The sequence below is a fragment of the Schistosoma haematobium genome, chromosome 3 (assembly GCF_000699445.3).
Source record: "Schistosoma haematobium chromosome 3, whole genome shotgun sequence".
In the NCBI taxonomy this organism is placed as follows: domain Eukaryota; kingdom Metazoa; phylum Platyhelminthes; class Trematoda; order Strigeidida; family Schistosomatidae; genus Schistosoma; species Schistosoma haematobium.
The window spans coordinates 8,084,488-8,206,383 of record NC_067198.1 but is presented as its reverse complement, the minus strand read 5'-3'; the positions used below and the strand labels follow the sequence as shown (position 1 = coordinate 8,206,383).

Below are 121,896 nucleotides of genomic sequence, written 5' to 3'. Positions count from 1 at the left end.
GATCTTTAGCGTCTTCATTGTAGTCGTAGTTAGGCGCATAGCATTGAATGACGTTCATTGTAATGCCCTCTTTCTTTGTTTTGAATGAGGCTTTGATGATCCTTGGTCCATGAGATTCCCATCCTATAAGTGCATTTTGTGCTTGTTTGGACAGCATCAATGCAACTCCTTGTGTATGTGGGGCATTTTCTTCATGATGGCCGGAGTATAGCAGAAGCTCCTCTGAAGCTATTTGTTGTTGTCCAACCTGCGTCCAATGTGTTTCACTTACCCCAGGCACCTCCAGGTTGTATCTCCTCATTTCTGCAGCAATTTGGAAGACATTGTACGAGTATTCCATGTACCTAAATAAATGGTTGCTCTAGTTGTCAGTAGGGGCATCGGCCTCGTAACTTCCGAAGGAACTCGGCTTTCATCATGAGGCGTCGTAGTTCTTCTAAATGAAGACCTTTTGATTCCCAGGACAGAGTATAAAAGGTTCGAATAGTTTTTTCTGGTTAGCGTTTTTTTAGCGAGTTAGTTTTCTACGGGGTGGGGACGCTAACCCCATGCCCAATTCTCCTCCTTTATCCGGGCTTAGGACCGGCAGTAGCCTCCGGAGGGACTCCAGGCGGAGTTAAACTCATCCATTAGATTACTAATAAAGGTTTAATTTATAGCTCATTTCGTATTTAAGGATGAAATCTGATCGGTTTCTGTTGGTACATGTGCATCTTGTTACAAGTTATTTAGAATATTTGGATTATGACTAACAATCGAATCCTTGACTGAAGCTTCGTTCTATTGCAGACTTTCCAGATGGATATGCTTTCATCTCAAATTGTTTCATAAACCCTTTACAAATGAACAGTAGGTAACGTTGTGTCAGAGGTAGATCAAATTATGGATAGCTTCTGTAAATCATTTATGGACTATAATATATATACTTATAAATTAACTATTAAGTAACTAGATTATATATATCATTATAAACTTTCATTTTACTTATGGGCTACTATTGTACAATTTACTACTCTTAAGTTGTCCCCAATCTTTTATTTACAGCATCTCACACTCACGGCCACGTTTTTGGTCTTATCTTGTATAATAATTATTTTCTATTTTGTGATATGATGCGGTCTGATTTGCTTGTATATAAACTGGTATGTCTGAATTCATATTGTTGAAGCTGAGATTGTGTTCTGGACTCAAACGGATAGGGTGAGATTAGAGGAACTAATAAGGACTCTGAGTTGACTCTATGTTACTCGTACTGGTTAATGAATCATTGGTTTGGTGGTGTCAAAATCGTACAAGTCGGTGTTCTGATTGGCGATTTAGTCACCTTTTATCTGACAGGACTTACGAGATAACAGGTAAAAGACCGTCATACTTAACAGTTTTAGTGGAATGTTTTTTAAATATGATTCTTAATATCTCATATGGTTTCCCATTAAACTGAAACTTCTGCATTACATAAGTTTCATTCACCTATTTTATTCATAATATTAACAACAAACGATTAATCGCAACTGTAGCTAGAAAAATAATCTATGTATCATTTTCTCCTAATTAGATTAAAAACACAAAATAATATACTTCTAGGAAAGAATAACTTATGAAACAACTCCCCCATTATATGCATAATTACCAATCATAGTCTCTCACTCACTTATTCGCTCTCATTCCATCTCCACCTCTGTCTCAGATGGAGTGGAGAGAAAGTGGAAATTTGATAAATATTTTCTTTCTCCTTATAGTTGTTGATGCCACTTCTCTACGGGAGTTACAGTTAATCAAAATAAAACTATTCTTGTACACCATATCCCTTTTTATCCTAATGTTTAGCAAATGCATTTGTAACTTATAATTAGTAAAGTGCTAAATACTAATTAGCTTTATAATTTACTGCAGATTCTTTTTTGTGACAATCATATGGTACTGACACTACCTGTTAAGATAAACGGAAAAACGTTACTGAGTTTAGCACGTGAAATGCAAACAATTTAAAAGTGAACACGTTAAATTCATAGCTACGTTAGATTTATATCATTATCTCTCTAAGTATTTCATATTTCCGATTGCCACAATATTTGATTTCATGCTGAAATTATGTCAATGTATGTTTCGACGACGCTATAGCTTGAGATGAGTGGGGTAAATAACAAGTCTGTTTCAAGAATTTACAAATCTTCCCAGTAAGATTTTAAAAGAAAAGATACTGAAAACAGTTAACAATTAAAACTATTAACTAACTTGAATATTTGTGAGCTCTAGTTTACATAAAAGTTAATGATTTATGCTTTACGGACAATGAACCCGCTGTTGATACGGTTTCCTTGGAATCTTCATAAGAGTATTATTTCATTTCATGTCGCTCTTGAGTTGACTTATCAGAAGTTCGAATTGAGGTTAATCATCACAGACTGAAATCATTAAAAGAACTACAGAATACCTGGGAGTATTGGACACTAAATTCCTTAGTAGTGTACATACACATGGAACCCTAGAAATTTACATCTTGTTATATCTACTAAACCTCTTGGCTAAAAAGCTATATTCCATAGTATTAATTGTTTACTATCTCATTACTGACTTGATTTTGACTCTGCAGATTAGAGCTCCTTACAAGTTGCCAACCATCTATTTAGACATAACTATGTGACATTATTTATTTTCCATAAAATGAATAAATTAATTAAATTTTACACTACATTAAAATGTGTTTTTGTTTTAAATAAACATACCCGTTTATTTTTGTTTATCACGATTTTCGCACAATATGATGTAAAAATTTGCATTTTTGTCGTTGTTGTTGTTGCTGGGAAAACAAAGTATTCCATTATCAATAATGCATATCATTTGAGTACTTAGATCATCTGATACACTGTTTGTTTGTATACACCTGCTGTTTATTGTAAATCATTAAAACAAAAACAAAAAAACAATTAACACCATTCATTGTAAATACTTAAACAATTACACTTTTAAATTCACTTAGCGTTGTTTGCTTATATCTTCCCTTTGTTGTTTACATATTTGTCTTTGCACCTGTCCAATTAACAAGTATAAATTTTATTTCTTTCTATAACTTGAATTATGTTTACTGACAACAGTTTCAATTTTGCACAAAATACTCTGTTATCTAATATCATTAGTAGTAATAATTAAGGAATGTATGATTTATGAATTTTACTATTGTTATAATTTATTTTAATAATTATTTACAATAGTTTCTTTCATCTGATTTTTTATATTCAGGATAAAGTTCTGATCAATCTTTGTTGGGATACTTACATACTCAAAGGATTGTATCTGTATTAGTTTAATTTGTAAGATCATCAGTATAATTTAACTCGGAATATAATCATGAATATCTAGTCCTATTCGGAACATATTAAATGAGTGTACATAAAAAACAAAAACCTGTCCTGAACATCAGCCATCAGATTATGCAAAATCGTATATGGACACACTTGCTGATGAAGTAAATGGCCTTCGTGACTAATTAACTTATTGGAAATGTTTTTAACATCTGAGGTGATAGGTAGTAAGTTTGAGTCTCATTGTGAACATTGTCGCTGAAATGCGGGTACATTCAGCCAATGAGTCACAAGTAGTTTCAGATCGAAGTCCTGAATTGGAATGTTAGCTGCAATCCAAGAAAATTTACATCTTCTTTATCTATGACTTAGATAAGATTAATAAAACTACAGTTTTTGACTAATTCTAGACAATTTAACTAGTCCAGGATAGATTTTCCGAAAGTCGCCGAATTTAGAACCATCGATGTACATTTCATTCTATTTCAGAGTCGTTAACTGATTATATTTGCTTTCTGTTATTATGCAAATTTCAAAATAACGTCACCTAAAAAAACCTGGTAATCCCTAAAATATAAAAGTCAAGTTTATTTAAGTTGATGTTAAATATCTACTAAACATACTGAATGACTATAGAGTTATTTGTTGAATTTAAAAACTTGCTCAATTCTATTTATTTTCAGTCTTTGGGAAATTGATAATCTCTGCAAGATTTGAATCTGCTCCGCCAATCTTCATATTCACAGAAGTTACTTAGACATACAAAAACGTACTCGAATTTAATAAATGTAACTTTCTGATTCACTACTATTTTATGAGTAATGTTCCAAAATACCAGTATATGGTTGTGGAGATTGTTGAGTTTCAATAGATAACATGAATGGATGAATGTTAGACCGCCAATGGAAACCTGGGAGCACTGGACAGCGGTTTCGTCCTAGTATGGGACTCCTCAGCAGCGCACACCCAAAATCCGACATGAAGGACTCGAACCCAGAACCTCGAGGGTTAGCGCTTAACTTTTAGACCACTAAGCCGGTATCCGATGGTGTTAATGTCTAACTTCAAACCAATCCACGATATTGCGCTACCGTCTACCATTGTATTAAATGAGTAACTACTTCACAACAGACACAATTGAACTCCAATACCCTATACTGATAATTATTACGTGCTCACTAGTGACTGGCTTCAAGTTAAGTTTCCTGGAGTTCTAGTTAAAAGCCGTGACCAGTAGTATTTAATTTTTGTTAACATTTGCAGCACAATTTATACTCGTAATAAGGTAACTGAATTGAATCCCTAATCTAACTTGTCGTACGTTGTTTCTTCCAGATTAATTAGGACTAAGATGATTCAACCGCTACAAAATGTATGAAAAGCTTATTACCTGATTACTGGGGTAATTTCTGAGGTCTCTACTTTCCATCAGCTTAAATTATATTCAAGTGATTAGTGTAGATGTGAATTAGCAATGTTTAGGATATTTTGCTCACAGGTTTTAAAATCCTGTTTAAGAAAACTTTGAGCTTCGCATTGTATCATTAGTAGATGCAGTGAAGTGGACAATTATTTTGTTAGCGGTGATATCAGTCTGCATTTCGTTATTGGTTGTGTCTGTTGCCTTAGTCTCATGGGCAACTTCACTGAATTTTTCCGTAACGATATTTCAATTATTCTATCAAGTGTTCTCCAGTACTTTCTAGCTGAATTTCTTCAGTTAGAACTTTTGACAACGGTTTCTATCCACATAACGAAGTGGTTAACCCTTTTAAGAATTTGATGCAATTTATCACGACTGAAAATCAAACTTCTATATAGTAATGACTTTAGCAAACATAGAGTCACGGTATTGATTAGTGTATATTTTTTCCGAAGTTTAGTTAAATTAGACTTTAACCTTCATTAACTGTTTTATCTGTAAAACGCACTGAAAATTGTTTAGCTAGTTTATTTTTGTGTATTGGTCCTTAGAAGCGAGGATTCGCCGTGACAGATGCGATCGTCCCAAGATGTGGAGAATAAAGATTACATCATAATTGTCAAAATAATTCCAGATAAATGTAAAACCAAATATTAAAGTAAAGTGTAAATAAATGTGCAACTAATTTTTAATACTGAATGATACATGGAATAAATTCATCAGTTTGTACATTACATTTTCTATGAAAAATAAATATATAAGTTATTTGGATCAACTCTTACTCCCTTGAGTAATCTTTATATAAAATCAATTCCAAAGCTGTGCTTATCGAATTATCGAAATTCGATGTACAATATGTTTCTTACAAATGACGTCTGTTTAATGAAAGTAATTTAAACATCAACACTGTTGGATGTCAACTAAGTGGCTTAGAGGTTAAACGTTTGGGCGCGAGACCTATAGGTCTGGGGTTCGAATCACGTGAGGTAGGATCGTGGGTGCACACTGTAGAGGAGTTCCACAATTGGACAAAACGGCCGAGATGACTTATAACATACATAACATGCATAAAAATGTTTATGCACACATTTATTATATACAATGAAATGTAGATTATTTTGCTTGTTTTGTATTTAACAACATGTGTTTGTATACTGATTTTATTTCAACAATAAATTAACAATATAAAAATGAATTAATGATAAGCGAAACTCATTGTAAATAACGCCTGTTCAAATCGGCGGGCGGTAACACCAGTTACGGAGGGAACTATAAAAAGAGGGTAAATTCTTTGTTTATTTTAAAAAAATACAATAAAGTTGCTTTTTCACTACTGCGATAATTGTGTATATGTGTATTAATTAATTTTTAAAATGTTTATATATTTTGTAAGCATTTAACCATGAATAAAATGAGAGTAAAGAACAAAGTATAGATTTAAATATCTTTGTCCCACAATAGGACAAAACGGATGTCCAGTACTTCTGGGTTTTCCATGGTGGTCTAGCTTCAATTGGTTCAAAATTTCAACTATTGAAATATCTTTGTATTAATAAATATGTTTGATGTAGAAAATATGTTTAAATTTGAAAAAAAATTCTATGAATACAAGCAAGAATATTTTTATAAAATGTAGATTACACTAACTAGGCTTATTACTTCTACATTTTAACTGTTAAGAACATAAACTATGTCTTCTATCACTGACAAAATATGTAAGATAGAATAAAAGTTTTTCTATATTGTTTAAGTGGTAAATGATTAGAGATAAGTGGGATACTAATAATTTATTTGGTTATTTGAAGGAAAGGGAATAAATTTTGTTGGTGTTTACAGTTGATTAGTTTGATATTTAAAACATGATTCATATTGTAGACAAGTGGCTTCACTTAAAAAGTGTTTTTTTCTAATTCATATTTATGTTAAATGTTTGTAGTAGGTAAATAGAAAGTTTTTAATATAGGAAATATTCTAAGACGTTTTTCTATTGAAATTCGCTTCAAAACGCGAAAATTGACAGATTCTTTTTCAGGATATTAGAATTCAAGCCTTTTGGAAGTTTTCTCAAAGTGTTGCCGTCAAGCTATATCAGAGATAAATGCCTTTAGGTGAAAATCTAAAATGTATATTACTCGATCTGTGATTTTCAACAGAGTTCTAAGTGATGATCAAATCCTACCGGTACATGTTGCGTTGCAGTAACTAATATTATGAATTTCGCATCAACTGGAACCTAAATCCATTCAGTGAAATCAGTTTTTGACAACTAACCAAATAAAATCAATGATGGTGATGGAAAACTTTCAAAACACCGTCCGTTCTCCAGTTTCCTGGTGAAAAAAACCAAATGTTTTCATTCAACAGCAAAGTATGAATACCGAGCCAAGTACAGAAGACAAATATTAGCTTTTTATTCATTCTAATCTTTTCATACTTTATATGGCTAAGGGTTCAGTCTAGACATATCAGAAACAACTGATAAAACAGATCATGATTATTTGAGAATAAAGTAACAGTTTGAGTTATTCTATGACTGTAATTAACTCCAAGCAGAAACTCTAGGAATTCTTTGAAGAAGCTCCGATTAGTGGAGTACAACTTTGTCATCTATGAGACAATTATCACTCAATATTATAAACCAGCTAAACATATTACCATACATCACTGAACGTCAAATTAGTGTTCTGAATTGCAAGTGAAGGTACTATGTTCAGTGTTTAGTGTTGTTGTGTATGAGCACTAATTAAGTCTCTAATATTGGGATGAAACAACTGTTCATCGCTTCACAGCACTTAGTATTTATTTATCTCAAGTTGAGACGCGGTATAAACTACAAATAGAACAATTTCCTGAGACGTTCCATATTAACACTATTTGTACTAATTAACTAGTATATTTAAAAATGTTTGCAGCAACATCTAGTTATTGTAAATTATTATTATATGTTATTATATATTTTATTATATATTTTCGAGGTCGATTGTTTTACTCTTTAATGTTCGTTTACCTAACAGCTTGCATTATCATTTTGCCTTTAGCAAACAGTCATCATTCACCGTATAATTCATTTCTTTTGTAGTAAGAACAATGGCTTAGGGGTCAAAGCATTCGACTTCAAACCACAAAGTCTCAGGTTCGATTCCCCCTCTTCATACTTCTATTTGACCAGATGAGTAATATTATGAACCCCTTACACTTAAAGTGTTTCTCACACCCAATTAATTTCAACTTTGAAATTTTTCATTCACGTTGACGTTTGATGGAAATACTTACAACACTCTGATGACTATTAACCAAGGAATTTCGAATAATTAAATCAACTATTTTTTAAAATTAAAAAATACGTTAAACATCCAATGTTATCAATGCTGGTGCAGATAAACAGTTATTCTCATCTGTCAACTGAATTTTTAATATCACAGGATATTTGACCGATTCTGACAGATTAATTATTGACTTGGTAACATTCACACTTGATATACGCTTCATTTCAATTCCATTAATTGACAACTATGGTCAAAAGAAAGAACAATTAGAAATCCTACAATGAAATGCTATGTTAATTATCAAACGTAACATTTAGATTTAAGAACAACTCTGTAAATTAATATTATCCTAGCAAACTTGTAGAGCAACTAGAAGTGAAATCCGTCATTAGTGTATGGTAACACTTTGGGCTCTTTAAGAGTATGTATTTGCATCCAGTTGTTGATTTTCTACTGGAACTAAAACCTAGTACTCATCGCATTAAACCATAACGTGTTGTCGATTTGCATGAACTAAAATAATTAGAGAATGATATCCAAGACATATTAGCTAGTAACCGAATAATATATATAAATAGGCGTGTTGATTTTCATCAGCAACCTCTAAATGAAAACAAAATTTTGTTCTTTAGTTCTTCAAATAAGAAAAACAAACGTATTATTAATGCAGAGTATTTGTAGAGAATTTCCATAGTTTAAATTACGGACTGATTTTAGCTATACTACCGTTGAAAGCCTGGAAGCACCAGACTGTCGAATTTTCCTAGTATGAAACTCAGCAGTGCACATCCACGACTCCATGTCCAAGAATGAAATCTAGAACCTCCGGCCTCACGACAAACCTCCAGAGTATTGAGATGGCTTCCAACAGTTCGTGATTTCAACAATAAAAACTTCGCAATCTCAACAAATACCTTTAAATTAATGATAATCATGTGATTTCAAGTGACCACTGAACTACGTCGCCTCCAACTGAACTTATGTAAACATTATGCACGTGCAGTCATTTGTTACTGACTGTTTATTAATATCAGTAGGTATTTTATTATTTCATGTCTTTTATTAACACTTACAACATATCCAGTAATAGCAGAAAATGTTGTCTCCTCAGAATCTATTGACTCTGGTTTATCCCATGATATTAACCATGTATTATCCAACGTAACCAAAGTTGCTTTAAGATTTCTTGGGCCATATTTAACTTGTGAATTAAGCACTGATGCTATTGTATTGATTGAGAGTTGTTCATTAGTTTCTGTATACTTAAAATAAAAAACAGTTCTCATCATTTTCCAAATTTAAGTAACGTGCAAAGTCAACTACTTTTCAAACCAATTTAATCATGTTATCATTTATTATATTATCTCTAAATGATATAATTATTTTAATTGTACAATTAAAGCTTCAGTTGTAGTTTACAAAACAGTCAACTCATGTTGTAGAGCATATTTGAAATTTAACTATAAGAGTTATTCAGAAGAGGGGTGATAATCAGTATTTATCTAGCGGAGCGATTCGAAGTAGTCGACATGAAACCCTGCCTAGCCTAAGTTTCGTGTTGTTTAACGCTCGTTAGCAATGCCTACCTGTTATCTAAAGGAAACATGCTCCCTGGAGAATTCGACCACATGTCGCAAAACTTAACAGTTCAAGATGTTACTAGTGAGATATCAGGGCCACGGCTGACTTTCTATACGATTTTGATTGAGTAGTGACCAATATCATATATATACCAAGTTCTTCCAGATACTGATTGAGTTCTATCAATAAAACCAGCCAAGGAGCATCATTCATCTCACGATTGCACGTACCCTTTGCCGACGAGTACCAACTAACATGACACCAATATTCAGGGTTTCTTGTCAACTGCCTCTTGTGACTGAATACATATATCTTCTTTTTTGAAATTCAAATATTATCTTTGCAGCGGCAATTTATTAATGACTTTAACCAGAGTCATACTCTTGACGAATCAGCAACACTCTAGAATACCTCAAGGTGCTATTTTGCAGATTCATCATCAAACTATTCACTCATACTTACCAACATTCTGAACTATGAAGTTCGTTGTCCTTATCTCTTTCTAATGATTCACTGAACTATGTGAAACGTCTTTAATCTAATGACCGTCCTCAGCTAATGAGAATATCTGTAGAGTGATAAATCTAATGTTTTTGGCAAACTATGTTTTCTCTTTTTGCACTGCCCAAAAATTATTAGACAATAAATTTCCACAACTTTTTTCCAATATTTAAAAGATACGTTATCTAATGATAAAATTAATTTATCATAAAATAACTGGTGATGTGTCCTTCAATAAGTAAATACGTTAACCGTTTCATATTATTAACAAGTAACAGTATAGAAGTGTAGAGATAGCTGCGTTTTAAATAAGATCATGAAACAATCATTGGTGGACCGTCATTAGAAACCTAGAAGAACCTGATGGCAGTTTCACCGTGGTAAGAGACCCCTCAGCAATGCACATCCACAATCCTGCATGCGGATTTCGATTCCAGGACCCCTGGTTTCGAGCGCGAACACTTAGCCTCTAGACCATTGAGCCGGCATCCAGTGGTGTGAATGTTTGATTTCAACCAATCCACGATACTGCGCAACCATCTTTCACCGTTGGATTTATCACCACTCGATAAGTCTAGAAACCAAATAAAAATTGAGGTGGTACCGACTTTTATTAGTAGTAAGCTAACTCAATAGAGCATATGTTAGTAGTCCGACCAGACACACAGTGAGAGGATATGTAGTGTGCTTAGAATATCCACGCAATGTTTACTGGAGTAATGTATTATTGATTTGCTGTGTTGACAACTGATAAGAGAAAGGATAAAGATTGGTAACGGATATGCAATTAATCACCCATTTATGGGCGAATGTATAATTAATTCACTGACTGAATTACAGTAAGGGGTAGAGGGAATTACACTCACCATCTTTTGACCCTATTCTATTTGTGTCTGACATAACAGGTTATGTGTATACAATAGTTGTGAAGTTAGGGTGCTTATGAGGCAAATAGGAGATCAATAACTCAAGTGTTCAGAGTGTAAGGAAAATCAGGTTTTTATTAAGTTTTTGACTATCACATCATCAAAAATAAAATCTGCATAGACTTACACAGTCTTTCAAACTGAATGATTAGTGACTTTATCATACAGTTGGTTAGTGTAACAGATAGAATTATTTCTGAATTAAAGGTTTCTGATTTTGTTCATCAATATCAAAAATGACATCGAAGTGGAAGTGTCCGGTTATCTAGAATATTTCATTTGTTATTGAGTTTCTTTAAACGGAGCACGTGAATTTGAACTGACACTATACTTGAACTAAAATTGTGTTCCAGTATATTTTAATAAATATCTAATGCGTATTACATGAAGACTGAGGAATTAACAAATTATTTAGTAATTAATCACCAATTAATTTATGTAAACTATGTCGACGAAGTATCAGGTGTTGATTTAAAATATCATCAGTGTTCGTTTACAAAAATACCATTTCCCAAACTGACAAATTCATACGGTTTTAACAGGTTATCATCAACGAATACACAGTAGAATAAAAAGCAAATTGGAGAAATGAACTAATATTAAGTTTTATTAGTTTTATCCCTTACGGAATTTGAATACTTTTTTAAGTACTAATGAATAATACATAATGGGGTTAGGTACGTGTTCGTGATTTTTTTCAATGTTCGATCTGTATATAGTATTGAGGATTTTCGTGCATTTTCAGTTAATTAAATAGATGTATGCTGCATGTAAGGGCATAATTTTCACTAATGATTTCACTTCAACCACTAACATTCACCTTATTTGCTTTTCCATCCGATTAGTTGGAATGCGCTACAGCGACTTATTCATGATAGACATCTGAATGACTTTAGATGATTGAAAAGAAATCCTTAATAAAAATGGTGCTTTTATTTAGAGTACAAACGCAATAAATGAAAGAGAAAAATACTTAGAGATGGCGGATGTTTCACTTTTGTTGAACTTTGAGAAAAGAATTTTTATCTTCACACCACTTAAACTATTTGCCTAAATTTCATAATAATTACGTTTAAAATCCATATAGACTGGTTGTTTGGATATTCCAATTGGTCTTTAGGACTGCAAATGATCAGTCTCCTCTGACATACGTGCATCCTGTGTGCATTATCGATCAATATATATGAAATAAAACCCATCTAGTTGCACAAGCTAGTAGCTATATGGACTAATATAACAGTTAAATGGGTACGTGATGGTAGTTGGAGCGAACGTAGTGCAAGTCAACTCAAAAATGCAGATACACTCATCTGACGAGCATCAACCTGGACAAAAAGTATGTCCTGGATTCCACTGCTAGCTACCACCCATCTCTGCTTACATTTAAAACGTTTTTACATTTGAATATTTGTGATCGTTGAAATATAATAGAAACATCGAATGTATTTTACAGTTTAAACCAATAAATTATCTAAGAAAGACAAACCAGTAAACAATAACATAGGTGTTCCACCATGGTGTGAGACTCTCCGACAGTACGCACTTACAATCATATCAGAGATCAGACCCATGACATTCATGCACCTCTTTGACACCTTAATCTTTGGTCCACTGAGTTGATAAGCAATGGTTTATATTTCTTCAGTTACTTCATCAAATACCTTTGTTGACAAACTATATTAAATAATGAATCTCATCACTGGAATTATGCTATGATTCATAAAAATGAATAATTTTCAACTTTTTGTTCATAAACAATTTCTAATTACTTTATCACTAAATAATTTAAGATAACTATTATTCTGTGACCGAGTATCCTCCTGATTTTCAGTATCATCTGACATAGTTCGTTGTTGAACTGGAAATTGTCCTTGTCTTTTTCGTTGAGGATGATTACAATGATGATGAAATGGGTCGTCTAGTAAAGATTCACCTTCCGTTGAAGTAATGTTTTCAGTAAATTTATTGAGCATCAACTGTTCACTTAGATAAAATACAAGTGTTTGTACTTGAGCAATCTACATAATTTTAAATGAGTAAAATGGATGGAGAAAATATTTCGAATGACATTTAATAAATGAATTAATGAAAGAACACAAATAGAATATATATATAAACAAATATTAATTTCAAGGGGTATTTCATACACCGACTGATTATTATTTTGAAAATATCTTTCAAATGAGTTGCTTTACAAGTATTGTATACCAGGTTTACGAAAGTGCTATAGGTGGATAACTCCCGTCACACGACACGGCTGAACACCACGGGTCACTTCACTCGAAATTCGGAAGGTACCTCTTGGACGGGTGTTTTTTCTGTGCATAAGATTCCTGTATATTACTGGTCATAAATGTATTGTAGGTTTGCCTGTAATCAAGGAACTATTGTTATATTCACAAGAGGAATTATTTAATGGTGTGTTCTTTACAGCTGTTCTACTCCTTTTAATTATTTTTACATTAGTAAATCAAAAATGAACTGGATTCGTTCATTCATTTATTTGATACTTTTTCTAAAATTCTTTCAAAGAGTACCTGACGAAAGCGAAATGGTTGTATTCATTACTTCAAAGTTGTCAATGAGAGACTAGCTTTGATTGGTCAATTATCAATGGTATCTGAACATTAATAAAGACACATATTCAACCAGTTGACATTTTCTAAGATTTGTCTGCGTGCATTGCTATAAGCTTTTATCATACTTTCAAATGTCAAATAACGAGTTGATCTTAGCTGAACCAACTGCCTGGAAGCAGTAGGCGGGTGATTCATTCACGTATGAGTTTCCTCAGCTGTGTTCATTTACTGCCACCTATTCGAGAATAAAACTCAGGACCTTTGATCTCTCGTTCAAACATTTAATCTACAGACCATTGAACAAAAATTCCGACTATGTACATCACTAACTTCAGTCAATTCACGATTTAATAGACTGAATATTGTAAATATATACCTTATGTAAAAGAACATTCTGCAACATTGATTGTGACAACAGTTCAAACGGCCAAAAACAAGTGATGATATAATGAGTAAACGCTGATAGGAATAAAATTGGTAAAGCTCAGCGAATAAAATTAGATTACCAATGTGGAAGACAATCGAAATTAAAGCACAATGATGTAATAAATGCAAGATAGAGTTAAATAAAGGTTTTAAGATGCAATGAAGGAATATTTTTCGTCAAGGCAAAGAATGATTAATAAACATCTCCTTTTGAACACATAAATCAGTTTCTGATGTCGGAGAACAACGGCTTCAGCAAACTTCAGAAGACTGGAGTTTGGCTGCTTACTGATTACCTTGAATGATTGCAGGGTATCGACCCGATTTCCTGTATCAAGGAGATGTTTGGTGATTGCACTGTTTAGAGACTTGGAGTCTTGTTCTGAGGCTTGTTGGAACATGTTCGAAAAATCTAAGATATGGCCTCCTTTCTGTTCGGCCAATGTAGCTGCTTTGGCAGATACACGTAATTCTATAAACTTAGGTGGCGGTAATATGTAATAATTGCTTGTCGTTCTTTGATCAGGTTATTGAACATGTTGTTTCAAACAGAAATAATAGTTTGGCTGATAGGTAACTTTTATATAATGCAGTGTTAAGACTCCTGTTGATTGTGCTTGCGTGTTGTGAAAAGCTGACGAGAACTAAACCAAATTAAATGAATTCATGCTATTCTGCTAGAATCTTTGTTCTTATTCCCTTCAAAATGATAAAGGGAACTATGTGTATGAAATTTCTCAAATAATGGTGATTTGTTAATTGAATAACTGAGTTGTGAGCCTTTACTTATAAAGAATTATAAAACAAAATCCAAGACAAAACAACTATTAATGGTTATCGTGATTTTATCATTTGCCCGAATGAATTTAGTCTAGAATGCAAGTTACCATCAAATGGGAACATTTTCCACAAAAACTCTATTCTTATATTTTATTACAATCCTTAGGTTGTATTTTTCATTCACAAGGATCGTCAATCAAGTATATTCACTAATAAAGAAACTTAATTCCAAATAAACTTACGTCTTTCTGTTGTTCTAAAATAATATTCTCCCTCTTTAAATTGTTCATTTTTAAATTATCTTCCATATTCATATCTAATGTATCCGTACTCACTGATTTAACTTGTCGGAGTGAAATAGGATTTTGTATTCTGTGTATGTGGAAATAGTTATAAAACCGATAGCTGACCAATTATGGATTAGTTATTTGTATAGATTGATTACAGTGAATAAACATTTTTTTAAATCTCATAAACATTATTTGTTTATTGAAAACTAAATGTTCCTGAAGTTATTATGGTTACAAAAGTACGTATTTAGCACAAAATTAATCCAGTTATTCCATTTAACGTTTATTCATTTAGAAAGGTAAGATCTCACAGTTACTGTTGGGGAAATCCAGTAAACACCTCGAAAAATGCCAAAAAATGTTCTGAAAACGCTGAGAAGCATCTTACTCAATCAGCATTCAATAGACGTTTTGCCAGAAACATCTAGAAAGTGAAAAGTTACATGTCGCGTTTCTGATTGGATGATTACCTATAATGCTGCTATATTTCAGAAATTTTCGGAAACCCATAGCCATCCTAAATACTATGATTACCCTAGATTTTCTGTACATAAACGAACCTTTGAAGTTTCTTTCATATTTCGCGCCTTTTCTCTTGTGTTCATGTCGCTGTGCAGATTTAGCTAGGGGGTTACCATAAGAGCTTATGAATCCGAAACTATGCTTCAATTAGAAGAATTATTAGTTATAGTTGTGTATTATAGTGTGAAAAAAAGACAGTTAGATGTTGAAGAAAACCATTTATTATTTATTGATGCAGTCTCTTCAAATATCAAAGTATATAAGTCCCAATCGATCAAAAACTTACAGTCAGTTAGCTGTTCATTAGTTACTTCATTTTATGGAAAAATCGTCTCAGTTAATTACATAATTAAGGTGATAAATGTGGATACGATGTGGTCTGAATTTTTATTCCTATAATCACGTCTCATGGGAAAAAAACTGAGAAAATATTGGTATTTGTGAACACTTATCTGACCTCCTGTTGTTCAAATTAGAAATTTTGCAGGCGGGGTTATTTCCAGTGCCCACTAATTGTGTGAAATATTTTTACGTACATAATTGATTTTTGCGTTATTGGTAAAATAAACAATATAAAAGAAAGTGAATGTTTTTTTACAAATGAATTCCATGAGATTTTCTTGAGATTTCATTAACTAGCAATATATGTGGCATATATGATATGCCTGACACTCTAGAAAAGAGAAATTAAACTATTAAGCGTTTAGCTATGTAATGTTAATGGTTATAAAAATAGCCTCCTGACATAAGGGGCATATATAGGTCATATGTTTTTTAATACAATATGCTTCGGAAATTTTGTTGATTTGTTGATAACCGTTGTTTAAACTAGGCATTTAATTTTGCGAATATTTGCCTAGTCGTAACAGGTAGAAATTCAACAAACTTCCACAAGAGATAAACTGGTAAGACTGATATCTATTTGAACTAACAATTATTGCAACACTAATAATACTCTGACATTCAACTTGATGCTATTCACCAAGTTTATATATAGTCAGTTAACGGTGTATAATCTAACTTCTACTCTGATTTGTATATTTAAGTATTTTACCCAAATCGGTATGTCAGATTCCTGATAAAACAGTATCTTAATGCAATGCACATCATGTCATTTAATGACTGATTTTCTCTATTAAAGAAGAAAATAAGCGAATAGCACTACTGAAGAGTCTAGGCTTCGTACAATAAGCAAAAGTTCACTTAATATTAGTGAGAAGTGAAGCAATAAACTCACTAGCGGACTTAACATAGTTGATGTTATTGCATCTATAATTCATGCTACTATAAAAAGTATAATGACAGATTATAGTTACTTGATAGAGGTAAAATCTAGATTAAATATCATTTAACCTAGGATATTTCATAATTAATCCATGTATAATAATACGTTTTTAGTATCATAAAATAAAACATACTTCTAAACTTAACATACGAAACAAATAATCTACATACTATTATTGTCTCATAATAGAAATTGCGATGTAACGACAAATCTAAATTAGCCGGTATCATTGTTAAATGTTAACAATAAATAATAATTAACATTGAATATTTAATAGAATATTCAAATATAACTTGATCGAAATGGGATGAGAAAACTTGAAAATTACAACTAGTTTACAATGTATATGTAGCTAGTATTATGTGAATAAATTACGTTATAGGTACTTATAAAGACATCACCACTGAGACATTATACTATATTAAATTGATGCCAATATAAAACAGTAATGGAAATGAATTAATAAACTCTTTATGAATACTTCAGGTAGGTAAGTAATTTCGAAAATTCATATATTATGCTCAGATTGTTTTTGTGTCGTTTCCTCATGAATCAAAATGAGGAAACGCTATTATTGTACTAGCAAATTTCCTATTTAGTCCGTTATATAAAACAACAAAAGAAACCACATATAACAATAAAATCAAAGTCAAAATAATTGTTTGTTTGTTTATTTGTCTACTTATTACAATGAAATAACGATATGTATTTTTGGACGTACGCAATTTAATAAAAATATTGTTGTCGTTGTTTTCTCATCGAAGCAAAATTTAGTTTGTAAATCATGCACTAATTGAATTCATGTACATGCGATAGATTTTTCAATTATCATCCTTTCTGGATTGTTTTTTTTAGCAATAATTTGATAACTTTGCCATGTAGGGTTATTAACTAAAAGTTAAACGTTCATGCGTGGAACCAAAGGTCATAAGTTCGTTTCCTAAGTTTAGGGCTATGAATATGGATAAATGAGGAGTCCCTAACAAGAACTATTATTAGACTATTATTAGATCTCTAGCTAAGATCAGTTTAAACTATAAAGCTTCTACAGTTTCTACAAGTCCTTTTCCAGTAATATTTACTACGGTTAGAAACGAAGCTAAGGAATTAAAATTATCCAAACTCACAGTGTTTTACAGGTTTCTAATCATAAACTGACCTTGGTAATATCACTGTTTAAAACCATCCTGCACTGAGCACCTACTTCTTTTAGTCTAGGATTCCTAAACAGAGCACACACCCAACCCCACTACAAGGGGCGAACCCAGAAACTTCAATCTCTTGCATAAACGCCTAACTTTCAAACCACTGAAGTGGCATCCACTGGTGTACATATCTGATTTCAATCAGTTCGTGATACAGTGCTATCATTTTCCTTTGCAAAGGATGGTTAACTGCTTAAAATCTGATATGGTTGATGACTGTTCACACCTTCTCTCTAGAACTCCAGGAATAAAATCTTGATGCTAGATGCTAACAAGAACCAATCCACGATAGAAAGAAACAAAGTTATATATCTAGATGGAAGAGTCATCATTAAATATTGAAGTAAGAATACTAGACCTTGACAAATAGTATATATACCACCGAAATGAAGGGACCCTATTACAACTAATATCTAACATATAGTGATACTTTTATGTTTATCAGTACCCAAAAAGACGAAATTGCAATAAAAAATTGCTCAGACTTCATCTTAAATGTTCAGGTTATCGTAAATATCCAGACAGCCACCGGCTTAAAGGGAAAGTTGCCATTTATGAGTAGTGTTGATGTCATGTTTCTCTTTTAGTATCGTCAAGTATTGATTGAATTTTATCGATCAAGCTACAAAGCAGTTACCAATCCAAGTGCTTAACACTTAATTAAAGTACTATCTTCTTTATGTTCAGATAAGTGAAAAAAGAATTTGTAGAATTAATATTTTGTTATATCTCTGAGTGTAATTTCAGTTTATACACATCTCTTATAATGGTTTGATCTAAGTATCATTGCAACTGGTGTTTTTATAAGTGGATTCAGTGATTATTAAACTTATACTACATATTGGTAACACAGTTCACAAGAACTGTATTCCTTTATAGAAAATTCGTTAAGGCAAGAAAAACACATCAAATACTTCGTTTTGTGTCACCCTCATATTGAGACATTTAAAAAGTATTTAAATTTCTAATTGATGATAGATTTATGTAAAGCATATTTACTGGGAAAATGGTGTTTTTCATGTTTTCTGAAGTGGAATCATTGTCATCAACGCAACAATAAACCAATATGTCAAATTTTGAATGGATTTAAACTGTATTTTCAGATTACTTGTGTTAATTCTCACTAACACTGATTACCTCGGACAAAAAAGTAACCTAGAAGGGTCTCAAATATGGAACTCATCAGTTGAGAGCTCATCACGAGATATCTAGTTTTAGTGTTAGCGTTAAGTAGATATTAGTAACAAAAAACATAACAGAAACCTTTATCTACAATTAAACCCAAAAAATATATAGTGTTACTTTATGGAAACATATCGCTAAATGAATCAGTATTTTCTTAAGTTTTGAAATTAAAATTAATCCAATGCAAGAATGATTCTTGCATTGGATTAATTTTAATTTGGTTATTTATTCTCTGAAGAAGTGATTTACACTAAGTCACGAAACGTCAGAAAATCTAATTTTCTACTCATTGGGATATTACAAATATATTATTTTTATTTATAACAATCAACCCAATGCTCAATTTATTCGAAATTATCAAATCAAACCTTGGTGATGATCCCATATACTACTTAAAATTAGTTAGTAGTTTGAGTTCTGTTTCGTCATTATTGTGGTCAGTATATGCCACTGATAGCTGCGACGAACTGCTTAACCTCTTATATTCAAGTTTCATCTTACCATTCTTCGTGAAGCACTAGTAATTTTATTCTGATTACCTGATCTGTTTCCCAGGTGTACCGTTCTTTGGAACTCCTGGTCAAAACTTACTTTACCTACATTAGTCGTTGATATTTCAACTTTTCATGGAAATGTTCTACTTTTAATATGTGAGTGAATGTTGAGGTTTCATGCCTAGTTACCTTTGTAAAGATACAAAATTTTTCGGAGTCGTTTTGATGGTCCACTTCCTGCTTGAATGCAATCCAACCGTTGTAGATTCACGATGTCTACGTTGTTTTCAAGAATAGTGACATATTTCCAGCCATGGTTTCTAGATTCTATGCTGTACAGGGTCAGCAGCGTAGATATTACTGCTTAAAATTACCAACACTGTAATAATACGCAGAAAATCTGATAATCATTTGTAATCATCTAACGTTAACTGGCGCAAAGTTTAATATAGCTTATTTGGAACGCATCTTTTACACGAACAAGATTTGGAATTAAAAATTCACATTATGTTTTCACAAAAAGGTCATTATCACTTACGACTCCTTGGATGATTTCACAATTTCCAAGTGTCCACATGATTTAGGCAACATAAGATATGTTTCATCCCCTTCCTCATGCATTGTTTGTCTCACCGGTTTCGTTCTGTGAACAATCAATTGTGGATGTGCTTCATTTCTTTTAATTGACGGCGGTCGAACATATCTTCTCATTTCCCTCGGAGTACTGATTATCTTGAATAAAATTTGGTAAAATTAGTAACCCTAATGTAACTAATGGATTTCAGCTGAGATCGTCTTGGACATAAATGGTTTTCTAATAATTGATATCACTTGTGGAATTGTTGAATATTGGGAAACGCTGGTTGGATATTTTGTATTAGTATAAGACAATTCATTTTTTCTGGTTAACGTTTTTTAGCGAGTTAGTTTTCTACGGGATGGGCTCGCTAACCCCATGCCCAACCCTCCTCCTTTATCCGAGCTTGAGACCGGCAGGAGCCCCTGGAGGGACTCCAGGCGGAGTCTGGGCAACATCATTGATGAACAGGGTGGATCTGATGCAGATGTGAAGGCGCGGATCGGCAAAGCAATAGCAGCATATTTACAACTGAGGAACATCTGGAACTCAAAGCAACTGTCAACCAACACCAAGGTCAGGATTTTCAATGCAAATGTCAAGACAGTTAAACTGTTTGGGGCAGAAACCTAGAGAACTATGAAAGCCATCATCCAGAAAATACAGGTGTTTATTAACAGTTGTCTACGCGAAATACTTCAGATCCATTGGCTGGACGCTATTAGCAACAACGTACTGTGGGAGAGAACAAACCAGATTCCAGCGGAGGAGGAAATCAGAAAGAAGCGCTGGAAGTGGATAGGACACACATTGAAGAAAGCACCCAACTGCGTCACAAGACAAGCCCTCACATGGAATCCTCAAGGCCAAAGGAAAAGAGGAAGACCAAAGAACACATTACGCCGGGAAACGGAAATAGACATGAAAAAAATGAACGAGAATTGGATGGAACTGGAAAAGCAGGCGCAGGACAGAGTGGGATGGAGAATGCCGGTCGGCAGCCTATGATCCATTAGGAGTAACAGGCGTAAGTAAGTAAGTAAGTAAGTAAGTAAGTAAGTAAGTAAGTAAGTAAGTAAGTAAAGTAAGTAGTAAGTAAGTAAGTGAGTGAGTGAGTGAGTGAGTGAGTGGTGAGTGAGTGAGTGAGTGAGTGAGTGAGAGTGAGTGAGTGAGAGTGAGTGAGTGGGTGAGTGAGTGAGTGAGTGAGTGAGGTGAGTGAGTGAGTGAGTGAGTGAGTGAGTGAGTGAGGTGAGTAAGAGTGAGTGAGTGAGTGAGTGAGTGAGTGAGTAGTGAGTGAGTGAGTGAGTGAGTGAGTGAGTGAGTGAGTGAGTGAGTGAGTGAGTGTGAGTGAGTGAGTGAGTGAGTGAGGTGAGTGAGTGAGTGAGTGAGTGAGGTGAGTGAGTGGAGTGAGTGAGTGAGTGAGTGAGTGAGTGAAGTGGTGAGTGAGTGAGTGAGTGAGTGAGTGAGTGAGTGAGTGAGTGAGTGAGTGAGTGAGTGAGTGAGTGAGTGAGTGAGTGAGTGAGTGAGTGAGTGAGTGGTAAGTGTAAGTAGTAAGTAAGTAAGTAAGTAAGTAAGTAAGTAAGTAAGTAAGTAAGTAAGTAAGTAAGTAAGTAAGTAAGTAAGTAAGTAAGTAAGTAAGTAAGTAAATAAGACAACTCATGAAAGTGTACACAAAATTGTTTCGGAAATCAAACGAGGAAGCCTCAACTACTTTGCCTTGCACATTAATTTTGGAACAGTAACTCGGTTTCCGATGGCTAACGATTTTAGTACCAGTCAATTCATAAAAATGTCTAGACATTGTGATTTCCCATTGACGATACTTATTTTATATAAACAGTAAAATGACATTTTACAAAAACATTTTCTCATAAACTCATAACTTGATAGTATATGTATCTAAGCATACATGCGTTTCAGTGACAGTATGCAAATTTATGTAGCCTGTACCATACGAGTTTGCTTAAAGGCTAATGGGGATGCCCGACTGTCTGAAACTGAGATTTGAAAGTGTAGCTCAATGGCTATCGATTAAGTGCTGTGCTAGTCGAGTTAGTCTGGCAGTAATCATTTGGAGCATAGAAAATCCTAAATGGTCAAGTAGTTTAACCAGAAGTCAACTATTTAAGTATATTTATTTAAGCATATAAATCATTTAGTGAGTGGATGATAATGATTAGTAGGTCACTGTACTTCTTTTTACCTATTTCAAAAATATTGTAGAACCTTAAGGAAAATAATATCACTCTATTTAATGCCTCATATCATTAGTCATCTACTCTTTGGCAATAAAGGACAATTTCTGTAAAGAAATTTGTTTTTAAGTCAAGTAACTAAGGAAAACAAATGTATCCACCTCTGTAAACTGTATAGTGTTAAAAAGTGAGCTTTTATATTCGTGGTAGTGTGAGTAGCTGTTGTGGTTGTTGTTGAACAAAAGAAGAAGACTCTACACAACTTAAAATATTGTCATACAATTTACCTTAGTAGTTTACTCTAAATTAACTACAGCTGAGTAATACTGTCTTATATTCAAAAGAAGTACTAAATACTTCAATGTGAGACCAATTCATATGACATGGCAAATATTTGATGAAAATTATACTGATGGCTCAACAATTCGATGTAAAATACTATCCGAATGTTTTAAGATAGAGAGCTGTGAAGGCTTCTTGGTCAATCTTGTATAGTGTCTTGGGCGTAAACTGAAAAGTAATCCTAAACAAAGGTGGAAAGACTATCCAGTGAGACATTTTTTAGTGTTTCTTCATCTAATATAAGTTGGTGGCGAAATCTTTATATTTTTGAAAACACATAGAAATAAATTGCTACCATTAATCAACTCACTTGTTTTAAGCTCTCAGAATATCCTTTCGTAACGATTCCATCACGTTGCTTTGGATATCTTTCACTGAAATTAGTTCGTTCATCAAGGTGATATGGTATAGATAGATAATTTTCAATATCGTCATATAAACTAAGCCTTACGAAATTAGACATTGAACTATTCATAACTGTTAATTCACCTACTGAGTACTTTACATAGTTTATACTGGGGTACGAAGAATTCTTACGCCATTTTACTGTCATTTAAAATGATTTATTTAAATAAATCAATAAACGATTTTACTTATAGTATGGGAAAACTGTTCAGAAACGGAATTGATTGGAGCATTTTTATTGGACATTGTACATGCCCTTAAAAGACCTTCATATAAATCGATTCAATGTCAAGGGAATGGTGCCAAAATTAAAACGAACTCTAAAATAAACTAAATGAAATTATAGAATACTTTTGCGGGTATTTACGAGTTAAATGAATATTAATAGTAGATAAGCGTCACCTGGATCTTGTAAATAGAATTCAGTTTCTTCAGCTCTGTTGTTATTTATTTTTTGGCGTTAATTAATTAAACTATTGTCTCCTAACTAAACTATTTGAAAGTTAATTATAATCGAACCCATGTATTACTTTATTGTAGTATTACAATTCAAATACCTGTGCAACAGGCCAAACCATTCACAAAATGAATATGAATAAGTTTTATACTCTGAACACTTTCAACATTGAATTCTCAACTTCTTCAAGGACTCTAACCTAGGACGTCGGAAGATCATATTAAATACAGGTAATAGGAGGATTTGTAGGATTATAGGCGATATTATAGCTGAAGACGTTTTTAGAGATGCTAAACGTAGTTGTAAATTTGATAATTTTCCATTCAAAAAAGAATTAGTATTTTGAGCTACTTTCTACTTTTTTCTTAGAAGTAAAGAGGTGTGGTGACTGGAAAACATAATGTCAGCATCTATTCTGGCTTCTAGTACAGTTACGTAAAAATTTTCGGAGACTTATTTAACTTTTTATTGGTTGATTTACTTAATTACTTACACCTGCATCAGATCCTCGTCGTTCATCGATGATGCTGTTCAGGTACACGTAAATTTCCACCTCTTACAGAGTTTCTCCATCAACTGTGGTTCGGTCGGTGTTCTCCGTGTTGTATTTGAGGATCTTGCTTTATCTCTTGTGTATGTTAAGGCCCACTGATGCAGATGCTGCTGTTACACTGACTATCTTGGCCTGCATTTGTTTATGTGTATGGGATAGAAGGGTCAGGTAATCTGCGAAGTCTAAATCGTCTAGTCGCATCCAAGCAGTTCATTTTATTCCGCACTTCCTGTCAGATGTGTATGTCTTCATGATTCAGTAAGCCAACAGAAGAGAAGGAGAAATGGGGGAGTAAGAAGACGGGTATGAAATTAATCATGGGTCATTATTTTACCAAGTTATCATGGTGTATTAAGAAGTGGTACCCAAGTTAGTAATAACAAATCATAAAAACTGTGTTTTTTTAAGTTGATTCCCCCATTATGTCTAGTTGTTTATTCAATGTCAGTTAATTTATTCACATATGGTTCAACAACGAGCATCAACAAATCTTTAATCTTATGATATGTTATCTCAAAATAGTAGTTTATTTCATAAATTCATCTCTTTAGATGTTAGAAACTTTTGATTGTACTAGGTTTATGCACGAACGTACCTAAAATGTAATGAAATTTAACCGGCAGTAGTAAAATCAATGCTACATATAAATTTATGGCATCTGTCATTACATTCGAAATATTATGAACTAACCTGGATAGATGTGACAAGCTAACTATATTTAAATGTTTGATTATATATACAACGAATTTGTAAAACTGATTGCTTTCTAAGGATTATTTAATTGATATAAACCTCGAGTATCGAATTCATGCATACCATTAGATTTTACTAGAGGTGATCCAACACAAAGCTTGTTTAAGACTAATTAAACATTATATAGTGATTACCAACACTTTTAAGTGGTTTTTTCGATATTTATCTAATCTCACCGATGAAATTTCAATCTGGCCACTTGTTCGCGTAACTTGACGTCACTATGGTGAAAAGTTAGGTGATTGGCGGTAGTCATCAAGAAACCCCGAACCTAGGTTTCGTGATAGTTGGTGTTTCATGGCAAGAAATGTTTGTAGATCCCACTGTCAGCATTAGTTTTCTCAAAATTGTAGTCATACTTTTTATTCAGTTGTCTATTAATACGAAATTTATATCACGAGCTTCTTGTCAAGTATGTTAAACAACCTAATATGAGCATTATTGCCGTTTGACAATAATTTCGTTTAGGTATTCAAATATCAGATATATCTAGTCGAGTCACTCCTACTTAGTTTAAATTCGCAGTTTAATTATAACTGTTATCATTTTAGAAAAATTGTGGAATCGCCAAATGTCATCATAATGAAAATGATAGTCTAAATTTTAATTAAAAATGACTCTAGAATGTATGTTGTCAAAAAAGTACGTACGAAGATATTTACTTATTTTTTAAAGATCAGTTGATTTAACTATAGTTTGACAAAGTTGACTAACTTTTTTTCTAGCCAACCACATGGTTCTAAGAAAAGAGTCTCTATGACGATCATTAAAAGAACGTATTTATTCTAAAGCTCTTTGGTAGATAAACGGACAGATCGATAATGGATAGATAGACAGATATTTGTAAGCTCTGAATTATTTCACATATTTATGAACATCATAAGCTATTTTAGAATTTTGTTACTTTTTTGTGGTATTTAGTGCGGATCTTCGAACTCAAGAAAAACGGCGTCTTCTTGCGTGTCATTAAATACCAATTATTGTTTATTGACAAATTGGCTCATGTACTGAGTTAGCTAAACTGGGAAAATCATTATCGATAGAATTCGATTATCTAAAAACAACAGATAACATGAAACCTATAACCTATAACTATGATCTTCTCTATGAACTAATAATAATGCTGTACTTTATTAAATTATTTGGCAACGTCTTCCGGTTAAAGTTGAATATCGTTTTACATTTTTTAAATGTCCTAGCAAAAATCAACTTTCAATACTAGTTGAACAGTCGTCAAAAGTAATGGAATACCTGACAGTGCTCAACCATATTAAGTGGTTGAAAGTAATGTGCAGAAAACACTGCGCTTAAGTTTGCAGATTGTTGGAACTCGTCAAAATGATGTATCTGGAACATGTACGGAACTGATGAGTTTCAATGTTGCTTCACGAAGCGTCACAACCATTGGGGTTACCAAACTAGCCGGTTAGCATAATTATGTTTTAGTGGTTAACAAGTTCTTTCGATGAATCTGTCCATAGAGAAACCCCGAGAGGGCTTGAATCTAGGACCTTGAAATCCGATAATGAGTGCTTAATCACTAGACCATTGATCCAACATCAGCTGGTTTACTTGTCCAACGTCAGTCGATCCACGATATTACGCAACTACCATCTAATGTGTGGGTGGATAACTGCCAAGCACCCGATATGATCTTTGTACAGATCACTCATGATTTGTGGTCCGGTAATCAGGTTATTAGGTTTCCCAACTTTTGGTGTTCAAAGAGAGCCTTTCGTCAATTTCCTACTAAAAAAACATCACATAGAGAACAACCAAATCAGGATACATGACAAATAGAAAATTTCATTGATCATACGTAGTCCAAGTATATTTTCTTATAATTAAATTACCAAGATTTAGTAACTGTTACTTCTTGTCATCGAATACATCGGATATGCAGTACGGAATGCATTGAGGAAGAACTCGCATTCCTCACGAAAACCTCAACGAAAAATGACTACCCAGACCATTCCATAGAGAAGAATATGATTAAAAGTAGTTGCGACAGGAGATCTAGTTGTTCCGTCCCAAAAAACCCCTATATAAGTCTAGAATTTAAAGGGGATCGAACATCTGACGTAATTAAAAATCGCCTAACAACAGCGACTAAAAGAACATTTAATGAGGCAAAACTGCGAATAACCTTCACTAGTAAAAACCTATTTTCTGTATCCATAAAAGATAAGCTTCCGCATCTGGTCGCCTCTATGTGCATCTACCAATTCACCTGTTCTTAAGGGGCAAGGTATATTGGCCGTAGCCAGCGCTAGCTTTCAACTCGGATACGGGAAAATGTCTCATTTTGGTTGTACAAGGATGAAAGGAAATCAGTTAGGAGTTCTATACTTGAACACTCAGTCGACTGTAATCATTCTACGGATCCACAGTTTGATTTTAAGTTTGTTTATATGATTCGTTCAAATCTACCTAGATTTCTTCATATCCAACTCCTAAAAACAGCCGAAGCTCTTAACAACCATGAGCTCAAACCAGAACTATGCGTACAAAAGAAGTACGTCTTATCGATATCGTTAACTTGACCTTAATTAATATTATTATTTTTTTATTATCATTAGTATTATTAGCAGTACCGCATGCCACTTTACTTATGTCTTATATTCCCATTATTTTATTCACAAATACTCACCATGTCACCTTATTTACTTTTACACCTCTATGACCTTTAATGACCATTAACTATTGTAACAAAAAAAACATTACATTCACTAAATCCAATGTTATTATTCGTATTACTCAATCTAGTAATATGACCTTTCTATTACATTATCTTGGTTATTTGTGTTCACATTTCCACACGGAATTAGTACTTTAACAAAAAAATTATCATATATGTATATATACGATTGTACAACTTGATAATAAATTCGTTGAAAAGAGATCCCTTCGCTGAACTTTTTGTTTTTAATGTTTAAATGGTAATTATCTGTCACTTCTTAAAAACCCATATTTAAATTCTTTTTCACAAACAGTTCTTAGGATAACAGTTATCCCAAATGACAATTGAAATTTACTTTCATTTCTTATTGATCAAAAGAGTAATAAAAACTAAATAGAATTTCATGGGAATAAAATTTTTTTCAGTCAACAGATGGTTTCACAGATGCTTTACACTCTTTTTCCTCAAAAAATTCTCACTTAAATCAAGTTTTTATGAGTGTAATTGGGGAAAAATAGACGAAGGAGTTCGGTTATCAGATAACAACACATAAACATTAAATGATCATTGATCGTTGTTTTTTTCACATAAAATTTACTTATGCATACCTAGTCATCAATCGATCAACAATATTTTATTACAATTGACTGATATAATGAATAGAGTTTGTTCTTCTAGATATTAAAATAAGAATATTTAAAAGAAATAACTAGTCTGTAGACAGTTTAAATCTATATAATTATTTGTCACTCAGCAGTATTCAGTATCTTCACTATTGACGGAATTTAATCGATCTAGTTGGAACTGGCCGCTAAGTTAAATGACTTAATATTACAATGAACGTCTTTGTGCGGTGGGTAGTGGGAAGTATTCAAGACAGGAAGTCGTTGACGTTGGTTTTTTGCTGATTACTTCGTATTAAAAAGACATCTCACTCTTTAGGCAAATAAAATGATACTCGGAAATACTCCAGTTGTTATATCCTAGTGAAGATTCAATTACGGGTAACTTTCGAGAACTATTAATGGACTAATATATATATATACCGGCTCATACCGGTCGAACGTCATTGGTTTGGCACAGTGCGAAGATTGCATAAGCCGTATTCCGACTGGCGAATAAGTCATGCGAGAACAAACTGGGCTTTTAGATACAACACCAGTGAATTTTGGTTAGAAAAATGACCACTGATAATTTGTACTACTAGAGGATAAAAGTGGTTTGGATCCCGTGTTGACTTATAGTTCTCTTAAATTTACCCCTTTCCGATGAGGGTCAAACTGGGTACTGAAATTCTAACAGGCAATATTAAATAGCGTAATACAGCTTAGTTCAAAAGTAGATATCACTGGAAGGAAAATGGAAGTTCAAGAAGACCTGAAAAGTTATTTTATCATGGTTTGGAATGATTTCAACGGAGATTATGTGTGAACTATTTTAAAGAATGCATACAAAAAGTGAAATTACCCATTAGGCCAAAATCTTAACAACGATCCGTAATTCCAGAACCTTGAGCTCGCGTTCATGTGGATTCTTCTTTATCACCCCATGAATGACTGATTTCATCTTGTTAGCAGAAAATTTTCAAAATAATGACAGGTTCCTATAATGTACGGTATTTCCACAAACTCTACCCCACAAAAACATCCTAATCCTTTTATTTATTTTGTATCAACATATACTGTGGTTCTTGACACTGGAAATCAGCTTATTTACAGTTACCGAACTATGTTCTATGAAGAAAATAATAACGGACATATCAAATCTCTACAGACCAATCTTAGTTGAATGGTCGGGATTTTTGATATAGAGTAGAAGACGTTCAGAACGTACAGAATATTCGAAGAAATAATCCAAAGGTTTATCTTAAGTAGAATTGTTCACGATTTGAATGAAATCCAACAATCTCCATAACCCCATACTCACAATTATCATGTGATCACTAAGGTCCGGCTTCGAGAGGAAATGTCCGGTGTTCATGTGAGAAGCCATGACCAGTATAGCCAATCCATGCATAGTACAAGACAGTTACCCACTGAAGACAATAGAAGACGGAAACCAAATGTCGTGGACTGATTAGACTTTGACATTAAAACCTTTGAATACCTTATCAGTTGGTTTAGAGGTTAAGCTTCCACGAGCAAGACGGAAGTTCCTGAGTTCGTATCCTGCCTACAGGGCCGTGAATGAATGTCTTATGGAGATTAAAAAACTGAACGGAATATAATCTTAAAGTCATGAAGTAAGAACGTTTGATTATAGAACTAGCATATATGTTAAATTAAGAACTGATATTTATCAGACTATACTAAGAGTCCTTCGCTAAGACGAAATGGCCGTCCTGTGCTTCCAAGTGTTCAATAGTGAGCTAACTTAGATCGGTTCTTGATTTCAATGAAATTCAACAATCTCCACAACCCCAGACTGACAATTAAGTAAACAAATCATCACCTGTGTAAAGTATACTTAAGTAAAACTGTCATATCACCAAAGGTATTAAATGCACATATATGTGAAATGCAATAGTCTATTAAATACTAAGCAATGGTTGTTTATAAAACTATGGAATTTATCATCAGTTCATCATCAGAATGGTAGTTATACTGAACAGTATCCTGTTGAAAACGCTCATTAATATGGGTAGGCGTTTTTGTGGATATTATAGTAATTTTGATAGTTGAGATCATGAGTCAATTGAAGGTAGACCACCATGGGAAACACGGAAGTATTGGACGACTGTTTTGTCCCATTGTGGGACTTGTCAGCAGTGCGCATCCCCGATCCCGCCTTCCGAGATTCGAACCCAGGAACTATCGTTCGTGCGCGAACGCTTAACCTCTATACCACTGAGCCGGCATCCAACGGTGTTAAATTCGTGGATTAGTTTATGTTAGACATTAACACCGTTGGATGGCGGCCAGCTCAGTGATGTAGAGGTCAAGCGTTCGTGCACGAACGATAGTTCCTGGGTTCGAATCTCGGGAGGCGGGATCGAGGATGTGCACTGCTGAGAAGTCCCATAATGGGACAAAACGGTCGTCCAATACTTCCGTGTTTTCCATGGTGGTCTACCTTCAATTGACTCATGATCTCAACTATTAAAAAACGGCTATTTTAACTCGTTTTATAATAAGTTAACTTAAGACGAATAAAAACTGGGAAGATAAGATTAAATACTGTATGTCGCTTGTTTTTTCATTAATAAATATTATTTATAACGTACCCTGTATTTCGTTTGGCAGCATATTGACCAATTGAAGCAACCAGGTAATAACATAACAATTTCCCTCTTTTTTTGATTGGTTATCAACAGCGTTACTTATTACCAATAAATAAAGATGATATAGACATTTTGATTATCGAACAGTGATGTGGTTAACTTGTGGGAAAATAAAGATAATGAAATGGATTATTTTTATTCTACTTATGATAATAAATTTAGATATTCTTTTAAAAATAACTTACAGTCGACAACTGGTACGTGAAATCCTAGTCGAGTTATTTTTTTTATCACAAATTATTGTAGAATAAAAATTCAAATATACAACTCCGGGATTTCACGGAAACAACAGCAACACAGACTTTGGTAAGTTCACCCAGTGAATTTTGTATTAAATCCAATCTGATTAAAAAATATTAAATAGTTTCATGAAGATTTTTGAATTTCTTTTATTTACATCTAAAACTACTCGTAACTAAAAAAGCAATGAAAACCAAGAACAATTTTCATTATATGATTGTAAAGATTATTGAGTTTTAATTGAAATCGTGAACCGATCAATTTTAGACCATCACTGAATACCTGGAGGCACTGGAAGGCCATTTCGTTCTAGTATGGGACTCCTCAGTAGTGCGCATCCACGATTCCATACGCGGGAATCGAACCCAGGGCCTTATGTCCTATGCATAACCGCTTGACCTCTGGACCATTGAGCCGGCATCCAACGTTGCTAGTGTCTAAAATCAACCAATCCACAGGATTGCGCTACCAACTTCCATTATCTTCAGTGGATAACTGTCTCATGCCCGATACGGTCGAAATCCACCAGTCACTCCGATAATTTCTTGTCGAAGCTAGTCACTGGTGAGCAAATGATAACTATCAGTTGCATATTAGGACGAAACCGCCGTCCATTGCTTCTAGTTTTTCAATGGCAGTCTAACATTGATCAGTTCGCGATCTCGAAAAGAATATATTGGATGTTTTTTATTCAAGCACGAGAATTCTTAACACAATGTATCCGCAACTCTATCGAACCCAGATGCTTTAAGTCTCACAGCATTTGTTTTCCGTACAAAATACTAAACATCTGTTGTATGATCAGTCATTCTAATTAGTTTATCGACTAAAAAAGGATAAAGTTTTTCATTTCGAATATAATCGCAATAAACTTTACGATAGTGGATCATTGTATGTGTCTGTTACGAAATCCTTATTTTAGTTAGTTAGCTCATAATAATCGTCAAAATTTTACAAACTGTTATTGTATGGTTTTGAACCAGAGTCACAGTATTGAACATCATTCATTTTATTCAGTCATGTAAGAATAACGAGAATTAATAAGCTTTTAGAAGTTGAAAGTGTTACGTTGATGACTACAAACAGTCAACTCGATTTCTTTTGACGTTAGTTTGAAAAAACTCGTATTTAGAGTTACTTATATTCCCAAGTCAAGATAACGTAAAATGGTTAGATCCACTTGTGAAATCTTTCAGTTTGGAAGACAACCTAACGTTCTGCAAAAAATACATGAATAAATCAGATGTTTTAATCAGACCAATACGCTTAGGTAAATATAACATTTTTTATTTAATTTAAAATCCGGTTCATTGGAGTTTTACAATGGATAAAATCGACTAAAATGGTCAACTTTATTACATTTACTAGAATTACTAGTCTTTTTGAGTAGTTTGGGAAATTTCTTGATGAACACTTTACATGATATTCTTATATTTATAGGAATATAAAGACAAATTACGAAATATGCTAAACGTCATTACTTTTCAAATAGAATATTTAATTTTGCGTCTTTGTGTCATCACCTTACTCATCTATAGGTTACCTATAGAAATGAAAGAGTGTTTTATAGAGATTTATTTCATATTTTGCTTCTTTGATCCCTTTCCAATTGTCCTCCATAGTAGGTTTCTCTTCGTCGAGTAGATCTGACAAGGCTTGGAACCTGTTGTTGAAAGTTATCTTGAATTGGTTGAGTTTGTCAATCTGTCGCGGGAAGGCTGTGTTGAACCTCTGCAATGCTGCTTGTCCAGTTGTCCAATTCATCTTTAGATATAATTTCAACTTTGCCACAATCCGATCGTGATCTGAAGCTATGTCAGTTCCTCTCCTCGTTCTCACGTCTTTCATTGTCTTTCTGAAATTTTTATTGATACAAATATGATCTATCTGGTTCTCTGTGATGTGGTCCGGTGAAACCCATGTAGCTTTGTGTATGTGTTTGTGTGGAAATATTGAGCCACCTATAACCGATTTGTTGAATGCACATACATTTGCAAATCTCTTCCCATTTTCGTTTCTTTCTCCCATCCAGTCCATGTTGACCCATGATATCTTCATATCCAGTGTTGTCCATCCCAACTTTGGCGTTTAGATTTCCCATCAGGATTTTCAGGTCGTTTCCTGAGTACTTTGCTATGATGGATTGCAGCCTCTCGTAGATCTTTGTTACTATCATTGATGGGTGCATAACATTGGATAACATTCATCGTGATTCCTTCCTTCTTTGTTTTGAAGAATGCTTTGATGGCCGAGGATCATGAGATTCCCATCCTATAGGTACTATACATTCTTCCTTGAACAACACAAGTTCAACCTCCTGCGCATAAGTAGCATTTTTATCCTCTTAGCCGGCCTACAGCAGCATCTTTCCTGAATCTATCCTTTTCTGTCAAGCTCATGTCCAATGTACTTCACTTATTCCGACAACCGACAATTCGCAACTCCTCATTTCCGTAGCTATTTGACTGGTCTTCCCAATCTCCCACATTGTGCGAACATTCCGTGTATCTATATTATTGTTGCTCTCATCGTGGTTTTCAAGGAATCTTGTTTTTCATAACGAGGAGTCATAATTCGTCTAAATGAATGTCCTTTAACACCCAGGGCAGAGTTTGGATGGCTTAAATGTTTTTTATGGTCAGAGCTTTCTTTACCTAGGTTGTTTTCTACGGGATGGAGTCGCCGACCCCCCATACAACCCTCCTTCACCACAACTTGGGACCGGCAGTAACTCTACGTAAATGGATTTTAGTTGGCCATATATGTATTTGGAAGAAAAATCTAGCCTATTCTTACAACTCAGTTTATAGCTTTTCGTTATTTAAAAACCTTTCGATCTACTTCAGCCCTCTATATTCTCAAAGACAAAATAACTTTATGCAAGGTCATTAGATTTAGTACTGCTTTAGTAGTTGTGCATTACTTTTCAAAGGTTTAGTTTTAATTTTAAGTAGATGCTGAATCTACTGTTCAGAAAATCAATCAAAATGTCCCATCAAGCCAGCGAGCTCAATAAAATCAAAACTTTTATAAAAATACATATTCATGTAAATTTTATCAAATACAAATATGCCTTTAATAGTAAGTAACTCGTTCGCTAATACAGGTTGACCCTAATTGATCTGTTGCTTACCACCAACTCGATTTATATATACGTACCCCAATGAGGATACAACAAATAATAAATTTACTTGGTATTGTTAGTTTGAATCTTCCCATTGATGTTTAGGACTACAATTGATCAGTCTCTTACTGACATGTGTGCATACTGTGTGTATTGCCTCGATATTGCCTTAATTTACAAACATTATATGCAAAAATGGATAGTGGTTAGTAGTGCAATTCAGGACTTGCGTCTTGTCTCATTTGGGACTCGTCAGCTGGATATGCCTGCATCTGAGTTGATGTCCACTCTGGGACTCAAACTCAGTGCCGTTCGCTTCAGACGCCATCGCGTTATCCGCTTAGCTACTGAGTCCTGATACATTTATTAATAACTCTTTACCCAATGGTCAATTTATTTGAAACTATCAAGTCCAACCATGATATTGATACCTATAAATACATATGATTTGTTTATAAAAAATTTTTTAGTATTGAAATATTCTATCCAAAATACTTTTTTAAAAAGAAACAACGATTTAACTTGAATTTAAAGATAAGACTTAGCTTTTTTACATAATTTGACATGGTAACAATTTATGGTTTGTAGTGGCCTAGCTCCATTTATCGATCAACTTGTCAACCATTATTAGATAGGCCCCCAAAGTGTTTGAATTCAGAAGGCAATGAGAAGAGGCGACTACAGTTTGTTATTGGATAGCACAGATAACAATGCTACAAGCACATCGAGCGAATTTGGAACGGAGTGGCTAGCGTGTGTGCGAGAGTATACAGAGGCGAATGTATAATCAAATCAGCAAGTCAAGGCAAAGGCTTTTAAAAGGATTCGAGCATATATATATACATGGTTAAGAGAATGACTCTTCAAACGATATTTCAGCGACCAATATTCAAGCTAGAGAGAGAGATATACTCGTAGGCTGTCATATAAGATCAAGCGTACATGTTTATGCAGACAAGATAGTGATTATAATAATACAACGAAATAGACGAATTGTTACTGTCCGAATAACATTGTCTGTTAAATAAGTTAGTAAAGGGGTTTTACAAAATTTAACCATGATTGAAACTAATCCTAGGAGTGTTGCTTTAATAACTCCCCCCTTAGAATTAAAGATATATGAAAAAAGGTCTGTGTTTGCACAAAGTATAGTAAACTGAACAGAATTATTACGATTAATAGGAGATATCGGCTTATACAAAATTAAGATAAAGCTAATATGTATACAAACATTAGTTATGTATATCTGAGCTCATGTCTGTAAAGCCAAACAAAATAATGATAAAGGGTAGAAATGGATGTGGTATCATTTTTAAAAGATTATATACAGGTGTGAAGATATCCAAAATATGTCGAGTTTTGTAATATACGATATAAGCTTGATAATGCATGCGTACACAAGGAAGAAAAAGAAAAAGAATTTATAAACAAAATAGTGAAAAATTAAAATTCTGGCTATATGGAGTTGTGGCTATTCGACTCTTCGGCCATAATTCGTCGTTATTGGAGTCTTCTCTTTTTCTCATTAATAATAATAAATTTGCGTCGTTAGTGTTTGAAACTCGTGTTTCGGTGATGCGACTGTCTTTGAAAGATTTGCGCTTTTTGCTTGATGATCAATTTCGATTAAATCTTGTTAACCATAAGTAATGATCTGCTTACCGAAAACAAGTCTAGATGCAGAAATTATTTGATTTTGTGGCACACTAAGTGAATAAATCTACTTCTGCCGAGTTTGTAAAATTCACTGATAAATCAATTCAACACCAAAAAAAAAATTAATTTTACTCAACTACAAACCTTATAGTAGTAAAACGTAATTTTACTGCGATTATTCGATTCTTTTAAGTAATAATGTCGGTGTTTTGCTAATCAAAGTGTATTTCCATACAATGACTACAATGCTTCAAATGTTCCTAAGTGGTTAACTGTTTAAATAATTTTCCGTCTATCCTGTTCTCTTGCTTCATGTCGGGATCGGTAACTGTCTCACCAATATACAAGATGTTATTAGTATTTTGACTCTATAGACAAGTGAATCTTATAATTATCAAAGGATAGTTCAGAATAACAGAAATGACTGTTACTACGAATGCGACTTTTGATAAAATAATACTGAAAGACATTATCAGATGTATTAGATTATACTTGTTGAAATCGAGCGATTTGTTTTCAAACCCAGTTATTCGTTTGACGTATGTTATTTATATATTTGAACACATAAATATTAGTACAAAGGGGCACCGAATGCAATTTGACGTATGTTGATATTTACAAACGTGATTTGTAGAGATTATATACACTAGAGCTACTTTTGATTAAAAGGTAACCTCAGTCGAATGGCCAGTAAATAATAGGTAGTAGTTGCATTCCAGTTGATTTAGGATCTCTCAACAATTCAAAAAATCGCTTAAATATGTGATACAACCCAGAAACTGTGTGTCATACACCCAAACATAGTAGCTTTAACGACCTGCGCCAGAACTAAATTTCAGTCGATATAAAATGTAGCTCTTCCATCCAACAAGTCAGACGAATTTACCCGTAACTTAAGGGTACTATATCATCAAATAGATGATAAAACACATTTGTTTTGTGGCACCACAATCATCAAATTTAATTCACTAGTGTAATACCGGTTACAGCTTGAACATCCATATACACAGAAACCATATACTGTTGGTTATCCATATCAGTTAGACTACATGAAAAGTTATGCTTCTACTCTTTAACATCAATATATATATACTTGACAGATAAAACACTGTAAATGTATTATTTTATACCTTGTCTTTGAACTATTTGGATTTTTTATGACTACAACCGTTTAAGCTAATTTCAGCCGGAAAATTTAAATAATAACCTTGCACAGGATAATCTGTATTACTTTTTGTTGGGGACGATAGATCTCCAAAACTCAAATTTTGTAATTTACTTATCGATTAAATGTGCAGATAGGTCAATTGATGAACTATCGATTAAATGTACAAATAGGTCAATTGATGAACTATCGATTAAATGTTCAAATAGCAGTCAATTGTTGATTAATGTTCAAAAATCTTCCATGACAATATCGATTGTAAATATTTGTATAAATACGCTTGATTTGTGTGCTTGACTTGTTATCTGCTGTTTGTCTGTAGAATACACTTTCTACACCTTACCCAGACTTCTTGATCGAGTTAGCAGAGTTGGGGACAACGGACCAGAATAGTCTATCGAGATTCTGAATCCTTGATCCGATCGATAAGTCACTGTCATATAATCGGCTGTCTCCTTGAGACATAACACTTTTAACGAATGCAACATTCAGCGAATCGTTCCGATTTTCTTCTACACATGAACGATGTATGTGGCTCTAAAAAAACGAGTCAAACATTTTTTATTTATAATTGGTAGTATACTTTGCGCCATCATATGGGTTTCATCTCATTATTCAGTGTTTAGTCGTACATACGATCAAATAATTAAAATAACTTACAAATAGCATGAATTTTATTTTACGATTATACTTTTAGCCACAAACGGTCATGGAGAATAGTGAATTCTGTACAAATCTTACAGAAGACAAAGATATAATCATGGATCTTTTCGAAAAGATTGAAATATCCGTACTATGCGACTACTTAAAAAGTAACTGTTCATGTTTTCCATTCCGTTCCCTATATATAAGAAACATTGACACTTTAAAATTTTTATGTCATGAATCATCCGAATCTGATCTTGGTTAAGAGTACTGACTGGGATCCAACCTATGTTTGATGCTTCATTATGATAGTTACTAACCAATTAACAAGATTTTAGTACAGAAAGCTTTTTCATTGTAGATACTTATGAGGAAAAACGAACTACATACCTAGAATACGAATATATATAGAAACTTTCTGTTTTCTGAGAAAAACCGCTTGAGCTGCAGTTGCAAATTAAGTTTCTCACAACAGACTCACGGTGATTATGTACGTGATTACTATAAATTACTAGAATTGAAAGCTTGAAAATGAACTGTTCATCGTCATAGCTAAAGATCTATTAAGTCGATTTAAAATGTAAAAAACATTTTCGGTGTCTGAAGTTAGTTATTAAACAACCCTGAATGTTTAAAACAATCGGTTCCTTTGATAATGCAGTGTGAAGACGAAGGTTATCAGAATTATGTGACACATTTGCGCAATACATTTCGAACAATCTAATCACACATAACATCAATCGTTCATGATCTCAATCACACATATACTTGTTAAGACATTTTCATGTGAAAAATAAAAGGTCAACTAAACAGGTTAAACGTAAACCGTAACAAAGAAAACTGAATACCATTAAACGCACGGCCATTTTTGTATTTTTTTAATGTGATAACAATGTGATAACCACTCTAGATAATAAATCAGTATTACCAGGGTAGCTAAAAACAAATTGTTTTGAACATATAAAGGAGGTTTCAGTTTCCGTATAGCCAACGCTTCAATAAAACTTAGTGTACGTCCTTGAAAACTTTTGTACAAAACTACGAAGGCTGACTTGATGTCAATCTTATGACCAGTCTCAACCAAATGTTTTTTAATGGAGGAAAATGTCTGTCTATCCTGTGATCTTATTTGACCATTGGAATTGATTTGTTTTTGCAGCCATTTGGGTATTTGTTCCGCTACCCTCAATTGAAGGTCACAATTGCTCCTCCTTATGTACGTATTTCCGCACATACATGCAAATCGATAGACAGAATCGCCTACGTGCTGTTTGGGTTTTTGGTGAAACATAGACGCTGTCTTTTCAATAATGACATGTATGTGATCAGATTTTTCGAAATGTATTGCGCAAATATATCACATAATTCTGATAAACTTCGTCTTCTCATAGCACCATCTTATAGGTTTGTACAAAATTGTGAACGTAAACTTGGTCCGATTTCGTACTCAATTTATTTTCACAAGTGAACTGTGTATATATATAACTATTAATAACTTGTAGCACATAATCAAGAAGTCAGTGAAATCTATCGTAATTATTAATAGGATTTATAATTAATGTGCTTTAATTTGCTCTTATTCCAGATGAAGTCAGTGCGAAAAAAATGATTTTATTAAATATCAGTGTCTCAGACAGCACACTATATGTTCGTGTTCGATTGCACATCGAAAAAGGTGATTGTACAAATCAAACTATTTTCACCAAGTGAGATTCTTTACGAATGTTTGAAAAATAAAACTTATGTGAAATCATGTTTACCAGAAACTTCATTCACTTTAACAAATGATTTTCAAATAGTTAGAAGTAATAAGCAGAAATTTCCTGAATACAATTTCCACATTGATCACTATTCAATAAAAAAGCATACGTGTAGACTTATATGAATTTATAGTTCTTACGTGACTTTTGGATTGGCATAAATCGTTATCACAGTCTCAGTCGTTAACAGTGAGCCATTTAAGGTGCGACTGACCTCTTGCAGCACAGAGATATTTACAATTGACTAACCACTTAGTTGGTGACCAGTGTGTAATGCTTGTCTCGATTGGATTCTGTCGATCAATTTATTTATTACGTCGATGATCATACTAGATGATTTATCAGTTATTATATCATTTCGAAACTTCAGATATCTTGATAGATCATGGCATATGCATGTGAACAAACTCTGTGTTCTTTAATTCATATCAACAACATATTCGGATACATGTTTTATTGATATTGAAATATGAGAAGGATACATTGAATACTTCATTTGCAAAACTCTATCATTTGTCCTTCAAATTCTTACAAGTTACAATTCTCTTCTACTTCAAGTCGACCTTCATAGCCTTCTGCTAACATGCATTTCTCTTTCGATTGGTGTTACATACTACTTATGTCTGTCAACATAATTAGCATACACCACAGTATGAGGTATCGATGATCCATTTTTTAAAAATATCCTTTAACCCTATAATCAACAAATTTTACAAAATCATTTTATGTTTATAGGCACTCAATTACTAGAATGAGTTTTAAAAAAATTGTTAACAAGAACATGTTTAGGTATACCAGTGAGAATTATATGTTTCAACCGTAGATACTTGAGATTTTAATATTAACAAATTAATAAATAATTCTATTAGAATGAACTACTAATTTACACTGAAAATGTCAATAGCTTTCGGAACAGATTGTTTTCATTTGGGGCATCACGTAGAACCTCTGAACATCGAACATTTCCGTCTTAGTATGAAATTCCTCAGCAGTAAGCACCCACGACCCCACCAGATATAGAACACGTCAACTGCAGATCTCGCGGCGAACGCTTAGCCATTGAAAATCACCAAGTCAGGTTCCGATAATACATGTTAAATTGTAGTTAGTTTTTATTACAATGCAATCTTTATTCAGTGATATTAGTGATAAGTGTTTCACTCACTAAATATCTGAGCTCCACTAATCACGACTTTTTACTATAATTTTAAGGATGTCTTGAAGTAGCATTACTTACAAATAAAATTGAACTCTACTAAACTACATCAAATAGAGTACAGTAAGGTAGATGAATTTGAAAAGTTCTGACTACAAATATATATATATATATATATATATTCTGTTTAAAAAATGTAAGATATTCGGAGCTTTTCATCTGAATTAAACACCTGTTCATCAATCCTTGTATCATATTAATTTCGAAAATACTTTTCATAATGGACTAATTTTAGCTGAAAAAATCTGCACAAATTTTCAACTCTAATTAATCAGTGAACTAAATACGGTGTAATTTAAGTAATTTCATTTATTTTCATTACATTCAGATGGGTAAATTACAGTGTAGGTCTTGGAGTGAATAAACTACGTTATACAATTGATTCATTTATTTATAAACAGTTACATCTAAATGAAGTGTATGAGAAAGTTGAACAAACAAATTATACTGCAGTCAGTTCTATGAAATCTGTTAACTTTAATATTATACGCTCATTACCGAATATTTTAATTGATAAATACTTATTGAAAGTATGCATCATGGAACAGGTAAGCACTGTTGTTAATTTTCAAAAGAACGTTTATTGTTAATGTATTATTTACAAAAGATTGACTCTTATAAGAAGTGATAATTCTTATTGAGACATTGTATTCGTGGGTGGTATTCAACATAAAATCCTAGACCAAGATTTCGTGTTAATAGATACTCGTTAGTAAGGTAAACCTGGAGTCTTAGAGGACTGATTCGAAATCACCTCAACCAGTTTCATGGTTTTTATGAAATGGTTAGTTATTTGAAGATACTATACAACATCAACTGATTTTAGCTAAACAACCAATAAAAGTCAGAAAGCATTAGCAACTGAACCTGGAACTTCAGATCTCTCATCTTCAGACAAGTGATTTGATATCCATTCAAGCATATTTCGTCGGCGAACTATAGAGGGTTTTGAAAAAGTAAAAACAATAGTTATTTTTCGACGAAGTAGAAATTAGCTTGAAACAATCCTGTGCATTTCAAATTAATCATATTAAAGAATCATGAAACATTGAAGTCAGTTATGATTTCCGTAATACAATAGAAACTCAAAGCTTGTAGCCAAATAAAGGTATTATAGGTATAGATGGATGGTGGTTAGCAGTGAAGTTCAGGGTGCGGTATATTTCAAGTTTAAATAAACCGTACTATTTTAAGTTGATTCGTCAAAATACTGACAGTGAATTTGTCATTAAGGAAGAAGAAATCAATTCATAAATGATCTTGTAGGTTACTTTCTTCCTAAAACTAAAATTCACATGATTTTTGGACTGATCTTATGATTAATATCTATCAAGTAACGCATTTTTAGAGCTAACAGAATACAAACTCTTTATTAAATCAAAATCTACTCACGTCATTATTATCGGTATTATTATTTCAGCCCACTAAACGTTGATGTGATAAATTTTAGCTCGTATTGTTTATGCTGGGTGACAACTTGAGAAAAGAGATTCACATTTATGCTACTTTACGTCAATTGTGAGTAATTCATACGTAAAGGTTCTCTTGAAGTTTATGATTTTTGTCCTCTGGTTTACTAGTTTGCAAATTAACTGTTCTCCAAAAATCCATCTCGCGAAAACTAAATGAAAAAGTCTATCACAAAAGATCTGTTATCAATCAAGTATATCACCACTATTTATCAATTCACTTTGCAGAAATACCTTCATAACATAGTTCTAATAAACAAATGGTGATTTCAAGGTTAAACAATGGATAGCAATGGGAACCAGGATGCGTGTTTTGTCCTACTTGGAACTAATCAGCTGAATAAATAGAAAAATTAGACCCTTACAAATAAAATTCACACCACTGCACAAGCTAGTGGCTACCTGGATTGTGTAGCTTGGTGGATACCGTGTTGACATTTGAATTGAAAAATACTATGTTCTAATCTGATACCTTTTTAAACTACTTCATGACTATTTAAGCAGCAATAGCATACTTTTATTCTAACCGAAACCTCAAATATTTTTCAAAAAACTAGGTGATATTTTCACCACGATGGATTATGTTAAACAAATTCATTTAAAATTATTTGGTAGTTGTGACATTTCCCTCAGTGGACAGGAAGTATGTTCACGTCGATATGCGAATGTCCGAGGTCCTGTTTAACGTGATCTGACTTCTGACAAATTCTCTTGAACATTTACTGAGATAATAGAGGTTGACTTCTGAAATTCGATTTAACAGGTCAACCCAAATGTATTCAAGATAAGATATAATGATTATAACCATGTCTTGTTAAGATATCAAATCAACTCAGGATCCAGTTCTTAAATCACTTCAATTCTGGGAATTTCTAATTTTCCAGCTAATTCCATTTTGACAATTGACTTATCTTTAGTCCAAAGAGTTTGCAATAATAACTACGTTTTTTTATGTGGAAAAATTGATTACCAAAGTATATTTATCACATTCTACCAGCGTTTTTTTCTCTTCGATTATATTCTGCATAGTATGTGTAATAAATCACAGCCAAAATGTCTAATCGTCATAAAAAAATAGAACACATGATCATAGAATTATAAATAATTACAAATTAATTGATTTAACAAATCAGTTAAATGTAATAAATTCATTACATTGTCAATCATTAAAACGCACTCTTACTATTATCGCTTCTTGTCTGTATTCAAAAAGAAACTTTGTACTTCTATAGGTTCACTAAACAACAGCATTTAAAGTAATATGATATTCTAATTTTAACATTATTCTTGTGTCGTTGAACAGGTCCTCTACCAATCTCACTACAATCGCATGAATACATACACACACAGGCTCACATTCACACACTAACACATTCATGAAAGGATGTATTATTACAATACTGATTTGATCAGAATTTCCATTTGACGACTGTCAGTTTTATTTTATTTGTGAAAATGATTTGATAAACATTTGTTTAGAAAAATCGTTATAACAAAGAGTGCATTCATCCGAAGAACAATAGTTTTCTGTTTAACAGAACATCTTGAACTCATGAGCCACGACGATAATGACATCATTATTTTTATGACTGAATTAACGTACTCTTTATAGTTGCTGAATATCTATAATCGACTAATCAATGAGTCCTGATCACTCTCATGTTTTTTCTCAGTCGTTTGTTTCTAGCCAAATCCTATCAATAAGTCATTAATGAGACCACTAGTCTATGTGACTCAACGCTGACACTGGTGACTACTCAGCAAATAATCAGTTGCTAACATCTCAATCCTTCTTGAGGTCGGTGAAAGGCCGAACAGACCACTGATAATATCTCAGGCTTTAAACGCGAGTTCAAATTCGACAGACAACCTCATTTCCCTTAAGATTACAGGTACACAGTGTTGGCAAGTGCCGAGTAGGTCCCGGATTTGATGTCAACTACTTCCAACTAACTGATATCTAAAATTAGTGAATACTAAATTCTTGAATGAAAAGTTCGAAGAGTATTTCTTTTACAATTTTCATCTATACAGCTGGTAAACGTGAAAGGTTGTATCATTCACTTTGTAACCATCAATTTAATAACTTTGTTCACCGCAAAACTGGATATATAAAACAAAGTAATGTGGAGAATCCATTTTAGAGTGGAATTGTCACTTCGAGTTGTGTCTGAACAGTTAGTGGATTCCTACAACAAATAAACAGCGCTGCTCCTTAATATTAATCACTTTCTAAATTTACAACAGTTTGAGAACAGTACTTTTGTCATTCTTACAATATTATTATCAGAATGGGTTTTGTGGAGATTTTTTAGAAACTTCACAAGTTGAAATCATGAGTCAATTGAAGTTGACCACCATGGAAAACCTGGAAGCACAGGACGAAACGGCCGTTCAGTGCTTGTGAAATTCTTACAATACTAAATATAGCAAAACTAAGATATATTTTGTTTCGAATTCAATTCTAACAGGATATCGGCCTTATGTAAGGTTTTGTAATTTAATCATGAATTTCAGATTGAGTGAAAAAAATCAGAGACGGTTAAACCAGTTCATTTAACAACTCATTTACCAGCAATAGAGGGATGTTCTATGGGGGCCCGTTATTTAACCATCATTTCGATCGAACGATGTTCGTCGAAGGGCTTTCCACTTTAGTGGCCCGTGGATCTGACTCCAAGATGACCGTATGGATGATTGTTATTGCCTATCCTCGTATATAATCATCGACTTAAATCGCGTTAGTCAATAACGGAATCAAATAAGTCTAATAACGAGAATGGACTTGTGAATATATATATTTTGTATATAAAGCGAATGGAATAGAGAGAAGAGAAACGACGCAGAGTGGAGGTGGCTGGTGGTAAGCCAACTCCCATTTAACCAAGCGTTAATCAATAATTATAGTTACACAAAAGTAAGTTACAGACATGTGATGAGTAATGGGATAAGAAATGTACACACACCTACGTGCTCATATAAAACCAGTCAAGATTGATAAGCGAATAAATAACAAGGTCAGAATGTGACTTAAGTAGAATGAATAGATTGGTTTGTCCGAAAGCTAGAATAAGGTATATGGGCTTAACATAGTAACCGACACTATAGTTTCCTTCCTATGAATGACATTAAAAATTGAACCACCTTGGCTCCTGCATTGAAGTTCATGGACTGAATTTCAATCCTGTAACTTACAGAAAGCTAAACGCTATGACCACTGATTTACCCTACAACTGAGTTTCATGTAAACTTTTATTCAGTATTTAATATAATGAATTCTAATATTTTGTCGATTTTAAATTCATATAAACTTTTCAACTCCTTTTCCACCGTTTGTTTTCAAGAACTGTCTTCATTGGATAGACAGATCTAGACCATGTGGATTACAAGACGTTCGCAATATATTTAGACCGAAAGATTATCCATTAATAAGTGGATGGGATGAATCAGGTGGTTGGTCATTGTTTCAGTCGTTTATTGAAACACTCTCTGATGGAAACTGTTCACCTTCCCGAAATAAGAACGGCAAAGGTAAGAATGTTTAACATTTTCATCGGTTATATAAACAAATATAGTCTCATTGAAATTTCAGATTTCATTTGATACTAAACCATATTTCAGAAAGATGAATATTTAACTCATTAATTCCTTCTGATAACCGCAAATATGACTTGGTGTAACTAACCATTCTCCCATCAGTGAATAGTTTATTTTTACTCGTACTTTTGACAGCTGCAGATCCAAAACACATAGACCAACCACTAAGAATTACCAAGACCATGTTTGTCTAATCTTTAACGCTGATCGAATTGCATCAAAGAAATCGTAGAATGGTGTCTGAAATCTTGAAAGATCTATTGTTTCCATTGATATTAAATCTAGTGTTATTGATTGTCAGAGTTGTGACTGACATCTAGTGTCGCTGCCAAACGGAGGCGGATAAGGTACAGTTCTGCGGACGTCGTTGGGGGGCCGGAAGAGGAGCAGTTAGTTGGCGCACCCGGCGAAGGAAGGGGACGTCGAATAGAGTGTCCTGTCAGAGCGGCGTTAGGCACAGCAGTGGCTGTCCTCATCCCGGTTGCTGGGCGCACATCGTGTGTAGATGGCCGGCAGGTCACCATTGCTACGGAGGTCAGGGGTCAATATTTTGGCAGGGAGAATGGCACAGACTGAAGCAAAGAAGAAGGTGGCATGGCGAGAAGAACAACTGCAAGAGCGGTCATTTAAAGAGGGGGGACGAGCGTGGCGTATACTACTTATGTCGGCAGATATAAGTGTATGTAATACCAGTCAGAGATGGAATGTCTAGCAGCAAGAGTTTGAGAAGTTCGAACTGAAGAGAACAAAAGGAAAAACAGAGAGAAACTTTAATAAAAGCATAATTGAAGGAGTCATGAAGCAGGTAGTGGACGACTGATGGAAGATATTCAAATGAAGTACTTAATGTATGGTTTAAATATTTTATTAGGCTAGTGTAATTATGCGTTTAGCAGTAAATTGGTCTTCTTCGTTTACTATAAGTCATAAAACAGAAAGTTTCTTCGTGGTCGTTCCATCCAGATGTTATAATTAATAATATTTAAGGACACATTGCGTTCCATGACGTTTTCGGGACTTCTCATTTCAGTAACTATAGCACGACTGTAAAGCATGAGCATCAAACAAATATTCGATCGAGATTTTAACCAAATATATTTTGAATTCTCCAAAATAACAGATAGTTCTGAGATGATGTAGAAGATTTGTAGCTCAAGTGGCTGATTTTGGTGAAGTTTTGTTTTCTGAACACGATGGTTTGGTCGTGGAGCTTTCATCGTTCTTCTGAACGACATTATCAGCACAAACTTCAGATAGTTCATTTAATATTCAAATGGTTATTTCACAACACAAACAACAAGTTCACTACATTGATCAACATTTTGAGTCCTAAAATGAATAAATATGATATTTGACTTTGGAAATAAAAATGTTCTTCTGACCACGTGAATTATTTACTGCTTATTATAACTTAATATTCTGTTTATAAATGTACGTGAAATACTCGTATATTATTAGTTGATGGACAGACAGAATATGTTCATGGTGAAACACAATTTCTGATTGTTCGTTCTGTTTAAACCTATATAATGAATGATATTCTTTATCACATCTAAGTGGAAAGATTTCTCAAATGAACGTTGAAATAAAACGAACTATCAAATCCTATCATTGTGAAAATGTAGTGACAGTAACTCAATATTTGAATAATACTTTAATAATAATATTTGAATAATAATAATTAAACAATTAACTCTTAACCGGAAGTCTTTTCTTTTAAAAAGAACAATGCAAAAGTAACTTTAAGTTTTTTTAATAACAAAGTGTGAAATCCATGCATGATGCAACAGATGCAAAATGTGAGTTTTGCTATGGGAAATTTCATAGTGATGGAATGTTCACATCCATTCAGATAATGGTTAACTGATCTGATCACAACAAATAAATAAACCCATTTGCATATGAGGTTTTACTAACGAAATAATAATTATACTTATAACTCACTTTATTTTTAACTGCATTTTTCGGCTGAAAGAAGTATTAGCGTAGGTGTGGATTCGGATTACACTTGTTAGTTTACTTTAGACCATCCATCTTTTTGTGACATACCTATATTTGCAATGATTACTCACAATGGAGAGATAATGTCTGGTGCTAACACTTCTTTTATTAAATAGTTGAAATATCAAAAAGTTTTGAAACTAACCGATGTACTAAAATTTGAAAGTCGATAATTCTGAACAATAACAACCATTTTAATAAACTTGCGCCATTTGTATGTGGTGAATGAATATTACATGACTAAAAATAGCCGAACAGGCCTAAATAAATAATACGATGAGGGAAAAATTGTTTCTCCAACTAACACTAAATTTATTTCACGTAAAAGGCTCACTGACTTAACTGAAATGTTCCAAACTTTTCTTTTGAAGATAAAAGTGAAGTTGGTGTGGTATGAAACTGGTGTTTTAAAAATTAACATTGTAAGTTTAAGTACAAACTAAGAAATTTTCCGCTCACCAGTAAACGACTCTGCTTTATTAGTGGTATAAATTGAGCAAGTATTTACAAATTATCTCCTGGTTTATTGTTCGGAAATATACATATTCTACTATTAATTACAAGTCAACAATATAATACTTTAGGTTAAGAAAAGATATATGATCCGAATAATCGTTCATCAAATTGAAATTTCATTTAAACATTAAAGTAAGGTCTCATATCTAAGTAATAGTTAATATATAACTTTAATATATGTCACTAATACACGATCAGTTATGTGGATATTTCCTTTAAAGCTAAAGTGCTTTAATAATTGCAAAGTCTACCACAAATACACGTTACTTAATTATTTTCGCCTGTTGCCCCTCGTCGGAGAGCATAGGCCGCTCACCAGAAATCTCCATCCAACCCTTTCCTCGGCAATTCTTTCCACTTATTTCCAGTTGCAATTCATCCTTTTCATATCTGCCTCCGATTCTCGACGCAGTGTGTTCTTTGACCTTCCTCTTTTCCATCCCCCTCCGGGATTCTAAGTTAGCGCTTGCCTCGAAATGCAGTTTGATGATTTCCTCAATGTATGTCCTATCCACTTCCAATGTCTTACTTAATTTCCTTTTCAACTGGAAGTTGGCTTGTTCTCTCCCATGGTAGCCGGTCAATGGATATTGAATATTTTACGTAGACAACTGTTTATAAATACTTGTAAATTCTTGATGATGTTTGTAGTAGTTCTCCAAGTTTCAGCTCGGTATGATAAAACTATCTTTACTTTCGCATTGAATATTCTCACTACGATATTGGTTGACAGTTGTTTTGAGTTCCATGTAGGAAAGAGGCCCTTGCCTCGCCAATCCTTGCCTTCATATTTGCATCAGATCCTCGTCGTTCATCGGTGATGCTGTCCAGGTAATTGTAAGTTTCCAGCTCTTCTAGGGCTTCGACATCAAGTGTGGTTCGTTCGGTGTATTTGACCATTTAAATTTCTAATTAATAATTCGTTTTAGATTATTACAATATCATTTACTCGATTATTGAATGATCTTGTATTCTTATAGCAGCCTGGTTAAACAGAATGTATTTGATAGAAAAATACACTGATTGCAAAACTGGAGAATAACTTGTCAATTTATCAATAAATATTTCACGTCTAGTATCCTACCTACATTTTTATACATGGACTAATTCGTTGTGTTTCTCTTCTATTAACATTAAAACACTCAAAAATTACTCTACTAATCCTACTCCATGTACGTTTACCATATTATTATCGGACAGATAGCTTGCGTACTTAAATTAAGTCTAAGTAGTAACGTTGGGCAGCGGCTTAGATGTTAAGGTACTTGTTGTTAGCCAAGTAGAACACCACTTCATCTACGTCGAACTGCGTAACCAAGTAGTATTACTTCATCTTACACTAAACGTATGTCTCAAAGACGAGTACGAATTACAGGCGCTTGATAAGTGAATTATTATATTATATGTATTTTATACATCTCAAATAAATTAGGCATTAAGGTAAAATGATTTAAACTATCTTTGCTAACCAACATCATTAAACACCCAAGAACAAATATTTACTCTCAACAGGCCATTCCTATGCAGCTTATACCAATAACCACATCGAAATACGTTTCATGTTAACGAGATGGAGAATCGACCTTAGTTAGACAATCATTGAAATCCAGTGAGTACTGGAAAACCGACCCCTCCGAATATGGGACTCTCTCCTTGTGCGCACCCACAGCTCCATCAAGAGTCATAGCCAATACCTTCATGTTCCGCAGTAAGGGATTAACTTTAAACCACTGGACTAGCGTTTGATGACGGATGTGTCTAACTACAATCATTTTGTGATATTGTGTAGAGGTTTGTGAAAATTGTTGGATGTTATTGAGGTCATGAATCATAAGCAGATAACCAACAGATTTCATATGATAGAAGAATTGATCATCAAAACATGAGACGTTACATGTAACTAAACGACATGCTCATGTGCTTAACAGTTAACGCCAAAAAAACATGATTCATTTAAAACAATCTTCACAATCCCATCTACTGATCCTAACTAGTGACTAGTGGAATTGAGACAAACCAAGTGAAGGACAGTTGTACACCAAAGATAATGACGTATGGTTGTACAATATTACAAGATGATCAAAGCTAGGGAAGTAAATTGATGAATGCTGTCAATGGTCTAAGAGACCATATTGTAATGAACGAGATGTGAAGTGAGGACGACCAATCTAATGTTTACTGGAAATTTACAGAATATCTTGGTAAAATATATGAACCACACATTGAACACTTCATTTGCAAATTTTCATCACTTGTCCTTCACATTCTTTATGATTCTTCCAAGTCGCGATTCCCTTGTATTCGCCCTACTGTTCCCTTCGATTTTCTTAGCCTTCTGCTGCCAGGTTTTTCACTACCGATTGGTGTTACACACTACATATGTCTGTCAACATATGTACTACATATCACAGTATTTCTATTTCCAGAGAGGACGTGGATCTGAGTTGATGAGGAGTCTCAAGCTAGTACAAAACATCTGTTCAGTGAATTTCCGGCTTTAGTAGTTCTTTGTGTCATACTTTAACGCGAAACTTTTTATTTTAATGTTTCAAATGAAAATATAATGTTCAGTTTCATGGCTGAAAATAAGTTGGTATTTTATTAGTTGTACAGTCATAAATCAATTGAATCCTGTTCTGTGAGTTCTTCAACAGAACTAGAAATCAGATCCCATTATAGAGCTGAAAAACTATTTAATATTATTTAAAACAATTATTATTTTGTGGTGGAACAGATCTTCAATATTCATTGGTAAATTGGTTGACAGAGAATTTCGAATATATTAAAATGCATAGATTTTGTGAATTGAGTGAAGAACATAGTGACTAATTTTTGATAGTAAAACCATATATTTCAAACTTTCTCGAAGTTTTTCTGCTTCAAAATGTTTATTTTAAGAGACTTACTTCGTATATACTGTAAAATGTCTCTAATGTACCCTGCAATTTGATTCACTCTACTTACAAACCATATTCTTTTTATTCAACTGACCATGGTAATCAAGTGGAAACTATTATGATGAGCACTCCGTGACAAATGATTTACTTAATTATTCGTTTTTTCACAAATAGTTTTCAAATATCATCACATACTTTAGTTCCATTTTAGAAAATGATCCGAAACACTTCTAAAGCGAATAAATATATTTGGATCATAACAAATTTTATTGCTAAATCGTTGGAGGCAGTCGGCAAGATACTCTGAACCTAGGGTTCATGTTATTCGATACACGACAACAAGTCCAATCTGTTAGCTTGAAGGAACCGATGCTAATTGTGAAATTTGAATTCGCGTTATGCATCCTTACAGTGTAAATTTTTAACATTGGGCTAGTTATGTCTCCACCGACTTCATGTAGGATTGAGATTCTTACAATTGATTAATCATTGGGTAATAACTAATGTTTTATTTGTCTAATTTTATAGTGGTGATTGGACTCCATCTATAAAATTACAAATTTTATGATAACTGAGTAATTATTTGATTATGACTTATAAAATTAGGTCGAAATCAGATGAGTATCTTATGCTACTAACTATTCTACTGCTTCGTTGACACACGGTTCAATTATGAAAATATTATAGCATGAACGTTTTGTAGATTGCAGTAATCCATATTTGTGTTGTCTATGAACTTGACTAGGATAATTAACTGTTTTTAAAATATAATACGAAACATGTAATATGTCCACGTGGACAATTTTTAGTTGAATAATAATACGTCTTAGTGACTGGTTAATTCAGTCAATCGTTTTAAAGGAATTCGTTTTGACACGTTTCAATAGTGTGTAAAAGTGTTTAGGAATATACAAATAGAATTAAATTAATATTTCTGAAGATTTTGTAATTTTCTAACATAACTTTCATTTGTCATATAAGCAAACGTTTTTAACTTTGGGAAAACTTCCTTCGCAGGATACGAGATAAGTAACAAAAATATTGAAACCACATTACACCACTATCACGTATTACCACCTACACAGACTTTTTCGCTGGAAAAATAATGAAATCTAAATAAGTCCATCGTGTCTATATCAGAGAATTTTCAATTCGATACTCACTCATTTAATTCGTTTATTATGCGAAGTTGAATGCAAATATACTAAACTAAACAATTTTAATTTTTAATATCAGTAATGCAAAGATTCTAACCTTTACAATGGAATAGAATGTGGCCTAGTTTCTATACAAATTCACAAATATTTTAACAATAGATTATTTGAGACTTTCCTACTATTTTATAACTCAATTGAAAAATTGAGAAAATAATGTTATGAGATAATAATTTGAGCGTCTTATATGAAAATTATTTGGTCCGTTAAACCATCGGTACATAATAAGGGTGGCTAATATCCATTACAATACTAATCCGACAGGCCTCTTATAAATTTATTTTGAAAAAGAAAGCCGGTTCCGATTGTTTCACATTTGGAATTAGAATGGTACCAAAACAATAATCATTAAGCAGGATATTTGTTCTGTCATACTGAACCACACTTACTCATCAACGAAAGAGTGGAGCCGTTCTTATCAATTTTATAAACTTAGGTACTTCATAATATTATCTTATATAGAACCACACATGAGTTAAATGTTAATTAAAATCTCGACTTGTTCGATAGCGCTGTTTAGTTTTACTATTAGTGTTAATGGTTGACGTTTAAAACAGATAATCAGTAAATTTCAAGTTTCCCGTTTTTCTCATATATATGCCTATCACTGACAAGGATGTATATCTTAGTGAATTTCACTTCCCATCCAAAACTGAAATCTTAGCACTCATGTTAACACAATACCAGAGTTTAGAATAGATGGATTGTAGGTAATAAGGCAGTCAAGGATAAGGGTATCATTCTTATTGAGATTCGTCGGCTGGATCTTACTACATCCCAGCATCTTTTCCTGTGAAGACCCTGATAGTTATCCGTCGAAGTTCTGAGTCTACACAACCATAAACTTGTTCAACTGAAATGGTGCTAATATCGTTAGTACGAAAGTATTGTGTTGTTCCGTTGAAGATATAAGGGACTGGATTTTTGGTCAGTAAAAGATGTACGTATATGCACAAAAGCTTATGGAAATGTTATACTGGATGCCGGTGACGGGATCGCTCAAACTATTACTACTGAAAATATATGATGCAATCGAAATTTTATTAATTTTAACAAAAAGCAATCTCTTTTTTGCATGTTAAACTGAAAAGTAGTTGAATATCTCTCTTTTCACTTGTTAATAAAAGTTGAATAATACAGCTGAATCAATCTGCTGATGTTCATTTCGAAATGTTTTCGTGAAAGATTATTACTGATTAAAAGAATACTAGGTTTTAAGTTTCAGATAATTGGAGGGGCCTCTAATTCGCTCGCCAAATTTTTCATAGTCCACTATGTTTTTAACAATTAATGTTACTGGTATCTTTACAATTTAAATGTCCAGCCCCTTAAATTTTACACTAAAGGCGTTTGGTGTATATAAGTATCTAATTTATGCATACACAGGCATCAGCAAAATTATATGATTAGTTTAATAGAAAATATGGAAGAAACATTTTGTCAAAATACGTAACATATAACGAGGAAAGTACCTTTATCATGTAGAAATAATTGGAATAATTTGATGACTGCACCTTTTGTATATCTGACTGTCAAAATTTATGATTAACTTCTTTTTTCTTAGTGTTATTTACCACCTTTAACTTCAATATTCCGGTTACAGTGCTTATACAAATCAGTTCTACTCATGAGTAAACATATATTGCACACAATTTATACCGGTTTTTCCACCAATTGCACTTCAAATAAGTAAGTACATTATACTAGTCCACATACGACGATGTTCACATCTTGCCTTAATTGACTTCTTATTGCTTTTCTCAATTTATAGGATTGCAGATTATACATTCTGCGTGGTTTATCCCTTGTAAGAGTTGTAATCATACATCAAATGAAACAAATTGCGACTGGTCAAACGCACTATGGTATGAACCTAATGATCCAATCTATCTCTGTTTATACAATAAAAGAAGTATTCAAAATGATAAAAGTCTAATAACAACCTACGTAAGAAACCGTGTAGTAAGTAGTATATTTGATGTCCATTTATTATTTTTCTCAGGATGAGATTGATTAATACTCCATTTCGCAAGCTTAGTAACTATTAAGTGATTGGTGGTGTATTCTTACTGAGATTGGAGACCATTTTCTGTGATCTGATGAATAAAATGCTTACCAATTCTTTAAAAACAGGGCTAAATGTTTGCAAAATCATTCCTTTGTTTGAAGACTTCGTTTTTCAACAAGATAAGGACAATTTACCTGTATACCATACTTGTAAACTCATCATAGGTATCTACACTGAGATATTTTGCCTGGTTGAATGTAAACGACAATGAAATTTCTCGTACCGTATTAACATTTTTCTAAACGCAACAACTTTCAATAAAAATATCTCAGCTTAGTTTCATAGTGTGCACAAAGTGGTCTTACATCGACAACCGTTAAAGACCAGGAAGCAGTAGATACACGTTTCGTCCTAATATAGGGTATCTCGGCCACCGGCAGTTACGGCTCAACCAGATAACTGACCCACAATCTTTAGATCTCTCAGTTGGTATCCAAAGGATTGTAATCCTAACTTCAGTTGATTCGCAAATTCAACTTAGATTACACTATTAATTTTTCATTTAGAATAAAATATTTAAACTGAAGATAACTGATCGATAATTCATATCATCCTGTCATATCCTTTGTGGTACTTGCCCCTACCATGTTTAATGACCACACTAAGAGTCAGATTGGTAGAATTCAATTCGGAGTTGCAGTGACCGATTCAATTCAATGGTGTCTGAAATAACAACATGATCATACTTATAGCTACGAAGTTCACGAAGGCAAGCTTCAATCTTTATAGGAAAATCGCTCCCTACAGTCTCCTTATGCGTTTCAAATTAGTACCTACTACAACTTCAGGATTTTAGCATATAACCCCAAGTTATCTTGCATTGTTCACCGACTGACCAACAACATCAGTATACACTTGATGCCTGAGAATGAACAAAATATGCTGTTCAATAAGTTAGTAATGAAGTCACTTAAATTGTACGATTCAATTTATTACATATCATAAACCAGTTTGAAACTTTGTGTTTAATAGTTACATGTAGTTTTGTCAGAATTTTTTAAAATGTAGATTAGTTTCACATTTCCGTCTGTCTATCATCAGTGTGAATTTATGATTGATTTATTATCATAAAAAGCGGTCATATTGAATTTTACATATGTGCGTGTAAAAAATTAACAACGACAACATTTCAGAGAAAACTGTTTCTATTTCACGTCCATTGCATTGCGACAATAATAACGATTTGAGATCCTATCTGTCATTCGCATTATGTAACTTGTGATGACGATAATGATGATGGCGATTATAAATCATACCATGTAGATGTTACTGTCATACCTTATATTTGGCAACGAGTTAAATGTAATTTAATAATTTGACTCACTAACTGACCTTAGCTAGACCACTACCTAAAAATAGGAAACACTGGACCGATGCTTCATTCTAGTATAGGACCTCATCAATGGGTATTTATTGCCACACCCCAAGGGATTGGACTCAGGATGATTGATCTCGCTTGCGATAGTCTATTTAAGATCAGTTCATGATTAAAACTATGAAAATTTGATCTCCATATATCTTTATAATAATAACCATGTGTTCACTAATAACTAGCTTCAGGAAACAACACCTAAAGTTCTTATTAGAGGCTGTTTCCAGTTGCGTTTAACCATGTAGAGTGTGAGAGAGTAATCTACTTCAAGCAATGTAAGACGGTCACGAAATATCCTGAATTGATTAATATTAAGTAAATACACCAACTGATCCCTGCTCAGTATTCTAGAGGTGAAGAGTTCGCGTGCGAACGTTCCGAAGTCTATCCCTCTTAGTCGGGTCGTGGGTATATAGATCTGAGGAATCCCATATTAGAACTAAGATTCCGTCTAATGCTCTTAGGTTCTCATCGCTGATCTAACTAGAAACAGTTCGTAATCTCAACTGAGAGGACTCTACAATTTTTTATAAATCCTTCCATACTTATAATCTCAAAGCTCTAATTGTGTGCGACAGTTGGTCTCTAAAGTCAACCGGTATACAGATGTTTGTGACTATAGTTAACAGGAAAAACTAGATGAGGCTTGTACTTCTCCGTCCTTCTTAGTGTTGATTCTTAGTATTAAGTATTTCTGGTAGAGTACAACTGGTCATCCTATCAATATCTTTATTGTATTTGGGATTAACAAGTTTAGGTATTAAGAACTTAAATCGAGGTTTAATTGTAACGTCTTTAGGCCTGGACGAGTACATCGTATCTAACATTTAGGGGCATTTTCCCTCTCGCTTAGTTGGTGTGTTGCATACATGAGTGTACGTTTCAGTGAACAGTTATCCTTAAATGTCCATTGTCAAACCTTTTGTGCAGCGTAGGTCAACGTGTCAGATGGAAAACGCAAACATAACAGGAATTGATCATTGAGACGAATATGAAAAATATTTGAGCGAACAACTGTTTTCAACAACTTCATCGTCAGGCTATTCAGTAAGAAGTCCATAAATATGATATTTTATAAAGGCCAAAATAAGGTTTGTATTAAAATATTTGAAAATACTATATGTTGAAAATGGTCGGTATTTGCATCTGTTACGACATATATACTTCAAAATTGTGTTATTTGTAAACTAGAAAGGTCATTTAATAAGGGTCAGAATGATCTGGAGTAAAGTATCAGGTTAGACATTATTAGCGTTGGATGCCGACCGAGTGGACTAGAGTTTAAGCGTTCGCTCGCGAGACTGAAGCTTCTGGATTCCAGCAATCCCGTATGCGGGTTGGATGCACACTTTTGAGGAGTCCCATACTGAGATCAAACGGTTGTTCAGTGCTTCCAGATTTTCCATGATGGTCTAGCTCTAATCGACTCATGAATTCAACTATTAAAGGGTTAAGTTGCAATCAGTGTAATGATAATAAAGCAAAAATGAAAATGAAAAAATCGTGTGAATAAAATACATAGTAAAAGAATTTCAGGTGAGGCTTTAGTTTGTGGACGACCTTTAAGCGTTGCTGGACTGACCTTGAGAGTGTCCACCTATTCACTAGGACCAAATGACGGTTATAAACCTGTGTGGGCAATTAAAATTATAATTTACAGTTGATGGTTAAGGTTAGAAATTAAGTTTAAGGTTTTCACCACGAACTGAAATCAGCTATAATGCCGAAACTTTATTTGGCTAAATGGATGAGTGAATTTCGCGCCAAAATCTGAGACATTTTACCTTATACCATAAATTATAGTCTCGCTGAATTTCATCTCATTAATTGAGCTAATAATGATAATACCAGTCGTAATAATAATAATATCCTTGTGTTAGAATAATATGTAATAAGATGGTTGTTATCAAGGTACTTACGATAAAAGAGAATTCATATGAATTGGGAAAGATTGATGTAATAAAAAAATGGAAGGGGCTAAATGTTTTATAATATTCAGTTATCCAGTCGTAGACCAAGGTAAAAGTGAAAGCTAGACATACTTTTTCTGGATACATGAGTTCGGTTTTCTGAAGTTGATCCAGATAGATGTGGCTATGTAGAGTGACCGTAATTTAGCTCCTTGAGGTAGATTCTTTGGAACTTGATATAAAACAGAGAAAGCTTCTTCTATTTTGATATTATGCCTTAGTTTAGCTTTTGTAAAATATCATACTTATGGACTTCTAACTAAAGAGCCTGACGATGAAGTTATTGAAAACAATTGTTTGCTCAAATATTCTTCATTTCTGAATACTCCATGAAGATTTTTAAACCATCCAGTGCTCCCATGTTTTCAATGGTGGTCAAACATTGATCGGTTCATGATCTCGTTTATGTATGTTTAATTTCCTATGGCGGTAAATTTTTATTTTGTAATTTATTGGATATTTTTACCGTTGATATTTTACGGTTAAATTGGTCAGTTTCCGCTGTTGCATTGATTGTTTAAGTACGATTCCTAATATTTTTATTCGGAAAATTTATATGACAACAGGGACTGATCATCTCAATTCTAATTATTTACAGTGGAAGGTCATTAACATTAAAATTAATAGCCATATCATACACGTTAACAAATGGTTATATGACTAAATAGCTCTGTTGTGTTTGTGTAATTATAGTTTTGAAGAAGTCAGGAACGTGTAAGTCACTTTGAAGTTATCTCATATATATCGAGCTAAGATAAGAATTATTCCCTACATTTTAATGAGGAAACAGTAATGAGCTTTTTGGTGGTGTTTCGTTCTCTGAGCTGATCACGACCAAACCATCCAGCTCAGAGAACGAAACACCACCAAAATCATCCACCTGAGCTACAAATCTTCTCCACCATCTCAAAGTAATGAGCTTTCTATAAAAAGTTTAACTGTTAAAGAAATCGTTCGTCAGTGATCGCATATGACGAGTAATTGTGAAAGAATGGAGAGGATTACGAGATAAAGTGACACCTGATTATGATATGCATTAAAGACGATAAAAAGGGAGAAAAGATTTTCTTCCCATAGAAAGTTGAAAAAAATCAAGTAAATACTTCTTACAATGCACTTAGCAATAAGAACCAAAAAGACCTAAGATTATTCTACAAATATACTTGAAGAAGTTCATTGGATTAAATAAATGTTTGGTGATTAATTTTGATTTGAACTTTAATTGTCACTACAAGAGTACACACTGTAAACATGGAAGACATTTCAGTTTAGTTAAAAAACTATTTGCAACGAGACAAAGAGTTTCGAGTATGTAAGCTAATGAAGTCATCTGGATGAGTATCTTTATCGAATGTTTTTAGATAGATACAAAATATTTCACAGCCAATCTAGAAAACGTCTTGTATAATGTAAAAATACAGATGTCTAATCGATTCATCTTATATTAAAAATCGTTCGTTCATATTTGCTATTGTCTGATTCTCTGAAAAGGGTTAAAAAGCCTGTAAGGTTACTTCAGAGGTCACCTTATTTCGACACATGAATTCAAATACATGTCGAAAATCATGAGTATTGAGTCCTCAATATTCGAAAACTGATAACTAGCAAACACGAAATCGTGAGAGCCTAAAGTTTTATATTTAACACCTAATGCTCATCAGAATATACATAATGCATAGCTACTTGCTTTGTTGAAAATTTTAAGTACTTTGTTTATGGAATACTACTTAACTTTTCTAATTTAACTGTTTTAACCCAAAAAAGGTTACTCTCAAATAAATATTTAATTTGTATAAGTCTTCACTAGGTTGAAATGATCCAAACCTTTTTTCATGATATTGATCCGAGTTTAAGAAATCTGAACATATTTTATTATCCTTGATTTCTAAAAAAAGAAACATTTAAACAGACTATTTTGTTTTAGCTTCTTTTTTTGGGCGATTCAACTTTACGCGGTTTAATGTATTCCTTACTGTATCGTGTAAACAAAACACTATCCCATGTTCAAGAAACACATGGACAAATAACGCTGATTAACAGTGCAACAATAACTACACGATTTACTTATTTTCCAGATTATTCAATAAAATCACAATTTAATAATAAAAATAAAATAAAGTCATTCAACAGTTTATTAAAATCACTTTTTATGTAAGTTGAAAATGAGCATTACGTTTTATATATTTTGAAATCGGTGTATTGTTAATAGAGAAAGCATTTCACTGATCAATAGAAACGCTGAGGAATTAGTTTTTTTAAATCAACAGGTTATGTGTGCATTTAGTATGTATGAATGTGTTTTATAGACAACCAAATGTACACTCATATTTGTGTTCCTTTAAATAATACAACGATAGAACAATAACGAAAATATGCGACTTACCTTCAAGACGGGGACTATGGTAAAATTATTGATGATAATGTTATATATATGCTTATAATGCTTGTGACTTGAGGCAATATTCACAGTATGCATATATGCCAATAAAAAACTGATCAGTCGCAATCCTAAATATCAGTGGGAAGATTCAAACAAACAATACTGAGTGAATTTAAAACTTCACATTGTACATGCAAGTGGATATCAGGACTCAGTATCTAAGTAGACAACGTGATGGCGTTTCAAACTGACGATACTGGCTTCGAGTGTCTGAGTGAACATTAACTCTGAGAGGCAAGTACATCCAACTGACAAGTCCCAAATGGGACGAAACGCGCGTCCTGGATTCCACTACTAGCCACCATCCATCTTTGCTCATATATAATGGCTTAATTGTTATTTCTGCTCTAATTATTTTACCCTGAAACGAATTTCAGCCATTCATATTATTATTATGGTAATTTTTATAGTGCCGTTATACCATAGATCTCTCTTTTGTTGCCTGTGCTTCATTCACACTAACCGATTTTTTTTGCCTCTCGCTTATTATGACAGGTTTAACCAAACATTCAATGAAGCTTTGTTGTTCGTGGGTGGTGTACGATGGCTAAATTCGTATCATTTAAAGGCAATACAAGTATTTATCGATAAACAGTAAGTTAGATTTTTTTTCTGCAATATTCACACAAATAGCCGATACTTAAGATGTGATAAAATCGATTGTAGCCAGAAAATGTCAATCTGAATGAGATTATTAACTGTCTAAACGTTAACAATACTGAAAATATCCTCTATTTTGTACATTACTTTTCATCCAAGTAATCTATTGGGATATTTGATCAATCAAACACTACTGTTTTATTGTTTATAAAGCACAGTGAAATTGCGAGTATCTCTCCAGAGATATATAACTCTAAAGTGAGCAGACAGTGACTGACCATTGAATAGTAACTTCTGTCACGCTTGTCTAGTCCTTAGTGTTGACGAATCCATTCCGACTAATTTTCAACAAGGCAGATAGATGGTAACGTCAAAGACTGTCAAGCTGGATGATGTAAATTGGAATCCTGAGGGAAGCATTAGTTTTCTTTAGAATTCAAGTTATGACCTGATTTAGAGTGACGGTTAACAAAAAACCTTGACTAAGCACATTTTCTTATAGACTGCCTCCAAAACATTTAACAATGTGAAAATATAACCAATCTGTCGAATTCCAGGAAAACGTTTTAAGAACAGGATGTTTGTTTTATATCCAACGATTTGTATCAGTTCAACTCCTTGTATCATTTTTGTGATTATCGTCTAAAGTCTAAGGGATATACTGAGTGAAGATACAGGTACAATATTACGGCCTGTAGCTGCTATTTAATAATAACAGATTATTATAGATATTTTAAATTTCCTAAAAGCAGTTGGAAGTTGTTTGTATTCACATGATTTTAGGTAATGTGTTATGAGCTAAATAGTTTAAATAATAATTTTTGATTGTTATTCTTGCTATGTCTCAATCGCTTATTACTTATACCTATCCACTACAATTCCCACGACGTGAAGTAAGAACACCATGACTGATACAAGTGAAAAACCATTAATCCCAAAACACGAGAACGACCAGTCCAAAATACAATCATTTATATATCAATTATACGCCCATCCTGATCATTCATTAGGATAAAATCACATATATGATAAATCCTTACAGTTATAACAAATTGCATGCTACATGTCATGCTCAGTATCATTACATTGAATTAAGAAAGATGGAAGTAATGTTGAATATGAACCATGATGAGTAAAGAATGTAATTTTGCCTTTTTAATACCACCATAACAATTCTTTACATCATTAATGAGTTGTTCACGTAACCGTTTAATTAATTTACTAACGTTTAATCCGCCGATTCTGAAAACTTGGTGTGACTAGTATTTTCGTAGGTTCCGGTGATCTCGTATAGGTTTTCATTCTCATTACTCGTTTACGGGTAAATTACTAAGGTTCATGCCTGTCGATATATTTTTTTCAGCACGCCGTGTTTCTAGAATGGTTCCAATTTCATAGAATTTCGTGAAGTGAGATTTTCGACTTAAAGGTTTCATGTCCATTGTTCTTTGCAGATGTTAATCAGAGTAATAAGGCATAATGTCACTTCATAGCTAACTAAAGGTAAAAATAGTCAAAATGTTGTTGTTGAAATTAAGCTTGAGAAGGTCATACAAACCCATTCCTAATCATCTCTTTCATACGCTAATTAATATTGGTTAATCATGAGACCATTTTGATTTCTGTATCATTTGACAGTACTTCAGTTTATATCATATGATATAAGTTTATTATGAAAGTATTCTACTTCGAAAAATGGCTTTTATAAAATGACGTATTTCATAAATTATATCTTTAAACTTTAATACAAAAAGATTGTCAAAACTCAAATGCATTACTTAATCTACTGTTTAAATGACGAGATGATATAATGCACATTGAAAACCAGGAAAAGTTTATTTGTTGTTTAGTCCTCGTATCGGACTCAGTAGTATACAACCATGACCTCATCAATAACCAGACTGTTAGGTTTCGAACCACCCGTTTAACCTTTAAACCACTGAATCAACAGTTAATGGTTTGAATTTTTAATATTAATTAATTCACAACATTAGGCGATCTTTCTTTAATGCTACTGGTAGGTAATTGTCTCATAATTGATATGGCCGAACTATTTTATTATTTTCTCTCCAACCTATACATATTGGCTTCATGTATTCAATAGACATCTAAATGTATTTGCTAATAAAATAATATCATCAAGAAATGACCGTGAAAGTATTGAATAAATTTTTTACTTTAAAAATTTTGGAAAATGTATTTGCTTCATAAAACTAAAGAAACAATAACTCATAACCAGTATTCATGGTTCTATATAAAGGTGTTTAATTTTTGGTAATGATAGAGATTGATGATGATTACGATAATAATAATAATGATTAAAAATATTTTCAAAAATAGTACACTCATGATCTGATTGATACAAATAGCTGGATGACAATGATAATTACATAGAATCATCTAAAAGTTTGTATATCTCCCACGTAAAATGGATGATCACTGTTTTTCTAACTTAAACTTGTAGCCTATTTCAAATGATAGAAAACGTGTGTAGAAGAAACTTTAACATTTGTTATTTCACAGTGTTCTTCATTGACTAATATCGTGTGGCTTTTTAGCTTGTAATAGGGTGATTTTGTAAAACACATCATAGGATCTGAAAAGTGTAGCTAATGATTTATTAGATTGGGGCTAAAGCTTCCCGTTTTTAGAAACATCCTCTCTCAAACATTGCATTGTGTAAAGTAATTCTAGACACTTTAATTCCTTTTAGCAATACTGTGAATTGAAGCGTTAGAAGCGTAAACCATTAATTACCAACTACGTGCTAAATTTTAAGCACTCACTTGAGATCTGAAGGGTCTGTGTTCAATCCCCGGTTGGATGAATGTTTATAATAGTACAAAACAAATATCCATTGTCTACTTGCTTTAATGGCTGTCTAAGATGAGTCCGTGATGTAAAACGAAGTTTAACAATTTTCACAAACCATATATAGTTACGTGTGTTTCAATTAGCCTACTTTTCACAGAGCAGCTTTGTTGACAGAACATGATCATTAATGTGAATCAGAACACAGACTGCTTGATGATTTATCAACTAATTATTATTTTGTTTGAAATTGTACCATATCAAAAACTCTCACTGAAAATATAATTACTGTGCTATCATTTTTCACTGCCCCACTAATTATTATACAGAAAGGTATTTCGTTCCGTCAAAGTGTATATCAAAGATTATTCTGCTGGTTTTCACACACCTGTTGATGGATTACCGTTTGTTAACTGGGTAAGTAACTATATATGTAAGATATCTTTGCAGGTTTTGTCCAATTAATGCCTATCTTGATGTGCGATGCTTGCTAGTGTCAAAATTGGTTTGAAGGGAGTTAGGTGCAGCCTTTTCAGTCCATGAAGTCTCATACTCTCGAACTGAGTCACTTTTTGTAGACGAAGACAAACTATTTGAGGTTAACCAGGTTATCGTGGCTAATGATTGGAGACGTTAGGTGGCAAGGCTCAGGATTTTTCACAGTGACATGGATACATTCTTTAGTCATCTTCCCTTAGATCCTAACTTTCAAAATTGTCTCATACTTTTTATTCCGAAATTGATTTTCTCTTATTTCACATATTGGTGCATAGTTTCGAAATGAACTTCCTAAAGTTCTAGGAGAAGGCAGAGATTTGTAAAGTCACCCAAATCAGAACTAGTATGACCATCCACTGATGGCATAATATTGTAATTCACTAACTCACCACAAATCACTGTGTGTACTTGACTTTGGGCCGCACTTTGGATGGATGTACTGAAGATACTACTTGGTTTTAGAAATTGATTTAGATGAGCTTGAAACCAAACGGCTGAAAAACAGACAACTAGATTAACTATCCTTAGTACTAGAATGAAATATCAGATGTTTCAGAAAATATTTACTCATGAAGAGTTTCCCATAACCTCAACTTCTTCGGACATTTATTATTATCAAGACTTTGAAAGTACATATGTTGTTTTGTAAACTTCAACACGCTCATTCATTAATTATTATGACGTAGTACAAATAAATATAATTAAATATGTTTTTTAATACTTTTGTTGTGAACTACTGGGAGATTTTTTACACTAGTCGCAATATACATGAACTAGAGAGATTACATGGCTAGTACATTGTATCATTTCGGCGATAAAAATCCACATACGAATAAGAGAAACAAAAAAGTTGAAGAGATTTCTACAACGGCCCTTAATATTCCGAACGCAAATCAACATTATAGAATAATTCTGCTTAAATGGAAGAACATAACCTTAAGACACATGACAAAATAGTAAACCAAAAGCAAGAACAACTAGTCAGATGACAGCGAAGGTCAGTGGGCAAATATGAATTGAAAAAAATACCGAAAACTTCTTGCATATCGTAACAAAGAAAATTCTGATCATCCGTGGAAGCCTTAACAATCATTATGCACCACATGCAACAAACTGATCTTGCAAGTTATTTAGATAATTAATTACAGATTCAACTAGGCTAAGACTATTCGTTCAATAGTTTTATGACGTCAATTACTAACAGGTTTTAGGTCTTCTATTCCAGTGTTTCGTCAACTGTGATACACTGATATAAATACTTCACAGTTTTAAAGATTTTACTGAAACCAGTTCACCTAATAAAATATTCAGTAATTGAAAAATTCAAGTCTCCACAATCTTGATGTTCAAAGTTAACCTCTGATCACCAGTGACTAGCTTCGAAAGGAAATTTCCGGGGTTCTGGTCCGATGCCGTGACTAGTTCAACACAAATCTTTCGGGTGTGAGAAACTTATCCCCCGAAGACAATGGCAGATGCTGACCCAATACCTCGAATTGACTAAAGTTGAACGATAATACCGTTGGATACCAGCTTTGTGGTCTGGAGGTTAAGCGCTAGCATATGAAATCGAAGTTCCTGAGTCCTATCTGCCATGGTGAGATCGTAAGTGAGCATTGCTGAGGAGTTCCATGCTAGGATGAAACAGTCGATCATGTTCAGGTTGTCAACGATTGTCTAACTTAGATAAGTTCGTGCTTTTAATAAAAATTACTAGTACTTATATTTATGAAGTAACTGAATATAACGTTATCAAAAACTAATTATTTTAAATTTAATATTGTTTTAATAAATAAATTCAAATTCTTTGATTGTTTATAATGCGTTTCCAATCACTCTCCGTGTATACGCATTTTATTTAGTCGAGAAGAATGCATGAACATAGAAGGAATCAAGAACTAATCAGATTGATAAACGAATATAACTGGTCAATTATTTCAACACACCAAATCACTTGGACAAGACTTAATCATTTTCATGCTTATGCAAGATGTTCATGTCATTTTTATCACGTTATAAAACAAAATGCACAATCAAATGTTGCAATAAACAAATATCAACATACTATCAACAATAATGGTGAAGATCATAATACATTTGTCTATCATATTATTGGACAAATTCAGTGGATTATGTCAAGAATCGTTGAGACAACAATTATAAATAATATTTATTAATATTGTTGTTTCTACAACATAATTATGGTTTTATTTTTTAGTTTGTTTACTTACTAAGTAGCAATCAATATTCATATCTCATAGTTTACTTCACAAACTGATTTTAGTTAGGTAACCACCGTAAACCAGAAAACACTGAACAGTTGTTCATGAATCGACTGAAGTTGGAAATGTAAACCAATGAATAATGACTAGAAGCCCATTGTGTCACTGAAAATAAATGAAGACAATTAAACGAAGAGAATTTCCTTTGCAACAGCCTCACTTTTTTCAAGTTATACAAGCGTATTTATAATTAATTTCATTTGCAAAAGCAGTAGTCTGTGACAAAATAGAATGGTATTAAATAATTTAAAAGAACTTGAAGTGATATATTTTCGTGAATTGTTTACAGAAATCAGATATTGAAACGAGGTTATATAGTAATCGGCTATTGAAACGTGCTGAGGTAAAGATAATTGTCCTCGTGATAGCTATTAAGAAATGAATAATTAAAAGTTGTGATAGTGCATATCCTATCGACAAAGTTGTAATGTGACCACTAGTCTAGGTGACTGTTAAGCTGGGCGACACGGGATCGAATCCATCAGGAAGCATCAGTTCCCTCAAGATTACAGGTGCATCTTGCTGACGAGTGCCAAGTAGTACGAAATCCAGGTCCAGGGTTTCCTGCGGACTACCTCCAACCAACATCTTAGAATGGAAAGTTGACGCCATGGACGAATGAGGGCCTGAACATACTGTTTTTGTACGCAAAGGTTAAGCTTGATGTGGTGGATAGCAAAGCATCTGATGCACATAGGGTCCTTTTAAGCAAGCCTTTCTGACTGCGTTTCAAAAGAGCTCGCATTATGTAGCCAGTATAATCTGGTCCACATGAGCAAGTAAACTGATAGATGCACATTGATTTGGCACAAAGCGGAAGCTTATCATTGACACAACTACGAATTATAAGCCGACCAGAAAAGATGATGCGAAGTTCGAGTGAATGGAATACTTTCCTCAGAGATTTTGAAGGTCTGTTTACCAGAATTTCTGTTGCACTATCTCCTTTCATTGGCGTGGACGATACGTGAATTTTCACAGTTGGGTCCTACTGAAGCAAGACAGGAAGATGACCCATTATCTCTACATGAGGGCCAGATGAATCTGTACCAAGGATACAATCGATATTGAGCTTGATAAACGACGCAGATACTAATGAACAATGGATATCCACCTAGATTTGCTTGCTACAATACTTGATGTTGCTGAGCACAATTCTCAATGCAGTCATGACTGGAGACTGGAGACGAACCTTATTTTTAGAGGAAACAACTATCCAGTACTAGCTAATTTTCACTTGCTATCTATTTAAAATCATTAAGTGATATAAACTATAAAATTTGCGAAATACCTACGGAGCCCTTACAATGATGTCCATTTTGTGCATCTTTTATGATGAAATAAATTTCTTAATAAACGGAATACACCCATTATGACATTAAATAAGAAAGAAAAATTAGTTCAGCGAAGAGTTCTCTTTTCGGCGAATTCATTTTCAAAGCTGTACAATCGCAAATATATATACTTATTTTTACAGGGTGATAATAATACTGATAATAAACTTCTGTTATACATGGTGAGAGTGAGTTTAAATAAACAAAGGTATTAGAAAAAATTTTTAAAACAAGGAAAGTTTAATAATCGTTTGATAGTTAATGGCTTAAATATTCATTAGGTAAGGATGGCTCAGCATGATAAAATAAAATGTTGAAACAGAAATGAAATGTAATTGAAATGATCGTGGAAATAAAAACAAACCGATTGGGGGCAGAAGATTTGAAAGGAAGATGGAAGGTGAAGCAGGTGGCTGTAAGGGAACAAGAGTATGAAGAAAGAGAAAAAAATTTTAATACATTATGACCATGGTAGAAGAAGAGGTTGTACCAATCTCTTTTGTACACATAATTCTGGTTTTTCAAAATGTATGGCTATTGCCTCGGCAATGCAAAGAAGATGCAGTCTAATTGTCTTAGGAAGGCTTCTACTTACCTTGTAGATGACTTTAAACGTAGAGTCTGTCTTGATTGAGTGAACTGTGTTCGCAAGGTGTTCGATTATTGAACTTCTTATCGAGCCGTTGCCTCCTCTTTTTAGCCACGCCGGACAATGTTCTTGAATTCTTTTGGATAAAGTAAATTTCATCAGAATGGGGATCTGTGGTAACTGTAGTAATTTTAATGGTTGAATTCATGTGTCGATCCAAGGTAGACCAACGCTGGAAACCTGAAAGCACTGGAAAGTCTTTTCGTCCTAGTATGGGTCTCCTCAGAAGTGCGCATCCACGATCCCGCATGCGCGATCGCTCAAGCTCAGGAGCTTCAGTCTTGCGCGCAAACGCTTAACCTCTAGATCACTAGGCCGGTATTTAACAGTGTTAATATTTAACTTCAATCTATCAATGATCTTGCGCAACTCTTCATACATTGTCTGTGGTAGGTAACTGTCACCATCAGATATGGATTGGAATCTACTGGTCACTAGAACTCCAGGAAATCCATCTTGAAGCTAGTCACTAGTGAGCAAATATTGAAATAAATTTTACCTATTCTGTATACTATGTGACCGAACGTTCGACTTGTTAAGACAATAACCATCAAATGAGAACAACAAATTTGTGAAGTTATTTTCTCTTTGAGTGATCTGTATTTTTTAATAATGAGAAGACAACCAGTATAACAGCAGCCTCAGCAGCAGTAGGTCTCAATATACACAAAGGGAAAAGCAAGAGTCTTCTATACAACACGGCATGCAACAATCGAATCACACTTGGTGGAGAAGCTTTGGAAGATGTTAAAACCTATACATATCTGGGTAGCATCATTGATGAACATGGTGGATCTGATGCAGATGTGAAGACACAGAACGGCAGAGCAGGAGCAGCATCTCTACAACTGAAGAACATCTGAAACTCAAAACAAATGTCTGTCAACCAGCACCAAAGACAGAATTTTCAATATAAATGTCAAGACAGTTCTACTGTATGGGGCGGAAACTTGGAGAACTACGAAAGCCACCATCCAGAAGATACAACTGACGAGTGCCAAGTAGCACGAAACCCGGGTCCAGGGTTTCCTGTTGACTACCACCAACCACCATCTAAATCTCGATACAAGTGTTTATTAACAGCTGTCTACGCAAAATACTTCGGATTTGTTGGCCAAACACTATGAGAAACAACCTACTGTGGGGGAAAACAAGCCGGATTCCAACGGAGGGAGAAATCAGGAAGAAGCACTGGAAGTGGATAGGACACACATTGAAGAAAGCACCCAACTGCGTCACAAAGCAAGCCCTCACTTGGAATCGTCAAGGCCAAAGGAGAAAAGGAAGACCAAATATTAGGTTACGCCAAGAAGTGGAGACAGACATGAGAAGAATGAACAACAATTGTATAGAACTAGAACGAACAGAGTGGGTTAGAGAATACTGGTCGGTAGCCTATGCTCCATTGGGGGTAATAGGCGTAAGTAAGTATTTTTTTAAAAAGTCTTTTGATCAAAAATTTAGTTTATGAGTTTTTTTATGTTTTAATTCTTAACAGTCAAGTAAGAAACTACTTGTTATTATATTACCGTGTTTTAGTCAATCATATGTGAGTTTTAATAAGGAAATGTTTGAGGCAAATAATCTAAATATATAATTATGTGAATTATCGAGTCAATCACGTAAAGGTTAGGTCGGTTGTCTAATTCTCATTATCCGATTGCATCCTATTGATAGTGGAATCGAGTAGGTTATTGATACTAAACAAGCCAGTTGAAACGGTTTAAGCATAGTGATTTGAGGTTGTATTAAAGCCGAACTACTTTTAATTTCATGTAGACGAAGGCAACTGTTAAGTAGGCTTAAACGTACGTTTCATACAAATTATCACCAATCAGCAAGACATATCTGCAAACTTGAAATACCTGACGTTTTAGGTAAGATTCTAACCCATGTCATTTTGTGCGTATCACAACCTGTGATATTACTATTTATGCTGGAAAGTTGCGGTAATTCAGCAATATGTAATTATTAAAACAGGTTTCGGACTAGTCGCCACTCATCAACAAAAGGCAGAGTCAATCTTAATAGATGTTTAAGACTGCATTTTGATCAGTCCCATAATTTGTTGTTATTATTATACAGCAAGTCCAGAAAATGAAAACCTAGAATAAACAATCCTTCTCACTATTCCTTTCGATTTCTGTAAACAGTTACTGTAATATATATATTTGAAAAAAATAATAAATTTACGTTTTGATTCACAGATGCGTACTGAATGCATTTTCTTATAAAATGTTAATGAGTTAAGGATATATGACATTAGAATGACAGGTAATATTGTTCATTTATTGCAATGTAGAAAGGTATGTATGTAGTTAATTATTCAATAGTACTGTCAAATATATATATATATATATATATATATATATATATATATATATATATATATATATAATATGAGAAAAAATCATTAGGAAGGATAAAAATAAGGTAAATTATTAATTCGAAGATGAATAAAACAACGATGCTAAAGTGAGATGAAATAATAATAATAATATAATCGATTAGATAATAACAATGATAGAAAGAGAATAAATTTTATGATTTAAAAGTATCCCTGTTATAAATAAGTATAAATCTTTGCTCCAGAAAAAGATATATTGGGCTAAATAGCCATGTAGGGTTAGAAATTCAATGATCACAATATTTAGATGATAAAGTATATGTGTGTATTATTAAGTTTATACATGATGTACATAAATAAAATATGGTATGGGAATTATCTTTCTATATATATATATAGACCGCATTTAAATCTCAGTTTAAAATCAATATTTTCAATTGATCGCACTATAATATATGAAATCAATATGATTTAATTCATATGATTTTGATAAAAATTCAACATTTTCATTGGTCAATGTGCGAAGTGGATTTCGTGCAGTAATAAATAATTACTAAGTTCATCTAACGTAATTACTCCGTCTCCTATAGGAAATGTAGGATAAAAATAAAATGTGAAGTGGCTAAGTTAACAAATAAATTTATTTTTACTTCGGATAAAAATACAATATTTTTGACAATATTATTAATAAAGATATATGATTAACACATTGCATTATTTAATCCACTAATATTTATAATAATAACCGAATTCACAAAAAAAACAGGGAAAATTGCATAAAAAACTAAATGGTGACCAGTGACATGTTTGTCTAGTCATCTACCGATGATTGAATTATGTCCATTAAGTTACGATAATAACCATTAATCTGAATAACTCGAAATCGCTCTTCGGATAGCTCAATAATAATGTCTCAAGCTACAAAGAAGAACGACACCGGTTCCAATTTCTCAGGGATCAAATAATTTTAAAAAAGATCAAAATAGAGAAATAATAACGATCAACAGAATTCCATTAGCACTTATAGACTAAACAAACATGATATTGGTCATTACTCAGTGGCCAACCAACCGTAAATATCTTCATTCTTAAGGAAGTCACTGGTGGTAATATTTCAAGCTATGGAATTTGATTACTCAGGTTTAGATTCCATAAGGAATATCAATTTGAAGGATTTGAATGTGACCAACGTGGTATGAGGGCTGATGTCACTTCCTGGCTGCCCACACCGTGGAAGGGTATTTCTTGGAGAACCTGAAAAGGAAGTTGGATTATTGTTGGTCTTAGTGACCTGGGAGCGTGACCGCAGAGACCAAGGGACAACTACTTGAGGCCGGTCACGAACGGCCTTTTTGTGGGAGATTTTTAATGTGTTAGCTCCGTTCTTCAAAGGACCTTACCACCGGGGACGGAAATCCGTAAGGTAAGGTGAAGTATGAAAATTTTAGGGTCGATCTATTCTAACCCCACCCTTCCCTATGAGAAAGCAGCATCGCTGCAGATGCTGGTTGACAGAAGGAAACACCCTACTGCTGTCACATACCTCTAAAGTCAGCCCTCAGACCTTGAGTTGCTGCTTTTAGTCTTACCGTTCTTCAAATGGACCTGCCTGGCGTGGTAGAACCTACAGGAACATATGTTCCAGCCAATATAGCTGGGCTGGGTCATCACGATAGGCAAACCCGACCACAAAGTTATGTCCCTTTTTTTCTCTTTCCAAATTTCACTGGATTATACTCCTTGAACAACATCTTCAAACCCTAATCTTTCGGATTACTGCTTATACTCTTACTACGTCTACCACTACGGGATTTGAATCGACAAGTGTATCTGTGTGATAATATGGTACGGCAACTCGAACTCATGTATGTACGTACGAAGTTCTACGTTGCTACTGAGTGACTGACTGATGGAATATCAATATCCTCAAGATTGTTGGTACTGGTTGCTGACGAATGCTAACTAGCATAGAACCCGTTTCCTGTTGGCTACTTCTAACCACTTAACGAAGTACACATCCAACACTCCACTTTACTCCATGACACCGTAATCGAAAAAAACTCTAGTGAATGTGTGGTACGTGCTACTTATATTGATATAAGTAGTATATGACGCGAGTCAGAAATGTAATGCCTGGCAGCAGAAGATGGGGAAGATCAAGAAAGGAAGAGCGGGAATAGAAAGCAATTACTATGGAAATGCAAGAACAACGAAGTTCGAGACAATTATTGAACATTTTACAAATTAAGTATTATAGTATGGTTTTTCTATGTTACCAAGTAATTCTGTAATTTTATGCTAATTGATTCGATTCTTCTCACCCGTGTTCTGTTCACTACAAATGAATTATCCCCAACCAGTCATTAAATTCAGCTATGAGAATTAGAGGTAGGCAAAAAGATATGTTATTTTTTACTTTTATCCATCAACTAAGGAATTCTCACGTTTCACTAAGCTTGATTAAAGTGTCCTCATCACTTAAAACAGACTAGCTTAGCAACAAAATATGTAGTAACACATATTCATGTAAAATAAACTGTTTACAAATGTATTTTGATTCGATGAACTGTGTCAAAATAAAGTGACTATCAGAAAATACATTAATGTACGATATAAGAATAGTTAATTTTCAAATATTTAATGCATCACAACGTCCGAAGTCGCAAGAAAACAAGCTGAGTATTAATCAAAGCTGGATATTGGTTAGCAGTGGAACCCAGGAAACACGTTGCATCTTTACGGGAACACATCGGCTAGATGTACCTTTGTCGAAGTACTGATGTTCAAACCAAGGCTCGAGCTGAGCTCTTTCGATATGAACAATAACATGTTATCGACTAAGCTACTGGATAAAATAGTCATTAACCTGTATAATAGATATGTTGCGTATTCATTAGTGTTTTTGTTTTGTGGACCGAAGTCTCTGTAAAGACTTCACCACTAGGATTCAAGAAAATCCAGCTAAAGAGTTATAAATAGGATTAAATGAGTATCATGTGTTCCACTGCTAACTATAACTCAAATATTTTAAAAAAAGCCTCCGGGAAAATGTTGGTATCGAGACAAAGCATTCAAGATTTATATTTGCGGAAAGAAAGTAACCAATCTCAGTCTTCAATATCGATGACGAGAAAACACATATGTTTATAAATAAAACTATCTGAAAATATTTAGAAGCTTGCACATTGGTACATAAGGAACTGAATTATCATATAAATCACTAGAAGAAGATAATAACATCAACAAATATTGGAAAAAGAATAAATTAACCTCAACAAATATATATATATATATATCTGGGCCTGTTACTCCCAATGGAGCATAGGCCACCGACCAGCATTCTCCAACCCACTCTGTCTTGGGCCTTCTATTCTAGTTCCATCCAATTCTTGTTCATTTTTCTCATGTCTATTTCCATTTCCCGGCGTAATGTGTTCTTTGGTCTTCCTCTTTTCCTTTGGCCTTGAAGAACCGACTCGATTCACACTTCGTGTATCTGGAAGACCTGATTCTGCTTCCCGTGGCCTCGCCGGCGTAGGTATAGCATTGAGTCCTAGGGCAGAACTAGCTCTCTTAGAGTGGATTCCAGTAGACAGTCGTTTGTGCGCTGTCCGACTGAACGGAACAGTAAGGATCCGAAAAGATAGGGACACTCGTCGTTGCCTCTTCGTCGTCTCTGCCTATTCTCCCACTGACTGCAGCTCAGATGATGTAAAAGATGAGCTTTACAGAAAGCCCTCCTAAAAGCTAAGCGCTCGGATGTAGTAATAGTGGCCGATGACTTTAATGCTCAAGTAGGTAAACTAAGCGATAGGGAAAGACACCTGGGCGGATCTTATGGTGTCGTGGCTCAAAGAACAGATAATGGCGACCGTCTGTTGCAGCTATGCTCAGATAACCGCCTGTTTCTTGCAAATAATAACTTTAAGCATAAAGAAAAACATCTTTTAACATGGCGACCCCCTAATTCGTCCCAACGTTGGACCCAAATAGATCACATCGCTATCAGCCACCGATGGAGGGGCTCAATAGAAGACTACCGCTCATTCTGGAGGACATGCTTAGATTCAGATTATGCTCGGGTGAGTATTTGTCTGCGTCTTGCTGGATGTAGGAAAGACGCTGCAAGGAAACCTCTTAGGACCCTACTTAATGATAGTCATGCTGAGAGTATAGTTCAGGAACAACTAGGAAAACTGTTAGGCAGCCATGTATGTGATGCCCACCCCGATGCAGCATGAGATGATATCCGAAGAGCTGTGGAAACAGCAGTGATATCTGCTAGTACGGTAAACCATAAAGTTGGGGAGAAACACTGGATCTCAGCAGCATCTACCACTGTGATAGATGCTCAAAAACCCATTCCATCTGGCTCTGAGCATAACGAAGAGCAGAGTCAGCTTAAGCGCAAGCTGACAAGAAGCCTACGCAATGATCGTAAACAGTGATGGGTAGCGAAAGCAAGACAGATGGAAAAAGTAGCGGCAATAGGTAACATCAGACAACTGTTCAGACTTGTTAAGGAAACCGGTATTAGGAGCCCGACTGTTAGCGAAACTATCTAGAAAAAAGATGGACATATTATACATTCTCAATCCAGGAGATTGGATCGATGGGCAGAACACTTTAGGGATCAGTTCAACTGGCCTTCAGCCACACTTCGGTTTCCCACGATCTCCAGTCAACCTGAATGGCAAGTTGATGTAAGTCCTCCAACCGTTTACTAAGTTGAGAAATTTATAGGAAATCTGAAGCGTGGGATAGCAGCGGGCCCTGACAGGTTTACTTTTGAGAGTTTTAAGGATGGTGGTTCAGTATTAGCAGCGAGATTGACTGAGGTCTTAGGTAGAATTTGGGAACTGGACGTAATCCCATCTGACTGGTCTCATTCACTGATTGTGCCAGTCTATAAGAAAGGACAAAAGTCCTCTTGTGACAATCACACAGGAATCAGTTTGACTAATATAGTGTCTAAAATATTAGCTTCATTAACTCTTCGCCGCCTAACTAAAGCTCGTGAAGAACAGACTAGAGAAAACCAGGCTGGTTTCCGATCTGGACGTGGTTGTATAGACCAGATATTCACACTACGTCAGGTCCTGGAACATAGACACACATCCAGACGCCCCACAATCATAGTATTTCTCGACCTTAAGGCAGCATTCGACCCTGTTGATCGTGAGGTTCTATGGCAGTGTTTGTCACTGAAAGGAGTACCAATGAAGTACACTAACCTTATACAGGTTCTCTTCTCGAACATATCTGATCGAGTGAGGGCTTATGGCGAACTGTCATCAGAACTGATTACCTCAAGTGGTGTTCGTCAGGGCTATCCACTCTTTCCATTCTTGTTTAACTTTGTCCTTGACGTGCTTTTAGAGATAAAAATTTTCACATCTGACTTTCCAGGGGTTAAACCTGTACCGAGAGATTCACTTGTTGACTTAGAATATGCTGATGACATCGTTTTATTTGGTGAAGACTCTGACAAAATGCAGAGTCTTCTGACCACTCTAAGCAACAATGCAGGCATGTTCAGGGTGCGATTCTCGCCCTCGAAATGCAAAACGTTGCTTCAGGATTGGGTTGTATCGACACCCGAATTAATTATAGGGAGTGAAGTAGTTGAACGTGTCGATCGCTTTACTTATTTTGGGAGTCTCATCAGCTTTTGTGGTCTGATGTGTGACGAAATCTCAGCACGGATACAGAAGGCTCGACTAGCTTTTGTCAACTTGCGTCATTTATGGCGTAGGCGAGATATCCGTCTATCAACCAAAGGACGTGTTTACTGCGCAGCAGTTCATTCCGTCCTACTTTATGGCAGTGAAACATGGCCGGTAAGAGTAGAGGATATCCGTAGGCTACTAGTATTTGATCATAGGTGTCTTCGAAACATTGCTCGTATATCATGGGACCATCGAGTAAGTAACACAGTTGTTAGGAAACGGGTACTAGGTAAGGATGGCAAATCAATTGATGAAGTAGTGAAACTTCATCAGTTGAGATGGCTGGGACACGTGTTACGTATGCTCAACGACCGACTGCCTCGACGTGCTATGTTCAGTGGTATAGGAGTAGGTTGGAAGAAAGCTAGGGGCGGCCAAACCAAAACATGGCACAAGTCCATGAAGTCACTGACAAGTGAACTGAGTCATGTTGGTAGGTGTAGACTACCTGGTTGGGGACCGCGAGATGATAGCAGCCGATGGTTAGAGACCCTGAATGACATGGCTCAAAATCGTTTGCAATGGCGCAGGAGCATACACTCTTTGTGTTCTCCCAAATTCTGATCTCCTTATTCCTCCTTGTTACTTTTTTTTCTCTTCCCAAATTTATTTCACTGTATTATACTCTTTAAGTAACATCTCCAAACACTAATCTTCCCGATTACTGCTTTTACTCTTATTACCTCTACCAGTACGGGATTTGAATCGACAACTGCATCTCTGTGCTAAGGTGGTGTGGCAACTCGAACTGATGTACGTACTTATGAAGTTCTACGTTGTTACTGACTGACTGACTTTGGCTTTGAGGGTGCCATGTGAGGGCTTGTCTTGTGACGCAGTTGGGTTCTTTCCCCAATGTGTGTCCTATCCACTTCCAGCGCTTCTTTCTGATTTCCTCCTCCGCCGGGATCTGGTTTGTTCCCACAGTACGCTGTTGCTAGTAGTGTTCGGCCAACGGGTCCGAACTATTTTGCGTAGACAACTGTTAATAAACACCTGTATTTTCTGGATGATGGCTTTCATAGTTCTCTAGGTTTCTGCCCCATACAGTATAACTGTCTTGACATTTGCATTGAAAATCCTGACCTTGGTGTTGGTTGACAGTTGCTTTGAGTTCCAGATGTTCCTCAGTTGTAAATATGCTGCTATTGCTTTGCCGATCCGCGCCTTCACATCTGCATCAGATCCACCATGTTCATTAATGATGCTGCCCAGTTATGTAAAGGTTTTTACATCTTCCAAATCTTCTCCGTCAATTGTGACTGGATTGGTGCATGCTGTGTTGTTTCTGAGAATCTTGCCTTTCCCTTTGTGTATAATGAGACCTACTGCTGCTGAGGCTGCTGCCACACTGTTCGTCTTCTCCTGTATTTGTTGTTGCGTTTGGGATAGAAGAGCCAGATCATCTGCGAAGTCTAGATCGTCCAACTGCATCCTAAATGTTCACTGTATCCCGTGCTTCCCTTCAGATGTTGATGTCTTCATGATCCAGTCGATCACCAGGAGAAAGAGAAAGGGTGAGAGTAAGCAACCTTGCCTAACACCGGTCTTCACTTCGGACGACTTTGTCAACTGTCCTCCATGCACGATTTTGCAGTGTAATCCATCATATGAACTCTGTATGATGTTGACCATCTCAACAAATATAAGGTTATAGAAATACTTAGTTTAAAAATCGACTTAAAGTTAGTACTAACGTACACAGAAAATATTTACTCACAAATTCTTAAATAATTATTCCTTGTCTTTTCTCAAGACTAAATATATTTTTTTAAGAATGTTACTCAGCATTACAAAGTGCCGAGGTCCCTCGTTTCGATTCTAAGTGATATGCGTTTCCGGCATAACAAATATCAAGTAGCATCCAAACCACAAGGTATATCACACAGACACAAATCAATTCATACGTAATCATTTTTATTTCAAATAACGATATTTTTAAAGACTCTCCTAGTATATTTCCAAATGCTAATTCGATTTCCGCAGTAAAGTTCCAGCGCTTTTTACAAAACCTAAATTGACAGATAGATGTATAAATAAAAGCAGACAGATAGAATAGCATACGTGTCGTTATTATTGCCATGTTAGTTTTATGATAATAAAAATTTCCGACTAGTAACCTTGATCACGTTTTGCGTGTCAACTGTTAGTCAAGACAAAAGGAAACTGTATATTTGCAAACTCCTCCGCATTATCGCATGATAGTGTGATAAATTTTACTACTAAATATATTCTAATTTCTTCACATAACCTGAGAAAAAGGATGAGAACGTATTACTTACCATGATTGTAGGTGAATACAAAATATTTTAAAAATTTGATGCAGTATTTCGACTGTGTAGAGTATTTTGGTGAAAGACTTAAAACGTGTTCACAGCTTATCACGTGCTCCAATACTAAGCTAGTGATAGTTTTCCAGTCTCTTTTTCAAAGCCACGCTGTGTAATGTTCTTATATGTGTTTCGCAAAGTGACCACTTCATGTGGTCATTGTAACCTATCCCACAAGAGCAGGAAAAAACTATGGATACACATCCACGTAGCCCAGAGCGGAAGTTTATCCTCAACACATCCGTGTATTTTAAGCCGGCTAGAGAAGACGACAGGAAGCCTAGCTGAATAGAAGGATTTATTCATAGGTTTTGGAATTCAGGATTTTAGCAGCCGTATCTACTTTAAATAATCTATGAAAAAGATTTCTGTCGGTGTCGCATGATAAAAAACAATGATAAGCGAACTTTTCGTGCCGAAAATCAGTCATGTTTGTTGAGAATACTAATTAAGAAGTGCTCACTGAGTAAGCGCAAGTTATAACATATATATATAATACAATCTGTTCATCCGTAAAACAACACTGAAAATGTCTCCACTCACTAAACACGTCCCACTCTTTGAGATATGAAGAGATTTCAAACATCCCTTACAAGAAGTGTTCTTGTAGTGAACAAAACCTCAGGCACGGTAAATCAATTTACTATATTATGCAAACTCACACAGTGCCTTTGTAAAATATGGAAATCATACATTAAATATATAATTTGCATATCTTCCTTGAGTTGTCCGGTACTTCCTCCATCATTCTTCAAATTTTGTTGTCATTCCGACTGCTCTCCGTTTCCCTTCCTCTGCTTTTCATTTAGGTCTTCTGCTGATAAGCATTCCACTTTCAATTTCTGCTACATACTACGTACACCTATCCACATAAGAAGCGTACAGCACCTGCTGATGTTTTGTGTCGTCCATTCACGAGCAACTTTAACGAATCTTTCTCAAATAATTTTATATCACAGTTGTGGAGAAAGATAAAGATAATCCCAATACCAAAGGAAGTATCTGGTGGTAAGAATGAAAAATGTAGACCCATAGCAATAACTTCACCTCTTCTCAAAACAATGGAAAAATTACTGCTATTCTCACTTCAACCGGCCTTAAAGAGTAGGTTTTCATTATCCGCCCGGCAATTTTTGTAAAATATTTTTTTAAAAATTCCCCCCCCCATTAAAAAATAATTTAGCGAACAATAGTTTTCAATAACTTCATCATCACACTATACAGTTATAAGTCCATAATTTCAATATTAACAATGATAAGATCAGGATTTAGATCAGATGAGGGAACAATCAAAGTGAGCATTAAAGCAATGACCATGTAGTGTGGATAACAACCAATCAAATTCTCGAGCAAGCCGTAAGCGAAGTAAGGAGAAATTTTAATAGTTGACTTCTCCTTCAAGTATGTGTTGATGATGTTATTCAGTAAAACAATGAAAGCTTCGTGATTCAACCATATGTCTCAGTGACCACACACCTCCAATGTAATCAGGTTTTACTCTGTTTCATTAAGTAACCTCAGTTGTCTAACGGTTACAATCTATCGTCACCACTTTTCCTGAAACAAGCGAGAGCAAAACATAACGCACTTTTCATCGAATCACTTATTGTCCACATTCCAAATCCATCGACAAGTTTCGATCATTTATCATCAAAGTTTAGGTAAAATCCACATCGTCCAGTAATTAATGATCGATTAAGTATTCACAAGTTAATTAGGTAATTGTATTTATTCACATTTATAAGGAATCATTTTTACAGCATTACATTGATTTTTAAATTTATTTAAAACTGATTACCATCTAAACTAGAATTAATCCATTCTTCAGTACAGTATACCCATTTATATCATCATCAGTAGGATTGTGAGCTGTTATATTGTCAATATTCAAGACCGAATACAAACCAGTCTTTGCTGGTATATGGAAATCTTTAAAGAAATACATCGGTGTCATTTGGTCATATATTTTTTAGGATAATTGGACTGTGACTGGCAGCCAAATCCAGAAAGCACGTTATGTCTTATTTGGTACACGTCATTTGAATGTACCTCTACTCTTGTGTTTATATCGACAATAGTATAATTCCAATCGTTACTATTAGTGGTTTAAACATCATTTCTGTTGAACATAAAAGCTACTGTTAAGACTCAGTATTGGCATTAGATGTGAAGGGCACAGAGTTGATGTCACTATGTTGGCTCCCATCTTGTTTGAGAATCGTCAGCGAGATAAGTATTCATCTCAAAGTAGACGTTCGTTCTGGGAATCGAACCCACTACCTTACAATTCAAGCTCCTTGTGCGTTATTCACTGAGCTACTGTCACACGATAGCTACTAATTCACTCAGAGCGTATAATATTGATTTCAGGTTGGACCATTCCATTTTCAAATTTCGATCAGTCTTTGTTAGTTTATAGATATTACACCATATTAGAGTTAACACCTACTCAAAATAATTTAATGAATTATATATACATATATAAAAAAGCACCATCATAAGGAATGGATCTCTATAGAAAGACTGGACAAGATCAAAGAAAGGAAGAACAAGAAGACAACAGTTAACAACAGAGACAGTCCAAGCACAAGCTGAATACATAGAAGCAAACAAGCAAGTGAAGAAAAGCATTAGAGCCGACATGAAGAAATACGTGGAACAACTAGCAACGACGGCGGAAAAAGCTGCAACAGAAGGAAATATGAAACAACTGTACGATACAACGAAGAAACTAGCACGGAAATACAGTAAACCAGAGAGACCGGTCAAAGACAAAGAAGGCAGGCCAATCACTGAAATTCAACAACAGCGGAACAGATGGGTAGAATACTTCGAGGAACCCCTGAATAGGCCGGCTTCAATGAATCCACCGGACATCAAAGCAGCACACACAGATCTTCCTATAAATGTCAACCAACCAACGACGGAAGAAATCAGAATGGCCGTCAGACAAATCAAGAACGGGAAAGCAGCAGGACCCGACAACATACCAGCTGAAGCACTGAAGTAAGACATCGAAGTAACTACAAACATGCTTCACCTTCTATTCAAAAAGATTTGGGAGGAGGAACAAGTGCAGACGGACTGAAAAGAAGGAGAACTCATTAAGATGCCAAGAAAAGGAGATTTGAGCAAATGTGAAAACTACAGAGGCATCACACTACTGTCAGTACCAGGAAAAGTTTTCAACAGAGTGTTGCTAAACTGGATGGAAGACACAGTAGATGACCAACTTCAAGATCAACAAGCTGGATTCCGTAAGGATCGGTCGTGCACAGACCAAATTGCAACACTACGGATCATCGTCGAACAATCAATTGAGTGGAACTCATCACTATACATCAACTTCATTGATTATGAAAAGGCATTTGACAGTGTGGATAGGAGAACGTTATGGAAACTTCTGTGACACTACGGAGTTTCTGAGGAGATTGTCAACACTATCCGGAACTCATACGACGGACTACATGCAAGGTCGTGCATGGAGGATAGCTGACAGACGCATTCCAAGTAAGCACCGGAGTCAGACAAGGCTGTCTACTCTCTCCATTCCTCTTCCTTCTGGTGGTCGACTGGATTATGAAGACCTCGACATCTGAGGGAAAACACGGAATACAATAAACAACTCAGAATCAATTAGACGATTTTAACTTCGCAGATGACCTAGCCCTTCTGTCCGATACACACGAACAAATGCAGATAAAGACAGCCAGTGAAGCAGCAGTCTCTGCATCAGTAGGTCTCGGCATACACAAGGGGAAAACCAATGTCCTCAAATACAACACGTAGAACAGTAATCCAATCACACTTGATGGCGAAACTCTGGAAGATGTGGAATCCTTCAATACCTGGGAAGCATAATCGATGCAGACGTAAACGCGAGGATTGGCAAAGCAAGGACAGCATTCCTACAGTTGGACAATATATACAACTCAAAACAACTGTCAACCAATATCAAAGTGAGAATCTTCAATACGAACGTCAAGGCAGATCTACTGTACGGAGCTGAAACTTGGAGAACTACAACAACCATCATCAAGAAGGTGCAAGTATTTATAAATAGCTGTCTTCGCAAGATACTAAACATCCATTGGCCGGATACCATCAGCAACAGCCTTCTCTGCGAGATAACAAACCAGCTTCCAGCCAAAGAAGCAATTAGGAAAAGACGATGGAAGTGGATAGGACATACATTACGCAAATCGTCAAACTGCATCACGAAGCAAGCCCTAACTTGGAATCCTGTAGGGAAGCGAAAAAGAGGAAGGCCAAAGAACACTTTACGTCGGTAAATAGAAGCAGATATGTAAAGGATGAATAACAACTGGAAGAAGCTAGAAAGGATTGCCCAGGACAGGGTTAAAGGGCGAATGCTGGTGAGCAGCCTATGTTCCTTCACGAGGAGTAAGAGGCGTAAGTAATATATATATATATATATATATATATATATATATATATATATATATATATATATATATATATATATATATATATATATATATATATATATATATATAATGTGTAGTATGCCTCTATTCCTTTTTTCGGTAAAATAAGCAAATATATAAATGCTAAGCCATCATATTTCTCAAGAAAGTCTATACATAATAATCAGTGTTTTAAAAAGAATGAATCAGATGAGTACATATACATCACCATTTATGTAAGTAGATGAATAAGCATCTTAACGTACACCGAAAGATAAATAACTTGCTTCATTAATTTTCACATAACTTTGATATAGAACTGAATAAAATTACTATAAATAAAATGTAGATATGTTAATTGTGATTCAGTTTACATATTAACCTAAGTTAATTACCAACTATACACTAAGATATTAATTTCAGATTAAAAATTTCATATTCTACTGAATTTTTTAATAGGTTGCATTTTTGTAGAAAATATGATTGTATAAACTTGGCAAAAAACAATTAATTTAACAGTTGAATTCAAGAGTCAATTGAAACTAGATCACCATGGAAGACCTAGAAGCACTGGATGGCCGTTTCGTCCTATTGTGGGACTCCTCAGCAGTGCGCATGCACGACCTCGCCCCCTGCGAGATTCGAACCCAGGACACTCGGTCTCGCTCACTAACGCTTAACTTCTAGACCAATGAGGCGGAATTTCTTGATGTTAATGTCTAACTTCAACCAATCCACGAAATTGCGCCACCTTCCACTATTTCCTCAGTCAGTTACTATCTCATAACAAACCCGGTTGAACTCCACTGGTCAAAGGTTTCTCACTAGGATTCCAGGAAATACCTCTTAAAGCCAGTCACTAGTGAGCACATGATTATTATTATCAGAAGGGGGTTTTGTGGAGATTGTAGTAATTTAATAGTTGGGTTCGGGGGTCAATTAAAGCTAGATCACCATGGAAAACCTGGAACCACTGGACAATTATTTCTGAATATTTTTAATATGGATAAAATGCAATATATCTGATTTTAGTGAATTGTTTTCATCTTAGTCAAACAGCATTTGAAAACCAAGGAATAAATGGTAAGACTATTTGAGTTTTCACGGATTCTTGAAGTTATGAACTCTCAATTTTCATATAGCCAATCAAGATAATCTTTTTGTATTTGCTTGAGATTAAAATGAACGTGAGACCCAATTGAGAATTATTTTTGGTCAAGTTTCGGCATATAAGCATAAGGCGATAACCTGCATGCTACAGTTTTATATGTTATAATGATCTGTTTTCTTCTCTGAGCTAAATAGGTTAATCATGAAGCTTTCGTTGTTCTTTTCAACAGCATCGTCAGTATGAACTTCAGGCAGATATGAGGTATTCTAATTTGTCCACATGACAGACAATTTATCCTATTGAACTTAATCTTGATTGATTGTTGTTGATCTTTGACCAAATTCCTGATCCTAAATTTGCCCAGGAATTTCTTAGTTAGTTTATAACTTAGATCGGTTTAGATATGTTTGTTAATTGCTGATTGTTTAGAGTCTCAAGAGAGACGCAATCAAATTATATTTGAGGACAACGACAGGCTGAATGTCAGCAATAACCAATCAAGATTAAGGTAGACAGGAAAAGTAGCAGATGTATGTGGAGAAATGCAAATACTTCACTTCTACTAGAAGTTTATGTTAATGATACTGTTCAGAAGAACAGTGAAAACTTCACGATTAAATCTCTCACCCCAGAGAACAAAACTCCACCAAAGTCATTTATCTGAGCTACAAATCTCCACTATCTCACAGTTTGTTTTCTACGAGTCAATAGTACAACAAATATGGCATTTCAAATGAAATACTATTTACTTAAAAATGACTAAATCTGAGTGATCAGTGCTATATTTATTCACTCCATTACTGTTCATTTGATTCTGTTAACCAAGTTTTAATGTGGATACTACTCTAAGTCAATTGACATCACTTGATCTATGATGAGATATTAAGTGGTTGAAATTAGTTCTTGTTCGATTCCCACCCAAAATATCAATTCCTTTAAGATTATAACTTTGCTTTGCTAAAATGAGCTGATCGACACAAACTTTTGGTACTCAGTTTTCTCCCTGCTACCTCCAACCACCTTATGTAACACTGTAACTATCAAACAAAAATACGTTGTACCTAGCAGCATCAATTTACTTACTATTTCACGTTTGATACTAAGAAATTAGCATAATTTCATGGGATAACAAAAATACTCCACATGCATACATGCATGCAAAACATATGTAGTCGCGTTAAGGAAGTAGAGATGCAAGGTAAAAAGGAATGTAATTAAATATTTCTCAATTTAAAAATTTACTCACGTCATAAACAGTACACCAATTATATGATCATTTCACATACAATTCGATTTATGTGAAAACTGGAATTACAAAATCTATCAATCAGGTAGTGTTTTTTTGATATTCAGCAAAACATATTTTCATTGATCGAGTTATACATAACGCAGTTAAACTGAGCTAGAAAATCTAATCCGGAATGATAATGCCAGAAAAGTTTAATACATTCCGTAATAAGCTGCTTTCGTGATAAAAACCAGTTAGACTACGTGACTGAAAGTAGCTAACAAAAACCACGGCTGATTATGATCTGACACCAGGAGTACTTCTTATCTGAAGGAGACTGCACTGTTACCACTGAGATGTTCAGGGACTCTATACAACTGAAATATTTACCAGTAATTATTAACTTACTTACGCCTGTTACTCCTCGTGAAGTAGCATATGCTGCCCACTAGCATTCTCCATTCAAATCTGTCCTAGGCAATCCTTTCCAGTTCTTTCCATTACAAGTAATTAGCCACTGAGAATTAACCATGTTTGCCAAGTTATTTGGTGCCGATGGAATTCTGTCCGTTAAGTTACTATGTTATCTACGTTATTACATTAAAAATGCGTAAAATTTTTTATACTGTACCCTCATTTTATCATGTCTGTACGACGATCTAAAGAGACTTAAGAGTACTTTCTCTAGTTTATCTGCTTGTTCTTTAATCTTGTTCTAAATCCTAAAAGAAGTTACGCCCCTCATGGCGCATTACCGTATCTCTTTAGAAATTTTATTAACGGCGCATCTTTTTCTTACAGAGAAATGAACGGTGGATTTTCTAAGCACAAAGTCACAAAATATGAATTTGACCCAGGACGAAAACGAAATTTTTAGATTTTTCATTTACGGCTAAGTAGTGGAAGCATATTGCATTGTCAGTATGAAGATTGTGGAGATCGCCGATTTTTTTGTGATTACTGACCAATTTAAACTGACCTAATTAAATTTAGTTTACATCTGCCCACAATTGGATCTTAGATCAGTGGCCTTAAGCTCAAGTGTTTCCTCATGAGACCTAAAGTCCTTGGTTCAATCTCCAGTGATGGGGTCGTGGATGCACACTTCTTCTAAGCCACAAACTAATACGAAACAGTTGTTCAGTACTTCCAGGTTAATAATGGTCATCTAACTTAGATCAGTTCGTGATCTTAATAATATTCGAATGCACCTTCTGCACGGGATTTGAATCGACAACTGCATCTCTGTGCTAAGGTGGTGTGGCAACTCGAACTGATGTACGTACGTACGAAGTTCTACGTTGTTACTGACTGACTGACTGACCTTCTGCACACATACATTCCTAAATAATACTGAGAAATATTCAATTACAAACTTTCAACTATTGAAATACTACAACCATAGACAACCACTGTATAAATCTATTCAACGAATACAAAATAAATTCAAAAACCTGTTACATATCATAAAAATTACTGGAGCTGAGTAAAGTCATTACAAATCGATTTACAGTAATGGATTACGAATTGTTTAGAAAGTAAATGGATTTGAACTGATTTAGTTTTATTCAACATATCATTGGTGTACACTTGAACCATCTGTTCCTACACCTCAAAGACAAATCCGTAAATCACTAAACAGTTCAAACCTTAAATGACCATAAATTAGCGAAGTCTTACTCTCTAATTCGCTTGTTTCAGAGTTTTCATATCACAATGAAGCTGCATAACATTAAAAAATTGGCTAATTTTATCGATTTAAGTCCACATTTTTGTTTATTTTAGTCTGATGATATTCCACGGAGACCTTTGTACAGTAAAGCTAGGAGAACCAGGGTCAACTCTGAAGGACTAAAAATTTGATGAAGTCACTAAAAGTGAGTAATTCGATATTTGCGGAATATTATCGTGTTTAAGTTTAGTGTACTCATCAGACACTATTGTACGTTTAATACAACTATAAGATGTCATCTTTTGAATGAATAGGCTGGAGAACAAAATTAAGTGAAATTCCAATTATCTGAAGTAGAGAAAAATATCACAATTGAAAATGCAAATTCTTTCCTGTAGATACGTTTTTTCGACTGTACTACTTACTAATAAATGACTGACGTCTATGAAATAAACATCACTGCTTATTAGGTCAAATAATTACAATCCTGATTATAATAAGCAAATATTTTTAGTTATTTTAGTATGCGCATTAATATTATAAAGCCGGTAACATCCCATTAATTGAGAACTAATACACATCATAACTGAACTATAATAATACAGTGAAATAATCCGCTGATATTGAGACAAAACTCTGACCTTCTAAACTTTATGAAATGTCTGTAATTTTTTCGTGAGATAACTCTGTAACGATGCTGTAAATAAGCTCCTTTCAATATTATAAATAAGTGAAGTTGTTTTAAGTTATATATACATGGTATTGTGAAAAAGACATACTATTATAATGAAAAACAAAGTTCATTTTAAACACCTATGCTATATTCTACTGCGTTCACGATTCAGATGCACGTGTTTCTGATACCCACCCACAAACAGCTATGTTGGTTAAAGACTTAAAAATGACTTGGAAACTTCTATTAACAAACCGAATTACAGTGCGCATAAACTGTTTGACCCAGACAAGAATATGTAAGCCAACACTTTGACTAGACGCCGAATCAAAGTACTCCAACGGTGTCTCACCGATAAGTCTATACCTATCATTTGACTTTAATACACTATGTGAGACAAATCAATGTCATTTCTTTAAATTTTGGGGATTATGTTGAATTTACTAATGATTATCATTTATTGATCATTAGTTTCTAGGCTGTTTACTTTAGAGATGTTATACATGTTCGTGAATTTGTAGCTCATCCGTTTTTCAGTATTCAATGTACGTGTGGTAACATGTATTTTCGGATATTTTACGTCGATTGAGCGAACGTTTATATCATGTAAGACAACAATTTTCGCTGATGATTTTATTTCAAACACAAATTTCACTTTATATGCTTTTCATTCAGCAGTTTTGGATGCTCTCGGGTAGCATTTTCATGGAAGATAGGTTTAAATAGTTTTAAACAATTGAAATGATATCACCAGCGATAGTTATGCAGTTACATACAGTAATCATTTATTAAATGAACGGGACAGTTCTCGAAAATGTTAGAAACTACACTTTCATTAAACATTGAGTAACTTCACTTATTTTAAGTTCAAATGTTATCATACTCTAAAACGTGAACTTGAAGTTTAAAATTAAATTACTAGAAATGTTACATGCATGATAGTGAAGTAAAACTTTATTATAGTTAAAATCAATAAATTATATGAATGTACTCAACAAAAACATTAAAGTGGTATTGAAAAACATAATATTTCATTTGATTTTTAAGTAATTATTCATTATTAGAATCTTTGGCATTTCTCAATAACTTCAAATATCAACATGAACCCTCAAATTTTTAGTGAGGAACAAATGAATAAGCACCCTAGACAAATTTAATAACTTTAATCACTGTTGTGAATATCACATTCATAGATCATTTACAGTAAATTGATGCTTTAAATAACATGGTATAAATGTGTGTAATCTGCCTAGGCTATTAAGATTATTCGAGAAACATGATATCAGCTCCCTAGATTTTATGAAATGGAGACAATAAATTGATATTTTGGGGAAAACACAGGTAATTTACTGTGGGCCTTGAAGACTGAAAGGAGGATTAAAAACTTATATGCTCTCTAACCTCTTGTGTCAATAAAAACCAAAAATATGTTCAATATCTTGAGTTCCTTCAATGTCTAACTCACTGTCCATACAATTATTGATGAACACAATTTGAGAAAACCTTCAAATTACTCGTTTTTGTTGATGTTCAGTTGGTCCATTATTTTACATACGGTCAATTTGAATGCTGAGGCAAATGAAGTCAATAGAACCTATGAACGAAACGAGCAACTACTATTTTATTCGATATCTAGAGCAGATTTAATGGTAACAAATCAGTTTAGAAATAATTAATTAGTCATCAGACAATTTTAGAAGGGCTTTTGTGGATAACATGGTAATTTCAATAGTTGAGATTATGGGTCAGTTTAAGCTACATCATCATGGAAAACCTGGAAGCACTGAGCGGCCGTTTCGTCCTAGTATGGGACTCAGCAGTGCCCATCCACGATCCTGACTCGCCAGATTCAAACCCAGGACCTATGGATGCCGGCTCAGTGGTCTAGTGGTTAAACTCTCGCGCGCCAAACTGATACGTCGTCGGCCCGAATCTCGCCAGGAGGGGTCGTGGATGCCCACTGCTGAGGAGTCCCGCAGTAGGAAGAAACGGCTGTCCAGTGCCTTCAGGTTTTCCATGGTGACCTAGCTTCAATTGACTGACGATCTCAACTATTAAAATCATTAAACTATTTTTGCAATTGTAGTATTATTAAATGACTCTACACCATGATATATAACATTTCATGTGAGTCATATCAACATTAATAACTTTATTCTATTTTGTTTAAAAATCCTAAATTCACATGTTATAACTTTAAATGATGCACTATGCCCTAAACCTGGCCATTTTTCGGATTATTAATTTGGATATATATTATATATAACCTGAAGAGAATTTATCGAAAAGAGTCTTCTTCGTTCATATATATATATATATATATATATATATATATATATATATATATAGAGAGAGAGAGAGAGAGAGAGAGATAGATAGATAGATAGATAGATAGATAGATAGATAGATAGATAGATAGATAGATAGATAGATAGATAGATAGATAGATAGATAGATAGATAGATAGATAGATAGATAGATAGATAGATAGATGGATAGATTTATTTTCAGTTACTAATAACTATTATATAATACATGTTGTTAGCATGATCATAAAAAAAGAATATATTGGTTTAGCATTCAATGTAAATGAACTGGTCTGCTAAGAATATTGAAAAATAAAACTTGAGTTGACTGCTTTTTCCTATTAATAGACGTTTAAATTTTTCTGTAACTAATGTGTAAGACTACGTTGATATCTCACATATCAAATTAATCTTATTTGAACAGTCATTAAGAACTACCATGCACTGAACAGCAGTTTCGTTCTGGGGTAAGACTGATTAGAGGGGATGTTCACAACCTAAATGGGGACCAAACACATGACTTTCATGTGTCGCAGAGAGAGCTTAACCTTCAATCTACTAATTTGACATTTCATGATTTGCATTTAAAACTTTAATTCGCGATCCTGTAGAAAAATCTGAACATGCAGTCAACTGCTCTACACCCTACATACTTGAACTGAACTGGTCATAATTTCAAGCTAGAACTGCGGGACTCATCTTTCAAAAGTTAAGCGTTCATCATGAGACTTGATTTACTACAGTTTCCTTCCTAAGGTCAGTTCATTGTGTAAGATGCAAAAGTGAACAATCTCCACAAATTTCTCATATTTATTTGAAACTAGAATTAATCAATTTCTCGAATCCACGTCTGTATATAGATCCAATTCGTAAGTTGTGTATATTTTTTTATAAATAATTTAGCAGTTGAATCTAGAACATTTGTTTCATTTCAACTGTAGTTCGTTTATCAGATTAACCAATGTTTTAGCGTTGATTAAAACAATCAGGCTAGACCTAGTAGTTTGCTTCTTGAAAGGCAAAATTTTGTCACTTAGGTTATTAAGTCTCATCATTTTGTCCCAGTCATATCGAGACCATTAAAACCTGAATCGCAGTACAATCAACAGCTGATTTCAAAATGAAATAGATGGTAACTGTTCATTTAAAATGTTTCTACAAAAGGATAATAAATCCTACCCCACGTAAAATATAACAAAATGTTCTGACCGATTACCCACTCAAAAGACTACAAAACTTATTTTTGAAATTCAGTTTTACACTGCAAAAAAACACAGGATAAGACGTCTAAACTAAAAAATAATTCACATTACTAATTAGATCCTTCAACGAACTCGACTATGTAACCGCTTCAAATACATTTAAAAATTAATTTCTTCTACTTAATAACTCATCAATTCAACACAAAATCAGTTGTTTCAGTTATTTACCATTGGTTAGTACAAGTATAAAAAAGCAAAACGCTTATTTAAAATGAACGTACTATTATGATCCAGTTCGTCGAAAAATTCATCAACACCAGCCATTAATCGTTGATTAGCTAAATTATTGAATTTTCGAATAATTTTATCGTGATTTTTTACTCCGGATAAGTGTAGTCCATAATCCTGTGGATGATAATCTGTAAATAGGAAATGAATTTATTTGTCCAGTTCAATTATCAAACAAATTTATCAATTCACAAAACTTTTTTTCTTTTTACTTGAATAATTTAAATTTAAATGTTTTTAAATCAATATTTATCCATAGTTTAAATCACTGACCGATCTTAGCGAAACCACCATTCAAAAGCAAAAACCCCTAGACAGTTGATTTGCCCTAATATGGGACTGCGCAGAAGTTCACGCACATAACCACACCACAGGAGATCAAGCATGGAACGCTTGAACCCTAGACATTCAAACTGCGATCCAGTCATATGTCTAGCTTCAATCAATTCACGATACTCTGCAACCAGCATTATCTCGTTTACAATCATCAAACCAATATTCACATAATATATACTTCTGTATTTTCAGTTTCTGATGAAGAAATGATACATTTCGGTCATCGATAAAATACCTAATTTTTCACTTTGTTCTAATGTCAACTGATTTTTAACATGATATAAACATCTCATGTTGTCATCAATACAATATCTATGTACCAGACCACGAAATACTTGAATTCACTGATACATGATTCTCGTTTAATCACTCAATCACTCGACTGTATGTAGTGTAGGAAATGGTATAAGTGTGTATCGGGTCCTCCTTTCCACTCATCACATCATAATATAGCATAATAATAACAAGTGAAATCGTGGAATTAAAGTATAGAATATATATATTTGTTGAAACATAGGGAATGAGTCTAATTGAGCCATTGCTAATCATTACGAGCCATATCATTCATGATCTCTAATCTCCAATTTTGATTATTTGCATTACCTCAAATGGCGGAAACATTCAATTCTTGACTTTTGATCAAGACTCAGAGATGTTCGTTTGGATGAACTCTAGTGATTACGATAATGATGATATGTTTTGTTAAATGGTTGATGGTAGTCAGCAGTAAATCGTAGACATAAACTTTACGCTAGGTAACCTTATCAGCAAGATGTATTCGAAATCTTTAGAATGAATTATGGAATTTTGACTTAATAATCTAACACTAATATCTGACTGAAATAGTTGAAGGTACTAAGTATGAATCCACATAGTGTGGTGTGTGCTACAGATGTCTATAGATATAAGTAGTATGCATCGTCAGCCGAGTGTGAAATGCCCGGCGACAGAAGGTTAAGAAGATAGAAGGGATGAGGACGAGAATAGAGAACGATTTGTGTGAAAATGAAAGAACAATCAAGTCTGAGACAATCGATTGACATTTTACAAATGAGGTATTTACTGTATGGTTCTCGGATTTTACTAAGAGATTTAGTAATTTTGTATTAAAATACAGTAGATTGTCCTTACTGTTGCTCTCGTTCACTACAATACCAGTAAAACTCAATAAACAGTTTGACAGAAGTGGAGCGCCGAATACAGGGAAGACATCATTTATGAAACTAATATTTGATATGATCTCAAAAATTGAAACTGAAATGATTCCAGCGTTTCATCTAGCAAACTTATTTGGACTTCTTCAGAGTAATTATCAAAATGAAAATTATCAAATAATATATAATGTTTGTTAAACATTATTATTTCAAATATTATTTTTACAAATAATTTGAATAAGCCTCAATATACCACTCATAAATGTTACTGAGTAAGATTAAGGTTTATAGTCTACAAGAAGATAATTGCAATTACTTATTTAATCAATGTAATAAATAAATGTGTCATGTTTTACTATCTAGATAATGTATAACTAATCTGTACATCATGATAATTAAAATTTGGCAGAAAGATATTCTTCGTATGAAAAATATGATGTGCACTAGAATTTTTGAAGTGCAGCCAATAAATACATGAACTGAACTTAGTTAAAGACTCATTGAAAATTAAGGACCGACGAACAGTCAACTGGTCTCAATACGGGACTCACCAGCAGTGAGAAACGACGTCAATCACTGAGTTGATGCCTAATGGTTCACGTTTGTGACTTAAGTCAATCCATAATATTGCACAACCATCGATGGGTAACTAGATACTTTTCAAAGTTTATTGAATAAATGTCTCAAACTTTTCTATTAAATGTTGTCTCTTTACAATAAGAAAACTTGGAAAAAGAAACCATTTTTTCAGTCCGAACGGGTACTGTGATTCTTAAATGCTCACAAAGGTCTCTGAATCTCTGATCTTAGATATGTGATGCTAAGAAGTCTTTTATTAGAACGAGATAGCTGTCATATGCTCCTTCGTATTCAATGGAGGCTTAGATGAGGTTATTCCATAAGGAAGTACAATTTAAAAACTAAATTAATCTCACAAAACCCACATCAATAAAATGTATATATATATATATATATATATATATATATATATATATATATATATATATATATATATATATATATATATATTACAAGTTAAATTGTGTTTTCACAATCTCTTTAATATCAGATAAATGACATTACTTCACCTAACGTCCTTTTTATATTAAGGTTAACATGTGGACTACTGGTATTATCTGAACTGAGATTCATTTTCCGATTGATTGTTCTTATTTGAATTTAATCTGGAAAACATTTTTGTCGTCCAGTTGGTCTTCATAACCCATTCTTTTGAGCTAGCTTGCTAACAGAATAACATTTGAAAGTTTTGCTCATGGCTACATGAATTTTAGATAGGTAGATTCACTCTCACTGATATCAGCTATCACAAAATACTTTCTTTAAGAACACAATTTTGTAGACTTCATTTGGATGCTTTACGATAGTTATGTTCAATCTATGATCTCGGTCTATTAGCTTTCTATGATTTACGCTGTCCTCTAATGTCATCGATTAGGAAAACAATGAACACACGATATATAAAACTACAGTGTTAAAGTATGTTAAAGTATGAAATCAGAATGGCCGTCAGACAAATCAAGAACGGGAAAGCAGCAGGACCCGACAACATACCAGCTGAAGCACTGAAACCAGACATCGAAACAACCACAAGCATGCTTTATCTTCTATTCAAAAAGATTTGGGAGGAGGAACAAGTGCCGATGGACTGGAAAGAAGGACACCTCATCAAGATTCCAAAGAAAGGAGATCTGAGCAAATGTGAAAACTACAGAGGCATAACACTACTGTCAATACCAGGGAAAGTCTTCAACAGAGTGTTGCTGAACCGGATGAAGGATGCAGTAGACGCCCAAATTCGGGATCAACAAGCTGGATTCCGTAAGGATCGGTCGTGCACAGACCAAATTGCAACACTACGGATCATCGTCGAACAATCAATTGAGTGGAACTCATCACTATACATCAACTTCATTGATTATGAAAAGGCATTTGACAGTGTGGATAGGAGAACGTTATGGAAACTTCTGTGACACTACGGAGTTTCTGAGGAGATTGTCAACACTATCCGGAACTCATACGACGGACTACATGCAAGGTCGTGCATGGAGGATAGCTGACAGACGCATTCCAAGTAAGCACCGGAGTCAGACAAGGCTGTTTACTCTCTCCATTCCTCTTTCTTCTGGTGGTCGACTGGATTATGAAGACCTCGACATCTGAGGGAAAACACGGAATACAATAAACAACTCAGAATCAATTAGACGATTTTAACTTCGAAGATGTAGAGTCCTTCACATACCTGGGAAGCATCATCGATGAACAAGGAGGATCCGATGCAGACGTAAAGGCGAGGATCGGCAAAGCAAGGACAGCATTCCTACAATTGAAGAATATATGGAACTCAAAACAACTGTCAACCAATATCAAAGTGAGAATCTTCAATACGAACGTCAAGGCAGTTCTACTGTATGGAGCTGAAACTTGGAGAACTACAACAACCATCATCAAGAAGGTGCAAGTATTTATAAATAGCTGTCTTCGCAAGATACTAAACATCCATTGGCCGGATACCATCAGCAACAGCCTTCTCTGCGAGATAACAAACCAGCTTCCAGCCAAAGAAGCAATTAGGAAAAGACGATGGAAATGGATAGGACATACATTACGCAAATCGTCAAACTGCATCACGAAGCAAGCCCTAACTTGGAATCCTGTAGGGAAGCGAAAAAGAGGAAGGCCAAAGAACACATTGCGTCGGATAATAGAAGCAGATATGAAAACGATGAATAACAACTGGAAGAAGCTAGAAAGGATTGCCCAGGACAGGGTTGGATGGAGAATGCTGGTGAGCGGCCTATGCTCCTTCACGAGGAGTAACAGGCGTAAGTAAGTAAGTAAGTAATATTACTTATTGCTGAAGTTGGGTACTGGTAAAGAGTGGAATCCAGGAGGAGAGAGTTTTCCTGTCTGCGACTCATCAGCTGAATGTATATGGACTCCAGTGTCAAGATTTACACAGATAATCAAAACCATTACCTTTCACTTTAAACGCTAGAGAGCTGCTAAGATCAGATAGATACGTGCATGAGCAACGAGTATGAATTTTATTAAACAGGGTGTAGATTTTCTTGGTGTGAATATTGACTCAGCAGCTTAGTAAAAAATGTACTGACGTTTGAATTGAAGGAGAGTGATTTCGAGTTTCAGTGTGAATGTAATCACTGGAATCCAAGGAGATCCATCTGGCGAGTCCCAAACAGGACAAACCAACCATCCTGGATTCGATTGTTAGCCATTCTTCAAACTTAATACAAACTTGTGACTAAATGTCAACACCGATCCTCTTAGAAGTCACATATTTTGATAGGAAACAGTCAGTTTGAGTCGTTAACACAGGGAAAATACAAACATTTAGAACTAATGATCTGCTATTTTTTTCCTGAATCTTCTATTTATGGCAGAACAGTCTATTATAGACAATCAGTATAAGAATGTGGAGATTGTAACGTTTTTGATTGAGATCGTGGATGCGCACTGCTGAAAAGTCCCGTACTAGGACGAAACGGTCGTCCAGTCTTATCAGGTTTTCAGTGGTCGTCTAACATTGATCGATTCATGATCTTAATCAATAGGAAATAAGTATCCAAATAAATTTAAGTAAAAAGGAACTAATTCATTTTTGTATTCATTTGCTTCACTAATATAAATACCAAAGTGAACTGTACAAGATTTCCATCTTAATTTTGTATTCATCATCATCAACTGAATATTATTCAAGTAATCAATATTTATGTTTCAAAGAAGGTCAATAGAAATAACTGGTAATGAATGGTAATTTGCAAAATGGAATATTGTTTCAAATACATAAGAGAAATACTTTCACTATTGATTTTTAATATTTGGATTGAGATTTTTACGTACAAAATTGTCTCAGTCCCTTGACTTACGATTGATAATGGTAGCCATTGAGGCTCACTTAATTTGGTAATAAGACAGATATTGCTGGTGACACACTGGACAATAAAATATTCTCGTAAGATTACAATTTCGGTTATAGTTAGAAATGTAAATAATAGAATTGTGATCAGCATAAAGCGCACGCTGCAAGGCTTGAAAATTGCGGGTGTCCACTCGCCTCACTGTGAAAACAACTGTTTATCACTTTGTTTTTTGTTGGTTGTCTTTTGGAAGTCATTTCTTGATAGAGACTATCTCCTAATGTTTTTATTATCAGATTCTGAGATATTCCTTAATTCATAGAATAAATGTACACTTATATATATCTGCCATGGTTTATCAAATAAACCTTATTAATTTTAACTTTTAATCTCATTTCCAATCCTATCCTCAATGTTTTATAGTGATAATGTTTCAATCATGACACATTTTCCATCATACCTTTCAACACCTAATTATAATTATGTTCGTCGTGTTATTTTAGCCTAAGGAATTGTTGTTAATACATTTTGTAGCAAAATATAATGTACATTTGTCTATAACATGTTTTATATACCTTGTTCCAATTTTTACCTTATGATCTAAAATGCTAGTTTGTCAGTTTTTAAAAAAAGTTAACTATTTGAGTTTAACTACACTCACGAGAATCCTAATTCATACATCATAATTTAAATTCATTTATATGTCTTTGAGTAAAAAGATATTTTAAATCAAATTACTCTGTTTATCATGAAATTTAAAGTTTTTCTAGCCCATAAAATTAATGAATTGATATATTTATCACCGAGGTTTGACATAAACGAAAATGTATGGCATAAGTTTGAACAGCCTGAACAATGCACACCTATGATACTACTAAGGTGAACAAGAACAACGGTGAGGACAATCTACTGTATTTTAATACAAAATTACTAAATCTCTTAGTAAAATCCGAGAACCATACAGTAAATACCTCATTTGTAAAATGTCAATCGATTGTCTCAGACTTGATTGTTCTTTCATTTTCACACAAATCGTTCTCTATTCTCGTCCTCATCCCTTCTATCTTCTTAACCTTCTGTCGCCGGGCATTTCACACTCGGCTGACGATGCATACTACTTATATCTATAGACATCTGTAGCACACACCACACTATGTGGATTCATACTTAGTACCTTCAACTATTTCAGTCAGATATTAGTGTTAGATTATTAAGTCAAAATTCCATAATTCATTCTAAAGATTTCGAATACATCTTGCTGATAAGGTTACCTAGCGTAAAGTTTATGTCTACGATTTACTGCTGACTACCATCAACCATTTAACAAAACATATCATCATTATCGTAATCACTAGAGTTCATCCAAACGAACATCTCTGAGTCTTGATCAAAAGTCAAGAATTGAATGTTTCCGCCATTTGAGGTAATGCAAATAATCAAAATTGGAGATTAGAGATCATGAATGATATGGCTCGTAATGATTAGCAATGGCTCAATTAGACTCATTCCCTATGTTTCAACAAATATATATATTCTATACTTTAATTCCACGATTTCACTTGTTATTATTATGCTATATTATGATGTGATGAGTGGAAAGGAGGACCCGATACACACTTATACCATTTCCTACACTACATACAGTCGAGTGATTGAGTGGTTAAACGAGAATCATGTATCAGTGAATTCAAGTATTTCGTGGTGTGGTACATAGATATTATATATATATTGAAAGAGCCGGATTTTGTACTGTATAATCTTTTTCTAACCTTCTAGTACGCTTTGATCCAACAATATCAGAATATCTTTCTCACCCTATCAACTTGTGTTTTATCGATTCATTTATTTTAAATCATGTCAATTGAATTGAAAAATTTTGACCACGGAATCTTGCTTATAATTGATTGTACTGTTAACTGCGAATTTACTTGCACATTTATCACGTGCTCTGTAAACAACGGATTGACATAATGACAAATGAATGAAAGTAACATTCTTTAAGTTTACTACATCAATGATATCGCTGATGTGACTCATTTGTTATGTGTAAACGATGTTGAATGTGACCATTGGAATTTTTCTTCAAGTTATTGTTTACAGCATTTTTTAATTACTTTATCATGCTCATATTTTTCGAGTGTATACATTTTTTGTTTATGTTCGTGTCTATTAGTGTATACGGCAGTAAAACACGTACGTATACAACCTCAAATTTTGAGTATGTTCCAGCACTCCATATATATATATATATATATATATATATATATATATATATATATATATATATATATATATATATATATATATATATATATATGAATTGGATATCACATAAACATGAAAACTGAGTTCACATTACACAAACATACACATATTTGTTAATGTTCGTATACGTCTTTATACATTTATATACACGCTTAGTGTAGTCTATTTATGTACTATGCTATAGTGTGATTCACTACGCAAAAAGCACATGTTCCCATTACTATTGATTACTTTCGTATCTCTCTCTTTCTCATCAGCAAAATGTATGAACATAATTTACTTAGCAAACAAATTCAGTTTTAGTTCACAAATCAATAATCATAATACATAGGATTATATAAATATATCTATTATATTATGTGATATGCTCTATAAATACATGCACAATAATTGCTACCAATCATTAAAGAAATTTCTTAAAATGTAGTTGTAATATATTTATTTATGTGATAGTAAATTTTTATTGATGTAAATTGTTGGTGTACTCATACATCTGATTCACTTTGTGCAAATCAGTCAAGCATGAATTTATTAAATTCATAATTATTTATAGTTAGTATACGAAAAGGTATAAGGCTTGAGAGTCAATTTTCTATTTTAATCTAAATAGTCAGTAGCTAACACATATTCCTAAATAATTCTTCTATTTACTTAAATCTGTTTACTTGCGACAATCTGTACAGATAGATTATCACTTCTTAGTACTCATCACTTAATCGTACTACTCACAGATCGGTCTCAGTTGAGCACTCGACAGATGTTTCATCCTAGTATAAAAATCCCAAGTAATGAGCACTGATAGCTCATCCAGGAACATTCTGACTTTGTAGTGAACCCTTAATCTTTAAAACCCCTGGGTCAGTGTCATGTTGTACAACTCCAACCTTGACCAGTTTACGACAAAACGCGACAATCATGAGGTGCTACCGGTGATAACTGTTTCATACTCAATATATCTGAATCTCACCATTTACAATTACTCACTAGAACTTAAAGAACATCTTGAAGTCATTAGTGAGTTGATTATTATAGTTTAGTTGAAAGAGTTGTGTAAATGTTGGTTTAATTTGTTGGTTGTATTTGTCATATTACATATTTCCCTGTCATATCCCTATATAATTGGAGGAATGACATGTAAGGTCAAATATGTCAAAATGGAAGACAGTTACACTGAATGGTATTTTCAATGTATTGCATAGGTAGAAATATAAAATATAGAATTTCGACTGAATAATTTGAATGACTAGATAAAACTTGTAAGATCAAGTAGAGTTGTAAAACAAGAGGGAACTAAATAAAACATTCACAAACTATCGTGACAATCAAAAAAATAAACCCATTATTCAACTCAAGGTGTTCAATTACTATTGATAAGTTGAATACGAATGAAATGGGAAATTGCCTGGTGGTGAAGAAAATTTGTAGCTCAAGTGGTTGATTTTGGTGGAATTTCGTTCTCTGAGCTGAACGCTTTGGTCATAGAGCTTTCATTGTTCTTCTGAACACCAGCATTAGTAAAAATTTCAGGTCGAAGTAAAGTATTCGCATTTAGCCACCGATGACTCTCAGCTTGTCCTGTTAACCTCAAAAATAACCTGTCAAGATCAAGGTCAGCAGGACAAGCTGAGAGTCATCGGTGGCTAAATGCGAATACTTTACTTCTACCTGAATTTCTTTACTGATGCTGGCGTTCAGAAGAACAATATAAGCTCCACGACCAAAGCGTTCAGCTCAGAGAACGAAACTTCACAAAAAAATGAAAATGAAAATGACTTTTTCATATATTAAACAATAATAACGTGGTAAACGTTTTAATGGTAGCATTTTTATCGCTTGCATAAAATCACTGTAGTAATCAAAATGCTTTGAAAGAACAATAATCTCAGTAGGTCAGTGAATAATATAAATTTATAAATGCAATTTGAAACTAACTAAATTTCTCATACCATATCTTAGTAAAAGTTGAAAAAATCATTCTGTTGATGTATGAGAATTATCGTGGGGTTATCCTCCGTATAAATGTATGAGCTTATTGAATCATATAACTTACATAATGAAATAACTAGCTAAGCAACCCTTGAAAACAAAAGAGCACCGAATAACAGCTTCGTCCCAGTATGGAACATCCCAGAAGAGCGGAATTCACAATTTTACAAAAAACCAAGTTCTGGATATTTATGCCTCGCAGTGAACATCTAGCCTTCATAAAACCGAGTTGGTATTCAGTGGCTTACATGTCTAACTTGCAATATTGCAATATTGCACGATTGTCTTCAAGTACTATCAGTAGGTAATTGACTTACAACTGGCATGTTTATATACCACTGATCATTGACAGGCTTCCTCACTGAGGTCATTCTGTGTTATAGGCTTTAAAACGTATTTATTTTTAAGAGTTACATAGATAATTATTTTTTTAAAATACATTTAAGAGTAACATTTGCATTCGTTCATGTCAACAGATGAATAAGTTAACAGAGCAATCATAACTTTGTAATGTGATATTTAATGGTAATGCTCATAATCTAGAGAGAACATAAAGTAACTGGATTTGTATCTTCACTCAATTCAATGATAATTTCAGAGCAAACAAAAATGAATGTTACTTAAAATAATGAAAAACGATACTACCGTATGTTGAGACGACACCGATAGTATTATGGGTAGTAAAAATACTTTTATAATAAACCGATCATCTCGAGAACCTGAGTTATTCAAAATCACAGTGCGCTTCCGTAGTGATACATAATATTCTTAAAATGTATTTTATGAATCCAGATGACAAGCTTTCACTTTCATATCCACTTCCTAAAATAGTCCGAGTCCTCTGAATCGTAGTACAATATTCGGTTTAAACATACTTCGTTTACTTCAAAATTTCTTATTTCATATTACCTACCACATATTAAGCCTCGAATCTACTGTTTTGGCCTAAAACTCTAGAAAAGTATCGATTAAACTACTCGCTTTCTACTATAGGTGAATTAAATTATTATATTACTGATTTCACGCTGATATATGATGTAGGATACTAGAAGAGCGTAGTTCATCTACTACAAAACGGTCAAGATACACTTAATTCAATATGGATTACTGAACTTTGATGATTTTCTATTGGTATCTATCCCTCGACATTATCAAAAGTTATAAGTTTTAGTATAATTGGATCGTCGCTAGGATTAAGAATGTTCTTTCCAACATATTTGGGACACAAATTGAACGCACCTTCATCTCGGTGTCGTTAACTACATTGAAATTCGAACTCAAAAAATATATGCATTTATGAATACAAGTAACACTCACTAAACAATTTGGTGGCTATTTCTATCCAGTAGCTTAATGGAAAATGTTTTGATGTTTAAAGCAATAGGTAGTGGCTTCAAGTTTCATTGTGAATGTCAAAACTTGAATACAGGTACATCTAGCTGACAAGGGGTAATGGACATCTAGAATTTCATTATTAACTACGGTTCAAATATACTACATACATGTTTATAAATATGTAAAGTCAAAATGAATTCATCACAGAAATGCTTAGAACAATAAATCAGTTAATTAATTTAAAATATGCTAAACGTTACTTATTCTCTGTGATTCCGGTCAATCCCCAGATCCAGGTTTCCTATTGATTGGCACACAATGTCTAAATCTAGCAAAGTTCATGATAATAATGATGCTCCATAGTGTCAGTGTTTAAATATGGAAAGTCAACTGTAAGACATTTAGTCCGCCAATAACCTATCTTTTACAGAGTAAGATGTTATAGCTGATCTACGACTGAGTAGTAAACAATGTCTTATATCAAACAGACCGCACCATAATATCAATTTATTCAACCTAGTGGTTAAATTGTAAACATTATACAGTAAATTCGATTAGCATTAAAGATTACAGTACATAACATTAGTTACTTAATGATTAATTAGTGTAAAATGTGCTTGCCTTAACTTCATAAAACAATCAAAGAAAGCATCAATGTTAAAGCTGAAATTTAGTTTCAAGTTAATTGAGCACTAGGTATGAAGTTAATAATAAATATTTTTTTCTGTGGTATCCCAGTGAGTAGAAAATTGTACTTCTGACGTTTCGTGACTTAATGTAAGCCAATTCTTTAGAGCAAATAAATAACCAAAATAACATTAACACAGGTTTAAATAGCATAAAGGAAACAATGCAGAATATTTTATTAGTACAAGCAAAATCATAGTAGGCCTGAAGATGTCATTATCAATTTATTCTTGGTCAAGGTGAATTTGCAGAACATGTCAGTGTATTAATTTGTGCTTCAGAAGGTGGGTATAAAAAATGTATACATTTGTAAAATGAGATTGAGTGTGTGTGGAGGGGGGTTGTGTGTAGATTTTGTAGAAAGTGAACGGAGTCAAATGTGGTTGTTTGCATAAACAGTCCAGCTTGGATGAATGGTCAGGCCTTCTTTCCTGTTGAGGACAGAGGGATTAATTATTATGTACAACGCCTCGGCTACTCACTTCTTTGTGGTTGAAAGAACCATTCTGAATCATTTTAATATTTCGAATATTTATTTTGTGATTGGTGAAAATAGCATGTACTGCTGTTGTTGATTTAACTTGTAGGTTCTCCAACTTAACAGGATTACCAGGTTTTCTTGTATAACTTATACGTTTTTTGGAACGAGAGATTTCATGTGAAGACTCTCCAAAGTAGAACACATCACAATAGAAACCATCTAATATTCAGACACAATCTTAAGTAGATGCAAATGAGATCTTATCTTTTATTCTAACTAAGGGATTTCCAAAAGTGTTGAATGCCTTATAGAAAGGTTTACTTCAACAAATTTCAAAGATCCATCGTAATTCTTCTGTTGTATCTTGGCAGCAAAGTCAAACCACAGTGCCAATCCAAGATCTTTCAATATAAATGTTATTTTAAGAAGGATATATTTGTTTCAATATGTTTTTATTAATATTCTTAGAGAAATTATCAAACCGTAGGACGTTTATTATTTTATATTTTTGTTTTAGCTTGTCTTCTTTTGAGGTAATGATCTTGGATGCCCTTCTAAAAAATTCAGGGATAGGAAAATTTTTGCACTGAATAGATGTGCCGAGTTAGAATCAGTATATCGGTTTGAATGTGTTGGTATTTGGTGTTTGGTTAGAATATTAATGGTTATCCAGTAACATATCTATCATCTAATCAACATCAAATGATACTTGCCAGTTTCATTTATGAGTCTGTAGAGTTTAATCGGAAAAAACCAGTTATGGACATTATACTTGTGGATTCCAACACAACGAGCTACAGACTAAACTCTCACTGTAAGATTTGAAACTTCTGACCTCGTTCCCTGGTGATGTCAAAGTTAAGCACAACTGATGAGATGTAAACTAAGTATGCTACAGATTTCAGTGATGTACTGCAACTAAGATCAATTGATACTAAGAACAATGAACAAGTAAAATAATCATTTGTTAATATTTATTACTTGGAATACATTCTGGTCATTTTCACGTCAATAAATCTTTGTGCATTAATACTTTTACAAACATACACTCACAAACATACAATCCATAAAAGTATAATCATTAAGCAGCAATGCTAATGATTAATTTGTCAAAACTATTCAATACAACTCATTTAAATAAACTTTTATAGGTTGTTTATTTTAAATCGTTTATATTTTATTAAACAATACATTTCACTTCAAAATATCTCAGATTTAGTAAAATAGGTATTTTCGTTACGACACATCTCTTCAAACTAAAAATTTGACTCAAATAACTTTCACATGTGTGAAGTTTATTGAGTATCAAGTTAAAGCGAAGTTGTTCAATCCTATTTTAATCAGATTCCTCTGTAGTGCATACTCACAACTCTACCCCTAACCAGGATGGTTACTTTTAAACCAGTGAGATCAATGAAGGATATATTCAAAATTTAATTATCAAACAATGAATAATTATGAAATAACACGGTATTGATAAACATCTGTAATATTGTTTAGAATAGGATTTAGAAATATAGGAATTAGAAATATGTGTTTACCTAATATATATTTTTAAAAAATTCAACTTCTTATTTATCATATTGACATCAAAAAGTTGTTTATTATTATTATTATTATTATTATTATTAGTAGTAGTAGTAGTAGTAGTAGTAGTAGTAGTAGGAGGCATTACTTTTAATTCAGTACAACTAGTTTCAGTGTTCTATCAATAAATATCAATGATACACAGTGAGATATATATGTAAAAAAATACAGGAAAAAGCTGTTTTTTAAAACACAAATGTTACGCATACATAACTCTATGATATTTAACTTCCTGGTCAATGTTCAGTAAATCTTATTATGTTTAGACTTTTCTATTAAAAAATTATAGACATGTAATATATCATTTTCAAATGAATTGGTAGACTGTTCAATCGATTTAATTCAGTCGGAAAAATACTTATTATCATTAATAATATTTTAATAATAGAGATTAATTCAATTTATTTTGGTTTCTTTTAAAGTTTCTTAATGGGACATCAGGATTTTGTTGGCTGGTGTTATTCGAAACCTATTCAATGCTCAATTATTATCATGTACCCAGCACTATTGACCATATTCCCATCCATTAAATGGATGGGGTATTGTATATTAGTGTGATTTTCATGTCAAATCGTAACCTGCACAACATTTGTGCTTTTATCAAACATAGTGGGCTATGCCATACTGAGAAGATTATAGGATTTAGTTGAGAAAAGCTGAAGACGCTTCAAAAGAAATTTTAGTGAAATTATACTTCTATATGCATTACTCATCTACTAGATAGATGGAAAAATGAACGAAAACGTTAAACACATGATAATTATTGATTAGTGAAACATTGCCAATAGCTCCAACTATTATTTCTAAATTCAATGGCAGACATATAATTTTTCTAAAATGAGTTTACCAGAAATCAATTTATAAAGAAAACATTGTACTTTAAGACAAGCTAACAAAGACTATTTACAAAGTAAAGTTTCAAGAAATTATCTGGTAATTAGATTCTTTGTACGGAAATACTAGCGAAACTATCGGTCTACCTAGAACGAAAGTAGGTGAGGCGAGGTTTTGAGCTTTCAATCTGATGGCTGAAAGATAAGTGTTATAACCAGTAAACTATCTATTTCATGATGCTTCATAAAATACTTAAATCTCATCTGCTTACATACATACAGTTAGAGCTTTATAAATTAATTGTGAAATTGTTTATAAACTTGAACATTGTATTACAAAATATCCTGAAAATAGTTGTTATGTTGAAAAACATTGAAGTGATGTATTGTTCACCAAAACAAAATTTAGAATTTTGTTTGAATTCTAATGAATGGTTTTATAGTAGTTGAACATCTAGTTAATGTAAGACATTAATAGAATAAAATTATATTGGTTAAAACTCTCAGCGACTGAACTTCAAGTAAATAGAATGTTTCATTTAGCAGTCTGTTTCAAGCCTCTTTAAGGGGAAATAATTCTACATTAAAAATATCGAAAATAAAAATAAAATTCAAAAACTGTAATAAACATGTCGTAAAACCACAATAACATGGTTGAATATAGAATATGTTGTAGTGTTCATGGATGATTTGGTAGGAAAACCAGATATAAGAAGTATATTCAGATCTGATGTCAGAAAATTTCATGGATATTATATGACCTCAGGTTATGGTCGTTGATAAAATTAGACAAGGTAATAAATACTATCTAGCAAACTTGTCACAGCATGAATCGAATGAAAATGAAGAAACAAGTAAATATAAGTTTAAGTGGTTGTGCTCAATAACTTGGTTGTTTACCATCCATTTAGACAAAATAACTGATAAGAACAAATGAGAGAACCATTCATTTACATATGATGACTTTAAAGTTTAATTATCTCCCTTTAAAGAAGCTTGAACCAGACTGCTAAGTTTAAGAATGAATTTACTTTAAGTTCAATCGAGATTTCTACAAAAATAATTTTCTTCTTAAATACAATATATGGATTTCTAGCTTAGAAATTAATTTATACACGTACATTAAGTTATTATTAGACTGTACATTAAGAACTGTCATAGGTACGCGAAAATACTATTTTTGGCTTTATACATTGACGAGTCATCATTATTCCAAGAGGTTAAAATCAGTATCTCCTTCAATGAGTTAGCTCTTACATCATCGGTTAACCTGTCTTTAGGTATGTCGTTTAAATTCAATATTTTAAAAGGTCAGTTAAGTTTTGCAGAACAAACCAGCTGTGATTAGCCATAGAACCCAACATTCACGTTTCGTACTATTCGGCACTCACTTCGATGTACCTAAGTTCCAGCTTGCGTGTTCTTATGAGGACTCAAACTTAGTACCTTTCCGTTAAAACGGTCAATCCCTTATCTTCTAAGTTATTATATTCAAACAGTCAGTCATTTGTACAACAGGCATGATAATTATAACATTCTATCGTAGAGAACGAAACGCGCATCCTCGATTCTACTGCTAGACACAATCCGTTTATTCTACAAAAACATGGGACAAAATCCTTATATCGAGTTAATCCGTAGAGGATACATATATGCCAACAATGACCGACCAAATCTCAGCTAAAAGTATGAACAACGAGATAACTCAAACATTTTCTGATAATGATAGAAATGCATATGCACATTTTGAAGCATCACAAAATTTTTTCAGAGCAGTAAAAAGTGTCTTTCGAAACATGAGATTTCTTCTACCAATTGGTAACGTTAATAATGGCTGATGACTTGTCAACCATTTGACACAGACTGATCAAACGAGTCTCAGATAGTTCAGACAGTCAGAGTTCAGTTCCTAAATTATTGGGTAAAGAATAGTTGTGTTTGAAGCTGGTAAAGTAAACTAGTTTAATATAAAATCTCTAAGCACAAACCTGGAATGCAAATATTCTAAATGCAAGTCTTTGTTAAGAGATAGAACGGAAATCAGAAATAAAAATGGAGTTCATTATGGAATTAATTAAGTAAACCTAATGACAGTCACTTACCGTGACGAATAGGTTTTAAAGTGATAGAAGTACCACTATCAATACTCCTAGTATTATTAATATTATTATTGTTATTTCAATCCAATATATATTGGTTGTTTGCATTTTCCCGATGATGTTTCAGTCTGTTGGCATTTATGCATCCTATGTGAATTGCCTGCTAGCCAACATCCCAATTCTGCTCATAATGCCTGTAACTTAAGGAAATATCAAGGCAATTCACACAGTATACACATATTCCAAAATAGTCTTATCAATTGCAGTTCTAAACTTCAACTGAAAAATCGGAACAACCAGTGGATTATGTGATGGTGTTTGAACTGAACAGTACTGAATTCGTGTCGTGGAGTAACCATCGATTCCGGGATCTCGGTTTATCCAGCTGACGAGTCCTAAATAGGATGGGACACATGTACTGGATTGCACTGCTAATTGCCATCCATCTATGCGTAAAATCACTATTGTTGTTATTATTATTAATATTTTTATTGGATGGACTTAAATTACAATGTTTTGCAGCGAAGAAAATTTTCTTATCGACGAGATCATATATATATATATATATATGTCTGTAGGAGGATAGAAAAAATTGCATCACCAAAATGGATTCGAGGATAAATAACAAATGAGGTTACGTAGTAATCAAGGGGTAAGGAAGAAAATAATTTATGGGTCAGATAATAGGTCCAATTGACAAATATGAAGAAAAGGGACAAACACAAAGGTCATAATAATAAACTGAATAATAATCGAAAAACTTGTATAAGGTAATAATAATAATAATAATAATAATAATAATAATAATAATAACTGATAAGAGTTTAAAATGCAAAATGGGTTATTTTAATTATCTGAAGAGCTGCAAGGACACGGTGACAGTAATGGAACCCAGTTTTTCTGTCAAGCTTGCCATAGTGAATACCAGAATCAATTTTCTGAAAAGCTTTTTAGACAAACATGAATATCCGAGACCATTTTTTAAATCATTACGCCGAAATCACATCCATCCAAATCATCGTTCTTTGAAACGCCTTACGCTGAATTATGTCGATGAAATTAAGTCTAGAATACCGGAATTGGAACGGAATATTTCTTTACTTTCACATATATTATTTGATTTGTCAGAAGATCAACGTTTCAAATTCAAAGATTACATTGACAATGTTAGCAAAAGTCGTAAGGAAGACGTGATCTTGGAATTAATGAAAACTTTGAAACAGACGGATACTCAGGCTTCTTTTCCTGAGTCTCCAGAGAAATATGTTTTTAATTGCTCAAGTATAAAATTATCAACTATTTAGCTACAAGCATTATCTCTTGGTCCTAAATTTTGTAGTACGTCATCCAGTTTGAAAGCCTCACTGGTCAGACTAACGACTTTATTCCAGTATCTAATGAAGATTTTGAGCATTTCAAAACAACTCTTGTGGATTTTTGTAATCAATATGTATATAAAACACCTACAATTAGTCGATTACTCACAAAAGAACATAAATCTCAATTATCTTATCTTCGGAGAAATCAGGACTTAGTGTTATGTCGCCCAGACAAGGGGGCAGGAATTGTCCTTATGGATCGTCTTGACTATGTTACCAAAATATCTTCGATATTATCTGATCCTGTCAAATTCTCTATTGAGACCGTTCAAAAAGACAGCTGAAAAAACTGAACAGATGCTAGTTAAAATCTTAAAGAAAATGAAAGATGGTTCTATTATCATTTGTGACCTCTATGCACATCTCAAACCATCGGGTTCCGTTATACCAAGACTATATGGACTCTCAAAAGTTCATAAGAATAATGTCCCACTACGTCCTATACCTGATATGAACAACTCTCCTTATCACTTGGTCGCTAAATGGTTAGTTGACATTTTACAACCTGTTAAAAATCATGTCAATAAATACGATTCTCTTGACTCCTTTGAATTCGTCGACTCAGTTATAAATATCAACGTAATTGGTAAGGAAATGTTTTCATTAGATGTCACTTCTCTTTTTACAAATGTTCCTCTCACTGAAACCATCTGTCTTTTATGTGACTGTATTAAAAACAATAATCTTGATATGTGCAATTTAGATTTAATGATGTTTTCTATAGACAAATAGATGGAGTTGCAAGGGGTTCTCCATTGGATCCGCTCTTGGCTGATTGCTTCATGGCCAATCTGGAAAATTCTGTACTTCGTCCAATAATTGAGAGATTTCATTTATAGAAGAGATATATGGATGATTTGTGAAGAAGATATGGGCCTGTGGAGATAGGCCTGACAAGCTTATTTTGTAAATAGTTTTTAATATTATTTGTATTTATTTTGTCAATCTTTCACTGTCTGTATATTTTATCATTAAATGATTGTACTTGTTGTTTTAGTAAATGACCTTGAACACACTTTCCGTTGTGATACTAACAGCGTGACATACTCTTGCTGGCTAACAAATACACGTTTACTCACACATTCCTCGTTCTATCTTCGTTTGTGATTGAGTTAACTGAAGTCTAAATCAAATACTATCTACGTTTATAGACTGTAATTGGAATATATCACATCCTATGTTGGATTATATCACTGGAGAGTTCGTCAACCAGATCGGAATTACCAAGCATTATAATTGTGGTTTCTTAGTACCAGACCAAAGCCGAACACGCATCAATTTGGTGAACTTAAGTAAAGTCTTAACTTTCTATTGTATTTGTAATAATTAACTTATATATATTAACATTTCTATTGATCTTTATTAACTTTGTTGATACTTTTTGCGTTTATATATCGTCTCGTCCACCACAGAACTAAATGAAATTTTGAACAGTTTCAATAACTGTCACTCCTCAATTCAATTCACCCTAGAAGCAGAGCCAAATAATGGATTTCATTTTCTTGATGTCCGATTAAAAAGAATGCCTGATGGTTTTTACAGCGATCTATATATAGAAAACCTACCTGGAATGGACACTACACTAATTTCCATAGTCGGGTCTCATTGAGTAGAAAGAGGAACTTAATTCACTCTTTATCCTCTAGGATCAAGCGAATCTGTCCCACTGACACAATAGATGAGGAACTAATTCAACTTCTACAAACTCTCATCAGAAACGGTTATCCACCTAGATTCATCGATAGTAACTTAACACCTAGAATTCATCATGAGAAAGTATCAACAGTATAGAAGAAAACGTTGTTCATGATTGTGGAATTTAAAGGAGACACGGCTGCTGAAATCTTAAATAAACGGATTTCAAAATCACTGAATAAAACTTTCTACACAGCCAAGCACCGAATGGTTTTCTCAAGTCGGTCTACCATTCCTGAATGTGTTAAAGATAAACTATAGCTTTGGGCCACATCATTGTGTATCTATAAATTTACGTGCTCATGTGGGGCTCATTACATAGGCCGAACAAAGCAATTACTTTCCAAACGCATCTCAGAACACTATCCGGCTTGGCTTTTAAAAGGAGAATGTAAGACAATCACTAGTTCTATACAGGAGCATTTAATCAATTTTGGACACATCGCTCTCAAACATTCTTCCTTTAAAGTGATCTACAGAGTCAATTCACAAACTCAAACCTGAACTTTGAGTGCACAAGCGATTTGTCCAACCTCTCATCCTTCCTTGGCCCTAATTCCCTTAATGGGTATGCTTTTTGTTTTTTCTGCACCTTTATTTGATTATCATCGCATTTTTTAAAATTATTATTTTGCATTTTAAACTCTTATCAGTTATTATTATTATTATTATTATTATTATTATTATTATTATTATTACCTTATACAAGTTTTTCGATTATTATTCAGTTTATTATTATGACCTTTGTGTTTGTCCCTTTTCTTCATATTTGTCAATTGGACCTATTATCTGACCCATAAATTATTTTCTTCCTTACCCCTTGATTACTACGTAACCTCATTTGTTATTTATCCTCGAATCCATTTTGGTGATGCAATTTTTTCTATCCTCCTACAGACATATATATATATATATATGATCTCGTCGATAAGAAAATTTTCTTCGCTGAATTCTCTTTTTCTTATTCAATGACACTATGGGTTATTTTCATTACAAGGTTTTTATCAACTATAACTTATCATGAACTGGATCATTTACTGACTTTAATAAATCATCAGTTTGACATGGTTTTGTATAATTTTTTCATGTTACAACGCAAATGCTCAGTAAAATACATCACCAAGATATGTTGCTTATGAAGCGAAGAGATAACATTTGAAAGAAATACATTGGAGAAAATCCTTAAGAGATAAAGAGGGAAAAGTATCGGAAATTATAAACTTTGAGATATAAAGTTACCAGCACTACTATTTCTCAGTTGGGATACCATTGAAGATCAACGAACACTGGGAAGTTGTTTCGTCTTAGTGTGAGTCCCTCTAGTAATGTATACCCATAACCCCATTAGGGATAAATAACTTCTTATTATACCAATCAACATAACCTCAGTACCTTGTGATGGGCTTACTGATACGAACTTAACATAACCACCTACATTTTCACCATGCTATGCCATAAACATGAGACCATTTTGACATTCTCTACCGCCTTCGCGTCTTTATTTGATTGACTGTACAAAAGTTAACTGTAACGATACTCTTGATGTGTAATTTACCAAGCTGAAGTTTTAAAATGACAACACCTGCTGACTCATCATTAGTTCAGTACCTAGACACACATGGTCAGCACTAAGTACAATGCACATGATATCACCAATTCTATGAACAAAACCTCTTAAGGTCACAAGCAAGCTACAGTACATGCGATCGTTATATCTAGATTGGCAGAATCTGTTTCAACATTAACAAAACTCATACAGGTACCTACATCAAGATATACCTGAACTGCTTTTTATAGCTTATCACCAAGTTTGTGCTCAAATACACTGTACATATACTTTAATGCAATTATCATTTTTTAGTTTCGTGTTTTGTAAAGGGTAATTTAATTAAAGGTTAGCTTCTTAGTTTGAGATTATACAGAAATTGCTTGGTTGTAAATGTGAAATTTAATAAGGAGGAATCGTGAGCAGAGATAAGAAATATTAGGACGGGGGGTTCATAGGGATGAGTGAATTTTATAGGCGACATCACAAAGGGACCTTATTTAGATAACTGATGGAAGCCAGGAGACACGACACAGCTGAAAGGTTACAGTATTGAAATCTTCTAAAGTCTTCATCCACGACCATACCATGGATGAACCCCAGGACCTTCATATTTCACGCAGCAGATTAGACTCTAAATTTATTGGAGTGATCATAATCATACACTAGGTAATGACTAATTCCGAAAGTTATTTCCAGGAGCACTGGTCGGAGTTTTTAATCCGTGAAGTTCAACAATATTGGGTGTGAGATAGTTACCAACCAACAGGACTACATGATGGTTGTACAATACTGCAAATTAATAAAAGTTATGAATGCAAACATTTGGGTATTGGCTTATTGGCCCAAGAGTTAGGCATCCTTCAGATCTAGCAGTCCTGGATTCGACTCCCCAAGTCCCACAGAAGAACGAAACAGCTATTAAATGCTTTTTGGTTTTTATTGGCTGTATAACTATGATAACTTCAAGATATAACCTACAAGATAAAAAGTGTTCGCTGAAATTCATTATATCTCCCGTTGACCCCCGCAATCAATTACGGTTTATTTTACATACAAACCATAAACGTCTAAAAGACTTATGTTTTAAAACGTAATGAACTTACTAGGTAAATGGTGTGAAGACGATTCAGCCGGTTGACCATAGTAATTATGCTCCATTTGATAATCAATATCGGGTAAACGTCCAGATTGTCGACGTAATAATTCCATTTGGTACTGATAAATTAGATGAGATAATTGAATATCCGAAATCTCAGGAAAATATGAAAATGGATTACGTTTATTAACGTTATTATTACTATCAATATTTTTGTTTGGAGTGCTATAATATGAGTAACTATTTAAACTTGAGGATGGTTGGTGTTGGTGTTGTATTTTTGACTGTTGTGAATATAATGGTCTATTGTTCAATGGATTATTATTATTGGTTTGATAATTAGGAAAAGGAAACCAACTAGACGGATTTTCACGATTCATATGAGCTGTATAACCATCATATAGTTCATGACGTTGATATGGCTTATTATTATTATCCTTTCTGGTCCATGTCTTCTCTTGTTCACGAGGGTACTGTTGAGTATTCACTTCATACATAGTTTGTTGGTCAGGTATATAAAGCGATTCTTGATAATTATTCATTCTTGTATATGGATTATATGAGGAGTATGATATCTGTTTTTGTATTGTTGATTTAGAAGGTGCAAGGTTTACTCTTCTATAGTCAAGTCGTTCATTTGTCTCTCTTTCTGTTAATGACGGTATTGATGATGATACCGATGGAGATTGTCCGTATGATCTTACACTATTCTTATTAAGATGATTAGATTGAGACAACTTCGAATCATACATCAAACGTGTATTGAAAAATTCGACAGCATTGTCCTCATCATCATTGTCGGTCTCTTCTTGTGAGTTAAAATTATCACGACTTACTCTCTGATAGCGTTGTTTTCTTTGCTGCTGCTGTGTTTGAGAATCTCTTACATATGTTTCATCTGACTGAAAACCTTTCATTTGATCGAAATTGTCATTAAAATCACTCAAAAATGTAGGATACGATAATGATGATGATAACAGTGGATATAATTTTACTTTGTTCAGTTCGTCTGTTTTTTGACCTTTAAACCCAAGGTCATATGGTGGCATAACCACTTTTGGTGTCTTTTGTTGTGATGATTTAGCCGGATGTAAATCTAAATTACCATATCTGCGTTCGTTTTCGGTTGAAATCGGTCTACTTTCAGCATAATCAATTCCACATAGTTCTAAATAAATTAATAATCCAAAGTATATAGTGAATAATGTACTCATTCCATGACTTAAACGTTTACGTTGCGTAAGTCTTTTTGATGTTTTAATTTTACTCTTCAACGTATCGCTTGAATTCCATCCACTGATAAGATTATATATGAAAATGATTGAATCAGTGTGCAATGTAAGTAGTATGACATTTATTTTACTGTAAATTCTATAATTACGAATATCATTAATACTGTTTCTGAAAAATAGTAGTATATCCTTCTGATGATATAATCGTGTACTGAGGTAACATACTGATTTCCAGAACCATATACTTAGAGCACCAAACAATGTGCAGAATATCCATGACAGTGATAGTAACAACGAGGATGTCAGTGCTGAGGATGGCAGTGATATTAACTCCACGAAATAAGAAAAAGGGGAAGTGAGTGAATGTGATGAGGGTAGATAGTTGTTAAACCACTCAAAGATACCAGTGAGATAACAATGAGATGAATGACTAAAATAATAATGAATTAAAATCAATGATATTAATAAAAGTCGTAGCACTACCAGTATTATTATTATCAGTAGTAGTTGTTGTTGTTGATGTAGTATTTCCGATAAATTTAAAACAGCTGACAATAATGGTGATAAACTTGACAACGTCCACTGGGAATTGAACATGAATTTGTTCAAAGTGATCTTACTTATTTTGTTTTGTTTGTTACTTATTATTCAATAAATTGATTAATGAAATAATTACTGATTTGATAAATCAAGCGTTGAGTTTTCAATTTTTTTAAATATTTATTTTCCACTTTCTGCCTTTCACTCTTTGAAATAAATAATTCAAAGTTCACACATAAACTACAATATTACATTGTTTTCATAGAAGTTAAAAGATTCAATGTAATTTTATCCAAATTCCCATGCATAATGTATAAGAAAATAGATTTCAAAGAAAAATAATAGTTCGTGCATCACCCCGTTCTATTGCGTAGTGCTGATTACTGTTTTTGTTCTGATTTCGTTTCGTACTTTGTCACCGTTGTTAATAATAATAATAATAATAATAATAATAATGGCGTTGTTTATGGTCGTCAAAATCCTCTATGTTTTCAACAGTTCTTGTCTATGAATTTTCTAAGTGATTAAAATTTCAGTTCACCAATTGATTAATAATATAATTTCCATACAGTTTTCAGAAAGATTTTTCTAATATTCCTGATAGTTAAATATTGAATAAATAATTATAGAACATTATTTTATGTGAATCATAGGATGCAATAATTGGAATATATTCAAATCACAAAATAACAGACAATAGTCGCTGATCATTTTGGCCGGAGTGAATATCATCGTTTCTTGTGTTTCTACTGTTTATTATATCAAATTACGTATGCTTACAAAGTGGGTATGTGTATGTATGAAATGGTATGTATCGGTACGTGAACTAGTGTGTTGATTTATTTAAATAATTGAGTGCAAATATATATGTATGATTGTTGCGTATATATATATATATATATATATATATATATATATATATATCATGTTCAACGTTCAATACGATTGACACACAGAACCTGCGCATTCACATACAATTGATAAAACTGAATTGGTACACAAATTTAAAATTTCTTGTTGGATGGTAGTACATTCCATAAATATATGTAATTATTGATATCAGTATGCTTATAGGTTTTTGATTGTAGGCGTTTAACTCATTTAATAATAATAAAACTAATTATTAGAAAAAAATATTAAAAAATAATAAGTAAATTCATTGTCCAATCATTAGTGTGATATACTTTGATTTCATTCATCTGAGTATACACACAAAGTGCATGATATTAAGTGTCGTTATGCATATAGTTTCTGTGCGTATGTGTTCATGCTCTTATAAATATGTGTAAGCACATATTTTTGGTGGGAAAAATATTAAATTATAATTTGTATTAATTTTCGTTTCTCTTTCAGTTTTGTAGCAATCTTACGAAAGTAGCTTTACAGTTTCCTGTATTCAGTCGGAAAATTTCAGTCTATGTATAATGTGGTACAAAGTTTTTCTTAGAAATTTATTTTTGGAATTTCTCAATCACAAACAAATCAATAATATCACCTAATGTCACTTTTAAATATATAGGTTAATTTTTATAAAGTGATAAGAAACATTTTCAGCTGAGTTAACATCATGGACGAACTTAAACTAAGTAATCATATAAAACTGAAATGCAATGAACAACTGAATCATTACAGGTCCGAAACTGTCAAATAGTAAGTACCCACTACATCATCAATACAGAATCCAGGAGTTCTAAGTCTTGTGGCTGGCACATTACCCTGAGTTCATTAAGTCAATATCCAATAATCTGCATCTCTAACTTTCGTCAAGTGATAACTCAATGATTTTATGCTTCCCACATTTCTTAAACTACTATCTAGAAGTTATTCAATTATAGCAAAACGTAAGACAGGGAACACTTCAAAAAGGAACCAAGGGTTTAATGTTCAAAACTTGCAAACACACAGAGACAAGCGAATATGGGATTGCTTTCCTGGTCAAATTGACAAATAAGATCAGATGTAGCCAGTTGCTTGTCTCATGGCAATTGTAACGTATTTAATTTTTTCGTACTACATTCAGTAATTTTGATTATAAGCCTTTTACAGATAAACTTCTTTTAAGTTAACATTCACTTCATTATTTTGAAGATATCTTTGGTAGAGAATAGAATAGAATAAGTTTGCAAATAAGTTGAAATGTTTTTCAGTTTGTCTATTTGTAACAATATCACTAACTGTCATATTACTGACATTATATTCTATTAGTTTACGTTTCATTCTCCATCATATTTATTACGGCTTACTAATATCGAACTGTTTTTACAGATACTGATGTTCACTGGATGTCAGCGACTTTCCAATGAATCAGACTTAATAATAGATAACCCAACACATAACCCTTTCAGTCTTAAATAATAAAAATAAAATTTTTGCTTTTATCTTTATACGTTCAAAAAGGTGTGAACTACACATTAATTGAACCAGTGTTATTATAACTAACGGTAAAACGGCACTGTGAAGATGGTTTGAAAAGATGTTAAGAGTGACCTTGGGATGAGTGCATCAAAAAGAAGTCAATCTATTTGCAGCTCTGTGAAAACGTACTAAAACATACTAAAAAAACGTACACGTAAAACGCTGTCCAGCGCTTCCAGGTTTTCAATGGTTTTCTAATCATGCTCAGTTCTTGATTTAAACTAAGCACATTCTACAATCGCCACAAGCTCCCCTATACTAATGAAGTAGAGAAAATCAAAAACGCATCACAAAATGTGAGGGTATCTTAATGGGATATCAAAGTAAACTGAAAAACAAGGCAAACGTTTTATTATACACAAAGATTTGGTATATTTATGCGATTTCCTATGACTTGTGCTGTGCACATAAGACGAATTTCTGAGACATTGAGTTGTTCTGACAGAATTCTCTTTATATAAGTATAGTGATCACTATTAATTGAATATGCCAGAATAGTGCTTCTTATATTTTTCCTGTTTTCCTTTGGTAAATCATTAGAAATGATGTCTATAAATATGATGATATATCTACCTTGTCAAAGGCTTAATATAAAGTATTTTGATCAAATAGTGGTCAGTATTATTATCGAACACTTAAAGTCACTCTTTTCTTTTTTATTTAGTCCGATATTTTATACAGCGATATATTCCGTTATTTATGTTCAGACGAATGTTTTGTAGTTTCCCTTTGCGAAGCCATTAGTTTTCTATTAGACATTGGTCGCAGTTTACTATCAAACTTTCCCAAATTTTTTCCAGGTATTTAGAAGTTTCGATATTGTCTACGAAGAAAATACACTGGTAAATTATTTGTATATGCAACTAATCTCCGTTCTTGCTGAATAACAGAAATTGATGAATTTTACAGGGAGGATAACGCTTATTTCATCAATGTGATAATAATGCCAAGAACGATAGTGAAAATTTAGTGGACAGAACACCAGTGGGGACAATCAAATGTATTAGACACAAAATTACAGGACTTGTTAGTAAAATCTAAGAATCATATAGTAAATGCTTAATTTACAAAATGTCCATCAGTTGTCTTAAAATGACTCAGACTTCATTGTTCTTGCATCTTCACACAAATTGTATTCTGTTTCCATTCTTTAGTGTTAGGTCCTCTTGTCTCTCTTATGCTAGACATTCTGTTTACGACTAACGTTATATACTACTTATGTCGATATAACTAGCACACACCACAAAAAGATTGTAATTAAATCATGTTGTTTAGGGAGCACAGTGTCACCACTAGTCGTATGGAAGTGGAATACAAATTTCCTAAATCATTAGTGACAAACAATGATCAGTTTATCTGAAGATAACGACATGACATATCAGAAATTGTTTGTATTCTGTTACGTAATCACATAATTAAACAAGAGTCAACGATAATGTAAAATTTAAAAGATTATTAAATCATTCAGTCAAATGTACAAAGCATTATGAATTAGAAGAAAGCAGAAAAACGATGTACTAATGTAATCAAATAGAAATTTTAAAAATTAGTTGTGTTTATATAAGGAATAAGAATAAGAAAATGTGAGTTATTTTGTCTTGAGCATAAAAAGCAATACTTCCGGTATTTGAAGTCCATATCTTAAGAAAATTTGAGAAAACTATTACTTCACTGTTGATTAGTCACTTAAAAAGACTTTGAAATTTTTTACCCGATGTTTGTTCATCAAGAATAACATTCAACCGTCTGTGCTTTAAATTTGGTATTCTCGCCCAACCACCCACTAAAGAAAATATTTTTCACACCACCCTCACTTTCCTTAAACCTGTCGTACAATAATATTGATAGTTTTAAGAAGGTTTTTACTGGTTATTATCAATTTAATATTGATGGAAAAACTAATAATTTATGCGATGACGAATATTTTGATAAAAGTGAGCTCGGATAATCACACTATTACCAATTCAGGTTCAGATCGTTTCCAGTAACGTTCCCGTCGCTGAAAGAGCTCAAGAGTACAGTAAGAGAATTCAAGCGGGGAACATTTTACCATTCTTGATTCCCAGTTCCATAGGGAGCGGAAACCGTACATCAAGCTTGTGTCCTGTAAGACTGGTCGCAAAGCTGCCAGAAAACATCCCATTCCTTCTTAAAGAAAGAGGTAGGTGTAATAGTTTAATAAAGCTGTTTCTCCCAGTGTTCTATCAAAATGTAGTTGTTCAATATCTACATTTTCCAAGGAGACAGATGGATATTTGAATTCGATTTGTGAAAACGTGCACCACAAATGTCAATGCAATGCATTGGCTTATCGTGATAGTTCATGGAAATGGAAGCCAGCGGAATTGGAGTACGAATCCTTCAGGCCCCTATTAGTTCCATGCACTTCTGCATACACTGGTGCATTATGTATACTCCTAATTTCCGAAGCACCTGATTCCTCAGGAGATGTCTATAGATAACACTACTAGACGTTATTATTCTTTATGAGAAATTTCATGAAGACTGACCGAGTTTTTAGGTGAGATTCTTCAAAGATTGATCTCAGCTGCGGTTTCAATCACAAAGCAATGAAGAGCTGTTTCGTCGTAGTATGAACTTCTCAACAACGCGTACACTTGAATCCTTCGGATATCAAAATCAGGACCTATATGTCCTGCAACAAATCATTAACCATTAGAACCACTGGGTCAACGTCCAGTAGTTCAATCCCAGCTTCAATCAATCTGAGATAGAACCCAACGATTCATAGTGTAGCCATGGGTGAACACTGTCAACTATTCCATACTACAACGAAATAGCTCCCCAGCACTTTGTTGTTCTCCATGGTAAAGCGAAAGACATCAGTCTGTGACGGATATTATTTTCAAATTAAAATAATTTCCATAAAACCCCTTTTAAATTATATTAATATCAAACTTCTAAGAAAAATGACAGGCTCATTACTTTAATTATTTTTTCTTTTATATTTATCCGATTGTACGGCATTATTACTATTAATCATTTGAAGTTATTATATATATATACATATAGTTTTTAAAATAAAATTGTTTCAAGTCTATTTTATGAAATGGATAGTTTATGATAACTTGAGAATTTATAGAGAATTAGCTCTTGTTCAGTCTATGGTTGCAATTTTTAGAGTAAACGATTGTGTTCCTAATTCAAGTGACCCTATCTACTTACTTACCTAATAATTACTTACTCAAATGATTTATCATTGAGTAACTGCCTGAGTACATGTTACAATTTTCGGAACCTAATAACTCTATCAATAAGTAATTCATGCAAATATTTTTTGTCATAACTGTATCACCAATTGTAATGTAAACCACATATAAAGAGAATGAATGCAAAGTGTATATATGTATTTAGTCATTCCTAGCAAAAATCTACAGCTTAGAATTTTATGCTTCTACTGATAAAGAATATTGAAAGTATGTAGGATTTTGTAATAAATGTGATGATCGAAGTTTACATCAAT

At 33.6% G+C, this 121,896-nt stretch overlaps 3 protein-coding genes across 5 annotated transcripts; 1 reads left to right on the top strand and 2 right to left on the bottom strand.

Moving 5' to 3' along the window:
* Positions 1–8,070: 8,070 nt before the first annotated feature.
* Positions 8,071–23,432, bottom strand: MS3_00004930 (uncharacterized protein; the record flags this gene model as incomplete). Its single annotated transcript, XM_012945144.1, has 6 exons — positions 8,071–8,235; positions 9,065–9,253; positions 12,769–13,017; positions 15,027–15,156; positions 20,304–20,497; positions 23,190–23,432. The coding sequence occupies 6 exons, from the start codon at positions 23,430–23,432 to the stop codon at positions 8,071–8,073; spliced, it is 1,170 nt and encodes a 389-aa protein (XP_012800598.1).
* Positions 23,433–31,087: 7,655 nt separating this feature from the next.
* Positions 31,088–66,655, top strand: CPED1 (cadherin-like and PC-esterase domain containing 1). Of its 2 annotated transcripts, XM_051212918.1 has the most exons (10): positions 31,088–31,313; positions 37,890–38,004; positions 39,423–40,254; positions 41,142–41,361; positions 45,627–45,813; positions 54,279–54,469; positions 59,842–60,068; positions 60,853–60,951; positions 64,098–64,185; positions 66,129–66,655. In XM_051212918.1, the coding sequence occupies exons 3-10, from the start codon at positions 40,181–40,183 to the stop codon at positions 66,441–66,443; spliced, it is 1,401 nt and encodes a 466-aa protein (XP_051068842.1). In that variant the 5' UTR covers positions 31,088–31,313; positions 37,890–38,004; positions 39,423–40,180; the 3' UTR covers positions 66,444–66,655. The 2 variants fall into 2 exon arrangements, with proteins under 2 accessions (XP_051068842.1, XP_051068843.1); XM_051212919.1 differs by lacking the exons at positions 54,279–54,469; positions 59,842–60,068; positions 60,853–60,951; positions 64,098–64,185; positions 66,129–66,655 and adding an exon at positions 47,000–47,511 and having other exon boundaries at positions 31,088–31,204; positions 31,254–31,313.
* A 2,735-nt stretch (positions 66,656–69,390) lies between these two features.
* On the bottom strand, positions 69,391–117,090 carry MS3_00004928 (uncharacterized protein). Of its 2 annotated transcripts, XM_051212917.1 has the most exons (4): positions 116,900–117,090; positions 114,233–116,879; positions 91,838–91,975; positions 69,391–71,462 (listed from the first exon to the last, which is right to left on the bottom strand). In XM_051212917.1, exons 2-4 carry the CDS (start codon positions 116,052–116,054, stop codon positions 71,392–71,394), a joined length of 2,031 nt encoding a protein of 676 aa, XP_051068841.1. In that variant the 5' UTR covers positions 116,055–116,879; positions 116,900–117,090; the 3' UTR covers positions 69,391–71,391. The 2 variants fall into 2 exon arrangements, with proteins under 2 accessions (XP_051068841.1, XP_051068840.1); XM_051212916.1 differs by lacking the exons at positions 69,391–71,462; positions 91,838–91,975 and adding an exon at positions 105,984–114,196 and having other exon boundaries at positions 114,233–117,090.
* Positions 117,091–121,896: the final 4,806 nt, after the last annotated feature.

Excerpts from the sequence above, each read along its gene's own strand:
- CPED1 (XM_051212918.1), top strand. The coding sequence starts at position 40,181 with ATGCATTTCTCTTTCGATTGGTGTTACATACTACTTATGTCTGTCAAC. Across the intron at positions 41,362-45,626 it reads AAGTATGCATCATGGAACAG|AACTGTCTTCATTGGATAGA; the intron begins GTAAGCACTGTT and ends TTTGTTTTCAAG. Across the intron at positions 64,186-66,128 it reads GATTACCGTTTGTTAACTGG|TCGAGAAGAATGCATGAACA; the intron begins GTAAGTAACTAT and ends CATTTTATTTAG.
- MS3_00004928 (XM_051212917.1), bottom strand. The coding sequence starts at position 116,054 with ATGTTCAATTCCCAGTGGACGTTGTCAAGTTTATCACCATTATTGTCA. Across the intron at positions 91,976-114,232 it reads GTCTTCACACCATTTACCTA|ATTATCATCCACAGGATTAT; the intron begins GTAAGTTCATTA and ends TCCTATTTACAG. Across the intron at positions 71,463-91,837 it reads CGACGAACTGGATCATAATA|GAGACGGAGTAATTACGTTA; the intron begins GTACGTTCATTT and ends CATTTCCTATAG.